Genomic DNA, 110,000 nt, shown 5'->3' on the forward strand with positions numbered 1-110,000 from the left:
GGGCTGCGGTGGGAATAGGTTCGGTTGAGTTATTCCCGTCTTACGCGATCCGGCTCTGAACATAACGCCCCATGAAGGCCTATGTCAACCCTCGTCATGGACCTCACTGCTCGCATAGGCACCCATGGGGATCAATCAGCGACTATTCCATTTGCACGGTAGGATAGCGGTCTAAGGGGGACCCAACAGTCGGGATGATTTCAAACAATCATCAAAAAAACCAAAAACCCCAAACCCCAGTTGAACAAGTCGCCGAGGAGGCGACCGCGAACCCGTTCGCGAAGGGAGGTCTACCCAGATCTCCCGAACACAGAGAGCCGAACAAACGGTCGAAATCTCCGCGCGATGCAGAGACAACGGCCGGGATCGGTGGACAGCCGGAAGAGCAGCCGAAGGACTGGCCCGGGCTAATCAGAACTATGAATAGCTTTGGGCCCCTCCCTAGGCTGCTGGCAATCGCGGGACAACTCGACGCCATAATTGAGTTCACGAGTACGAAGAGCAACATCGCGAAGGACCTAAAGCAGGCCTTGCGACAGCTCCGTGCAAACGTGAACGAGGCCCAGGACGACCACGAGCGGCTCAGGAAGCGACTAGAGGTCGCAGAGAGGGCGGAACAGAAGGAACCGAAGTCTACCCAGACGGACGCCTTCAACTTCGCGGGCAACAATACGATGTCCAGCGAGGCCCTCCACTTTGCCGTTACGCAGGGACAGAAGCGTAATCGACCCTCACCTTCGCCAGTAAAGGGCGCAGCACGCCCTAAGAGACGGAAAGTCTCTGTGCAGGTGGAGAGTGCGGTGGTGGACGTACCGAAGAAGAGGGCTGGAATAGCCAATAGAAATACTGAGAAACCTAGCGGCTCCAAGGGCGGGAAGCAGGGCGGTAAGAAGGGTACCCCCCCGAAACCCCCGAAACCCCCGAAACCCCCGGACAAAACTGCCCCCAAGAGCAGTGCTGCCCGGACCAGGAACAAGGGCGAAGCTCTCATCCTCAAGACGGACGCGTCGAAATACGCGGAAGTCTTGAAGAAAATGAGAACGGACGAGCGCCTTGTGGAGATGGGCAGTAACGTGAGGAGCATCAGGCGCACTCGTACAGGCGAGATGCTCCTGGTGCTCAAACGTGGTGCTAAGGACCAGGGACCAACCTACCAGAAACTGGCAAAGGAGGTTGTTGGTTCTGGGGTGCAGGTGAAGTCGCTAGGCTCGACTATCACCATCCAGGTCAAGGACCTGGACGAAGTGACGGAGGCGACCGAGATAGTCACGGCGCTCCGGGAACAGTGTCAAGTCGAGGTACCGCAATCAGCGATTACCTTGAGGAAGGGACTGTTCTCCACCCAAGTGGCTACCATCAGGCTCTCTGCAGCTGAGGCCAGAAAGGCGGTAGCCGCAGGGAGGGTGCGAGTGGGCTGGTCGGTCTGCCCCGTCAGTATTCCCCGACCGGTGACGGCTTGCTTTAGGTGCTTCGGTCAGGGCCATGTGGCCCGTGACTGCAAGAACACCGACAGGAGCAAGCTTTGCAGATGGTGCGGCTTGGAGGGCCATAAGGCGTGAGGTTGCCAAAAGCCGCCGAGGTGCACTATATGCGCGGAGAAGGGGAATACCCCTACCAACCACATGGCAGGTGGCCCCCGCTGCCCGGGGTCCAAGAGCAATGCTGCTAAGGCAAAGAGCAATGCTCAGCCATGTTCGAGGTAGCGCAGTTGAACCTGAACCACTGTTCGGCTGCCCAGCAACTGCTGTGGCAATCGGCAGTGGAATGGGGAGCGGATGTCGCAATCATCTCTGACCCGTACCGCGTCCCAACCGGCAACGGGAATTGGGTCACGGACGCGTCGGGGATGGCGGCGATATGCACGATGGGGAGCTTCCCCATTCAGGAGGTAGTCGTGTCCAACTCGAGCGAGGGATTCGTGATCGCCAGGGTTAACGGAGTATACTTAAGTAGCTGCTATGCTCCGCCCAGGTGGTCTATCGAGCAATTCTCGCAGATGGTGGACAGACTGACTGCGGTACTTGTCGGCCTAAGACCGGTGGTCATTGCGGGCGACTTTAACGCATGGGCGGTAGAGTGGGGTAGCCACCACACCAACCAGAGAGGACGCATCCTACTGGAGGCAATGGCCAAGCTGGACGTTGTACTATCCAACACCGGCTCGGTCAGTACCTACAGAAGGAATGGTGCAGAATCCGTCATCGACGTGACATACTGCAGCCCGAGTTTGGAGGGCAACCTACACTGGAGGGTCGATGAGGGTTACACTCATAGTGACCATCAGGCGATTCGGTACAGTGTGGGGCCAGGTGAGAGGCGAGTGGCAGGAGGAAATTCTTCCTGCGCTCGAGGCTGGCGGACGTCGTTCTTCGAGGAGGAGGTCTTCGGCGAAGCACTGAGGCGGGAGCGAATAACCCCGGATCTGACGGGGGAAGAACTGGTAGCAGCACTGACAAGGGCGTGCGATACAACCATGCCTAGGAGAGCCTATCCCAGGCATGGCCACAGACCGGTGTACTGGTGGAGCGAGTCGATTGCTATCCTCAGGGCGTCTTGCCTCCAGGCGAGAAGGAGGATGCAACGAGCTCGTACGACTGAATCTCGCGAGGAACGCCGCGTCGCTCTCCGAGCGGCTAAGGCAGCCCTCAATAAAGAGATCGCCAGACGCAAGCGCGCGTGCTTTGACAGCCTATGCCAAAGCGCCAACACGAACCCATGGGGGGATGCTTACAAAGTGGTCATGGCAAAGACCCGCGGCGTGACGGCACCCCCGGAGAGATCACCAGCGGTACTGGCTCCGATCGTTGGGTTCCTGTTCCCGCGTAGGGACGTAGACTCCTGGCCGCGGATCCCAGGCGCGGATCAGGGAGAAGTGTCTAGAGTGACGAACAGTGAACTTGGCGGTATTGCCAGGTCGCTGGTGGTGGGCAAGGCCCCGGGCCCAGATGGGATCCCGGTTGTGGCTCTGAGGGCGGCCGTTGCGGAAAATCCAGACATGTTCCGTTCTGTTTTTCAGACTTGTCTGGACGTAGGCGTCTTCCCAGACGCGTGGAAGCGGCAGAAGCTGGTGCTGCTTCCGAAGCCAGGAAAACCCCCTGGGGACCCGTCAGCATACAGACCCATCTGTTTGCTGGACACCACTGGGAAACTGCTTGAGAGGGTCATCCTCAACAGGCTGTCGGCCTACACCGAAGGTGTAGACGGCCTGTCAAGCAGCCAGTACGGGTTCCGAAAGGGCAGATCCACGGTGGACGCCATCCGCGACGTCATCCAGACGGCAGAGGTGGTCCATCGGAAACGAAGGGGCATTCGCTACTGCGCGGTGCTAACCTTAGACGTGAAGAACGCGTTCAACAGCGCGTGCTGGGGGGCGATAGCCCGCTCGCTACACCAGCTCCAAATTCCCGGAGGGCTGTATAAGATTCTGGAAAGCTACTTCCAGAATCGTGTGTTGACGTACGACACAGAAGATGGCGAAAAATGCGTTAGAGTCACCGCAGGTGTGCCACAAGGCTCCATCCTGGGCCCGGTGTTATGGAACGTCATGTACGATGGACTGTTGAGGATAAAATTCCCGGTAGGCGTGAAAATTGTAGGTTTTGCCGACGATGTCACGCTGGTAGTCTGCGGGGAATCCCTCGAGGAGGTAGAGCTGACAGCGGCCCACTGCGTCAGGCTTGTGGAGGAATGGATGAGAACCAGGAAACTGGAGCTCGCCCATCACAAGACGGAAGTGGTCGTAGTCAACAATCGCATGTCAGTACAGCATGCAACGTTGACAGTCGGCGGAAGCACAATTAGGTCTGTGCGCTCTCTAAAACTCTTGGGGGTTATGCTCGACGATAAGCTCAGCTTCGGCTGCCACGTCGAGTACGCCTGCAAGAGAGCGTCTATGGCTGTGGGGGCATTATCCCGTATGATGTCAAACAGCTCGGCAGTGAATGCCAGTAAGCGCAGGCTCCTCGCTGGGGTCGTAGTATCTATCCTCAGATACGGCGGCCCTGCGTGGGCTGCGGTACTGGATATTGACTGCCACAGGCAGAAATTAGAGAGTACACACAGGCTAATGTGCTTAAGGGTGGCCAGTGCATACCGCACTATCTCGAGAGAGGCCGTCTGTGTCATAGCAGGGATGATGCCAATCAGCCTTATCATTAAGGAGGATGTGGCGTGTTATGACGCGAGGACCGTTCGAGGCGTGCGCAACAACGCGCGAGTTGTGTCGACCGCGAGATGGCAATTGGAGTGGGAAAACTCCACAAAGGGGAGGTGGACTTACCGCTTGATACCTTCCGTATCAAGCTGGGTCAACAGGCGCCATGGGGAAGTAAACTTCCACCTGACACAGTTCCTGTCAGGCCATGGCTGCTTTAGGAGCTACCTGCATAGGTTCGGACATGCAAGTACTCCCACCTGCCCCACATGTGCTGGTGTCGAGGAGACCGCCGAACACGTCGTGTTTGCCTGTCCACGTTTCGAGCCAGTATCGAGCGCTATGCTAGCGATATGCGGAGCGGATACCAGTCCGGACAACATCGTTCATAGGATGTGTGGTACCACCGAGAACTGGAGCGCGGTGGTGACTGCGGTCACCCACATAGTTTCGGTATTACAACGACAGTGGCGAGCCGAGCAGCAGTTACCTACTGCCCGACCAGATCGTTAGAGTATTGCTAGAGAGGCGCCATAGCGCTACAGCGGCCCCTCCCACGAAGTAATGCCTTCGGGCGGTTCCGGGGAGGCCAAGGGCCAAGCGCACAGGGTAAGGTTTAGTGGGTCGGGAGTGAAATTCTCCCATCCCCACACCCTGAGTTCCTTCTCAGGTGTCTGTGAGCAGATTCCCCCCTGTATAAAAAAAAAAAAAAAAAAAATAAAAAAAAAAAAAAAAAAAGACTACCCTGAGTCAACAGGCGCCATGGGGAAGTAAACTTCCACCTGACACAGTTCCTGTCAGGCCATGGCTGCTTTAGGAGCTACCTGCATAGGTTCGGACATGCAAGTACTCCCACCTGCCCCACATGTGCTGGTGTCGAGGAGACCGCCGAACACGTCGTGTTTGCCTGTCCACGTTTCGAGCCAGTATCGAGCGCTATGCTAGCGATATGCGGAGCGGATACCAGTCCGGACAACATCGTTCATAGGATGTGTGGTACCACCGAGAACTGGAGCGCGGTGGTGACTGCGGTCACCCACATAGTTTCGGTATTACAACGACAGTGGCGAGCCGAGCAGCAGTTACCTACTGCCCGACCAGATCGTTAGAGTATTGCTAGAGAGGCGCCATAGCGCTACAGCGGCCCCTCCCACGAAGTAATGCCTTCGGGCGGTTCCGGGGAGGCCAAGGGCCAAGCGCACAGGGTAAGGTTTAGTGGGTCGGGAGTGAAATTCTCCCATCCCCACACCCTGAGTTCCTTCTCAGGTGTCTGTGAGCAGATTCCCCCCTGTATAAAAAAAAAAAGACTACCCTTGCTTGGGGTGTGAAGTTGTTTGCCTCCCCGTGGTGCACCCTGGAAACGATGGACCACCAGTGCTGCGGTACTGATCCAGTCGGCTAATCGAACAACAAACGAGGGGAAACGCCGGAAGGTGCCTTGCGATCGATGTCAGTAAGATCGCAAGTATGTATACTGACACACTGGCATTATGTAGGACACTGAGTGGAAACTTACCATAAACCACGCTACGAGCTGGCACTCAAGGTATTTCATTCTCCTAGTAGAGTCGGGTGGAACCGGCCGAAACGACGTTTGAGCTAATGCCTTGTTTGTCTCCGTCCCATAAAACCCTGGCAGCCCTCTAGCGGCTCCAAGGGCGGGAAGCAGGGCGGTAAGAAGGGTACCCCCCCCGAAACCCCCGAAACCTCCGAAACCCCCGAAACCCCCGGACAAAACTGCCCCCAAGAGCAGTGCTGCCCGGACCAGGAACAAGGGCGAAGCTCTCATCTTCAAGACGGACGCGTCGAAATACGCGGAAGTCTTGAAGAAAATGAGAACGGACGAGCGCCTTGTGGAGATGGGCAGTAACGTGAGGAGCATCAGGCGCACTCGTACAGGCGAGATGCTCCTGGTGCTCAAACGTGGTGCTAAGGACCAGGGACCAACCTACCAGAAACTGGCAAAGGAGGTTGTTGGTTCTGGGGTGCAGGTGAAGTCGCTAGGCTCGACTACCACCATCCAGGTCAAGGACCTGGACGAAGTGACGGAGGCGACCGAGATAGTCACGGCGCTCCGGGAACAGTGTCAAGTCGAGGTACCGCAATCAGCGATTATCTTGAGGAAGGGACTGTTCTCCACCCAAGTGGCTACCATCAGGCTCTCTGCAGCTGAGGCCAGAAAGGCGGTAGCCGCAGGGAGGGTGCGAGTGGGCTGGTCGGTCTGCCCCGTCAGTATTCCCCGACCGGTGACGGCTTGCTTAAGGTGCTTCGGTCAGGGCCATGTGGCCCGTGACTGTAAGAACATCGACAGGAGCAAGCTTTGCAGATGGTGCGGCTCGGAGGGCCATAAGGCGCGAGGTTGCCAAAAGCCACCGAGGTGCACTATATGCGCGGAGAAGGGGAATACCCCTACCAACCACATGGCAGGTGGCCCCCGCTGCCCGGGGTCCAAGAGCAATGCTGCTAAGGCAAAGAGCAATGCTCAGCCATGTTCGAGGTAGTGCAGTTGAACCTGAACCACTGTTCGGCTGCCCAGCAACTGCTGTGGCAATCGGCAGTGGAATGGGGAGCGGATGTCGCAATCATCTCTGACCCGTACTGCGTCCCAACCGGCAACGGGAATTGGGTCACGGACGCGTCGGGGATGGCGGCGATATGCACGATGGGGAGCTTCCCCATTCAGGAGGTAGTCGTGTCCAACTCGAGCGAGGGATTCGTGATCGCCAGGGTTAACGGAGTATACTTAAGTAGCTGCTATGCTCCGCCCAGGTGGTCTATCGAGCAATTCTCGCAGATGGTGGACAGACTGACTGCGGTACTTGTCGGCCTAAGACCGGTGGTTATTGCGGGCGACTTTAACGCATGGGCGGTAGAGTGGGGTAGCCACCACACCAACCAGAGAGGATGCATCCTACTGGAGGCAATAGCCAAGCTGGACGTTGTACTATCCAACACCGGCTCGGTCAGTACCTACAGAAGGAATGGTGCAGAATCCGTCATCGACGTGACATACTGCAGCCCGAGTTTGGAGGGCAACCTACACTGGAGGGTCGATGAGGGTTACACTCATAGTGACCATCAGGCGATTCGGTACAGTGTGGGGCCAGGTGAGAGGCGAGTGGCAGGAGGAAATTCTTCCTGCGCTCGAGGCTGGCGGACGTCGTTCTTCGAGGAGGAGGTCTTCGGCGAAGCACTGAGGCGGGAGCGAATAACCCCGGATCTGACGGAGGAAGAACTGGTAGCAGCACTGACAAGGGCGTGCGATACAACCATGCCTAGGAGAGCCTATCCCAGGCATGGCCACAGACCGGTGTACTGGTGGAGCGAGTCGATTGCTATCCTCAGGGCGTCTTGCCTCCAGGCGAGAAGGAGGATGCAACGAGCTCGTACGACTGAATCTCGGGAGGAACGCCGCGTCGCTCTTCGAGCGGCTAAGGCAGCCCTCAATAAAGAGATCGCCAGACGCAAGCGCGCGTGCTTTGACAGCCTATGCCAAAGCGCCAACACGAACCCATGGGGGGATGCTTACAAAGTGGTCATGGCAAAGACCCGCGGCGTGATGGCACCCCCGGAGAGATCACCAGCGGTACTGGCTCCGTTTGTTGGGTTCCTGTTCCCGCGAAGGGACGTAGACTCCTGGCCACGGATCCCAGGCGCGGATCAGGGAGAAGGTCCCCCTGGGGACCCGTCAGCATACAGACCCATCTGTTTGCTGGACACCACTGGGAAACTGCTTGAGAGGGTCATCCTCAACAGGCTGTCGGCCTACACCGAAGGTGTAGACGGCCTGTCAAGCAGCCAGTACGGGTTCCGAAAGGGCAGATCCACGGTGGACGCCATCCGCGACGTCATCCAGACGGCAGAGGTGGTCCATCGGAAACGAAGGGGCATTCGCTACTGCGCGGTGCTAACCTTAGACGTGAAGAACGCGTTCAACAGCGCGTGCTGGGGGGCGATAGCCCGCTCGCTACACCAGCTCCAAATTCCCGGAGGGCTGTATAAGATTCTGGAAAGCTACTTCCAGAATCGTGTGTTGACGTACGACACAGAAGATGGCGAAAAATGCGTTAGAGTCACCGCAGGTGTGCCACAAGGCTCCATCCTGGGCCCGGTGTTATGAAACGTCATGTACGATGGACTGTTGAGGATAAAATTCCCGGTAGGCGTGAAAATTGTAGGTTTTGCCGACGATGTCACGCTGGTAGTCTGCGGGGAATCCCTCGAGGAGGTAGAGCTGACAGCGGCCCACTGCGTCAGGCTTGTGGAGGAATTGATGAGAACCAGGAAACTGGAGCTCGCCCATCACAAGACGGAAGTGGTCGTAGTCAACAATCGCATGTCAGTACAGCATGCAACGTTGACAGTGGGCGGAAGCACAATTAGGTCTGTGCGCTCTCTAAAACTCTTGGGGGTCATGCTCGACGATAAGCTCAGCTTCGGCTGCCACGTCGAGTACGCCTGCAAGAGAGCGTCTATGGCTGTGGGGGCATTATCCCGTATGATGTCAAACAGCTCGGCAGTGAATGCCAGTAAGCGCAGGCTCCTCGCTGGGGTCGTAGTATCTATCCTCAGATACGGCGGCCCTGCGTGGGCTGCGGTACTGGATATTGACTGCCACAGGCAGAAATTAGAGAGTACACACAGGCTAATGTGCTTAAGGGTGGCCAGTGCATACCGCACTATCTCGAGAGAGGCCGTCTGTGTCATAGCAGGGATGATGCCAATCAGCCTTATCATTAAGGAGGATGTGGCGTGCTATGACGCGAGGACCGTTCGAGGGGTGCGCAACAACGCGCGAGTTGTGTCGACCGCGAGATGGCAATTGGAGTGGGAAAACTCCACAAAGGGGAGGTGGACTTACCGCTTGATAGCTTCCGTATCAAGCTGGGTCAACAGGCGCCATGGGGAAGTAAACTTCCACCTGACACAGTTCCTGTCAGGCCATGGCTGCTTTAGGAGCTACCTGCATAGGTTCGGACATGCAAGTACTCCCACCTGCCCCACATGTGCTGGTGTCGAGGAGACCGCCGAACACGTCGTGTTTGCCTGTCTACGTTTCGAGCCAGTATCGAGCGCTATGCTAGCGATATGCGGAGCGGATACCAGTCCGGACAACATCGTTCATAGGATGTGTGGTACCACCGAGAACTGGAGCGCGGTGGTGACTGCGGTCACCCACATAGTTTCGGTATTACAACGACAGTGGCGAGCCGAGCAGCAGTTACCTACTGCCCGACCAGATCGTTAGAGTATTGCTAGAGAGGCGCCATAGCGCTACAGTGGCCCCTCCCACGAAGTAATGCCTTCGGGCGGTTCCGGGGAGGCCAAGGGCCAAGCACACAGGGTAAGGTTTAGTGGGTCGGGAGTGAAATTCTCCCATCCCCACACCCTGAGTTCCTTCTCAGGTGTCTGTGAGCAGATTCCCCCCTGTATAAAAAAAAGACTACTCTTGCTTGGGGTGTGATGTTGTTCGCCTCCCCGTGGTGCACCCTGGAAACGATGGACCACCAGTGCTGCGGTACTGATCCAGTCGGCTAATCGAACAACAAACGAGGGGAAGCGCCGGAACGTGCCTTGCGATCGATGTCAGTAAGATCGCAAGTATGTATACTGACACACTGGCATTATGTAGGACACTGAGTGGAAACTTACCATAAACCACGCTACGGGCTGGCACTCAAGGTATTTCATTCTCTTAGTAGAGTCGGGTGGAACCGGCCGAAACGACGTTTGAGCTAATGCCTTGTTTGTCTCCGTCCCATAAAACCCTGGCAGGCCTTAGAATACGTTCCTCCCGTGCCACCCAGTTGGGGCTGCGGTGGGAATAGGTTCGGTTGAGTTATTCCCGTCTTACGCGATCCGGCTCTGAACATAACGCCCCATGAAGGCCTATGTCAAGCCTATGGCGCTCCGGGAACAGTGTCAAGTCGAGGTACCGCAATCAGCGATTACCTTGAGGAAGGGACTGTTCTCCACCCAAGTGGCTACCATCAGGCTCTCTGCAGCTGAGGCCAGAAAGGCGGTAGCCGCAGGGAGGGTGCGAGTGGGCTGGTCGGTCTGCCCCGTCAGTATTCCCCGACCGGTGATGGCTTGCTTTAGGTGCTTCGGTCAGGGCCATGTGGCCCGTGACTGTAAGAACACCGACAGGAGCAAGCTTTGCAGATGGTGCGGCTCGGAGGGCCATAAGGCGCGAGGTTGCCAAAAGCCGCCGAGGTGCACTATATGCGCGGAGAAGGGGAATACCCCTACCAACCACATGACAGGTGGCCCCCGCTGCCCGGGGTCCAAGAGCAATGCTGCTAAGGCAAAGAGCAATGCTCAGCCATGTTCGAGGTAGCGCAGTTGAACCTGAACCACTGTTCGGCTGCCCCGCAACTGCTGTGGCAATCGGCAGTGGAATGGGGAGCGGATGTCGCAATCATCTCTGACCCGTACTGCGTCCCAACCGGCAACGGGAATTGGGTCACGGACGCGTCGGGGATGGCGGCGATATGTACGATGGGGAGCTTCCCCATTCAGGAGGTAGTCGTGTCCAACTCGAGCGAGGGATTCGTGATCGCCAGGGTTAACGGAGTATACTTAAGTAGCTGCTATGCTCCGCCCAGGTGGTCTATCGAGCAATTCTCGCAGATGGTGGACAGACTGACTGCGGTACTTGCCGGCCTAAGACCGGTGGTCATTGCGGGCGACTTTAACGCATGGGCGGTAGAGTGGGGTAGCCACCACACCAACCAGAGAGGATGCATCCTACTGGAGGCAATGGCCAAGCTGGACGTTGTACTATCCAACACCGGCTCGGTCAGTACCTACAGAAGGAATGGTGCAGAATCCGTCATGGACGTGACATACTGCAGCCCGAGTTTGGAGGGCAACCTACACTGGAGGGTCGATGAGGGTTACACTCATAGTGACCATCAGGCGATTCGGTCCAGTGTGGGGCCAGGTGAGAGGCGAGTGGCAGGAGGTAATTCTTCCTGCGCTCGAGGCTGGCGGACGTCGTTCTTCGAGGAGGACGTCTTCGGCGAAGCACTGAGGCGGGAGCGAATAACCCCGGATCTGACGGGGGAAGAACTGGTGCAAAGGCCTCAAAATCCAATATCAATCTGAGTAAGAAATTAACCAGTAATAGACCCCCATACGGTAGTAGAAAATACACAACATAACAGCAGCAGTGACAATGTTGCACATTTCCAGGGGTCAGTTGTTTATAAACAGTTGCTACCGCGTCGTCAGCGATGCGCGCTGGCTTTACTAGGTGCTTCGAGAAAGGTCAAAGTAAACATTGGTGAGTAAGCATCCTACATAGCCGTTCCTACCGCGAGGAGCATTAATTCTTGTTAAAAAAACAGACACCGACTTTCCAAGAGAAAAACTATCTGTCTCGCTTTATATGTACATACTGGAGAAAAACTATTGTGTAAAGTTTAAGTAACAAATTCATGTATAAAAGGTTGCGAATAATAAAGAATCGGGGCAGTTGTTCTGATGAGTTTATTATCCGAGGTTTGCTAGGTGCGGACGAGCACAGTTCCAACCTCAGGATAACTGATTCGTCAAAGAGCTTTTTCTATACAGTAGAAATGGAATTACACTGTCTTTCATTTAACGGAGAAAGAAAGACCACGCGAGTTGTTGCTCTACGATGGGCACTTCAACACGGGAGTGAAACATGGATGCGCAACGGAGTATGGGCGCTTCATCTGGTGACAGCGGAAACTAAACCGCTATTTTCAAGTGTTGGAACGCCAAAATTTCGACTGGCTAAAATCAGTAAGTGTTAAAAAACCAAAAAGTGACTTTGATTAAATTACAAAAAAGAAAGAAGTGAACTAGTGATTAATAAGGAGTACAGCACCTTGGTGCACATCTGGTCAACTATAAAGATATGGGGACTTCATCTGGGAACTTCATCGCAGACTCAAGAAGGAATAACCCCGATCCGGCTCCTGATAGGGTGAGTACACGAAAAAATAAAATAAAAAAAAAATGTGTAAAGTTCTGATACATTATCGTATTATAAATATTTTACGTGTACAATATTATAAATAGTATACATTTCATCTTTGTAAGCAACATTTCTTGCAAGATGCTTAATGCTTAATAAACCACTTTAAGGGAACGTTAAATTAATTTAAACAAATTTAAAAGGCCAATAGGCAAATTTGATTAACAAAGCACAAAACATGAAAAAAAAAATAAAATTTGTCTTGAATTTACGCTGAAAGCGTTTTTGATCCAATTAAATTCGCGAAAAGGCAAGATAATAGCAATATCCATAATTTAATAAGGGACTGATAAACAGTCGCATTTTTTTCGTTTGCTTCGAAAAACAAACAAAAAATGGCAGAGTTCCCAACTGAAAGAGCTATTCAATGCATTCCAGAGTTCAGAGGCGCGGCCTCAGAATTACGATCGTTTTTATACCAGTGCGATTTCTTCGCTAAGAAATTGCCAGTAGAAGAATCGCATGAACCTTTAATTCAGGTAATTTTGATGAAATTGAAAGATCCGGCATTAGGGTATTTCAAACGCATTTATGCGGAAACATGGCCCGAAGTGAGAATTAATCTCGAAAGAGAATTTGGGACAAATGTTAAACTGGAAGAAATTTTTCAGAAAATCGAAACTTTGGAGCAAGGACCAAACGAATCCTTTCAAGATTACAAAGATAGGGCATTAACATTAAAAGAACACGCGGATGAATATGAAGAAAATAATGCCAAAGGCAGAGAGTCATATGCACTACGGAATTTGAGGATACATTTTTTGGGAGGTTTGAAAAATAGGAACTTGAAAAATATGGCAAAATCACAGAAAAATAACACCTTCAATGAACTAGTCAAATGTTTACAGGAAGAGTGTATCTACGAAAAACAAATTGAGGATATCGAAAAAAGACTTCAGTGTATTCACATTGCTGAAAAATCAAAATCACAAAGGAATCGAAATAATTGGGATAATCATGTTAATCAACCCCAATAATTTTAACCGGTATCAACGAAAACATCAACAAAACAATTCGTTTGATAGAAAATTCAGACCTCATAGAGATTTTCCGAATAATTTCGTTAGGTCTAATCAAAGGCCGTTCAATGGAAATCAAAATGGTTACAGGGGCACGAGTTACGAATACCAAGAAAATAATAATTTTAGCAGAAATATGAATAACAATAATTCACCGAATAGGTCAAACAATTACAACAGATAACAGATAACGCAAACTACAACATAAATTACCAAGGTGAATACAACAATAGATACAATGACGAAAACCGCAGAGAGAATTTCAGTATCAGAGATAATTTCAACACAAGACATAAAAAACTCAAATTCCGGAATCCCAATGTTTTCACGCTGGGATAAAATTTGACCCAGTCATTACAATAAAGCATAAATATCCAATGTTTGGCGGAAATAACGGGGATTTCTACTGGTATATGTCAACAGCAGAAAACCCGGAGTTCTTTTGCAGATACTATTTTAACACAAGTAAAACCGAAAATTTTATGCATAAAAGTATAGCATTGAAAGTGGGAGCAAAAATGATAAACCCACTTAGTGTGGCATATACAGAGATAGACGGAGAAGAAGAAGAATCATTTGGAGACATTTGGGTCAATTTTAAAATAGGCAGAAGTAACATACCAATAAAATTTAACTTAGTTCATAATTTAGCTGTACCAGCCACTATAGGCACAGCATTCGCAAGAGATCATATCGAAAGTATAGGTGGGAGCTTCAGATTTGCAATCTTCAAAAGCTTCTCTCATCCTATAAATAAAGAATATATTGATTATATACATAGAGAAAGTAGTGTGAAAGACATTAAACGATATGAGGAAATTGAACCATACGTTTTTAAAAAGGACATGGTAGGAATTACAGCGGACGAAAATATAATTGAGAGAAATAAGGAGCTTTCAAGTAAAAATAGTAATGAAATAGAATTTAATTTTCACGCAATAATGGGGAAACAAAATAAAAATAAGCAATATAATAACAGCGAATCAACCCTTTATAATATAATATCAAATAAAATAGCACTTAAAAAAATCCATTCTAGAGATAACTTAGTTTTTGTCGAGATACCTACATCTAATAACCCCGCATATAGGCTGAGATGTTTACTCGATACAGGTTCATCAGTAAATCTGCTCAGATATGAAGCAGTCAAATCGCTAAGAATAGACCAAGTAAATACAAATGATACTATAACAATAGCAGGAATTGGTGGAAATACAAAAACAATGGGATCAGTTAATATAGGTTTAATAATAGGAAACATAGTATTCCCAGCAAAATTTCATTTAATGACACATTTATTAGTACCATGTATACTCGGAGGAGAGTTCCTTCAAAAACATGTAGCACAAATTGGAAGAAATTTTGAATATGCTATTTTTGAGCTTGACACTTGCAAGAAAAACTATAAGGAAGACGAGTGTAAAGATTTTACACAAGTCCATACATTCAATGGAATGGAAATAGATGCCCGTTGGAAAATGATTTTTATCATGAAGAATATAATGAAGAAGGAAGTGAATATGATGACAGAGAAATGTTGGACTTAAATGCTGACATAGATTACGATATTGTCAAATACAAAAATATTAAAATGCTTCAAGGACACGAACGATATAATAAAATCTTCGAACATATCGAACTTGATCATTTATCACGAAGCGCTTTAGAATCAATTGAATCAATTTTAAGTAATTTTAGTGATGTGTTTTTTCTTGAGGGTGATAAACTGACCCACACCGATGCGGCAGTGCACGAAATAGAAACTTCAACGAACGTACCCATTAATAAACGGCAATACAGATTCCCAGAAGCAACAAAAAAGCAAATTAATGAAGAAATCGAAGAAATGTATAGGCAAGGTATCATCAGACCGAGTAAAAGCCCATGGAATGCACCAGTCTTGTGTTTACCAAAAAGGGACTTGGATGCAGCTGGAAATAAGAAATATCGAATTGTAGTGGACTTTAGGGCTTTAAATTTGATAACTAAGCCTTTTGTATATCCAATTCCACTCATCAATGAAATCATGGATAATCTTGGAGATAGTGTATATTTTTCAACATTGGATTTAAAATCAGGATTTTATCAAATCCCAATCGATCCAAAAGATGCCGCTAAAACAGCCTTCTCAACCCCAAAAGGACACTTTGAATTTACAAGAATGCCTATGGGATTAAGGAATAGCCCATCAACTTTTCAAAAATTAATGAATACGGTACTATACGAAATCGGAGATGTTCGAGCCGTTGTTCGAAGAACATAATGAAAACTTATATAAAGTGTTGCAAGGACTACGCAGACATAATTTAAAATTGGAGCCTGTAAAATGCAAAGTTTTGAAAACAGAAATCAAATATCTTGGTCATATAATAAATCAATATGGTATTAAACCAACCAAAGAAAATGTAGAAAGTATACAATTGATGAAAAGTCCATCTACAGTGAAAGATGTTCGGTCATTTTTAGGTACAATTAATTTTTATGGAAAATTCATTCCAAACATTGCAAAGTCCAGGAAACCTTTGAACGATTTATTGAAGAAGAATGTTAAATTTGTATGGACACGTGAATGTGAGGAAGCTTTCGAAATGCTTAAAACATGCCTCATATCTGAACCTTTGTTAGTAAGGCCTAATTATGAGGATACATTTGTCATCACCACAGATGCTAGCAATTACGCGATAGGAGCGGTGTTATCTAATGAGAAAACTGTCGATAGACCGATCGCATTTGCGAGCAGGGCATTAATAGGTGCAGAAAGTAGATACCACACAATCGAGAATGAATTATTAGCGATCGTTTGGGCGGTTGACTATTTTAGACATTTTATATTTGATCAAAAATTCATTGTTTACACAGATCACAGGCCTCTAATTTCAATTTGGCGGTTAAAGGAAACGTCGCCCACATTAACAAGACTGCGACTTAAGCTGCAAGGTCTTAAATGTGATATACGCTAAAAACAAGGGAAAGAAAACATTGTAGCAGACTTTTTGTCAAGGCTACCATGCACGAAGGAAAACAAAAACATCAACCAGATTCAACCAACAAGTTATTATCAGGGGCAATCAAGGTAACAATGTTGTAAGACCGTAACATGGATGCGCAACGGAGTATGGGCGCTTCACTGGTAGCAGCACTGACAAGGGCGTGCTATACAACCATGCCTAGGAGAGCCTATCCCAGGCATGGCCATAGACCGGTGTACTGGTGGAGCGAGTCGATTGCTATCCTCAGGGCGTCTTGCCTCCAGGCGAGAAGGAGGATGCAACGAGCTCGTACGACTGAATCTCGGGAGGAACGCCGCGTCGCTCTCCGAGCGGCTAAGGCAGCCCTCAATAAAGAGATCGCCAGACGCAAGCGCGCGTGCTTTGACAGCATATGCCAAAGCGCCAACACGAACCCATGGGGGGATGCTTACAAAGTGGTCATGGCAAAGACCCGCGGCGTGACGGCACCCCCGGAGAGATCACCAGCGGTACTGGCTCCGATCGTTGGGTTCCTGTTCCCGCGTAGGGACGTAGACTCCTGGCGGCGGATCCCAGGCGCGGATCAGGGAGAAGTGTCTAGAGTGACGAACAGTGAACTTGGCGGTATTGCCAGGTCGCTGGTGGTGGGCAAGGCCCCGGGCCCAGATGGGATCCCGGTTGTGGCTCTGAGGGCGGCCGTTGCGGAAAATCCAGACATGTTCCGTTCTGTTTTTCAGACTTGTCTGGACGTAGGCGTCTTCCCAGACGCGTGGAAGCGGCAGAAGCTGGTGCTGCTTCTGAAGCCAGGAAAACCCCCTGGGGACCCGTCAGCATACAGACCCATCTGTTTGCTGGACACCACTGGGAAACTGCTTGAGAGGGTCATCCTCAACAGGCTGTCGGCCTACACCGAAGGTGTAGACGGCCTGTCAAGCAGCCAGTACGGGTTCCGAAAGGGCAGATCCACGGTGGACGCCATCCGCGACGTCATCCAGACGGCAGAGGTGGTCCATCGGAAACGAAGGGGCATTCGCTACTGCGCGGTGCTAACCTTAGACGTGAAGAACGCGTTCAACAGCGCGTGCTGGGGGGCGATAGCCCGCTCGCTACACCAGCTCCAAATTCCCGGAGGGCTGTATAAGATTCTGGAAAGCTACTTCCAGAATCGTGTGTTGACGTACGACACAGAAGATGGCGAAAAATGCGTTAGAGTCACCGCAGGTGTGCCACAAGGCTCCATCCTGGGCCCGGTGTTATGGAACGTCATGTACGATGGACTGTTGAGGGTAAAATTCCCGGTAGGCGTGAAAATTGTAGGTTTTGCCGACGATGTCACGCTGGTAGTCTGCGGGGAATCCCTCGAGGAGGTAGAGCTGACAGCGGCCCACTGCGTCAGGCTTGTGGAGGAATGGATGAGAACCAGGAAACTGGAGCTCGCCCATCACAAGACGGAAGTGGTCGTAGTCAACAATCGCATGTCAGTACAGCATGCAACGTTGACAGTCGGCGGAAGCACAATTAGGTTTGTGCGCTCTCTAAAACTCTTGGGGGTCATGCTCGACGATAAGCTCAGCTTCGGCTGCCACGTCGAGTACGCCTGCAAGAGAGCGTCTATGGCTGTGGGGGCATTATCCCGTATGATGTCAAACAGCTCGGCAGTGAATGCCAGTAAGCGCAGGCTCCTCGCTGGGGTCGTAGTATCTATCCTCAGATACGGCAGCCCTGCGTGGGCTGCGGTACTGGATATCGACTGCCACAGGCAGAAATTAGAGAGTACACACAGGCTAATGTGCTTAAGGGTGGCCAGTGCATACCGCACTATCTCGAGAGAGGCCGTCGGTGTCATAGCAGGGATGCTAGTGATATGCGGAGCGGATACGAGTGCGGACAACATCGTTCATAGGATGTGTGGTACCACCGAGAACTGGAGCGCGGTGGTGACTGCGGTCACCCACATAGTTTCGGTATTACAACGACAGTGGTGAGCCGAGCAGCAGTTACCTACTGCCCGACCAGATCGTTAGAGTATTGCTAGAGAGGCGCCATAGCGCTACAGCGGCCCCTCCCACGAAGTAATGCCTTCGGGCGGTTCTGGGGAGGCCAAGGGCCAAGCGCACAGGGTAAGGTTTAGTGGGTCGGGAGTGAAATTCTCCCATCCCCACACCCTGAGTTCCTTCTCAGGTGTCTGTGAGCAGATTCCCCCCTGTATAAAAAAAAAAAGACTACTCTTGCTTGGGGTGTGATGTTGTTCGCCTCCCCGTGGTGCACCCTGGAAACGATGGACCACCAGTGCTGCGGTACTGATCCAGTCGGCTAATCGAACAACAAACGAGGGGAAGCGCCGGAAGGTGCCTTGCGATCGATGTCAGTAAGATCGCAAGTATGTATACTGACACACTGGCATTATGTAGGACACTGAGTGGAAACTTACCATAAACCACGCTACGGGCTGGCACTCAAGGTATTTCATTCTCTTAGTAGAGTCGGGTGGAACCGGCCGAAACGACGTTTGAGCTAATGCCTTGTTTGTCTCCGTCCCATAAAACCCTGGCAGGCCTTAGAATACGTTCCTCCCGTGCCACCCAGTTGGGGCTGCGGTGGGAATAGGTTCGGTTGAGTTATTCCCGTCTTACGCGATCCGGCTCTGAACATAACGCCCCATGAAGGCCTATGTCAACCCTCGTCATGGACCTCACTGCTCGCATAGGCACCCATGGGGATCAATCAGCGACTATTCCATTTGCACGGTAGGATAGCAGTCTAAGGGGGACCCAACAGTTGGGATGATTAAACAAAATCATCAAAAAAGTCAAAAATCCCAAACCCCAGGTGAACAAGTCGCCGAGGAGGCGACCGCGAACCCGTTCGCGAAGGGAGGTCTACCCAGATCTCCCGAACACAGTGAGCCGAACAAACGGCCGAAATCTCCGCGCGATGCAGAGACAACGGCCGGGATCGGTGGACAGCCGGAGGAGCAGCCGAAGGACTGGCCCGGGCTAATCAGAACTATGAATAGCTTTGGGCCCCTCTCTAGGCTGCTGGCAATCGCGGGACAACTCGACGCCATAATAGAGTTCACGAGCACGAAGAGCAACATCGCGAAGGACCTAAAGCAGGCCTTGCGACAGCTCCGTGCAACCGTGAACGAGGCCCAGGACGACCACGAGTGGCTCAGGAAGCGACTAGAGGTCGCAGAGAGGGCGAAACAGAAGGAACCGAAGTCTACCTAGACGGACGCCTTCAACTTCGCGGGCAACAATATGATGTCCAGCGAGGCCCTCCACTTTGCCGTTACGCAGGGACAGAAGTGAAATCGGCCCTCACCTTCGCCAGTAAAGGGCGCAGCACGCCCTAAGAGACGGAAAGTCTCTGTGCAGGTGGAGAGTGTGGCGGTTGCCCATCAGTCCACTGCTTCAGTGGACGTACCGAAAAAGAGGGCTGGAATAGCCAGTAGCAAAGTTGAGAAATCTAGCGGCTCCAAGGGCGGGAAGCAGGGCGGTATGAAGGGTACCCCCCCGAAACCCCCGAAACCCCCGAAACCACCGAACAAAACTGCCCCCAAGAGCAGTGCTGCCCGGACCAGGAACAAGGGCGAAGCTCTCATCTTCAAGACGGACGCGTCGAAATACGCGGAAGTCTTGAAGAAAATGAGAACGGACGAGCGCCTTGTGGAGATGGGCAGTAACATGAGGAGTATCAGGCGCACTCGTACAGGCGAGATGCTCCTGGTGCTCAAACGTGGTGCTAAGGACCAGGGACCAACCTACCAGAAACTGGCAAAGGAGGTTGTTGGTTCTGGGGTGCAGGTGAAGTCGCTAGGCTCGACTATCACCATCCAGGTCAAGGACCTGGACGAAGTGACGGAGGCGACCGAGATAGTCACGGCGCTCCGGGAACAGTGTCAAGTCGAGGTACCGCAATCAGCGATTACCTTGAGGAAGGGACTGTTCTCCACCCAAGTGGCTACCATCAGGCTCTCTGCAGCTGAGGCCAGAAAGGCGGTAGCCGCAGGGAGGGTGCGAGTGGGCTGGTCGGCTGCCCCGTCAGTATTCCCCGACCGGTGACGGCTTGCTTTAGGTGCTTCGGTCAGGGCCATGTGGCCCGTGACTGTAAGAACATCGACAGGAGCAAGCTTTGCAGATGGTGCGGCTCGGAGGGCCATAAGGCGCGAGGTTGCCAAAAGCCACCGAGGTGCACTATATGCGCGGAGAAGGGGAATACCCCTACCAACCACATGGCAGGTGGCCCCCGCTGCCCGGGGTCCAAGAGCAATGCTGCTAAGGCAAAGAGCAATGCTCAGCCATGTTCGAGGTAGCGCAGTTGAACCTGAACCACTGTTCGGCTGCCCAGCAACTGCTGTGGCAATCGGCAGTGGAATGGGGAGCGGATGTCGCAATCATCTCTGACCCGTACTGCGTCCCAACCGGCAACGGGAATTGGGTCACGGACGCGTCGGGGATGGCGGCGATATGCACGATGGGGAGCTTCCCCATTCAGGAGGTAGTCGTGTCCAACTCGAGCGAGGGATTCGTGATCGCCAGGGTTAACGGAGTATACTTAAGTAGCTGCTATGCTCCGCCCAGGTGGTCTATCGAGCAATTCTCGCAGATGGTGGACAGACTGACTGCGGTACTTGTCGGCCTAAGACCGGTGGTCATTGCGGGCGACCAGCCACCACACCAACCAGAGAGGATGCATCCTACTGGAGGCAATGGCCAAGCTGGACGTTGTACTATCCAACACCGGCTCGGTCAGTACCTACAGAAGGAATGGTGCAGAATCCGTCATCGACGTGACATACTGCAGCCCGAGTTTGGAGGGCAACCTACACTGGAGGGTCGATGAGGGTTACACTCATAGTGACCATCAGGCGATTCGGTACAGTGTGGGGCCAGGTGAGAGGCGAGTGGCAGGAGGTAATTCTTCCTGCGCTCGAGGCTGGCGGACGTCGTTCTTCGAGGAGGAGGTCTTCGGCGAAGCACTGAGGCGGGAGCGAATAACCCCGGATTTGACGGGGGAAGAACTGGTGCAAAGGCCTCAAAATCCAATATCAATCTGAGTAAGAAATTAACCAGTAATAGACCCCCATACGGTAGTAGAAAATACTCAACATAAAAGCAGCAGTGACAATGTTGCACATTTCCAGGGGTCAGTTGTTTATAAACAGTTGCTACCGCGTCGTCAGCGATGCGCGCTGGCTTTACTAGGTGCTTCGAGAAAGGTCAAAGTAAACATTGGTGAGTAAGCATCCTACATAGCCGTTCCTACCGCGAGGAGCATTAATTCTTGTTAAAAAAACAGACACCGACTTTCCAAGAGAAAAACTATCTGTCTCGCTTTATATGTACATACTGGAGAAAAACTATTGTGTAAAGTTTAAGTAACAAATTCATGTATAAAAGGTTGCGAATAATAAAGAATCGGGGCAGTTGTTCTGATGAGTTTATTATCCGAGGTTTGCTAGGTGCGGACGAGCACAGTTCCAACCTCAGGATAACTGATTCGTCAAAGAGCTTTTTCTATACAGTAGAAATGGAATTACACTGTCTTTCATTTAACGGAGAAAGAAAGACCACGCGAGTTGTTGCTCTACGATGGGCACTTCAACACGGGAGTGAAACATGGATGCGCAACGGAGTATGGGCGCTTCATCTGGTGACAGCGGAAACTAAACCGCTATTTTCAAGTGTTGGAACGCCAAAATTTCGACTGGCTAAAATCAGTAAGTGTTAAAAAACCAAAAAGTGACTTTGATTAAATTACAAAAAAGAAAGAAATGAACTAGTGATTAATAAGGAGTACAGCACCTTGGTGCACATCTGGTCAACTATAAAGATATGGGGACTTCATCTGGGAACTTCATCGCAGACTCAAGAAGGAATAACCCCGATCCTGCTCCTGATAGGGTGAGTACACAAAAAAAAAAAAATAAAAAAAAATGTGTAAAGTTCTGATACATTATCGTATTATAAATATTTTACGCGTACAATATTATAAATAGTATACATTTCATCTTTGTAAGCAACATTTCTTGCAAGATGCTTAATGCTTAATCAACCACTTTAAGGGAACGTTAAATTAATTTAAACTAATTTAAAAGGCCAACAGGCAAATTTGATTAACAAAGCACAAAACATGAAAAAAAAAATTTGTCTTGAATTTACGCTGAAAGCGTTTTTGATCCAATTAAATTCGCGAAAAGGCAAGATAATAGCAATATCCATAATTTAATAAGGGACTGATAAACAGTCGCATTTTTTTTCGTTTGCTTCGAAAAACAAACAAAAAATGGCAGAGTTCCCAACTGAAAGAGCTATTTAATGCATTCCAGAGTTCAGAGGCGCGGCCTCAGAATTACGATCGTTTTTATACCAGTGCGATTTCTTCGCTAAGAAATTGCCAGTAGAAGAATCGCATGAACCTTTAATTCGGGTAATTTTGATGAAATTGAAAGATCTGGCATCAGGGTATTTCAAACGCATTTATGCGGAAACATGGCCCGAAGTGAGAATTAATCTCGAAAGAGAATTTGGGACAAATGTTAAACTGGAAGAAATTTTTCAGAAAATCGATACTTTGGAGCAAGGACCAAACGAATCCTTTCAAGATTACAAAGATAGGGCATTAGACGGATTTCACGCCAACTCGTCTTCGGAGTTGGCAGCACCCTCTCAGAACCTTATGAAACTTTGTGGGTGTGGAGACTTAGCAACTTTAAGCAACTTTGAGTAGTTATTTTTTTCAAAATTTATCTCGCCTAACATTTGATAAGGGTCAAAGTTTTTTGTCGATTTTTTTTTCAAATCGATATAGCTTAAAAATGACAAGCCCTACAAAATAGTGATGTATGGCGAACTTTTAGCAAATAATCTGAAATTTTATAAAAAAAATTAAATAAATTACAAAATTGGTTTCTACACTCTAAAAAAATATATTTAAAAATTAAAAGTCATTTTCCCAAAAATGGTACCCCTCAGATTTGCTTGATATTTTTTCTCATGAAAGGCAATATAATTACCTAACTTTTCTTTATACATTGCAAAGTGGGCGCTTTTAAGGAAAAAAAGTTGTTCGAACAACAACTTTTTCATGTTAATTTTTTTTTAGCGTGTTAGTAATACGCGCACAACCTTATTAAAATCCGTTGAAACTTAATGAGCATAAAGATTTTGACCTATTGATAATCTGGGCGTGCTTAAAACAAAAATCTAGCCTAACATTTGAAAGGGCCTAATACAGAGGATTTTTCTGCATTTCGAATGGTGTTTTAATAAATGAAAACTCTAGTGTTTTTGTTTAGTGCATAATTTATTTTCCTATAATTCTCCATACATAATTTGAGTTTTTCATTGATTATTAGTCTATCGGAAACAGAGTGAAATTTTTCGGAGTTTCCTTTGAATGTGAAAATCGCTTAGTAGAAATTATGTTTTGAGAAATAGGTACAAAACAATGAAATTTTTGTGTACCAGGTATAGTTTTTACATGACTGAACAGCTCCTTGAGTTCATCGGACATCTTTGTGTATTGATCATTTGATATGAAGCAGAAGTTCAATTTTGTTATGCTTGTATCTGTTTGTTTAACTGCCCAGTCATACAGTTCTTGTGGAGTTGTGATTGTGTTTCCATAATCTCGAGCAAGACTTGCTCTCTTTGCCATTCGTTTGAGAGTTCCTCCAATTGCGTCACATGGGTCTTTCCCATGAGACGTTGCGAAGAAGTGCCATTCTGCTTCCAATCCATACTTGGACTTGAAGTTGCACAAACTGGCAAAATTCTTTTTATTTTTGTAATGAGCCGCTGCTCCATCTGACATGAAAGTAATTTTTGTGAAACTAATAGATTGTTTAATGAAATCTAACAAATTTGATATAAATAATTGAACTGCTATTGTATCATGGGTCAATACTTCTGAAATAATAATAAAGCTTAAATTTTCCAACTTGTTTTCTTTTATGTAGTAAATTTCGAAAGGATGTATCGTAGCTTGATTATTGTTCCAATGATACCCCTGTGCTGAGTTTTGAATAATAAATGAATAATTTTCAGAAAAGTCGCAAATCACTAAAATTTCACCGTTTTGAAGAGAATTTTTTTATTACTTAGGTAAGATGATTGCTCTTTATGAATAAAATCATGGGTTATGAGCTTTTCAACTTTTTCCGTCAAATATTGAACAAACTCATCTGCAGGTTTAATAATAGTTTCCAAATTACAACGGTCGGTAGTCAACCACTGTTGAAATAAAACTTCTTCCATATCATCTGCTTCTAATACTGATGTAAGTTCCCTCACGATACTATCTGTGGAAATGCATTCTTCACATGTACGATAAAAACAATCTATGGTTCTAATAGGACTACTGCAAAGTATTTTGTCTGCAATTTCTTTATATGAATCAAATTTTACACTATTAATAATCAATTTAACATTTTCATGTATAGTACAGACACATACATTATGTGTACCTGTACTATCCAACAGTATGCAATGCTTTGGTCAGAGCTGAGTGAACGAAGTAAATCCGATTTTAACACTTTTGTATTTCTCTTCAAAAATCATAAAAGCCTCTTTAAGAGACATCATCAATAAACGTTTCTGAACATGCTCTTTATATCCATTTCGATATTCAGAAACATAATCATTACTTCCTGGCATAGGCCTACTAATATCATCACTGTCAAAGAAATTTAAAACAATTTGTTTTTCAGTATCATTAAATCCATGACCACTTCTTGCTTTCTTACTACAAAGAATACCTTGTTCTCTGACTAGCCTTTTCATCTGTTTCACTGTATGATGGGGTGCATTAAACTCATTAACTATTTGATTCACTGACCATGATTTAGGGAGCACTGATAACACTTTTAATTTGTCATTTGTACTCGTAGAAGGCAAATTAAATTTCTCCTTTAACTGCATGATCATTTCGTCAAAATCATTTGATTTGTTGACATCGTCTGAATCCATCCCAAATAAATTTGTACGCACTGCCTTTGTGATCTCTGCAGATTTTTGAACACGATAATTCATACTTCTCATACTTCTCGATGAAATTGGTGATAACTGTAAGGTTGAAGCTATACAATTGAATTGTTCCACATTATATGGACCTTGGATCTGATCCGCTGATGGGATTGATTCTAGCGATGGATCTGTATCTGTAAAATTAAAGAAAAGAAAAAAAAAATATTACCACACATTAATATATAACGCTGTTAAGGTGATAGTACCATGAACGGGGGTGGTTTTGATAATAGGGGTAACTTTGGTAATACAGCTAAGCCAAAAATTTATGACTTAAGGCACATCGTACGCAATATTTTGGATAGGAAACCGATGTTCCCTTCCAAAATAATGAATACGAAGAGCATTAAGTCATAACTTTTTGGATTAGCTGCATTATCAAAGTTACCTCCATTATCAAAGACATCCCCGTTTACGGTACATCGAAGCCGCATCTGAATTTTCCCCATGTTTGTGGAGCACGAGCTGCATAAACCGCATATCGTACAGTCGTGAAAATTTGATAGATTGTTCACCGATGTTGGCCTACCAATCGATAAGCGGTTCATCCAGCTCGTGCTCTAAAAAAATGTTGAAAATGAAGTTGTATCTTCGATGTACAATCCTTAAACCACACAGTTGAAACAGTTAAAGTTATTATTATTTACCTAGTGTATCATCAAATTCCTGATGTTCTGATTGCTGATGACTTGTTGATGGTTGCGGCTCTTCAAACTTCCGAGCATGGCTTGATTCTTTTCCATCCGATCGCCTCTTTTTCGGGAGAGGTGTCCTATTGTGCACTAAAATTCCACGACACGATTCACAAATACGCATTGTTACATCCAATTGATGATCAAAGCCCCATGAATGTATTTTTTCTATGAGAATTGATGATAAATTACGTAAATTATTGCGGCTGCAATTGGGATTGTTTATGTTGGCACTACATTGCACCCTTTTAATAATCAATTCAGCAGATTTTTCCATTGTTGTATATATAAACACTTTTTCGTTTCAACAACTATGCAGCACTACACTTTCAACAACTATGCACTACAGCAACTATGAGCATTGTTGTGATATCACCAAACTTAAATATTAGATTATGTCGGTAGAAACAGACTGCGGTGCTTTAAGTTTATACCTTATATCTCTCATATGACTACCTGCGTTGTTATATAACTGCTATATAGCAGGTAACTTAACGATTATTTTAGGCATGCCTTAAATAATCGTTAAGTTACCTGCGCTATTATATGTATTCACTTGAGAGATGAGGTATAAACATATATGCATATTGCTTACTAATGGACACACCTAATACATAAAAATAATTGAATGATTATTTTTCTAATTAAATTAATCACAAATACATGAATTGAAATCTTTTCATGAATAAAACATACTAAGTGATTTTTACTTAGTTTACCTGTTGATTTGAAACAATTTGAGGGTGGTTTTATAGAAGTTGGATAGAGTGTATGCATATATTATAATACAATCCATCACAGGAAAGTGCAAACCATGCTGAGATGGCTGTTCCTCATTAGAACGTTTTGTTCTGAACTCTTATTGGACGATTTGCAGGTAACTTCTCTGTACCCTTTTCAAATGTTAGGCTAGATTTCGCCCAGATTATCGAAAAGTATACCCATAAAGTTTAATCGAATTTTAATAAGGTTGTGCGCGTATTACTATTCGACTTTGAGTGAAACACGCTAAAAAAAAATTAACATGAAAAAGTTGTTGTTCGAACAACTTTTTTTCCTTAAAAGCGCCCACTTTGCAATGTATGAAGAAAAGTTAGGTAATTATATTGCCTTTCATGAGAAAAAATATCAAGCAAATCTGAGGGGTACCATTTTTGGGAAAATGACTTTTAATTTTTAAATATATTTTTTTAGAGTGTAGAAACCAATTTTTTATTTTATTTAAATTTTTTTATAAAATTTCAGATTATTTGCTAAAAGTTCGCCATACATCACTTTTTTGTAGGGCTTGTCATTTTTAAGCTATATCGATTTGAAAAAAAAAATCGACAAAAAACTTTGACCCTTATCAAATGTTAGGCGAGATAAATTTTGAAAAAAATAAGTACGCAAAGTTGCTTAAAATTGCTAAGTCTCCACACCCACAAAGTTCCATAAGGTTCTGAGAGGGTGCTGCCAACCACTGGATGAGTTGGCGTGAAATCCGTCATACGCGTATTCCAACATCATGCCGTTGAAATGAAAGGTGGAAATATATAGCCAATCTTTGGATGTGCATAATTTGTAAGTTTGACATACGATCGAGGTGAGGTTTTAGGGACCATGCAGTAACTTCGTAAGAGGTTTTATTTTTATTTGTCTATCCCAGCTCATCCTTAGTAAGATTTTACATCAACCACTAAGGTGATTTGCTGCGAAAATCTCATTTCTGGTCAATCACCACGAAATTTCAACAACACAAATATCAGCTTTCACAAAACATACAACAACAAATCTGGAACTCTTTATTTATTAAGGAGTTCCAATTTCATGAGTGATGTTGCAAAAGTGTCCGAAATTTGTGCTCTAGAACATTTGAAGTGATAGGGAATATCAGCTACCATGACGGTCAGTTTTGGACGCCTCAAAGAATCAATTAAATATGTTCTGTATAATTCATGTTAATCTTCATGTTTGTAAGATATTTCTGACATTTCCTCCTTCCCTTCTCGAATCTAATCTAACACCAACACAGCCAGTTCATTAAAGCATCTTGGAAATGATAGACATACCTCCATAATTTCTTGTCTATTTGGTATATGTTGCACATCAGTGATGTACAATCTATATCAAAACGGACAGGCCTACTGTGCAGCTTTTAAAAGGCAAGATGATTCGGATAACAAATACAATTTGAAAAGTCTTACGATGTAATCCGATTTAATTTGTGGTACAGTACGATGGAAAAATGATTCATCGCATATAAGTCGCAAATTTGCATTCTATACGATTTAACTTAAATACAATGCGATGTATGTCATACTCATATGCGATGTTGACTTAAACTGTAATTATTTAAGATACTGTCTGTACATTGCTATACGACTTCTGGTTGTCTGGGTAGCTCTTGCTCTAGCCCAATGTGGCTTATGGTTAAAGCGCCATTCACAAGTAACCATTGGCACGTTATTTCGCCTTTTCGGCTATATACGGCTCAACAATGGCTGTACCAGTGTTGGTAAGTTCTGATGAGGCCTTTTTATAGCCAAAAAGGCGAAATATCGTGCCTATGGTTACTTGGGTTACTCACTTTCTAAAAAAAAAGGAATGGCAGAAAAGGACGCAGGAGATGCGAAGACATCACCAGTACAATTAAGATTTTTTTTCTGTGTAGTTCATAAACTCTTCAGACCCATTATGATTACATAAAATTAGAACTTTCAAGTACATAATCTTCACACTGAGACATCAAATCATAAACAAAAGCATTAGGATGACTCCCATGCCGAATGAACCAATCGTTAAACCTGTGCTGGAACATGGCGATTCCAACTCATTCCCAACATTTGAAAATAGCACGCTCGACATTTCTCATCAAATTACAGCACGAAAGCTGATAAATGGTACCTGTTCGTGACGAACAATAACACACGGCATCAATGAGAAAGGGGAGTGGAAGGAGTGGGAAAGCTATGCGGGCAAGGGGAAATGTGAGGGAAGTAGTACGCATCAATTGGTCGGTGCCATCGACGAATGGCAGGGAAGAGAGCGAACGGGAGAGGGTATAAATAGAGCGGGCATATTATTTTTTATTCATTATTACATCAACCTTTGTATCGTCAACATCTCTAAAATAAAGTGGAGCTGAAACCCTTATATTAAGACGAGCAGTACATCGAACAACAGTCCCTTTCAGGACTAAATAAGCTAAATTAGAGTTTTCTGTTCCGACTGGTCAACGAGGCGACCAGTCGAATTGTTGCAATCTACCGATTGACGAGCCGATCGGTGATTCTCTCTTGCGGCCAACGAGTCGGCCATTCCGTAAATTGTGCGGCTGTGTATGCATCGACTGACGAGCCGGTCGGTGCTGCAAGTTCCGTCGGTCAACGAGGCGACCGATAATTCCGATTCTCTTGCGGCCAACGAGTCGGCCATTCCGTAAATTGTGCGGCTGTGTATGCATCGACTGACGAGCCGGTCGGTGCTGCAAGTTCCGTCGGTCAACGAGGCGACCGATAATTCCGATTCTCTTGCGGCCAACGAGTCGGCCATTCCGTAAATTGTGCGGCTGTGTATGCATCGGCTGACGGGTCGGTCGGTGCTGCAAGTTCCGTCGGTCAACGAGGCGACCGATAATTCCGGTGTGTTTGGTGGTCGTGTGAGACACGACAGTGCGTGTTTGGATTTCCTCCGGCAGTGACTCAGTGTGAGTGTGTTGGTGGTCGTAGGGATACGACCGCTGCCGTTCTTCGAGAGATCCCAACCGGTGGCTCTACGAGTGTGAGTCGCTAGTGCGTGGGTACATTGGTGGTCGTGTGGGACACGACTGCTGATTGATATTCCTTGGCGAGACGGTTAGTGACTGTATGGATTACGGTTTCTGACTGAGGTAAGTGAGATCGTCCTACTCACTGAGGTGAGGTAGCCGTGTGGAATCACGGTTAAGTTCGTATTCAACATTTGGTCCTTCGAACCGGATAACAATCTGTGAGAGATCCAACCGGCTTACAGTCCCCGGTTGTCCAAGAGTGTCAAGAGTCATCTAAACCGTGAGTAACCATTGAACAATATTTCATAAATTGAAACCAAAAAGAACAGTGAATCCTATTTCCTGATATCAGAAATTGTTTTTGAGTGCGCTTCGCGTTTTCCACACCGGTGCGTGGGTCGGCTCGTTTTGTCGATTTGCAATATCGTCGCGTTCGCGTATTAGTGTCTCGTGAATATTGAACAATTGATATCGGTGATAACAAAACTGAATAAGGCGTGAGAAGAGTGATTTGTGAAGTGAGTGGTAAATTCAAACCCAGAGAATATGGAACAGCTGAAGCAAATTGTTCATCAACGGGGTCAAGTGAAAGCAAGAGTTTCTGCCATTGTGAAGAAGCTGGATCAAGCTATCGAGGATACCGATACCACGAGCCTTGCACAGCTCAAAGCCTTGGAAAGGAAACTTGAAATCCACTATGCTGAATATACGAAGAAGCACGATGAGGTTATGTCGATCTGTTCACCTGGAAAGATGGAGGAACAAGACACCAAGATGGAGGAATTCGATGCTTTGCATACAGATGCTTTGGTAAAGTTGAATCAGCTAATAGATTTTTTCCGAGATGATCCAGAGAGGAAGGATGTTCAACGGATAATAGTTCAACAACAGCCACTAAAAGCACCAATCCCGACATTCAGTGGGAAGTATGAGGAGTGGCCAAAATTCAAGGCATTATTCAACGACCTTATCGGAAGATGTGGTGATTCCGATGCAACAAAACTCCATTATTTGGACAAAGCTCTCGTGGGAGAAGCTTCCGGTATATTGGATGCCCAAGTTATTAACGACAATAACTATGAGCGAGCGTGGGTATTGCTAGAGGAGCGATTCGAAAATCCACGAGTCATTATCGATACACATATTACCGGTTTGTTAAATATGAAGCCGATCGCTAAATCAAATTTCAAGGAGCTGAGGAACTTGCTCGATACCTGCAATAGACATGTGGAAGGATTGCGGTATATGGATCATCCCGTTGAAGGAACAGCTAACTTAATTGTGACGAAGTTGCTGACAATGTGCCTCGATGGAGATACCCGAAAACAGTGGGAGCAGACTATGGAACATGGAGAATTGCCAGACCTTGGGGAAACATTGAAGTTTCTTAAGAACTGCTGTCAAGTGCTAGAAAGGTGTGAAGCAGACAAGACTGATATACAAAGAGCTTCCAAACCAATCCCTACGAAGAGTACTCCGTCATGGCGGAATGCTCATGTAGCTACAGCGAATCCATCCGATATTTTGTGTGATTTGTGCTCGGGACAACACCTAAATTACAAGTGTCCATCTTTTTTGAACATGAGCGTTGACGAGAGAGTTGTGAAGGTGAGAGAAGCAAATCTTTGTTTTAATTGCCTCCGTAAGGGACACAGAAGTGCAATCTGCTCATCTGACAAATCGTGTTCGAAGTGTTCTAAGAAACATCATACGATGCTTCATTATCCGTCGTCCAGTTCCAATGCAATTCAGTCCGACACACAACCAGTAATTGTGAATGATGCTCCTGCCACTGAAGAGAACCCTGTATCCGCACCATGTTCAAGCATTCATAAGCAAGTCAAGCAGGTTCTGTTAATGACAGCCTTGGTAAACGTAGCTTCGAGGAGTGGAAAGGTTCACAAAATTCGTGCGTTGCTTGATTCCGGATCTCAAGTCAACCTTGTATCTGAAGCTGCCGTAAAGGCATTGGCACTTCCGAAGTATGCCACCAATGTTCCAGTAGTCGGGGTAGGAGGAGTGAAATCTCATATCAAACACCGAGTTTTATTGCGGATGTCCTCCGATTACAGTGATTTCATGAGCAATGTCGATTGTTTGGTAACGCCCAGGGTAACAGGCAGAATTCCTAGCATTCCTGTTGATGTGACCGATTGGAATTTCCCTCCTGGAGTTGTGTTGGCTGATCCGAATTTTAACAAACCTTGTGAAGTGGATATTTTGGTCGGTGCTGAGCTGTTTTTCGCGATTTTGAAACAGGCTCAGTTGAAGCTGGCGAATAATCTTCCAACATTGTACGACACGGAATTCGGATGGGTGGTTGCTGGTGTGCTGGAAAGGAATGAAAGCGAAGAAGCTACTGTGATGTGCATTACTTCTGAAGATAGCTTGGAGCAGCGTATCCAGAGATTTTTCGATCAAGAGGAGGTACCAGAAACAAACTCTTGGACCAACGAAGAACGTGAAGTGGAAGACCATTTTTGTCGTACATATCGTCGAGAGGAAGACGGAAGATTCGTTGTTCAGCTGCCATTTCGAGACAACATTGATCTGCTAGGTGACTCAAGGCAATTAGCGATGAAGAGATTTTTTCTACTCGAAAGACGACTATCCAAAAATCCCGAAATGAAGAGGCAGTATCAAGATTTCATTGATGAGTATGGAACCCTAGGCCACTGCTACGAGGTGAATGAAACAGATGATCCATCAGGTCTGCAATCCTATTTTCTACCCCACCATGCTGTGCTGAAACCTACAAGTAGCAGCACTAAGTTACGTGTTGTGTTCGATGCGACAGCCAAGGCAAACGGATTGTCCTTGAACGAAGTTTTGATGGTCGGCCCAACAATCCAAAAGGGAGTGTTCTTCGTAGTCTTGAGATTTCGTTTACATATTTATGTATTTTCGGCCGATGCATCGAAAATGTACAGGCAAGTGAGGATGGATCCTAGCCATAGACGATACCTGAAGATATATTGGCGCAACAATCCAGGTGAGAGGCTGAAGGTATTTGAGTTGGCAACGGTCACCTACGGTACCTCAGCTGCCCCATTCCAAGCAGTTCGATCAATGGTCCAGTTGGCGAAAGATGAGAGCATCAATTTTCCAGAAGCTGCAATAGTGATCCAGGAAGACTGCTATATGGACGATATTTTGACTGGTGCATCGACTTTGTCAGCTACTCAGCAATTGCGAGCAGATGTGGAGGAATTGATGTTGAAGGGTCAGTTCCCAATGAGAAAATGGTGTTCTAATCATGAAGAAGTGCTTGAGGGTGTCCCAGACGCGCATCGAGAAAAATTAGTACCAATTGAAGACTGTTGTGCGAACGAGACAATCAAGACGCTGGGCCTCTTGTGGAATCCAAATAGTGATCAGTTTCTTTTTTCGAAAAAACTCGAACCTGTACCAGAAGACTTTAAGGTTACAAAAAGATACATTTTGTCCCAGATTGCTAAATTATTTGATCCTCTCGGGCTGATTTCACCAGTAATAGTACTAGCCAAAGTGATTATGCAGAAACTGTGGGTGAGCTCATTGGGGTGGGATGATTCCTTGGAAGGTGATTTGCTGATTGAATGGAAGGTGTTCCATGGGTCTTTGATGAAGCTGAACGAGATTCGAATTCCGAGATGTGTTGTAGTTGCCGAGGTTGAGCTAGTGGAAATTCACGGGTTTTCGGATGCGTCATTGACAGCGTATGGAGCTTGTGTTTATCTGCGTTGCGTTCGAAAGGATGGGACTACCTCAGTAAGGCTTCTCTGTAGCAAGTCAAGAGTTGCTCCTATTCGTGGATCTACAATTCCAAGACTTGAACTATGTGGGGCGCTGTTGCTGGCAAGATTGGTTACGAAGGTGATTCCAGAGTTGAAGATGGAGTTCCGTGATGTTAAACTGTGGTCGGATAGTCAAGTTGTGTTGGCATGGAGGAAGAAAAATGTAGACGAGCTACAAGTCTATGTACGAAATCGAATATTGGAAATAAACGAGCTTACGAGTGACTACCAATGGGAATATGTTAGATCTGCGCAGAATCCCGCTGATATTGTATCCAGAGGCTGTTTTCCAGGGGATTTGAATGGTTGTGATATGTGGTGGAATGGTCCACTGTTTTTACGTGAGCTGAATTACCAAGTTGAAACAACACCAGATGATCCGGAAGAATTGATTCCAGAGTTAAGAGAGACCATGGTATCAAATTCAATGGCAACAGTGGAAAGTGAGCCAGTGCTAGATCGGTTCAGTTCCTTTTCCAAGTTGCAACGCGTCTTGGCGCAAGTTGTGAGATTTATCCGTCTTGTTCGAACGCCAAAGGAGAAACGCAGTCTTTGTCACAGGATCACGGTGCAGGACATGCAAGGGGCTATGGGATTCATTGTGCGTGTTTTACAACAGACAGAGCTTCGTGAAGAGATTCGGTGTATACAACGTAATGAAGTGCCAAAACGCTTGGCAGCTCTTCAGCCATTCATCGATGAAGAAGGTTTTTTACGTGTCGGAGGTCGACTTCAAAATTCTAAGCTGCCATTCGATGCCAGACATCAGATATTACTTCCACGAAATCATCGAGTAACGGAGATGCTGATTCGTCAGTACCATGAAGAAAGGCTCCACGACGGTCCATCTGGGTTGCTCGCAGTAGTTCGTCAAAGGTTCTGGATAACGGATGCTCGTTCAGCTATTCGAAAGGTGACGCGGAGTTGTGTTCCGTGTTTCAAGGTCAAACCAAGAGGACTACAACCATTGATGGGAAATCTTCCAGCGGACCGCGTGAACGCTGCCACTGCTTTCGAACTGACTGGAGTCGATTATGCCGGTCCAGTGATAGTTAAAGAAGGCAAACACAAACCGAAACATGTCAAGGCATACATCGCATTGTTTGTGTGCCTTACTACAAAGGCCATACATCTTGAGTTGGTCTCTGATTTGACTACAGAGGCATTTCTCGCTGCACTAGATCGATTTATTAATCGGCGTGGTTTGATTCGCAAAATTATGTCAGATAATGCCACAAACTTCGCTGGTGCTTCAAAGGAACTTCATCAACTTTTTCTCATGTTTCGTGATGACGTTTCCATAACGAAGATTAATGATTCTATGTTGAAAAGGGAAATTGAGTGGGAATTCATTCCTCCAAGGTCTCCGAATTTTGGAGGATTGTGGGAAGCGGGTGTTAAGGTCGTTAAGTCACATTTGACAAGGGCTTTAGGGAATTCAGTCTTGACATTTGAAGAATTTTCAACCGTTTTAACTCACATCGAAGCTATTCTTAATTCCAGACCCCTCTATGCATTGTCAGAAGATCCAAACGAGCCGCTGCCGATAACTCCGGCTCACTTGATGCTTGGGCGACCTTTGGAGCCAATCTTGAAGCCATCTCTAAATGACGTCCCAACAAACCGGTTGTCGAGATGGCAATATCTCAACCACCTTCGAGATCAATTTTGGAAAAAGTGGACTCGAAACTACCTTTCTACGCTTCAATCAAGGGCCAAGTGGACACAGCAACAACCAAACGTGAAACTCGACACCGTTGTTCTTTTGATGGAAGACAATCAACCCGTGCAATCCTGGAAGCTGGGAAGAATTGTTCAAGTTCATCCAGGAAAGGACGGTCGCATCCGGGTAGCTGACGTGAAGACAACGACTGGCATTTTTCGACGCGCAGTTAGCAAACTGGCACCTCTGCCGATTCTTAACCATGACGAGTAGTTGGAATGCTATTCCAACCGGTGGGAGGATGTTCGTGACGAACAATAACACACGGCATCAATGAGAAAGGGGAGTGGAAGGAGTGGGAAAGCTATGCGGGCAAGGGGAAATGTGAGGGAAGTAGTACGCATCAATTGGTCGGTGCCATCGACGAATGGCAGGGAAGAGAGCGAACGGGAGAGGGTATAAATAGAGCGGGCATATTATTTTTCATTCATTATTACATCAACCTTTGTATCGTCAACATCTCTAAAATAAAGTGGAGCTGAAACCCTTTTATTAAGACGAGCAGTACATCGAACAACAGTCCCTTTCAGGACTAAATAAGCTAAATTAGAGTTTTCTGTTCCGACTGGTCAACGAGGCGACCAGTCGAATTGTTGCAATCTACCGATTGACGAGCCGATCGGTGATTCTCTCTTGCGGCCAACGAGTCGGCCATTCCGTAAATTGTGCGGCTGTGTATGCATCGACTGACGAGCCGGTCGGTGCTGCAAGTTCCGTCGGTCAACGAGGCGACCGATAATTCCGATTCTCTTGCGGCCAACGAGTCGGCCATTCCGTAAATTGTGCGGCTGTGTATGCATCGACTGACGAGCCGGTCGGTGCTGCAAGTTCCGTCGGTCAACGAGGCGACCGATAATTCCGATTCTCTTGCGGCCAACGAGTCGGCCATTCCGTAAATTGTGCGGCTGTGTATGCATCGACTGACGGGTCGGTCGGTGCTGCAAGTTCCGTCGGTCAACGAGGCGACCGATAATTCCGGTGTGTTTGGTGGTCGTGTGAGATACGACAGTGCGTGTTTGGATTTCCTCCGGCAGTGACTCAGTGTGAGTGTGTTGGTGGTCGTAGGGATACGACCGCTGCCGTTCTTCGAGAGATCCCAACCGGTGGCTCTACGAGTGTGAGTCGCTAGTGCGTGGGTACATTGGTGGTCGTGTGGGACACGACTGCTGATTGATATTCCTTGGCGAGACGGTTAGTGACTGTATGGATTACGGTTTCTGACTGAGGTAAGTGAGATCGTCCTACTCACTGAGGTGAGGTAGCCGTGTGGAATCACGGTTAAGTTCGTATTCAACAGTACCAAAACAGGTGAATAAATAAACAGGAACGAACTCACCAAATAAACGATGGCTTTGACCACGAAGCGTTTTTCAAACAGTTGCATTTCATAATTATAGCTCAACATTTTACAACATTCCATGGGATATTCAAAAAACTCTTGCACAATTCACCTTCAAGCAGAATCTTCGGGCCAGCCTTCCGATCGCGTATTAACAGTTTTGACAAAAATGATGCTGATAAAAAACGGCTTTCCCTGAATCTAGAGGTAAAACATACGCACTCAAAGTCCGTTCGCAGAACCAAATGAAACGCCTCCTCGCCATGGATCAGCTCTCCGATGGAACCAAGATCAGGATCACCAAGCATGCCAGTCTCAATACCACCCGTTGCGTAATCAATTGCCCAAGCATAGCAAAGGTAACCGATACCGACATTCTGTCGTATCTCAAGGATCAGAAAGTCATACAAATTCGCCGGATTACTAGGAAAGCAAGAACCGGGACCGAAAGAGAGAATACAGCTACTGTTATTCTGACAATCGATGGAACCCGCATTCCAGAACACGTTGACGTTGGGTATCTAAGGTGCAGAACCCGGCCCTATTACCCAGGACCGATGCTCTGTTTCCAATGCTTCGCTTTTGGGCACACAAGCAAACGATGTCAGCAAGCAGATAAGACATGTGGCCAATGCGCAAAAAAACACATTACTGTTCAGGGAGAAAGCTGTTCTGCCATCTCGTTCTGTCCCAGGTGTAACACGAATGATCATTCCATAGCTAGTCGGAACTGCCCGGTGTATAAGACGGAAGACGCAATACAACGTATCCGTGTTGACAAAGGAATCCCATACCCAGCGGCCAAAAGGATTTTCGAGGTGGCCACCGGAGAGAAATCCTTTGCTGGAGTCACCAATAGGAGTAGATTCCGATTTCGCTGACCTCTCAGCTAAATTTGACCTTCTCCTCAGCCAAATGGAGGAAAAGGATCGCAAGATTGCAGAATTGGAGGCAAAGAACCAAAGTTCTTCAACCACTAGCAAAACGGATATTGATGAACTCCGCCAGATGATCGTGAACTTGCAAACCGAAGAACGACGTAAAGACGAACGTATTCAAGCCCTAGAATCAGCCCTGAAATCGGAAAATCGGTTGAACATCATACAGAAACACGGGACTATCGAAGACTTAGTAGCCAGAGTCAAGTCTCTCGAGACCACCGTATCCCAAAAAGATAAGGAGGTTGCCAATCTTCGCCTTGTTAATCAGCAGTATAAAAAGCTCATCACAAATACCAGTTCGCACTCAAAACTCCCGACACCATCTGTCCCAAAAGAGAACACCAAACAGGAGCAACAACAACAAAAATCCCAACATACACCACACGAAAAACCCTCTGGAACGAAGAAGAAGCAAAATAAACAGACAAGCGACGAAGTAGACTCAAAACGGTCAAAAACACTGGCATACATCTCTGATACTGAAATTGAACTCGACCCTTCGCCATCTGTAGAAAAGGTTGTCGACAACGAGCTTATCTCCTCGGAAGACGAGGTGATGTCCACCGAGGACAACTCAACTCCAATGGAAGACTAGACCTCCACAACCCAGTCCGTCTTACCTGATCAACCGGAAAAGAATTCCCATTACAATCAACATGCACTTTACATCTACACCACCCTCTACTGAGGCTAGAAACAATCAGGAAACAAAGCGGACTGCATCTATCTCAATCACCATTCAGAAGATCTATAGAATTCTGCAGAAATACGGATCCGTAGGAAAAATTCTCAGAAGCTAAGACTTTTTTTTAGGAATTTGTTTTGTTTGCTTAGTGTGCTTTTTCTTTTGGTGGAACAAAGTTTTTAAACGAGGTAATGCATCACTTATTAGTGCCCTTTCTACCACCGCTCATCACTTGTACACAGAAGAAAAAAAATAATATGTATCAATCAATGATATTCATGATGAAGTATTGAACATCAATAACTGATAAAAGTTGATAGAATATCAGGCATAACATTTGATAACGGCACAAGAGCATTTGTAAACAAACTTTCTAAGGCCCTTTACACGCGAACCAAAGTACGCCCACGCAAACCAACATCATCATCGGATAGGGGCAACTATCACCTTTCCGAAAGTGGTATTGGTTTGCGTGAGCGTACTTTGGTTCGCGTGTAAAGGGCCTTAGAATGTTTGTTTACAAATGCTTTTGTGCCGTTATCAAATGTAATGCCTGATATTACAGTCATCAACATGATTTGTTCTCGAATGCTGTGTACATCGTACAACGTAATGAATGACTAATGTGCAGCAGTTTTGATGTAATATTCAACCATTTCTTTTCTGTATTCGTCAGATGTGGTATGTGAGACACACACTGGATACCAGTGGGATGCCTTGACCACTTATCATTTTCAAGAGCTTAAATCTACTAACTAGACGTGAAAAAGAACTGGCATCACTGATAAGTTCGAAATGTGGTGGCTTGCTCAATGCTTCAGTGGCGCTACCATGACAAATGCAAGCACATTCCCAACTAAAACATTATTTGCGATGAATATGATTGGGAGTGTTATGTCTGTTTGTCTGTGATTATACTAAGTCCGAATAACGGAGTGGAATTCGCTCAGTGTTTACTAAAATGACAGAAAAAGAACATCTGGATTCCCTTCGTGCTGATGAAGAGCTTTGTCCCGGCGGATAATAGGATTTTCCATAGATTCCCGACTTTGAGAAAAATAAAGATAGGATTCACTCAGTCTATTGGTACTATTCCGAGACTGAATAAAATTATCGTCAATTTCCTCATTTTCCGGCAGATTTTTTAGGTTTTCCACAGGAAACCATGAGACAAATTTTACTCATCGCTGAGTTCCTGCACTTTTGGCGACATAACAACATAACACTCCCAATCATATTCATCGCAAATAAGGTTTAAGTTGGGAATGTGATTGCATTTGTCATGGTAGCGCCATTGAAGCATTGAACAAGCCACCACATTTCGAACTTATCAGTGATGCCAGTTCTTTTTCACGTCTAGTTAGTAGATTTAAGCTCTTGAAAATGATAAGTGGTCAAGGCATCCCACTGGTATCCAGTGTGTGTCTCACATACCACATCTGACGAATACAGAAAAAAATTGTTGAATATTACATCAAAACTGCTGCACATTAGTCATTCATTACGTTGTACGATGTACACAGCATTCGAGAACAAATCATGTTGATGACTGTAATATTCTATCAACTTTTATCAGTTATTGATGTTCAATACTTCACCATGAATATCATTGATTGATACATATTATTCTTTTTCTTCTGTGTACAAGTGATGAGCGGTGATAGAAAGGGCACTAATAATTGATGCATTACCTCGTTTAAAAACTTTGTTCCAGCAAAAGAAAAAGCACACTAAGCAAACAAAACAAATCCCTAAAAAAAGTCTTAGCTTCTGAGAATTTCCTACGGATCCGGATTTCTGCAGAATTCAATCAATTCTATAGATCTTCTGAAAAATTCATAGAACCGACATCACTGACTTCCATCTGTTTTGTTTTTATTCAACGCAGCTGACGTGTTGACAGAACGCAAGGGAAAAGCAACTAGTGATAAAATTACATGCACGAGGGATGCTCCAGTTGCAAAAAATTGCTTGGGAATGTGGATGATAGATGGTGCTAGTGCGCAGGCAAAATACGCTTGAAGATATTTTTTGAAGAATTTTCTTCTAAGAGTTATGTCTGTTTGTCTGTGGTATAATTTTGACGAAAATTTTAATCGAATCAATGTATACATTTTGAAAAACCACAAAATGCATAAAATTTAATCTATATTCGTTTTGTAATATTTTTGAGTGTTCACTAACACTAATCAAGCACATGTGTAAAGTGGACGAATCGAAACTCGTCGAACTGATCGTTTTTATGTCACATTACGCTTTACACATGAGCTTGACTGTGTTAGTGAAATCTTACTTCTAAAGCAAATGACAGCTAATGTTGCTTTCCTTATACGGCATCGTATTGTATACAACACAAACCCGAACGTTGCAGTTTTGATAGCTGTTCATTCTGGATCGCGGTTTGTGCGTTGTTATTCACGTCTGAGGAACCGGCGAATCAAAGTGTTTATTTTCGGTTTATAATTCCATAATTGCATATAGTGTCGCTGGAAATCATGCAGGAACTAACTGTTCAATGCCATTCCACAGGAGGAGCTGATGAAGACTTCTCCGAACGCAAAGGTTGGATTTAGCAAGGCCATGTCCAATGGTTGAATTATGATAAACAACAAGAAACGGAAGATTATGGCCGGAAACGGATTAGACCATGGAAATGTTGGCGTGCGGCATCTGAAAGGATCTCAAGTTCAAGCCGTACAATTTCGATGCGTTAAGTGTTTCTTATGTTCATTCCGAGTTCCTTTCGATATTCCTGGAGATGGGATTCTTTGAAATGCTTACGAGCAATTTAATTGAATCTAGATTCTGTAGCTTTGACGCACTGTACGTTTCTGAGCAGCATTCGGCTCGTGATCAGCAGGATACGGTCCTCGTGTCGAGGCTGAAGCTGAGCAATAAGTTTCCCCTGTAGTTTTTGGATGCTGCGAAGGATTCACATGAAAAATTAATAGATGGTTCGATCGGGCATCGGTATAAATTATATTACCATTACTATTTTCAAAATTACCCCGATATATATATTTCTATGCTTCAAATGTGCTGAAATCTAAACAGAATTACCTCATATGCTTTTGGAACATCTCATGATAATTGAGGTTTAATTTGACATAACCGCCGACATAACTATTTCCAAAATTCAATTTAATTTATAAACATTTCAATCAAAAGTGGCAAAGCTGTGGCAGGAGATGATTTGCTTCCTCCACTTTAACGGCACCAGTCGCGGTAACCAGTCCCTTTTTTGAAAATTTGTTCTATGCGCTTTTCCAGTACACCCATATTCTTGTTTTCGTTCGAAACGTATTTTTTATACAAAAAAAATTTTTTTTTGTATGGAAAATACGGTTCGAACGAAAACAAGAATATGGGTTTTTCAGGGTCATTACCGTATATGAAGAAGGGAATATTACACGGATAGAAATCCCCTTATGCCTTTTGGCAAATTTCTATTACTGATCATTCATAAAATGTAAAAGTCAACTAATAAGCAGACGCCTTGCAAAAAAGTTATTGAAGATCATGTGTCAAATGAAATTTCATTTTTATCTAAGTCCTCCAGCCTTCAGGAACTTACCAGCCTTCATTATTATGATATATATCTAAGTGTGTTTACATTGTTTCTGCCATAGCAATTCAGTATTTTAAAAAGGTTGTCATGTTCTGCATGTCAGTATAAACATTGCCATCTTAAAACTTAAAACTAAATGTTATCTAAATGTAAATGGAATTAACGATTTCTGCCTGAAATAATTAATTATTTTGTTGGACATTTGTTCTAAAGTCACAACATTCGAAATGCTATATACCTCGGTAGTACTGTACCAGGGAGGCATCTTCAGAACTTTGATCTGAATCATTTGAAGTGCTTTTTTCCTGGTAGTGCAACAGTGGTTGGATTTAATTTATAAGAGGATACAAACATTTTATATATTGTCGGTCAAGTTGGACATCGGAAAGCCCCACACGCGACATTCGATTTTACTCTCTTTCTGAACGTTAAACATAACGTCGGACATAGTGCGCTGTATAGCGCATCATTGTGTGAATACAGCGCACTATGTCCGACGTTATGTTTAACGTACAGAACGAGAGTAAAATCGATTGTCGCGTGTGGGGTTTTTCGATTTTCAACTGGAACTATAATATTTTTTGACCAGTAAATTGAAACCCCGTTCACAGTGACTACTACTAGGTTTCAAAAAAGAAGCTCTGGGCTTATGTGGGAATATTAAAAGTCGAGTTTTGGAAGCGTTAGGAGAAATCTGTGTTATTTATCAGCAAACACTGAGGCAACTCAGGGGGATCCGAAGTGAAAATTATGAAATATGAATCAAGTTTCAGCAATATGGATTGCTGAACTGATTCCAGCAAAAGCAGTTCATACTGAATAATACAGCAACCCAGAAAATGTTGCTGGATGCTCAGCTACCATGTTGATCTGTCAAAACAGGCATCTATATTTGAGATTCACATTCCCGCGTTTATTGTTTTTTAATAGAAGTACTCTTTTTACGTATACTAGCCAAATCGACCAGAAATCATAACATAAGTGAGTCATATTTATATTTTTTCCAATTAAGCAATCTTTTCCATCTAATTTTAGCAAACACTCATCGCAAGATGTTCTTCCTTAATCGCTCAAATGAGTCGCAAGATCGCATGGTGAAAAGATGTTAATAGATCAACTGTTAGCCTCGATTTCGATATTAAATAAATTATTCAGTAAATGAATCATGCATTAAATACAGTGTAGGTATTGCATTCATTTATACAATTTGACAAAACGAAAACAAACTGATAATCTATCGTAAGGAGAAAACAGAAATATTGCTGGAAAACCAGCATAAAGTTGTCTAAAAAACATTTGCTGCACATTCAGCAAAACATAACAGATTTACTGAACGTTCAGTAAAATGTTTTCATTTTGACAGAAATTCTAATTGCTGAAAATTTCAGCAACTTTATTTTGCTGTAAAGTTTGCTGATCTGAAATTTCAGCAACTTTATTTTGCTGTAAAGTTTACTGATGTCCAACGATTTAAATTTGGTGTGTATATATGGGCACTCTCAAACTGCTTTGCAAGTTTCTGAGCTTTTTTTTCGCATTTGTGAATAAAATTTTACCACCTTTTTCAAGCGGTGGGATACGCTTTTGAGGTTTTTTTTTTTTGTAAGAGGAAAAGGGGTTGCAGTTCGGGTCTACACATTATTTTCAAAATGGACGTGCTCGGGCAGGGAATCGTTTTTTAATTTGTTTTTATTTTGTAAATCCCGCCATATAACTTTCATGGCAGGGCGTGTTCTTTGATATTGCCTCCTACGGACTGAAGCAGCACCTCTTGCTTCTACTATCAGTCGTTAGAGATTCAATAGCATAATTAACATAACTTTGGTTTGCAAAGGAATAGTACGATCGAAGTTATATTCCATAAATGTTCGATATTGCTCCCAATCATATATATGGTTATTGAAAGTAGAGCTGTTGGGATAAGAAATTATTTCTTGGGATATTTCAAATGTTACTGGAAGGTGATCAGAACCGAAGTCAGCATGGGTAACCAATTGGCTACAAAGTTGACATGAATCAGTTAAGACCAAATCAATAGTTCTAGGGATTTCTTGCTGAAGAAAAACATGTTGGGCTGTTTGGATATTAAATAGTGTAATACCCAGCAGAACAATCATCAAACAGAATATTACAATTGGAATTGCTTTGAGCATTATTCCAAGAGCGATGTTTTGCATTAAAATCACCAATCATGGAGAATTTAGACCTATTACGGGTAAGTTTCTGAAGGTCACCCTTGAGAAAATTATTTTGCTGGCCTACCCTTTAATTTTTCACCAGTCAAAAGAGCCAAAAACCAAGTTAGAGCATGTCATGTCATGTGTGATGTACAGTGTACAGTAATAGTGTAAAACACTTCTTCTTACTTAAATGATTTTTATTTCTTGAATTTGTGTTGTTTACATATTTGATTCTTCAAGTGACACAGATGCGTCTTTTCAACTTTAATTTGAATTTTTTAATTATTATTTTGATTTCCTAGTCCTATCAGTCCTGTTCAGAGAAAGACCACCTTGGTGGGATTGGTTTGTTTGAAATTGGAAAACTACTACTTAAAACTACTATTTACAACTACAACTAATCTACAACTACTATATAAAAATTGCTTATTAATGCATGTTCAGAGCAGAGCAGTCGGCATGCGGAAGTCTTGCCAGGCGGATTGTAAGCAGAGGTCTTCCCGGGTGGTTGGCAGGCGGAGGTCTTGCCGGGTGGTTGGCAAGCAGAGGTCTTCCCGGGTGGTTGGCAAGCGGAGGTCTTGCGGAGCGAATAACAATGGGAAGTCTGCCAGATCTGAAAAAAAAACATTTTAAGTAGGTTTAGGTTTTTTTGAAAAGAAAATCCATGGGCAGACCTAGCAGAGCAGTCGGCATGCGGAAGTCTTGCCGGTCGGATGGCAAGCATAGGTTGGCAAGCGGAGGTCTTGCGGAGCGGTCAGCATGCGAGGTCTTGCGGAGCGAATGACGATCGGAAGTCTTGCATGGCAAGTTCGGCGCTATCTGAAAAAAAAAAACATTTTAAGTAGGTTTAGGTTTTTTGAAGAGAAAATCCATGGGCAGACCCAGCAGAGCAGTCGGCATGCGGAAGTCTTGCCAGGTGGATGGCAAGCAGAGGTCTTGCCGGGTGGTTGGCAGGCGGAGGTCTTGCCGGGTGGTTGGCAAGCGGAGGTTTTGCGGAGCGAATAACAATGGCAAGTTCGGCACTATCTGAAAAAAAAAACATTTTAAGTAGGTTTAGGTTTTTTTGAAGAGAAAATCCATGGGCAGACCCAGCAGAGCAGTCGGCATGCGGAAGTCTTGCCAGGCGGATGGCAAGCAGAGGTCTTCCCGGGTGGTTGGCAGGCGGAGGTCTTGCCGGGTGGTTGGCAAGCGGAGGTCTTGCCGGGCGGTTGGCAAGCGGAGGTCTTGCGGAGCGAATAACAATGGCAAGTTCGGCGCTATCTGAAAAAAAAAAACATTTTAAGTAGGTTTAGGTTTTTTGAAGAGAAAATCCATAGGCAGACCCAGCAGAGCAGTCGGCATGCGGAAGTCTTGCCAGGCGGATGGCAAGCAGAGGTCTTCCCGGGTGGTTGGCAGGCGGAGGTCTTGCCGGGTGGTTGGCAAGCGGAGGTCTTGCGGAGCGAATAACAATGGCAAGTTCGGCGCTATCTGAAAAAAAAAACATTTTAAGTAGGTTTAGGTTTTTTTGAAGAGAAAATCCATGGGCAGACCCAGCAGAGCAGTCGGCATGCGGAAGTCTTGCCAGGCGGATGGCAAGCAGAGGTCTTCCCGGGTGGTTGGCAGGCGGAGGTCTTGCCGGGTGGTTGGCAAGCGGAGGTCTTGCGGAGCGAATAACAATGGCAAGTTCGGCGCTATCTGAAAAAAAAAACATTTTAAGTAGGTTTAGGTTTTTTTGAAGAGAAAATCCATGGGCAGACCCAGCAGAGCAGTCGGCATGCGGAAGTCTTGCCGGTCGGATGGCAAGCAGTGGTTGGCAAGCGGAGGTCTTGCGGAGCGGTCAGCATGCGAGGTCTTGCGGAGCGAATGACGATCGGAAGTCTTGCATGGCAAGTTCGGCGCTATCTGAAAAAAAAAAACATTTTAAGTAGGTTTAGGTTTTTTGAAGAGAAAATCCATGGGCAGACCCAGCAGAGCAGTCGGCATGCGGAAGTCTTGCCAGGCGGATGGCAAGCAGAGGTCTTCCCGGGTGGTTGGCAGGCGGAGGTCTTGCCAGGTGGTTGGCAAGCGGAGGTCTTGCGGAGCGAATAACAATGGCAAGTTCGGCGCTATCTGAAAAAAAAAAACATTTTAAGTAGGTTTAGGTTTTTTGAAGAGAAAATCCATGGGCAGACCCAGCAGAGCAGTCGGCATGCGGAAGTCTTGCCAGGCGGATGGCAAGCAGAGGTCTTCCCGGGTGGTTGGCAGGCGGAGGTCTTGCCAGGTGGTTGGCAAGCGGAGGTCTTGCGGAGCGAATAACAATGGCAAGTTCGGCGCTATCTGAAAAAAAAAAACATTTTAAGTAGGTTTAGGTTTTTTGAAGAGAAAATCCATGGGCAGACCCAGCAGAGCAGTCGGCATGCGGAAGTCTTGCCAGGCGGATGGCAAGCAGAGGTCTTGCCGGGTGGTTGGCAGGCGGAGGTCTTGCCGGGTGGTTGGCAAGCGGAGGTCTTGCGGAGCGAATAACAATGGCAAGTTCGGCGCTATCTGAAAAAAAAAACATTTTAAGTAGGTTTAGGTTTTTTGAAGAGAAAATCCATGGGCAGACCCAGCAGAGCAGTCGGCATGCGGAAGTCTTGCCAGGCGGATGGCAAGCAGAGGTCTTCCCGGGTGGTTGGCAGGCGGAGGTCTTGCCGGGTGGTTGGCAAGCGGAGGTCTTGCGGAGCGAATAACAATGGCAAGTTCGGCGCTATCTGAAAAAAAAAAACATTTTAAGTAGGTTTAGGTTTTTTGAAGAGAAAATCCATGGGCAGACCCAGCAGAGCAGTCGGCATGCGGAAGTTTTGCCGGTCGGATGGCAAGCAGTGGTTGGCAAGCGAAGGTCTTGCGGAGCGGTCAGCATGCGAGGTCTTGCGGAGCGAATGACGATCGGAAGTCTTGCATGGCAAGTTCGGCGCTATCTGAAAAAAAAAAACATTTTAAGTAGGTTTAGGTTTTTTGAAGAGAAAATCCATGGGCAGACCCAGCAGAGCAGTCGGCATGCGGAAGTCTTGCCAGGCGGATGGCAAGCAGAGGTCTTGCCGGGTGGTTGGCAGGCGGAGGTCTTGCCGGGTGGTTGGCAAGCGGAGGTCTTGCGGAGCGAATAACAATGGCAAGTTCGGCGCTATCTGAAAAAAAAAACATTTTAAGTAGGTTTAGGCTTTTGGAAGAGAAAATCCATGGGCAGACCCAGCAGAGCAGTCGGCATGCGGAAGTCTTGCCGGTCGGATGGCAAGCAGTGGTTGGCAAGCGGAGGTCTTGCGGAGCGGTCAGCATGCGAGGTCTTGCGGAGCGAATGACGATCGGAAGTCTTGCATGGCAAGTTCGGCGCTATCTGAAAAAAAAAAAACATTTTAAGTAGGTTTAGGTTTTTTGAAGAGAAAATCCATGGGCAGACCCAGCAGAGCAGTCGGCATGCGGAAGTCTTGCCAGGCGGATGGCAAGCAGAGGTCTTGCCGGGTGGTTGGCAGGCGGAGGTCTTGCCGGGTGGTTGGCAAGCGGAGTTCTTGCGGAGCGAATAACAATGGCAAGTTCGGCGCTATCTAAAAAAAAAACATTTTAAGTAGGTTTAGGTTTTTTGAAGAGAAAATCCATGGGCAGACCCAGCAGAGCAGTCGGCATGCGGAAGTCTTGCCAGGCGGATGGCAAGCAGAGGTCTTGCCGGGTGGTTGGCAGGCGGAGGTCTTGCCAGGTGGTTGGCAAGCGGAGGTCTTGCGGAGCGAATAACAATGGCAAGTTCGGCGCTATCTGAAAAAAAAAAAACATTTTAAGTAGGTTTAGGTTTTTTGAAGAGAAAATCCATGGGCAGACCCAGCAGAGCAGTCGGCATGCGGAAGTCTTGCCGGTCGGATGGCAAGCAGTGGTTGGCAAGCGGAGGTCTTGCGGAGCGGTCAGCATGCGAGGTCTTGCGGAGCGAATGACGATCGGAAGTCTTGCATGGCAAGTTCGGCGCTATCTGAAAAAAAAAAACATTTTAAGTAGGTTTAGGTTTTTTGAAGAGAAAATCCATGGGCAGACCCAGCAGAGCAGTCGGCATGCGGAAGTCTTGCCAGGCGGATGGCAAGCAGAGGTCTTGCCGGGTGGTTGGCAGGCGGAGGTTTTGCCGGGTGGTTGGCAAGCGGAGGTCTTGCGGAGCGAATAACAATGGCAAGTTCGGCGCTATCTGAAAAAAAAAACATTTTAAGTAGGTTTAGGTTTTTTGGAAGAGAAAATCCATGGGCAGACCCAGCAGAGCAGTCGGCATGCGGAAGTCTTGCCGGTCGGATGGCAAGCAGTGGTTGGCAAGCGGAGGTCTTGCGGAGCGGTCAGCATGCGAGGTCTTGCGGAGCGAATGACGATCGGAAGTCTTGCATGGCAAGTTCGGCGCTATCTGAAAAAAAAACATTTTAAGTAGGTTTAGGTTTTTTGAAGAGAAAATCCATGGGCAGACCCAGCAGAGCAGTCGGCATGCGGAAGTCTTGCCAGGCGGATGGCAAGCAGAGGTCTTGCCGGGTGGTTGGCAGGCGGAGGTCTTGCCGGGTGGTTGGCAAGCGGAGGTCTTGCGGAGCGAATAACAATGGCAAGTTCGGCGCTATCTGAAAAAAAAAAACATTTTAAGTAGGTTTAGGTTTTTTGAAGAGAAAATCCATGGGCAGACCCAGCAGAGCAGTCGGCATGCGGGAGTCTTGCCGGTCGGATGGCAAGCAGTGGTTGGCAAGCGGAGGTCTTGCGGAGCGGTCAGCATGCGAGGTCTTGCGGAGCGAATGACGATCGGAAGTCTTGCATGGCAAGTTCGGCGCTATCTGAAAAAAAAAAAACATTTTAAGTAGGTTTAGGTTTTTTGAAGAGAAAATCCATGGGCAGACCCAGCAGAGCAGTCGGCATGCGGAAGTCTTGCCAGGCGGATGGCAAGCAGAGGTCTTGCCGGGTGGTTGGCAGGCGGAGGTCTTGCCGGGTGGTTGGCAAGCGGAGGTCTTGCGGAGCGAATAACAATGGCAAGTTCGGCGCTATCTGAAAAAAAAAAAACATTTTAAGTAGGTTTAGGTTTTTTTGAAGAGAAAATCCATGGGCAGACCCAGCAGAGCAGTCGGCATGCGGAAGTCTTGCCAGGCGGATGGCAAGCAGAGGTCTTCCCGGGTGGTTGGCAGGCGGAGGTCTTGCGATGCGGTCGAATGCGGAGGTCTTGATGGAGTGGTTGGCATGTGTAGGTCTTGCCGGGCGGTTGACTAGTGGAGGTCTTGATGGAGCGGTCGGTATGTGGAGGTCTTGATGGAGCGGTCGGTATGTGGAGGTCTTGATGGAGCGGTCGGTATGTGGAGGTCTTGCCGGGCGGTTGGCTAGTGGAGGTCTTGATGGAGCGGTCGGTATGTGGAGGTCTTGCCGAGCGGATGGTAAGCAGAGAGTGGCGAAAGATGTGCGTGATTGATGCTCAGGAGTGGAAGCAAGAAAAACTATATCTGTAAAATGTTACATGTTATCTATGAATGTGAATGCTTAATTTAAGAAGCTGCAAACGCCGAGAATTTTTGGTGGTTTTCTTAAAACACCTTTAACTTTTTTGAAATACCAATATTTATTACAACATTACAACATTAAAAAAAATGTTAAATTAACAAAAGGCATGCTTCATTTCAAAGACAACATTAACTTAGTTATGTTGCTTTCAAATATACTTTTTTGTTCATAGTAGAGCATCTAGAAATCGAAGCCCTAATTCGCCATTTTGATCGCGTGCCTGTAAACGTCGTCAAAATGTGTTCAGCTTCCTATAACTCAATTATCATCGAAGAGCTGGAGGCAGAAAAAGTTTCGATTGAAGAAATCTAGTTGATAACTTTTTTAAATAGTCATTCCCAACCAATTATTGAAGCATTTCTTGGTAAGAAGCTTCCTCGTTTTGTTCAGTTCTAGGTTCCTAACATTATTATTGTGGATTTCTTAATATTTTTTATATCCCCTTTACAATCAGAAATTTTAAATGTGTGCTTATTTCCTGTTCTACACTGTCCCCCCCTCGGAATAAACTGAAGTGCGAGGTTTCATTAATTAATGAATCATTAATTTCTTGCAATCTTTAGATTCCTTAAACAATTCGTAAAAAAATTAATTTATCACTTTTCCACCCTTGTTAATTATTAATTTTAGTTTTCTTCCTAATGTTATTGAGCATGATTTCCGACATCTTTATCAATAATTTGAATGAGATAACTTGAAACTTGTTCCTAAGAAAATACGTGGGAAAATTAAAAAAAAAAATTGTGACGTGTTTCTAGGGATATTAAAAAGATCCACGAATGAAAAAAACTAACTTAATTTTAATACAACTAGAAAAACATAAAACTTGAAGACAATGACTAGAGTTTTGAAAGGTTCTGGCACCCTGGATACATTATTTATAAACATGTTGTATTTTTATACAAATTCATAAAAGACCGATGAAGTTAAGCTCGAGTCATTTAATATCTGGACGCACTGTTTATTTTACTGCAGTGCTTCTAGCGGTCGGATCTGGAATGTTTTGACAGCAGTTGGTTTTGAAATGTTTCCTCTTTCACACTAAACAAAGAAAAGAAATCCCTATTTCTACAATTGTCTATCATTATAATTATCAAACTTGGAACTTTCCCCTTAGTAATCTGCATTAAAGTCTATGTTTACCAATTGCGGATAACCCTTTTAGATTAAACAATAGAAAACCCTACTTAGGTCTGTTACTTACCTCAGCATCCTTTATCAGCCCACTCCACGGCGATTCGCATATTGTGCAATTGTTATTGTTGGCTACTGCTTTCCATGCACAAACCCCACAATAGGGTTTGTGCATGCATGGCGCAAGCGAAATCGATGCACTCTTTGTGCATATGATGCAGCCTAGCGGAAAGAAAAAACAAAAGCCATGATAAATACCTAGTGAAAATATTGTTTTGTTTCATTACGCTTCAGAACTAAAATAGGAAGGCGCTTTTATAACAGATCGAACGCATAATAATCACCGACAAACCGACATGCAACTTAAACTTAATTTTGCTCGAAAATATATAACGACAGATTCAAATCTGTCAAAACCATCGTATTTTTATCTAGATAAAAAAAATTGGTGAGGTTGTGTACAAGACACGACCGCATGGTTGACGTAGCCTACGTTAAGCTGTGTAGTGAAATTCTCGTGATTTTTTTTTTGATATTGATTTAAAATCCAGTAGAAGTAACCTATGATTTCAGTCCTATGTACATATTTTGGATTTCCTTCTTATACCCCTGACAGACTATGGCTTATATTATGTAATATAGGCTGTCTTGCAATGAGCACTCATATATCTAGTTTTTACTGGAAATCCCATGTATGAGTGCTCATTGCAAGACAGCCCATATTACATGATATAAGCCGTAGTCTGTCCGGGGTATTAGTAAAACTTGGTTAAATTAAGGACCTCATAAAAATGCGAATACATATTCTATTACATTTGATTCCTAATGTACAATCAGATATAAAGGTAGGACTTTCGAACGCTAAAAATAAATGCACACAAAAAAAACAAATGCACACAAATTACCAAATATAGCTGTTTTTTAAAGATTTCGTTTGCGTTTTGTGGACGCACAACATCCATCATTTGGCATAAGAACACGGGGCGTTTCTGTGGTGGGAAAAAGCGACTTCCATATCTATCACAGATTACAAATTCGACAGTGAGTATGCATAAGGGCGTATCAGCGATGATCGATTCTCTCGTTTGTTAATTACTCGCTTGGATTAACATTTCTCGGTGCGTTTGCTGTTGCTTTTGATTGCCAATACAACCTGTTACAGCACTACATTGAACAAATTTCAGGTAATATTCAAGCTGACATTAGGACATTGCATTAGGTCCTAAGTAACATTGACCGATTATCTTCGTCGACTTTCTCTTTCGTTAATAACTTGAGTACATAACTGTTTATTGTGTCTTTTTTTACTTTAAATGATCTTTATTTCTTGTATTAATGGGGTTTACATGTATGAATTAACAAGTGACACAGATGCGTCTTTTCAACTTTGGCGCATTTGAAGTTTTTAATTATTAAGTACAGTTTCTAGTCCTATCAGGCCTGTTTTAGAGTATGACCACCTTGGTGGGATTGGTTTGCTTTAAATTGAAAAAGGAGACTACTTATAACTACTATTTACAACTACAACTAACCTATAACTACTATATACACCTAACCTAGTTACTATGTACAAATTACTGATCAAAGCATGTTCAGATTGCGTACATTTTTGAATAAATTTGTTCCTAATTTCATCAAATTTTGAATCTATTCTGGGAATATCCGCCTCTTGGTGGAGGTCCGTTATTCTTGTTTCGAAAGGACGATCGAGGATCATCCTAAGCACTCTGTTCTGAGCAACCTGGATTTTGTTCCTGTGAGTTTGTGCACATGATTCCCACACCGGAGCTGCGTAGAGGATCGCAGGTGCTATAAAGGGTGTCCACGATGATATTGCCACACACAAAATTGATTCGCAAAATTCGAGTTTTCATCCGATTGCCATCAAATTTTCAGCGATTGAGAAATAACTATTAAACTTCATTTTACCATTTTACTCGTATTTTATTTACAGTCCACACGCAAATGCCCGCACCTTGGCCTTAACCCCGGCCATAAGATTCTGCACAACCTGTGAATCAACCGTTTTTTGCATGTAAACCCATACTTTCTTCAGTTCCTCGACTGTCTTCACTACCTTAGGTCGTTTAAGAAGGTGCTGCTTCATAATCGCCCAGTACTTCTCGATGGGGCGGAGTTCCGGAGTGTTGGGAGGGTTGAACATTTTCGGCACGAAATTGACCTTATTGTCCGCATACCACTTCAGCACGTCCTTGGAGTAGTGGCATGAGGCCAAATCCGGCCAGAAGATTGTTGGGACGTTGTGGGTCTTCAGGAGAGGAAGCAGCCGCTTCTGGAGGCACTCTTTTATGTACACCTGTCCGTTCATCGTGTCCTGGGTCACGAAAGGTGCACTCCGCTTCCCGCACGTGCAGATGGCTTGCCAAACCAGGAATTTCTTCGCAAATTTGGACATCTTCTGAGTGCGGACATGCTCCGGAACGCTGAACTTATCCTTGGCCGTGAAAAACAGGTTGCCGGGGATCTGTTTGAAGTCGGCCTTCACATATGTTTCGTCGTCCATGATGCAGCATTCAACTTTCGTCAGCATGTTGAGGTACAACTTCCTGGCACGGGTTTTGGCGGACTTGTTCTGCTTCTCGTCGCGATTAGGGGCCTTTTGTACCTTGAACGTTCGAAGCCCAGCCTTAGTTTGGCTTTCTGGACAAAACTTCGGCTTAGGTGCAGCTTCTTAGCCACATCCCTAACGGAGGCGTTCGGCTTTCGGTTGAAGGCCCCAACTACGCGGTTGTGATTTTTGGTGTTGTACGGAATACTTTTTCCTTCACTTCTGGGCTTCCGATCGGTGGTCAACCGTTCCTCGAACCGCTTAATCACTCGCGACACCGTGGAATTCGCGATTCCCAACGTTTTAGCGATGGAACGATGCGAGAGATCCTTGTTCTCGTGATGAATGCGCAAGATTTTATCACGCACGAGCTGTTCTTTTGACTCCATTTCCGCGAGTTTTGATCACAGGACTTTAAAACTTGCAGGATGTAAATAATGCACTATGAATTAAATCCACCCAAATTTTCATTAAATTCTACCCAACGGTTAAAAAGTTAGAGCAATTTCATAGTGTGGCAATTTCATCGTGGACACCCTTTAATTTGTTTGTAGACAGCCAGTTTGTTCACCCTTGAGAGGCGGGATCTGCGACAGATCAGCGGATACAGACACCTGACCAAAGCAGAACACTTGACTACGGTTTTCTCTACATGCGAACGGAAGAGGAGCTTTTCATCGAACAACATCCCGAGATAGGTAACTTCGGCGGACCACTCAACCCTTGTACCATCCATGATTATAGTACAAGATGGAGCCGGTTTTAGTTTGGGTGATTGTCGATGGAGGAACATGTTTGCTTGTGTTTTGGAGGCATTGATTTTGATTTTCCACTTGGTGGCATAATCAGCAAAGACGTCAAGGCATCGTTGAAGCTTGTTTGTTATTTCGCGTGGCATCCTACCCTTGAAGGTTATTGCGGTATCATCTGCGAACAGGAAGAACACGCAACCGTCTCCGAGGGGAGGAATGTCGGAAGTGTAGATGCTGTAAAGCAAAGGGCCCAACAGACTTCCTTGCGGAACACCTGCTGGGATGGAGAACGTGTCGGAAAGACAACCATTTAACGATACCTTGAACGACCTTTGCTGAAGGTAGTTACGGGTGATTTTTACAAGATGTAAAGGAAAATTGAAGTTACAAAGCTTGTATACAAGCCCATTGTGCCAGACATTGTCAAACGCTTTCTCAACGTCTAACAATGCCATGGCTGTGGACTTGCATACAGCTATGTTACTTCGGATGTTATTCATCACCCGTACTAGCTGGTGATTGGTGGAGTTGCCCTTCCTGAACCCAAACTGTTCCGGAAGGAGAATGTTGTTTTCCTCGACATTCTTGAGCAAACGATTGAGAATGAGTTTCTCGAACAATTTGCTCAGCGCTGAAAGGAGGCTGATTGGACTGTAGCTTGAAGCTAATGTTGGGTTCTTCCCGGGTTTGCGGATAGGTATGATTTTCGCTGTCTTCCAGACGCTTGGAAAGTAGTGCAGTTCCAAGCATCTGTTGAAGACAGCGGCCAGCAGAGAGTGAACCTTCATGCTGAGGTTTTTCAACACTAGGTTGAATATTCCGTCAAACCCGGGGGCCTTCATGTTTTTGGTGCATTTCAGCGCTGAGCAAATTTGTTCCACTGAGATCCTATCCTCCGGAGGGATGGCACAAGGGGAGGGATCAAGGTAAGAGTACGCATTGCGTAACCTGATCTTCGAGCGGACTTTGGATGCTGGAGCCAAGCAAGTGCGATTTGGCAATATGCTCACCAATCGCATTTGCTTTCTCCTGAGGGGTGATTATGAGCCGATCGTCATCATTTTCATCTTTGATTGGTGAAATGGGTTTGGGGTGCGTCTTTAGGACCTTGGCCACCTTCCAGAATGGTCTAGAGCGATCGTCCAGATTCTGGACGAGCCGCCCGAAACTTTCGTTCCGAAGTGAGACCATTCTGGAAGCAATCTCCTTGTTCAGATTGGCCATTTCACGTTTCCTCCACGCTTCTCGAGTTGGGTGTGGGAATCAATGGCAATAAACTTACCCCTTACAGGAACTCGTCGGACGCACGCTTTGTCAGCCACGGTTATGGCTTGGTGGAGTCCCTCCAACGCTCGGTCGATGTCCTCCACGGTGTCAAGCGGCGGGTTGTCAATGATGTGCCTGTCTACCAATCGTCCAAACTGGGCCCAGTTTACGCGGTAGTAGTCCTTGCGCAGGCTTGGAGCAGGGGCCACGTTGCAGCCCAGTTCAGCCACCACCACCACCGGTTGGTGGTCGGAGCTGAGTTCGTTCAAGGCTACCGGCGTGGACAAGCCGGTATTTGTCAGGAACAGGTCTAGCGTCGATGGGTTGCCCGCCGGTGAGATGAAAGTTGGCTCGTCCGAGAACCAAACGGAATACAGCCCATGCTGCGAGTGGTCGAACAGTAGACAACCGTTCTGGTTCTGCTGGTAGTTCCACCAGGCCTCATGGCGAGCATTCAGATCTCCTCCAACAACGAAGCGGGAACCGGTACGGGTGATGGTGGACAGGTCCTTCTTGAATTTAGCCGCTAGACCGCTGCTGGCGGCACACTGTCGAGGGCAGTAGACGGCGATGAACTGGACGTAATCGACGACTCCACCTCCACGCCAAGGGCCTCGATGATTGAGGTGCGGATGTGAGGAAGGGTGTAGAACTTGATTCCTTTATTGACGACGAGAGCACTGTCTGTCGGAACCTTGATGTGCACCACCACAGTTGGCGCATTTTAAAGCCACGGCTCCATCTGCAGGGCAGTTGGAAGTGGCGTGTTCTTGGGCGCAGTTGCTACAGCGTGGCTTGATGTTGCAGTTACGAATGCCGTGTCCAAAGTTCAGACATCGTTGGCACTGGGTCACATCGCGATGGCCTCCACGGTATGGCTCCCATCGTACGATGATGGAATAGATTGAGCGGATAGCCTGCACCGCATTCAGCGACACCGTTCCCTTCTTGAAGTGCACCAGAAAAAGACAATCCGGGTACGTCTTCACGTTTTCGTCTCTCCTCGTCATTCGAAAGACAGCTCTTGGGGCCAGCTTGTACCGGTCCTTGATTTCTTCTTCGATCGCCTTGGGGTCAAAGTTCGGTAGGCCCCTGATGACTACTTTGAAAGGCTTCTCACCGGGGATGTCGTGCGTGAAGTATTCCGCGTAGGAATCCTTCAGGAATTTGACGGCGATTTCGTATTCCGCTTTCGTCTGGAGCATTACCTTCGTGCCGATCCTGCTCAGCTTGTACTCAGCTGCGATGCCCAGCGATGCAAAATCGCCAATGAGCGTGTTGAGTGGCACTGCCTTCACCACCAGTGGAGGAAGCTTCACTTTTGCCGCACTCACGCCGGCAGAATTCTCGGCTTCGACGGCGTCGCCGAATTCACCGATGTCGCTGGCGTTTGTTGCGGTAACATCGGACTGGCCTTGATTCTTCTTCCTCTTCTTCGTCCGCTTCACCAGGACCGGGGGGTATTCCCAACATCGGTGGGAAGAGAAGCGTACCTGTTTGAGCTACCCTCATCACTGTTCTTCTTCTCTGCTTTCTCTCTTAGCCTGCTCCGGGAGCGCTGTCTTCCCATCACACGAGGCGACCGACACTACTGACAGAGCGAGCAAAAACCGACTCGACAGAGCGAGCAAAAACCGAACTACACTGCTAGACGGTCTAGCAACAAACGATCAGCACGTTAAAAAAAAAAAAAAGAAAAAAAAAACTTGACGGTACCTCTATTTATGCTAAGAGATTAGCATTGCAAGTCCCTCCTACTTGGAGAATTATGCAATCAAACGGCTTGCTATGCCTCGCCCCCATAAGCAAAAAATCCGGGAATTTATAAACCGTTCTATAGCATAATTTTCCAAGTAGGATGGACTTACATAGCTAATCTAAAAGCATAAATAGAGGTACCGTCTGATAATTTCAGCGCTTGGTACAGAAATCTGTAATCTGTGATAAGGAAATCCCTTTTTTCCACAACAGAAACACCCCGTTTTCTTATGCAAAATAATGGATGTGTGATTACAAAACGCACGAAATCTTTAAAAAAAAAATTAAATATTTTTTAATTCAATCGGTAGATAAAAGATGTACCGTGAATTGAATAGATGGATTTCAAGCGTTGTTCTGATCGCGAGATATTCACGATCAATTACGAAATAGGTGCATAAATGTCCACCACGTTTTTTTTAAGTGCTTTTTATAGCATTCTGATGAAGCCCTACCTGCATATTAAAATAGTAACATAAATGTTGAGACACAGCACTGATTTCCACTGTTGCCCAATTTCTTAATAATCGCTTAGGGAACATGCATAAATGAAGTAGCAGTTGGGGGGGGGGAGGTGGATAGTTTTCAAAAGTTGTGACCGGCCGGTGTCGGTTTATCGGTGTAATAATACCTGCTAAAGTACTAATTGATTTTCAAAGTAGGTAATTAAACAAATGTGTACCTTCTAGTGCTTCCAATGCCTCGTTTTCCACTACTGGTATGCAACCAAACTCAAAATTCTTAGTGCTTGTATTTAAAGAAATAAGAAATTTATGAATGTCACCATCACTGTCGTACATATGGGTGCACTTCAATACCAGTTTCTGCCGGTCGCTCTGTTCTCGTCGGTACGGCAGACTCTGCACACGACCGATCTCATAGCTTACCGTTTTCGCCATCGCAATGATTTTTTCTGCAAACGAACATTAGTAAAAAGTATTTCATAACTACAATTATAATATCGATTTTGCACCACCAAGTTCAATTCGAGCTCATTTGGTTACGATCTCATATTCCACTAATAGTTGTAGTTTATATGATAATTACTATGGTGATCTTTTTAATGATTTACGGGTAAGCTTGTTATTTTCCTTTGTTTCGACTATACATATATATATATATATATATATATATATATATATATATATATATATTTGTACTAGTCTACGTCGGTTGACGAAAAATATATAAAAATAATTATTTCTGGGAAATTTTTCCATCTGATATTATCAGTGAACTGTTTTTAGGGCAACACTGCATCTATGAATAGTAGCAACAGTCAATACGAAACTTACGATTTTAAATTGGCTCAGTACTTGACTAGCCCATTGGCTCCAAGTTTTACGGACTTTTTTGGAAAGGGAAACAGTTGATAGCTCATCCCGGGAATTCCCGGTAAACGGGAAATATTTTAGTTCAGGAACTAATAAAGTATTGAGTTGAATTCATGGCAATTATTATTAAATATTCAATTTCAACTTCTTTAGCGTGATTTTCTAAATATGGAATAGTTCAACCACTTCATTTAAATATTGTTGCTTCTATAGGAAATTTTCTTTTCAAACTGCCTCGCACTTTTTACGACTACTCTCGGGAGTTTCTTTTGACCTAACCCTGAAAATATTTCCGTGTTCTCCAAAAAGTTTTATTTTCAACTTTACAATATCTTTTCATCTGTTTTCATCAGAAGCTTCTTCAAGAAGTCCTTCTGGCTGCTACAATAGCTTCGGTTGACTTTTGCTGGCACGTTCATCAAACTTGTTTTCATTGGAAGTTTTTATTCAATCGTTTTTATCTACCCAGAAGTTTTCTAGTCTTTTCCGAAGGTTTGTTCAGATTTTTTTGATACTTATTTTTGACTTTGCATGAAAATGTCTTCTAATTTTCCCTAGAATTCTTCCTGACTTCCCCCAGAAATTTGTTCTAACTGCCCTCGCTAAATTTCTTCGACTTCTTCCGGAATGTGTTTACGATTTGCCTTAGAAGATCTTTATATTCATCAGGAAATTTTCTACAAACGGTTTCCTTAGAAGTTTTTTTTAAATATTCTGGGAAATTATCCGTAATTTTCACCGAAAAGTATCACGGGATGTCCCGGGTAGGAAACACTAGTCACAAGTATGTCTATAAGCGTACCCCATTCTCGTACTAGAGTCTGTCAACAAAAATTTGATTCGCCTTATCAATTTGACAAAGTTTGATGAGCGATTCGTGGATTTTCCTATGTTCTGAGGGGTGCTTCAATTAGCTTTCAACCGAAGGTCTACCACTTCCTGTTCCAACAAATTGATCATGTTTCTTCAGAACCCCCTGGTATTAGTGTACCAGACTTTCGATCCCAAGCTTATTGAAGCACCCCTTGGAACTTAAGAAAATCCACGAATCCCTCATTAAACTATATCAAATTTATAAGGCGAATCAAAACAAACACAGATTCTAGTACGAGAATGGGATACGCTTATGAATGTACTTGGGACCAATGGACTCGTCAAGTCATGAGCAAATTTAAAATCGTTAGTTTCGTATTAATTGTTGAAAGTTGCCTGGAGTTTTTTTTGGCAATGTTGCCTGCTGAGTAGTTGATGGAGCATATCAGAAGAACATCATCTATCTAATTAATTAATAACTAACTATTAGGACATTGAATCAAAAAGTGGTTTTGAGCAAAGTTGTAGCTGAGAAGTTTTCCTATAGGTACAGATGGCAAACATGCCGGTAAACTATTATGGCAAAATGTTAGGACGAGGAGAACATAAAGTTCACTTTTCCCATAGTAATTCCCAAATTTTGAGGGAATTATTTGGACCGGATTTGGAATCAATTGAGCTTGGTGGAGCAAAATTAATATTTTGAACCACTATAATCGATAACTCAGATTATCCCAATATGGAGTGTGGCAAAAAATATCGCACGACATATTGCGCCAAGGAATAAGTACTGGAGAATAGAAAAGGGCCTTACAACATTGGTAAACAATCCGTTTTATGGCCCTCTCTCCAACCCAAACGAAGGCCGCCTACGCAAACGAAAACCATGATCGTATAGGGGAAACTTTCTTCTGTTGGTTTGCGTGGCCGCAGTTCGCTTGGTGAGGAAAGGGCTTTAGAACGGTTTGTTTACAAAAGATGATATGCCCTTTTTATAAAAGTATACAAACCAACAAAAATCCACGCAGCTGGTGACACTCCAATTTCGCGAAGCATTTTGGAATGATAAGATTCTGCTGCATTATTGGACGTGTGTTCCACGTGATATGTTGAATACACGTGCGGGTTTATGTTCCGGAGCCACTGCATGCGGAGGTAATTTTCGAACGACTCTGCTGCTTCTCGATCGCGTGTTTTGCCTTTAATATGGCGGATAGCGATTTGAACGCCTTCGGCTATCTTATCCGCAGGCAAATGGGGGAGCTGCATTGCAATGCGGTACTCTGCGTAGTCCGCATTACTTTGCTGTACCCCCATTTTATTTATTATGTACCGCCTGACCGCCTATAATTGATAATTTATTAAAAGGATACTCGATAACGAGAAGATAAATGAATCTGTTGTCCATAACTTTGTTAACCTTTGCACCGTTATATAGAAATAATCCTGAAAATCAAATTCGTCAAAATTTATGGCGGTGCGACTGTAGGGAGCGCTGTAGGCGTTAAATTTTCTTAATTTTCAACCTTTGGTTTATGGGGAACGCCTTACTTTTGGTGAGAGCGAGGTGCGAGCCTATCGCGCTATGTACGGTTTTCATTGCGAACAGGCATAGTGTTAGATACTAAAACTATCTAATATCATAAAAGTATAATTTGTTCCTAGAAGAAAAATTGAATTTCCTACATCTAACTTAACCTAGAGACATTATTTGCTGTCTACCTTACAAACTACGAAACAGATCTAATTTATTATACACTAGTACCAACAATCAATACGAAACTAACGATTTTAAATTGGCTCACCACTTTAGTAGCCTATTGGTCCCAAGCAAACGATTAACGTACCCTATTCTAGTTGAAATTCTATTACTACACTATGTTTGTTTTGATTCGCTATGAAAGTTTGACAGATAACATCAGGGGTGTGTGGATTCATGCAGAACATGCAGGGGTGAGTGAAATAGCTTGGAACTGCTTGGAACCGTTGTTCTGGTACTGAGTGAGCCAAAAATAATAATGATTTTCTTCGGGACCCAGTGGTCTTAGAGTTACCTCTATGGCACAACTCTCCCAGATTGGCGTTCCGTACTCAATGGTGGGGAGAATGATTTGCTTGTGGACGGCAAGCTTGTTTTTAAGGGAAAGGGTGGACTTCCTGTTGATAAGTGGGTAGAGCGACCTAATCAAGATGTTGCACTTGGTGGATGTTTTGTCCACATGGGACCGGAATAGCAACTTGCTGTCAAGGGTGAGACCAAGGGAGACGACTTCACTCGACCATTCAATGGGAGTGTTATCAAGGTGGACTTTTGAGTTACCAGGCGGAACAAGCCGGGGTGAATTGGAGTGTGGAAACAGGATGGTTAGTGTTTTAGCTGCATTGATACAAATCTTCCAGCTTTTAAAATAGTCGGACAGAACATCCAGGCCTGATTGGAGTTTTCTTGTCAGAGCACGGATCACTCGACCCTTATAGATGATGGCAGTGTCATCCGCAAACATTGACAAAATACCACCACCCGGAACATCTGACGTGAAGATGTTAAAGAGGATAGGACCAAGGAGGCTACCCTGGGGAACCCCAGCATCAGCGTTGAACGTATCAGAAGGAGAATTGTTCAAGAAGACCTGGAATGATCTGCCCGACAAGTAGTTTTTGATGATTTTAACAAGGAAGATCGGGAAGTTGTATCTATGCAGCTTGTACACTAGACCATCATGCCAGACATTGTCGAACGCCTTCTCGACGTCCAACAATGCCATGGCAGATGTATTGGAAACGGATATCAGTTTTTCGAATAGCTTCGAGATGGAGGACAAGAGGCTGATGGGGCGATAGCTTTTGGCACTGGTAGGGTCTTTGCCAGGTTTGTGAATTGGAATAACTTTGGCTAACTTCCAGCATGCAGGGAAGTAGCCAAACATTAAACACTTGTTGAAGACCACTGCAAGGTGCTTGAAGAAGTAAACACTCAAGTTTTTCAACTCGAGGTTGACCACTCCATCGACACCAGCGGCCTTCATGTTCTTTGTTGATTTAATCGCTGCTATCACCTCATCAGCCGATATTCTACTTTCGTCAGGGACAACTGCGGGGGTGGCAGCGACTCTAGACATTGCCTCTGATACTGCAGGCTCGTGGGGACTCACCATGGCGTGGCCAAGGTTATGTGAATTTACAAAGTGTTGTCCAAGAGCAATGGCCTTTTCAAATGGGGTTATTAGTAAAGATGGGTCCGAATTTTGGTTAGGAGAGGAAAGGGGAGGAATGGGCCTCGGCTTATTTTTAAAAATCTTTGCCATTTTCCAGAATGGCTTAGCACAATCTGGGAGAGAGCGAATCTTGTTGGCAAAATCGATATTTCTGAGATCCACCATCCTGGCTTGGATGATTTTGTTCAAACGGTTGCAATTGGTCTTCAGGATAGGCAGACATGTACGCTGGTACTGCCTACGAATCGTATTGCGGAATCTAATGAGGTCTTTAGTGGGCCTGTCAAGGTTCAGAGTATTACTCACCTGTCTGGATACTGGCACATGTAGCTCCCTGGCCCGGGAAATTGCTTGCTCGATGGAGCGCAGACACCGGTCAACATCTTCGGACGATTCCGGTTGGACATCGTAGTCTACAGCGGTGTCGACGCAATGTTGGAACTGACCCTAGTCAACACGATGATAGTTGCGCCGGAAAGCTTCAAATCGATTTACGGAGGATCCCACCTCAGTCACCACCGGGTAGTGGTCCGAGCTGAGTTCCTGATAGGTGATAGGTTGAGCGATGTTGTTGCCCATGTTGCTGATGAAGATATCGATGGTAGCATGAACACCGGACCGACTCAACCGGGTGGGAGTTTCCGGACTCAAGATGTTGTACTGCGCTTCCTGCAGGTCGTTGTTCAGGATGGTGCCGTATTGATTGCGCCGATTGTTGCCCCAAGCTTGATATTTGGCGTTCAGGTCGCCAGCGATGATAAAGTTTTCCCGTCGTCGTGTTAGCTTGATATATATGTCGTCGCAGATCTGCTGCCGATCCGTCCCTGATGTTGACTTGTTTGGGGCAGTAAGCCGCGACGATGGTGATGGGGCCGATAGGAGTAGAAACTTCCACCCCTACGGCTTCGATGATCTTCAGCTGAAAGCTGTGCATCAGTCGACAGCAGATGTTTCTCCTTAGTGCAATAGCCACTCCTCCTCCTCCACAGTTGGTTCGATCTAGCCTCACGAGCCGGAAATCGGGAAGGTAGACGTTTGTTTCAGGCTTCAGGTGGGTTTCAGTTATGATGGCAATGTCGATGTTTCGTTCATTGAGAAACTCAACAAACTCGATGTTTTTGCTCTTCAAGGAGCAAGCGTTCCAATTTACGATCTTTATGGCTTCACGGTCCATACTTAGTGACAAGGGACAGGGCAGCATGTAGCTGTTCAGACCGAGTCTTGCAGGTGTGCAAGATGATGATGACCTCGGCCACGAGCGTCACAAGTTCCTCCGAGGTGAACGGAGAATCGTCGACAGGCTCACCTGGCATTGGCTGTGCAGCAGCAGCAGCGGGACGATGCTGGACTGTTCGATTGTTAGGAATACTCACATGCTTGACTTGTTGCTAAGCGGGGCTAAGTTCGGAACATGTCGACGGGGCTGGAGAGCTGGGTACTGGACTTCCGTGCGTGCAGGAGGCGAACGATGATTACGGAGGCGACCGGGCTGATTGTTGATCGTAGCCTTCCGACGGATATTGATGAACTCCACTCGCTTGGGACATCCGCGATTGGAGGCTTGGTGGTTTCCTCCGCAGTTGACACACGTTGGCTCGATGTCATCATCTTGTTCACAGGACGCAGTTGGGTGAGTTCCAGTACACTTGCCGCAGATTGTCTTCATATGGCAGTTTTTGGTGCCATGGCCGTAGGAGAGGCAGTTCATGCACTGCGTAACATCACGATGTTGGGGTTTGTAGTGCTCCCAACTGATGATGACCTGAAACAGGTCCCGGATTTTGGATCTCAGAGCCGCTAGACTGGTGAGGTGCACCAGAAACAATTGGTCACAGAAGCTGGTGTTGTGGTTGGAACGCCGGTTGATCGGGAACACCGCCACAGGCTTCAGCCCAAGCCGCTCCAGCTCGGATTTCACCGCAGCTGCCTCAAACGACGGTAATCCACGCAAAACCAGCTTCAGTGGCTTGCTCGATGGCAGATCGTGTGTGAAGAAGTCAACGTAGTTTTTCTTTAGGAAACATCCTGTTTGATTGTACTCCTCCAGTCTGGAGCACATGATTTTGATGCCGATGCTGCAAAGCTTGAAGCGAGGCAGCAGCTTGTGTTTTGCCAGCTCGGCACGCAGCTTGGCAACATCCTTCTCCGGCGTGAAAAGCGGGGAAATCCGCTCTCTTGCAGCGATGGGAACGGCGTCACCATCGCCATTTTCTTCGGGGAGCACCGCAAAAATGGTTGGCTTGCAGTACCCGTTTTCCGGCGTCATCCTGCGACGCGCTGGGCTGGATTAGCACCTTCTTTGAAGGGCCCGCTGCTGTATCATTGGTACGTTTACGCACCATTTGTTTTGTGTTGGCAAGTTGCAGTAAACTTGCCAGAACGCGCGAAGGTGGCGACGCTTCCACGGCGCAACGCGACAGCACAAACCGAATCGAAACTAGAACTCGAGCGAAAAAGACAACGAACTGAACAGCTCAACAGTCGAGCAAAGAGTCTGATGGTGGAAGCGATTTGGCAGACCCTTTTCTAGACGAACATTTTGGCTGCTCTTACTCATCCACTATTCTTGCGTAATTAGTTTTCACCGAGCTCCAATCAGATCGACCGTCTTGCCAGAAAGCGCTGTGGAAGGCAAATTTGCGCACCAGCTGGAAAGCGATGTCCGTGCGAGAGAATATAGATTCATCCCATCCGTCCGCTCTTCTGATTGGTTCGCTAAATATTCCTATTTTGTTCGTTAAATTACGTAATTGTTCAACTATTTTCACTTTTTGTACTATACTCCAAAAAAATAACTGAATAATGTCTCCATCGAACGTTTAAATTGTCATGAATGGTTTTGAGAAATATGCGTTCAAAACCTGACCACTTTTCGTAACGCGGCCGATTTTGGTTTTTTGAAATTGCACCCCCAATATGTTGCCGAAAGACGTAATCCTACGTCAAAAAAAAAAACATAATAATCAGTACCATCTATCGAAGTCTGTTTTTGTTCTACACGATTGATACATCTGCTCCCTCCCCAGATGCCCGGAAATAAAACCAGAACCACCTGACGAATGTTTTCCATAATTACGCAGATTGTTCTACTTTATGTGAAATTTTCAGCCAATTCCATGACGAAACAAAAAAGTTATACTCATCCAAACATTGCTATTCCTATCCCTGTTGGCAATGGAAACCGTAAATAACGCGTTAAACCCTCACCAAAAGTAAAGCGCGTGATGTTGAGTTCAAACGCTAATAACTTTTCGGGGTTAATTCTTCAGCAAAGTTGTTCCCTATACTCCAAAGGTTCTTGAAAGTTTAAATTAATAAAATTCAACACCTAAAGCGCTCCCAAGAGTCGAAAATGTAAAGGTGCCTCAATCTCCCATACATTTTGACTATTATTTCCTGGTCCTCTACACAAGGTGGTATGATTTGGAATTCCAGGATTTAACTCATTTGGGTCACTCTAATGTACATAGCAAACCGTATAAATACCTGCTTAAAATGGAATAGGCATCCCTGGTGCGTCGCATTTTTGAAAACCGCCCGGCAAACATTGATTAGCGATTTTTCAAAATCGCTGCAAGTTCCGGTCACTGTTACCGGCGGAATAACAGTGAGAAGTTTTTTAGAATTTCTACGTATTGCTCGACGCTCGGGGACGCAATCTCCGATGGCATGAACGCCAACGGAAAGACCTATAAAAATAAAATAAAAGTTTGAGGTTGTGTGCAACAATCACCGCATGGTTGACGTAGAGTTACGCAATGTAGTTATTAATATGTTATAATATTTTTACGTATTACGTATGCTTAATATGCCTATATCGGACCAATCAAACTCTTTTTCTATTTAAAAATAAGTATAAAGCATTCCGTACCATTACTTCCAACATTTCAGACCACACACAGGCATGCTGTCATTAATTAGTTAATTTATAGAATTGATGATGCCTTAATGAGCCATCCCAAGCCTAATATTATAGCATTTAGGATGAAGTAATATGAAATATAATGAAATAATTATGCAACATAATGTTCTTACCATATTTTAGTATGCATCCACCCGCACCGAGGGGAACGCAGAACACTGTATTGAGTGCGTTGTATTCAAAATACTGTAAGAGTTCACGGTATTTAAAAATAATACGTAAGTATTATAGAGGCATTAAAGTAATCCAAAGTATTTAAAAAGTACTAACAGTAATTAAAAGTATTTAAAGAGGTACCAAATATACATCATTAACAATATAGTTCACGCTTCGATTTTACATACATCGTATTTTTTATACAAAGTATTTTCTTTACCTGACCATAACATTGCTATAACCAATTTTCACTTGGAATATCATGCACTGTCCGGTATCACGAATGTTTATCGACTCCCGAGCAGTGTTCGGAAAATCATTCTCAAATCTCATTCATTGAGCCTCCTTGCGAGAATAAACTCGCGTGAGAATGCGACACACAAAATTCACGCTTGAGATTCTCATGCATATTCACGCACTCATACTCACAACGCAGAACAATCATTCCAGCTTTAAACTCATAACAACCATTCAAACGTCAATTGATAGCATGCTCATATATCTTGTGTTAGTTTTATAACCTGCATCTGAGGCACAAACAATAGTAAAAACAATTAATAGCACCGACATGTGAAGAAATGAATGTTTGAACCTGAAAGCTCATCGGTGCATAAACTTATGCATGACGTTTGAGTTTTTGAGTTTTTCCGAACACTGCTCCCGAGAGGAGTTTGTGAATGTTTTTACAAGTTTCAACAACGATGTTAGGTAAAACTTTTGAGAAAGTACACATTATATAAAGCTCGTTGGTAAACTTTTCTGCATAACTATGATATTTAATGAAGGGATATTAGTTCCTCTTTATTATTATTTATTTAATCATGTCACATGGGGACAGATACGCTGGTTAATTCAATATTTTTCGAATCGATAAACAATCCATTTTAGCAAACCCACACACTGATTGATTACAATTTGTGACTCGAAGAATCAAGTGGATATTTTGATTTTTGAAAAGCGTCATATAAGAAAAAGTTAATAATGTAATAATGTAGAACCCCGGTGAAGGATGCTCGGGTGTAGCAACATCGAACAGGTTTGCTGTTCTACCCATTCATTTACACAGTAATTGAGGATTGCAACGATTTTTGCCTGAAATTATTAATTATTTTGTTGGGCATTTGTTCTAAAGTCTCAACATTCGAAATTCTATGTACCTCGATAGTACTGTACCAGAGAGGCAACTTCAAAATCATCTTCAGAACTTTGTGAATCCTTCGAAGGGCTTTTTTTCAGGTAGTGCAACAACTAGACCATATTGGCACAGCATAAAGCATGGCCGGTCTAAAAACTTGTTTAAATATTAGAAGTTTATTCTTCAGGCATAGTTTGGATTTCCTGTTTATAAGAGGATACAAACATTTTATATATTTGTTGCGGAAATGCCTGCGTCATCGGCGAAAAAAGATTTGTGGCAACCCTGAGGCAAATCAGGGATGTCCGAAGTGAAAATGTTATAAAATATAGGCCCAAGAATGCTACCCTGAGAAACTCCTGCTCTAACAGGTAGTCGTTCCGATTTGGAATTTTGGTAATTTACCTGCAGAGTCCTGTCAGTTAAATAATTTTGAACTAATTTCATAATATAGAGTGGAAAATTAAACTTTTTCAATTTGGCAATCAAACCTTCATGCCAAACACTGTAGAATGCTTTTTCTATGTCTAGAAGAGCAACTCCAGTAGAGCAGCCTTCAGATTTGTTTGAACGAATTAAATTGGTAACTCGTAAGTAGTTGAATGCCCATGGCGAAATCCAAACTGCTCATCTGCAAAAATTGAGTTCGTATTGATGTGAAGCATCATCAAAATTATCTTTTCAAAAAGTTCAAGTACTTATTAAAGAAAGCAAACTTATTGGACGGTAGCTAGAAGCTTCAGCTGGATTTTTATCCGGCTTCAAAATTGGAACAAGTTTTGCATTTTTCCATTTATCAGGAAAGTATGCTAATTGGAAATATCTGTTAAAGAATTTTACCAAGAAAGACAAGGTACTCTCTGGGAGTTTTTTGATGAGGATATAAAAAATTCCATCATCACCTGAAGCTTTCATATTTTGAAATTTTTTAGTTATAGATCTTAATTCGTCCAAATCAGTCACCCAGGAATCATCAAAAATATTTTCCCAGAGCAACCTGATTCTCAATAGGACTAGTAAGAACCAAACTGAAATTATGGGAACTCTCGAACTGCTTAGTAAGTTTCTGAGCTTTTTCCGAATTTGTAATTTGTAATCAACATTTTACCACCTTCTTGAAGCGCTGGAATAGGTTTTTGGGGTTTTTTCAAAATTTTAGTGAGTTTCCAAAAGGGTTTGGAACTCGGGTCTAATTTGGAAATAGTATTTTCAAAAGTTTTGTTCCTCAGGGCAGAAAATCGCTTTTTAATTTGTTTTTGCAAATCCCGCCAGATAAATTTCATGGCAGGATCGCGAGTTCTTTGTTATTGCCTCCTACGGACATTTTTAAGACGGATCAAGAGCTGAAGATCATCGTCTATTATAATTGAATCGAATTTAACCTCGCATTTTGGTACTGAGGCAGCTCTTGCTTCAACTATAGAAGTAGTCAGAGATTCAAGAGCATAATTAACATCATCTTTGGTTTGCAAAGGAATATTTGGATCAAAGTTATATTCCATAAATGTTCGATATTGCTCCCAATCAGCTCTATAGTAATTGAAAGTAGAGCTGTTGGGATTAGAAATTATTTCATGAGATATTTCAAAAGTTACTGGAAGGTGATCAGGACCGAAGTCAGCATGGGTAACCAATTGGCTACAAAGTTGACATAAATCAGTGAAGACCAAATCAATAGTTGAGGGATTTCTTGCTGAAGAAAAGCAAGTTGGGCTGTTTGGATATTGAATAGTGTAATAACCTGCAGAACAATCATCAAACAGAATATTACCATTGGAATTGCTTTGAGCATTCCGTCGTGTCTTGTCCGTTTTTTAGTTCTCATTTTTGTTCTGTTAGTCGTTAACTCGATCAAAATGAAATCAAGAAGAGTTATAAAAATAAATAAAACAGTATCACATTTTTTTTTAAATTTAATTCTCACTTTCTGTTTCGGAAAATTCAGATTCGATAAAATAATGATTGACTTAGTGATCCGTCCGGTCTAATAGCGTTCAGCTAATCGGGGTCTGACCAAATTCTATGTATAATGTTTTCTTGAACCCCCCTAATTTTAATCATGGCTACGCCCATGATGTTGGGTTTTAATCTTCTGCAAAGGCAGGCCTAAGAGCTGTACATTTTTAACTAGCACAGGAAGACATAATGTGTGTGTTTGTTGGGTAAGGTGGCGCAAGATGGGTCAGCTAGTAAATTAATGCCATATCATTTGGCTCGTTGATCGTTTGTCATTTTTTGTCATGTTTTGAGATATTTTGATGCCCTACCTAGCGGTGATGGTACCTCAATGAGCTGTATTACCAAGGTGAAGCAATCGGTTAAGTTGTGTGAGTAAAACCCGTGTACGATACAAGCAATTAGTGACGTCACTACTTGCGTTTACGTTGATTTTTTGGTTTACTAATGCAACCATATTTCACGATCTGCTTCACCTCTCTCTGTACCTCATTGATAGTACCTGTCTTGTGAAGTGCATTGAAATCATCGCGAATGCGTATTCTTCACAAATACAGAAATGCAAAATAGCTTGAAATATGGCGAAACATACCTTGCCGCCAATTTCCGCGTATGCCATAAAAAGTTGGCAGAACATTGACGGCCTCGTCTTGTAAGTGCCATCAAAAAACAATACCGTCGATTGAGCCTCTCGCAACGCGTTAATAGTGGCAGGCACTACAAAAAAGAGCGTGATTTTGCCTTCTCCCACACAGCCGTAGTAAAACGTTTCGCCGTAGATAGTTCGCAAGCCAGCCGCTTTTTCCGTCATCATCAGGTAGTGAAAATCGCTGGCAGATTTCGGTGTCCTTGGGAAGCATTGACTTCTGGCGTTCCGCATGGACCCTTGGACTGCACTATAGACTAAGTTTGGAGCTGCATTACGGTGCCTGTAAGTAAAGAGAATTTAATAATAAAGTAACAATACTTTTTGAAGATATAGATTAATCAATGAATTAGGGTTACCCTAAGCAAAGCAGGATAGTATTGTTTGTTCGATGTATTTAGTGTGCCACTTTAACAATTGTACGTTCTATATATGCCAAATAGTTTATAGGAATTTCTACACCGTATTGCAAGTTCATATTATTGTCTTCATACATCAGCAATGTAATGCAAATTAAATCTCGTCAATAGATGTTTATGATTCTTTCAAAATGTCATATTACATCTTTTTTTGAAACTGCAATGGGGTAGTGCCAACCCCTATGGGGCAAAAAGGCCATGCGTTTTAAATTGAGTGAAATCGATTAATGCTTAATTATAAAATATAGCCTTTTGATTATTAATCATGTTAGCAATAGCTGTTGTTGTGCACTCATTTTAACTATTGAATTATACAATATTATTCAATACATAACAAATGAACTATGTTTTCCAATGATATCAAATGAACACTATTGTTATTATTATTTTATGTAGCTGGTTTTGCCAAATTTGGTGAAACCAAGCTTGCCGATAGCGGCGCAGGTAGTATAGTGGTAAGTGTGATTACCTCTCACCCCAGGAGGTTGATGGTGGGGGAGGAGAGGTTGTTGAGGGGGGGGGGGGCTAGGGATTGTTATGAAGGGAGGAGGGGGTACATGCATTGCTTTTCCTCATTGTGGTAACGTCGTGATCCACCTTAAGCCGCTGATTTAGACCTGCTTACTGCTGCTAGGACCAAGTGCCACGCCGTCCGAAGCGACAATGAGCAAAAGCATGACAGCAGCGCTGTTTTATATCTTTTCAGGTTCAGAACCTGATAGGATTTCCCGCAGTTTTTTTTTTATGAATGGGGTGGAGCAAAAAGTTTCTTTTGTGCAGAATATGTAATAAAGGATGGACTTTGTATGTTAATATAATTGCATATATAGAGGTACCAGATATGTTTTACAGTCAGTTGTTGGTAATTCATCGAGTGTATGTCTCCTATTAGGCAATATTTTTTTTGAAAATGTTGGCTCTGCATGTAAAAAATTAATTGGGGTTTTGCTTAAAATTTATTTCTCGAAAAAAATGATCGTCATACATAGTTCATGTCTTTTTCGGGTTATTGTTAAGGGGGAGGGGAGGGGGTTGTTAAGCGGAAGGGAGTTTTTCATGAACGTTTTTACAAATATAATGTAAGGTACCGCGATCGGCATGACCACCCGTCGGCATAACCACCCGTCTATCAGCAATTTATAAAATAACGAAAATTTTGAATGGCTCGAGTGACACTTGCCTTCAGGGTTACTTCCACTCACTTGCTATAAAAAAATGTTTTTCAGGATTATGAAATCATGAGATGGAATAGCGATAATTAGTACTTGTAAGTTACAAGATGAGAACGTGAAGTATGTGTTTGATGCATAAAATCTGTCAATATTGCTTTCAGTGCGTCACAATCAGCAATTTTACGACTCGTGAGTGCTCACTCTGAGTGAACGCTCACGAATCATAAGATCGCTTATTGTGACGCTCTGAAAGCAAAATTGGCAGGTTTTATGAGTCAAACACTTACTTTAAACCCTCGTCTCGTTACTTAAGAGTACAGCATATCATTATATCATCTAATGATTGCATAATTCCGAAAAATATGTTTTTATAGCAAGTGAGTGGAAGCAACCCTGCTTGCCTTTGATAAAAAAAACACGTCTACTGAGGATTCATATTTATGAAAAAATCATATATCAATGAAACAGTCATCGGTCGTCATTCAAAAGCAATGCAACTATGTTCTGTCAATCTAATTGACTTTTATTGGTTCTGTTGTCTTGTGAATTTTAGCTAAAACGGCCTCTTTTCTGATTTTTATCTCTCAATCTATGAAATAAACACGAAAACTATGTTGGAATGAAACTTCTAGAACAATATGAGGAACATTATACCGTACACTACACATTTTTATATCATATGGGTGGAAAATTCGTAGAACAAATACTTTAAAATTCTTCACTTTTTAAGATATCTTCGAGCATGAAACTAAGTCAAACTTCAATAAAATCACTTCGAATAGTCAACCTTTGGTTACAAAGTTGATACATAACACATTAAACTTTGCTATGAAAGTTGTTACAGCAGTTTTCGTTGTTTCAGTCTCGAGATACAAATATTGTAAGCCGTAAATTACCTTAAAAACATAAAATTAACTTGAAGCACCTCTAAATCATCACCGATTTTGCTGAAAATTTGCACAGAAGTTCAAATTAACATGACGAATAGTAATCACGGTTGACCTGTTACATTCCGAACATTTCGTTTAAAATGAACAGGTCTAATACATAACATATCTGATACTATAATCAGAATTGCTCAGTCTGCATGAAGCAGCCGATTTCATCAAGGAAGTTCTATTAACAACCAAGAATTAATCGTTTGAGGCATACTGAAGCATTATGAAGGTGATATGTATCACTATGGAAAATCATCATCGTTGCAAATATAAAGAGATTAAACATAACCCTTTGCTTCAGTACCTTTTTTTTAACCTTTATTAGGGAGATTTTAGCTTCAGTACCGTCAATCTCCATGTCCATGGGGAGGGACTAATTTCGCTCATTCTATACTTATATTATAATTATACCGTACGACCAAGTCTGCAGACTTGGTCTGATCCAACTTAAAACATGTTGATAGTTCTCAAACTGATTGTTGCCCGATAAAAGCAGGTAGTGCTGACAGTTCTAGTACTGCACTGTCAATATTGTAAGCAAGTTGATTAGATTAAATGTTCCAACACAACGTAGGTTTAAATAGACAATGTAAGCACAGACAAACAGACGTAACTCTTTGAAAAAGTTTTTCTTGAAAACATAGTATCTCAAAAGATAGGACCTCAGTAGCGACATCTTTCAGGCTTCGCGCGGAAAACAAGCTTACTCTCTAACTCGCAAACAATATTGCATAAAAGTTCTATATAATGTATAGAAACGTCAAAGTGATCCTGCGGCGAGTAGTTCGCGGAACAGATAATATTCAAATCAACCGTTAAATGCGTGAACGAAGATACACAATGAAGAGTTACGTCTGTTTGTCTGTGATGTAAGGGAATAAAAAGGAGTTAGTAAAGTTCCAACAGCCAAGAAATAAAGATCGTTTTTCCAATTAAATAAAGATTTGGTGATCTTGAGTGCCTACTCCGCCGATTTTGCCGTTCCGTTTTTTGGTGACTACAAGGATAGAAATCTCCTTATGCCTTTGGGCAAATTTCTATTGCTGATTATTCATAAAATGTATAAGTCAACTAATAAGCAGACGCCTTGCAAAAAGTTAATGAAGCTCATGTGTCAAATGAAATGTATAAGCGGTCACACATACCTTTTATGCATTCTTGTAGGACCTATGTGGTTTGTCTTATGGAATGTATAAGGCAGATGCTTTGGCAAAAATGTATAAGTGAAACATGAATAAAATAACTTTTGTACGTATAAGCCATTTCTTTGCATTCTATACGACTTGTTTGTTTGTATACATGTTTGTATATCACGAAAACAACTTTGAATATTGTTGATTGAACAGGATTTGGAGTATAGGGTTGTGCAACAAGAGCAACAGATCCACTGGCTTGAGGACCAGGAGAGGGCTGTTGTATGAACTGTGCCCAATGGAGGACAGTGGTTGCACGGTTTGCTCTGACAGGACTTGGCAAAGTGATCTGTGCTATGGAGGCAATTGGAACATAGCTTCTTCAACTTCACAAACTCGAACCGTTACTGGTAATCGTAACAATGGTACAGGAAGTGATTCAATAGAACTATTGTCATCCTTAAATTTATATACACCATCTAGGCATTTACGAAATAGAAATATATTTGCTACAAATCGTCATCGTACGAATTATGCCAAATTTGGACCCTTGAACCAAATGATGGATACATATAATAAGCACTGCAATAACATTGACTTTACAATGACAAAAACCAAATTAAAGCAATATTTTAATTCGTCGCATAACGTCAACTAGAAGTAATGTTTTAACTTGTTCTTAAGACATATTATAAAAATATAAACAAAGACAAAATTGTAAAAATAGCACTTAAGACAACAATTGTAAAACGGTCTACACTGATTGACGACAAATAAATAAAAAAAAAAAAAAAAAAATAAAAATAAGATTCTAGTTGCATTTTTCACACCTCCTGGAAGATTCCGTAGCTTGGGAGGAGGATGAGGAGCTGAAATGCACTGCGGACTTCGTTGGTTTCACCTTTGGATTACAATCTCGACTGGAACCAGGGGACGGATTAACACTCTGCAGAACTCTGGCATAATTCTGAAGGTAGTTCACCATCGATACATATGTTGACATATCATCTTCTTCTGCTTCATTACATGCCACACCACCAATAACATTGGCAATATTATCAATATCCAACCGGGCACAATAGCCCAAACGGGTTGACAACTGGTAAATTAACAACGAATCCCAGGAATCAGTGTATTCTCCCAATCGCTTTAGTACAGATACCTGCTGTTCGAATCTATCCACCAAATTGAGTAGCTCATCAGCCGATTCCTTCTTCATACTGGGTACCTCGTACAACGCCTTAATATGACACCGAATAACCTGCCGTTTGTTTTCATAGCGCAACTTCAGTGCTCACCAGGCAGGCGAAATCTGTCCTCGCTTATCGAAATGCTAATTTCAACACGATCTCCAATGGCAGAGTTAAAAGCATCGCAAAACACACACCAATCAGCAAGTTTTCCACTGAACCGAGGTAGATTTAATTCAGGAAACCGAATGAGACTGGCGGTTCTGACAGGTTGTATTTTGATTGAGATGTTTCGATAAAAATGCACGCAACGCGTAGTATTTCGTGTCGAACTTCATAAGATCCTCTTTGTAGTCATCACCATACGTGACTTCAAGAATGCACACCGTACGACGATACTTTTTAGCTATCTCTTCAAGTCTATCTGACCATGCTCCTAACAATTCTGCATGCTGTCCTGTTTTTGCCTCCCTTGCAAGAGTCATCAACAATTCAATTGACTCCCACAAGTGTACTTTATTTCTCCGCAGAAAATCTGCCTCTCAATCTTAAACATTTTGATTTTAACGTGGCTCTACACGGTACGCGAATACGGTACGAGTCTCCTTCCGTGTCAACACACGGTTGAAACAACCGAACCGGGGAAACGAGACGACAAAAGTGCTATCTCACCGACGTCGACGTACCAAGACGAACACGAGCCAATATGCGAATCGGCGAAGCACGACAAGAGTCGTGTGCAAGAGGAAAAGAAGCAATGTACTCACTCAATGCTAGGGGCTTACGGCGATCCCTATGGTGGCTGGGTTAATAATCCTCGGAACCAGCGTGGAAAATGGAACGCCAAAAAGAGAACAGAAAACTCACTCTCCTCTCTTGGGTAGCCGCGGTGGCAGCAATTCAGCAACACACTCACAGATGCCTATTTTCTTCTCAATCTCTTCTCGTTCTCACATAACACCAACACCGTAGTCAGTCCACTAAAATGATGAAATCTCAAAAACACCAAAATATACCTCTCTCAAATTTTGATATTTTGTTTATCGAGCATTGCTTAATTTTTGCTGAAAATGTCAGGTTGCGATTTTTTGCGCTTTAGAAGATATTAAAGTTCAAAAATTGTTGTTTTTTTTTCGGTTTTTCAACAATATCTTTAAAATTTGAAGCTTAAATCAGTATGTTTCTTTACAAAAGTTATTTATTCAATGCATTTGCGTAAGAGAAAAATATAAAATTATATGGTTGTAAGCAAAAAAACCGAAACTGAAAGAAAAAAGCATATTTTTGACATTTTTTTCTTTAACTCCATATAACTCGGAACCAGTAGGCTGTAGACATTTTACGTCTTCAAAAGAGTTGTTTATTTTGTCAAGGCAAACAACTTTGCCGAAGACATCAAGTCTCCAAATCGTCAGAGAAAGAAGTTAGATTGTGGCGCCATCTTTGCGGAAGAGTTTTGAACTATTTGTTTATGTCAATAGATGGTTCTTATTATGATGAGAAACTTTGCCGAAGACACCAAGTCGCGGAAGTTCTTCGTTTCGGAGTTATTAATTTTGCTCCGCTTGCTTGCTTGCTTGCATTTCTGGCCCAGTGTGCATTGGAAAAAAAAATGTAATATTTTTAACACTTCGACTTCAGTGACACTAATTTTAGTTTAAAATCCACTTTCAAGCAATTTACAACAGCATTGTAGCCACACAATCGTTTGTTTGAATGATGAAATTCTAAGCTATTGAACTCCAGTTAAATAAAATTTAAATTTATGCTGCGAAATACACTTTACTGTTCACTGCAACGTTCGGTTTCGCTTCGTTCGGGTGTGCAATTGAGGAGCTCCGGCTTTTGCACCGTAGCGAGTAAAATAAAGTGAAATTTTGTATTTAGAGGTGTAAAGCTGTTCTGTGGACCGGCAAGGAGCCGCCATAGCACGGAGATTTATCAGTTTTTTTTTTGCAGGTGAATGGAAAATTCTTAAAGTTTAGTGAGAAAATAAAGAGGCAAGCGCACAGTAGCATCTATTGCTGTCATCAGGGTCACGTTTAGAGTCGTGAATTTTGCATGCAAGTCGTAGCCTGTCGCTCACCCTTGTAATCAAATTCACTGCCGTTTGAATCGACGGTTGGTATTCTCATATCATCGTCGTTGAGTCCTCAACTCGTATGCTACTGCTAATTTAATTAGCAAACGGTTTATCAAAACTGAATCAAATCATTTGAAAAACTATCTATGCGCCCCACCAGCGGTGATCTCGGAGGAGGATAGACGGTACTTATGCTAGAGCAACCCTGCTCAGCTACATGGACCCAAACGGTGATCATGGCAAGCTTATCATTCTGAAGTTGGAACCTGCGGTAGGAAAGAAAATTCCAGATCACTCTTTCACGCTACGAACACTTGTTGAAAGGCGCGTTGGGAACACACGCGAGATGTACCTTACTCCAACCAGACATTCTGCTCAAGATGTCAAACAAAGGACCACGCCTTCGGAAGTCGGAAGTGTCCAGTCTACCAAACCGAAGACGCTGTCCAGCACATACGGGTCCAGTACCTAGCAGCTCGGAGGATCTACCAAGCGATGCAAGGGGAAAAACATACGAGGTACCACAGTACATAGCCAGGACCAGACTATCCATTAGCTGTCCACGAAATTTGAAATCATGGTAAAGAAAATGGAGGAGAAGGATACTACGATCAAGACACTGGAAAACCAGATCGCAGTAGGACCCAAGACAACAACCAACTCCGACTTAAACCACCTCCGTAATCTCGTGGAGAACCTCCAGAAGGAACAAGGATGGAAAGTTCATCGAAAAAGGATTCCAGGATGGATCTCGTATGGAAAAATGGCACCATCGAGGACCTTATCGCTCGAGTATCATCCCTCGAAGCGAAAGTATCCAAGAAATATAAGGAAATCGACGTTCTGAAATTTGTTCATCAGGCGTACAAACAAGCACTCGATGGGAAACCCACCCCAAAGTTTCAACGCAAGGAAGTAAATCCTATGCATCCCGCCCCCACAGATGGTCAAAGACAGTGCTCCTCCAACCACAAGGCATCTAGAATAGCAACTGCTATTTACACCGATCCTGCTCCAGAAACAAGCATGACTATCGAAAAACAAAACACAAGTGCCAAGAAAAAGTCGTGGAAAACCGTTACCAAATAAAATAGCGGAGAGATGGTATCAAAAAGAACGAAAGCCGACGAGCTGACACACCAAAACCCAAAACACGAAAATCTACATAAGAACGATGAAGACGAGATGGATAACATTATGTATATTTCCGATTCCGACGAGATAAAAGTTCAAGAGCAAGCCCCTCTTGACTTCCAATTAATCATTTCGGAACTTGACTTTTCCGACGAGAATATGCAAAACGATCAGGACGTATCCATGTCCCGATAGTCCTGCACTCTGCAACACCGCTACCCAATCTCAACGCACTCATGGCTACATCACCAAACCATAAGAAAAGCAGAGAGAACACGAATCACCCAAACCAGGCCACAAATAAACTCCGTAGGTCATTCCCACGTATCCTACGAAAAGATCCACCCGGTTGACAAGCAACAATCCCATCACTCGGGATGTCCGCTCGGACTCACGAAGGTACGACCAGTGGAGGTCTAGTCTGGGTGACTCCTCCGTAGCATCAGCAGGTCCTTCACTGGCCCCTTCCCATTACCCAGTGGTATATCTGCCGACGCGGGGTAACCTCCTACTGCTTCTGCCGGTGGAGCTCTACTGGGGTCCGCTTCTAAGCTGAAAGCACCGACACCAATATCAGCCAGATCACCAAGCAAGAAGACTATCTCATTCCATGTGAGTTCCTCATTGATGCCTCCCTCGGGTATGCGAGCTGATTCCAGTTCCTGTCCAGCACAATCGTCGACTGCCCAGAACCAATCGCCTCCAACCAACATTTCGCCAAGAGATGATTATTCCTCGGATTATTCATCACTTATCACGCGACACAAAACTTTCGGAAGCCCCAGAGGATCTACTCTGGCAATCCAATCGAACATGAGTGGCTTCTATAATAACCTTTCGGACCTAGAATTCTTGTGCGAGACAGCCATTCTGGCCATCCAGGAGATCCACTGGGCTAGTGTCGATAAGATGAACCGTGTTTTTTGGGGATCAATATCAATAGATCCTTAGGAGGGACGAAAACATTTTCCACTCTGCGGCAATTGGGGGTGCTAGGCCCGATACCTTTCACATCAATTAAGTTAGTGTTAGACACAGATCTGCCAATCGTGGCGATCAGGAGAGCATCCATTCTCGATGTCCGTTGTTTCGGTGGAAAAATACCAGATCTTAGAAACCAACTCTCAAATATATTCCAGAGTACTAGGGGACATGAACGGCCACCATCCCGCTTGGGGCAGCCCAATTGCAAAAGAGGCTCCACTCTGATGAAAGTGGCGAGAAAACTGGATCTTGTCGTTCTCAATTAAGGAAGCACCACATATACCAGTGGTCAGAGAGAAACATCTATATATGCCCTACTACCCCGAAGCGCTATCGGTGCTACTGTGGTTATACCAAACAAACGACAATAACATCGCTTGTAATCGACGACAAAATAAATAGCAAAGTAAGGTAAAACACACGTTTTATTCTCTCGCAATTCGAACTTATTAGTTTGTAACATTTGCAGTGGCGTCGCGTAACCTCACTTTTTACCTGTGTACTTTCAAAAACAGATTTTATGCCATATTTATACTTGAATCGGTTGAAAAATACACTTAATCTTCTAATGAACTCGATATCTGTACGATACTGAACCACCCAGAACACTACAACCCTGGAATATCACCATCGCCGCTACAGCTGATCTTGAACAAAACACAAGTGAATAAGCTACGATACTAGATGTGCCTATTGTCCGGTACTCAACGCGTAAAGGATAGCGATCATCGTCATCTAGGCATCTAAGGTCGGCGGACATCGAGAGCAGCAGCTGAGATGACCAACGAAGAGCTGTTCGAAACGAAGTTGGACCGATCGAACGGAGAACGTGAGAGGGAGATTTGGTCTACGCTTTCACGGGTCAAGCGATGACCAGATGAGAAGACGATAGAGAGTTGTTTTTCGGTCGCCGCATAGAACGGTTGTATCCCATCGGGGATGAGGAATTCCATTTTATTAATGTACCATTAAATTCGTTAGTATAGTCAATGTAGTGTTTTTTTTTTTATACAATAAATGTAGTTTATTTTTGTGTAAACTTTGTTCAAAACCCAATCCGCGAGTGTTGTTTGTGTAATTATTAAGGCCAGAAATATCCGGACCCAACTGTGACTCCATTAGGATATGATCACCAAACAATTGGTTTCCCCGCAACCTCGCTTCCCCCAAAAAAGGCGCCATCAGCAGCAACACACGGGCGGTATTAAGCCAACCGGTACTTCCCAATCAGTGTTGGAGTCGGCGGATAATCTCCACTGCCAAACATCGAAGGAGGTAAGGACCGACTAACCAACATTTGGTCCTTCGAACCGGATACCACACCCGGAGACCAGTCGGAAGGAAAGTCACCGTCGTTGCTTGGGTCGAGCAACGCTTGAATGCTGTTATCACGAACGCGGAAAACCGCCATTGCGACTGCTGCGAAACTAGTGCACATTTAGAGGAACCGCCATCTCGGAATCAAGGTTTTGTTAAGGATCGCCATTCACCGAGGACAATAACGGCTTTGTACAGCTGCATTGCGCCAAAACCACCATCATCAGGACTGAGTTTGGAATATATCGCCCATTGTTGGAGGACCTCACCGCTTATACTGGAGCACCGAATCAGTCGGAGTAACTGTTTTTGCAGGTAAATACTCATTAGTTCGGTATATGTCTAGTCGAAGCTTATATTGCATGATACTAATGCCAACTTTCGATGCATGCTGATTCGTTGCATGGATGGACAATTGGACAACCGTCGCTTCTATTTGCCTTGATCGAGGATTTAGTATCTTGCGATTGCGAGATTCGGCCGATCGGTGGACCAACGGGTACCGATAGCTTCGCATCCGAGCCTGGTATCAGTTCCCACGAGAACATTGAACGATTGTGGATATCGGTAGAAGAGGAAACACCAATTTATTGCCGTCTCGGTGAGTGAACAATTTGTATATGTACTGCCGACGCTAGGCATGCACAAATTCCTGTGAATCCTCTTCATTTACTACTACGCAAGCCCTGCCATTGAACTGCTCGTTAGAGCAAGTCTGCTGAAATTCCAGTTTTGCATTCTCGACTGATTTTATTTATTGGCTGTTAGTCCTCCAGGTTAGTTACACGGTATATGTCTACCGAAGCTAGCCATACGATTGCTACATACCAACTATTCCTCTTCACACTATCCTGCACACACACGTTTTGGAGATTGCATTGATTGCAATCAAGGCGATAATTGTACCAATTGGAGTGGGAATTTTGCAAATTTTGGATCGGTACTACTGTTGGTACCTCCAGGTAGGTTGCCACAGTATATGCCCAGCCGAGGCGTGTCTTTCGTTGGATTTTACACCCCACTTTCTCCTTTTCCCTGAATTTCAACCTGGAATCGAGTGATCCCTACCGAGGCAATTGATTGATATGACGTCATTGGACCTTTGCTATTTTGGTTCAAATTGGATTTGCAATAGAACAGTTACCTGTTCCGCCAGGTCAGTAATAGCGAGCAGTATATGTCCGCCGAAGCGGAGATTATACACGGTATACTACACAATTACTTCTTTTACCGATTGCTCGACATCATATCGTCATGCCACCTACCACCCGGAAAGGATCAGCAACTCTGAAGCAGCTGAGGGTTCAGTTGGACGACCTCAAATCCTCATTCGATGACATCTGGTCTTTTATCCAGAAGTTTTCTGATAGTAACACTGCTACTCAGGTAGAAATTCGATTGTCAAGGATTGATGACTTGTGGGAGAGATTTAGCGAGAGCTTGGTTGAGCTAAAATCTCAGGATGATTTTGAGGATGAAGAGGGTTACTATGGGAAGCTACGCAAGCATTTGAGCGATCGTTATTATGAGGCTAAAACCTTCCTATTGGATAAGAGCAAGGAGCTTCGTGTTTCGCCGGAGTTAGAACAGTCCTCCCATGAACATTCAATACCAGGTGTTGTCGATCACGTCCGGTTACCACAAATTCAACTCCAGACGTTCAACGGTGACATTGAAGACTGGTTGAGTTTTCGGGACTTGTTCACCTCATTGATTCATTGGAGAACCGACTTGCCCGAGGTGGAGAAGTTCCATTACCTCAAAGGGTGTCTTCAAGGGGAGCCGAAAAACCTGATTGACTCGTTGAAGATAACCAAGACCAATTATCAAATCACTTGGGGCACACTGTTGAAGCGATACAACAACAACAAGTTGCTAAAGAAGAAGCAGGTCCAATCACTATTAAAACTTCCGACCCTCAGTAAGGAATCCGTGTCCGAATTGCGCAACTTTGTTGAAAGCTTCGAACGCATCGTCCAAACCCTCGATCAAATCATTGAACCAGCGGACTATAAAAATCTGCTGCTGGTAAATATCCTCACCATGCGGTTGGATCCATACACCCGTCGTGCCTGGGAAGAATGTTCGGCCTCTAAGGAACACGATTCGCTGGAGGATCTCACTGAATTTCTTCGTAAGCGGATCCAAGTGCTGGAATCACTCCCTCTAAGGCAAGCAGACTCCAAGACCGTCCATAACCAACCACCGGCTTCGAAACCCAGTTTCCAGTACTAAAAACCAGCTACAATTCCGTTCAATCTACCGGAGGAAGATGTGTGGCTTGTAAGGACAACCACCTTCTATATCAATGTTCCACATTTCAACGGCTATCCGTGGTGGACAGGGACTCACTGCTAAAATCCAATGGACTCTGCCGAAATTGCTTCCGCTCTGGTCATCAGGCAAAGGATTGCCAGTCCAAGTTTTCTTGTCGGAATTGCAAGCGTCGGCACCATACCCTACTGTGCTTTCAACCAGAGAAGGACGCTGCAACGGTGGCAGCGGCTACTGGAGGCAATAATCCTTCAACCTCCAAAGATTCCCAAGGTTCCAAGAGCTCAAATACAAATCAAGTGGTTAACTTGGCAGCTACGGTGTTCGTCATGGCAGCTACGAACACCACAACATGCAACGTGGCTCAGAAGGTATCGTCGCGAATTCTACTAGCGACTGCGGTGGTCATTGTCGAGTATGACATTGGCACAAGGTTTAACGCTAGAGCTCTTCTGGACTCGGGCTCCGAAAGCAACTTCGTATCGGAACGACTGAGTCAGCGAATGAAATTATCCAGAGACAAGGTCGATGTTTCGATTCTCGGTATAGGTCAGGCAACTAGCAAGGTCAAATGCCAGGTTCAAATGATGGTGCGCTCGCGAGTCTCGGAGTATTCGCGAGAAATGAGCTTTCTTGTATTACCCAAGGTTACTGTGAATTTGCCCACAACCCCAATCAATATGGAAGGATGGAATTTACCGGATGGAATCCAACTCGCGGATCCGGCTTTCTTTCAATCGAAGGAAGTCGACATCATCCTAGGCATCGAGAATTTCTTCGAGTTCTTCGAGACTGGACGAAAAATTTCTATCGAAAGCCATCTCCCAAATTTCACAGAGTCGGTATTCGGATGGGTAGTCTGTGGTGGCTGCTCAACACCAAACAGATCCACACAAATCAGCTGTCACTTTTCAGCCACTACGGAACTGGAGAAGCTGATGGAGCGGTTCTGGTCATGCGAAGAGATAGAATTCTCTAATTAATTCCCCAGAAGAAAAACTCTGTGAGGAACTGTTCCAACGTGGAGTCCAACGAGGTTCAGATGGTCGGTACACTGTTCCTCTACCCAAAAACGAAGAGGCTCTTTCAACTCTTGGCGAGTCACGGGACATCGCATTTCGACGTCTTCTTGGAACAGAACGACGGTTGGCAAGGGATTCCAATTTGCTAGAACAGTACGTCGCGTTCATGGATGAATACCTAAAATTGGGGCATATGCGGAGAGTCGAAGATGACACAAGGGAACCGATCAAACGGTGTTATCTACCCCATCATCCGGTGGTAAAAAAAGGCGAGCACCACCACTAAGCTTAGAGTTGTCTTCGACGCCTCATGCAAGACGTCATCCGGAGTGTCCTTGAACGATGTGCTTCTGGTGGGGCCAGTTGTGCAGGAGGATATGAGGGCAGTCATCCTACGGAGCCGAACAAAGCAGATTCTACTCGTATCGGATGTTGAGAAAATGTTCCGGCAGATCCTTACTACGTCGGTGGACCGACCATTACAGTCGATACTCTTCCGGTTTTCACCAGAAGACGTTGTTACAGTGTACGAGCTAGAAACCGTAACGTATGGAACCAAACCCGCTCAATCAAGAGCAATACGTGAGGACGTCTATATGGACGACGTAATCACTGGCACGGATGAGTTAGACGTAGCTATATCTCTCAGAGCTCAACTAACGGAGATGATGGAATGCGGTGGTTTCAAGCTCAGGAAATGGTCCTGCAATATTCCCGCAGTTTTGGAAGGCGTGTCTACAGAGAATCTGGCTATTCCTGATAATACTGGAATCAACTTGGATCCCAACCAGTCTGTCAAAACATTGGGCTTGACATGGATGCCTATCACCGATACCCTGCGATTCCAGTTCGAAGTTCCGCAGTTAGATCCTGATGTCCCATTAACGAAACGCCGTATCCTATCAATAATCGCTACGTTATTCGATCCGCTTGGCCTGATCGGTACCACGACAGCATCTGCCAAAATATTGATGCAGCACCTGTGGACGTTAGAGGACAGGAACGGCAACCGATTGGATTGGGATCAATCAGTACCACCAACGGTGGGTGAGAGCTGGCGGAAATTCCACGGAAAGCTTCCACTTCTCAATCAAATTCGCGTCGACCGCTGTGTTATTATACCCAACGCTACAACTGTGGAGATGCACTGCTTTTCGGATGCTTCTGAAAGAGCGTATGGTGGTTGCGTCTACATTCGAAGTCAAGATGCCAATGGAACAGTGAAGGTACGACTTCTATCGTCCCGATCAAAGGTAGCACCACTCCGAAGTCAGTCAATACCAAGGCTTGAACTATGCGGTGCCTTGCTCTTGTCCCAACTGTACGACAAGGTCAAGACCTCGACAAGGTTATCAGTTCCAACTTACTTTTGGACGGATTCGACGTGTGTGTTTCGTTGGATTGATTCTCCTCCCGCAACATGGTCCACTTTCGTTGCCAATAGGGTGGCGAAAATCCAAGGTTCAACCGATGGATGTAAATGGAGGCACGTACCTGGAAAGGACAATCCGACAGATCTTATTTCCCGTGGATTATCGCCCGAAGACATTGTCCACAACGAATTCTGGTGGGAAGGTCCGAATTGGTTAAAGGCAGATCCAAGGGAGTGGCCTGGTGGAGCTACAGAAGAACCGGAAGCAGGAGAGGAAGAGAGGCGTCGTACAGCTGTTGTTTGCACAGTGTCACCTATTGAAACGTTCAACAATATGTACCTCAGTAAGTTCGGTTCGTATTCAGACCTGATTCGACGAACAGCGTACTGGTTGCGTTTAATAGAACTGCTACGAGTCCCAAGAAATGAGCGTTCTAAGAACGGATTCTTAACCACTGTGGAGTTAAGAGCTGCTGAGTATACTATAGTGCGCAACGTGCAGAAAGAAGTCTTTCCTGAAGAATATAATGTGCTAATAAAAGGGAAATCAGTATCCAGGAAGTCACCGCTGAGGTGGTTTCACCCGTACGTATGCAAGGACGGACTAATAAGAGTAGGGGGACGTCTGAAGAACTCCGATGAACTAGAAAGTACCAAACATCCGGCGGTATTACCCGCACGTCACCAGTTAACCCGTATGATAGTGACACATTTTCATGAGCGGCTATTACACGCCGGGCCCCAACTACTATTGGGAGTGATTCGACTACAATTCTGGCCTCTTGGTGGGAGGATCTTTAGTTATGGTGTTTCAATCATATCTGTTCACATCTCTAAACAATGTACACGATAAGAAAAAAGTACCCTGAAGCGCCCATACTCCGTTGCGCATCCATATTTCACTCCCGTGGGGAAGCGCCCAACGTAGAGCAACAACTCGCGTGGTCTTTCTTTTTCCGTAAAATGAAAGACAGTGCAATTCCATTTCTACTGTATGGGAAAAGCTCATTGATGAATCCAGTTATCCTGAGGTTGGAACTGTGCCGCACCTAGCAAACCTCGGATAATAAACTCATCAGAACAACTGCCCCGATTCTTTATTATTCGAAACCTTTTATACATGAATTTGTTACTTAAACTCTACACATTAGTTTTTCTCCAGTATGTACATATAAAGCGAGACAGATAGTTTTTCTCTTGGAAAGTCGGTGTCTGTTTTTTTAACAAGAATTAATGCTCCTCGCGGTAGGAACGGCTATGTATGATGCTTACTCACCAATGTTTACTTGGACCTTTCTCGAAGCACCTAGTTAAGCCAGCGCGCATCGCTGACGACGCGGTAGCAACTGTTTATAAACAACTGACCCTGGAAATGTGCAACATTGTCACTGCTGCTGTTAAGTTGTGTATTTTCTACTACCGTATGGGGGTCTATTACTGGTTAATTTCTTACTCAGATTGATATTGGATTTTGAGGCCTTTGCATCCCCTCTTACTTAACCAGCTTGAGAATAATATCGAAGAGATTCTTCTCAAGGATATGCGCTGGTAACTATTCTATATTTGCTAAATTTTTAACTGGATCTTCTTATTATGGTTCTAACTCCTACTGTGCCTTTCTTAAGACACTACTTTGTACTATTAATAAACTTATTCAGTCGTTCATACTTTAACTAAATTTTGTCATTTGACAAATCATCTGTGTCTACAAGTTTTATCATGTTAGCCTCTAAGGACACCTTATGCAACGTTTGTTTGATTCGAAAAAAAAAACGCGTTTTGCTGATATGAAAATTTGCCTAACTGACTTACGTTAATTATGCGTTTAGTTGAGTTATACCATTCTTGTTGCAATTGATATTTAATGTTAACATTGTATAGAACTATTACGAATAATTCACTATAAGGAGTGATGTTAGAATTTGGGGTTGTTGCATCCCCCCTTGCTTACTGAGCTTGAGAATCATTTTTCAAAAATTATTATCAATAAGCTTGAGTTGGTAATCTTCCATTTGAAAATTTCGTGCTTTCTTGTTGCCATATTTCTCCTAACCTTAGGGTGATCCTCAATTGTACCTTTCGTAAAAGCTCCTTCATTTCTGCTCGTTCATCCATGCGATTGAAAACTGTTCCTGACTCGTCATTTGGTTGATATCAAATATCAGGTGTGGGTGTATCTGCCATTCCCCGCCATCTATGATTCGTTGTTTGCCGCATTCAGGTTACTCTTCATCGTCTTTCATATCTATGTCTTGTACTGATCGCATCTCGTCATTATGTATGTTTCTGTTGGAAACTTTTTAGTGCTTATTAAAACTTCAACTTTCTCTATGGTGTAGTATGATTCCACATCTTCGATGATTTTCGTTATAAGATGTAAACTTGTTTTGGATTTTATCCACCACTGTTTTCTATCTGTGTTTATATATGCAGCTAGTCAATTTATTGTTTGTGCCATACCATGCGTTAGTTGTGTACTTGATTGTGCTTCATTGCCATTTTTGAGTTTGATGTTTAATGATGTCATATCAAACGTTACGTTGTATGTTCTGTAGTTTTATGATGATGTTTGCGAAACCGTTGCTATACAGTATAATGTGTTGATCAATTCTGTTATCCTCGATAAACCACTCGATTCCATCTTCCTGTTCCTTATACTTTTCCGATGATCCTACCCAACACCGTCAATCTTCAATCTTCCGCATGATTTGTCTTTCGATTGTCATCTAGCCATTGTGAATGTGACTCTTCCTTCGCTGTTGACGGTCTCTTAGATTCGCCACCTGGTACATCCAAGGATATCCAAAATCGTTTTTCCCTTTCTCACTGTATCACCAATAATTTTCCTTTCGATAATTTTTTTTTATCAATTTCACTCTAAGACATTCATTAAACTATAACTTTGGTATATTCAAATTATTTTCTACTCATCTTTTGAATCAACTATATTTTTTTTTTTTTTAACTTGGTTTGCATACTTTGATATCATTGACAGATATGATTAATAATATTCTTCATTGGTTGCTTGCTGCTCTTATTTTTTTTCAACTTCATATTTTCATCTACACAATAAATAATCAGTATACTATCTATTTTCTGCAAACAAATTCAGAATTAATTACTTTAACTGAACATTTTTATCTGATTGTCGATATTACACTTCTTGTTTTACTCTTAACTTTGCTCCTTTGTGTCATACTTCTTATTCTGATATCTTTCATCATGTTTTGCTAGTATTTTTATTTTATTACCCTACTTTTTCTGTTACTTCGTTTAACTCTTTTTGTCACCAATTAATCAAAGCATCTGAATGGCTACGTCATGAAATTGCAGCAAGTACTCTCTTTCTCCTAATGAGGTTTTAAACGGCACGTATTAATTCGATTCATCTATGCTGGGTTGCAGATTCCTCTGGCAATACGTTTAACTTTTTATTTAGTCAGTTTTGAAAGTGGCCAAATTGCTGCAAGTGCTCGTCTTCGCTAATTGAGTGGAAACGGTGGGTATCTGTAAGTAAACTTAAATTTCAGTTAGACTCATTCATAAATTCTCGTGCATTCTGGATTCCGAATGCCATTGTCCAATTGTTTATCTCCACATCTGTAACGGTCTGTAAAAAATAAAACGGCCTTTTATAAATTGTCAACCATAACATCATTTACGACACTGGGATTATATACAGTATATTAATGCTGTGTTTTGACGGTATTTTCCGTTCAAAATTGTTTTGTATTCAATCTCGCTGTGAGATTCTAGTACACAGTTAGTCCAAAGGGCTTTGTAGGTACAATCTTCTTGTCCACTTTGATCTTGTTTGTCACCGTTTTTTTCATCATTGTCATAAGTATTATTTTTCAACATGTTAATTTTTTTTTTTTTATGAAATTATTGTATGAATCTGAAACTGTTTTTCAGTCATTTAACCCATATTGTGTGCTGTAATGTCAATCCTTTGCTCTTCGATCCATTCAAAATCGTACTGCAAAATATTTTGCTCTTTTTTGATGAATACATTTGTTTTATTAGCTGAATCATTCAATTACTGCATGCATTACATATAGGTCGAAATTTTTTGTATCTCTTTGAAATGTTTTCATCACTAATTATATTAGAAAATACTGTTTACTGTTATTAACTATATATGTTTTTACCTTTGTTTTCATTTTCTTGAAACTTTACCTGAAGCTTCGCTTTTATGTTTCCATCTCCATATATGCATGTTTTGAAAATTTTGTTCAATCCCTTATTAATCCCAACTGAAATTTATATATACTTTTTCTTTAAAATTTTCAATTATCTCTTATCATTCTGGTGATTCCATAAATTGATTTTCAAATAACAATACTTAATTTTATATCTACATACCCCGGGGTCATTATCATTTAGTCAATAATATCCATTCGATTTTTATTCTTATTATTTATTTATATTACTATTCAATTTAATCATCACCATATACATCATTCGTTCCGGGAACGTCTTCCCTTGCTAACGCACACTCTCACAAACATTCCATGTATCCCTCTTATACATTAGCTACAGTTTATCACTTCTTTTTTTTTCACTTCACTAATAGTTTTATTATTTGCTCGCAGTATTCTTTCCATTTTCATAGTCATCTCCTGGAGGAACATCCAAATTTTAATTGTTATTTTAATATGTGTGTCTCTCTATTCTTAATTATAATATAAATATTATGTACATAATAATCGATAAATAAATACTTATTTTGATTACAAGAATCTTTATCTGTACTGACGAGTTTGTTCCGCGTACTTGATGATTAATCATTGTATCGCTTTATACGATTGACGTGAATTTTTTCTAATTTCTTCCCATTCTGTATTACCACGGTTTGTTCACTAGGAATTTCCATTACTGTGTATGGGCCACGCCACATACCCTGTAATTTCTGTCCTACCCCCATAGGGTTTGATTGCACTAAAACTAAATCTCCCCACATTGGTTGCCATTGATTTGAATTTTTGTCATATTGAACCTTCCGCTTTTCTTTTGATATTTTCAAGTTTTCTCTTGCGTTATAATGAATGTTGCTCAAAATACTCTTCATTTCACCAACGTAATCATGATAGTCCATTGTGGAATTACATTTTTTGTATATGGATGTAGGAATTTTCGCCTTTCGTCCATACAATAATTCAAATGGGGTGTAGTTTGTTGAAGAGTTAATTGTTGTATTGTATTCAATGTTGAAGTATGGTATTAATTGGTCCCATGTTCTTTGATTCCCTCCAACAAATTGTCTTAAATAGGTTTTTAACTCTCTGTTTGAACGTTCCACTAAATTCGCCTGTGGATGGTATGCACTTGTGTTGATTTCTTTTAATTTTCAAAATTTTACATATGTTTTTCATGAGGTTACTCATGAAGTTCGCACCTTGATCTGTCACTATTTCTTTTGGACACCCGAATTTACAGATCACATTTTCGACAAAAGTTCTTGCTACTGTTTGTGCTTCCTGATTTTCCGTATGTGTCGCGTAACGACTGCAACTACCTGCTCTTGTTCTACCGACGTATGTTGTTGATTCTTAATGTCTACGCTACCTTTTTTAACCTTATAACGTTGTAACCTTGATTGCCCCTGACAATAACTTGTTGGTTGAATCTGGTTGACGTTTTTGTTTTCCTTCATGCATGGTAGCCTTGACAAAAAGTCTGCTACAATGTTCTCTTTCCCTTGTTTGTAGCGTATATCACATTTAAGACCTTGCAGCTTAAGTCGCAGTCTTGTTAATGTGGGCGACGTTTCCTTTAACCGCCAAATTGAAATTAGAGGCCTGTGATCTGTGTAAACAATGAATTTTTGATCAAATATAAAATGTCTAAAATAGTCAACCGCCCAAACGATCGCTAATAATTCTTTCTCGATTGTGTGGTATCTACTTTCTGCACCTATTAATGCCCTGCTCGCAAAGGCGATCGGTCTATCGACAGTTTTCTCATTAGATAACACCGCTCCTATCGCGTAATTGCTAGCATCTGTGGTGATGACAAATGTATCCTCATAATTAGGCCTTACTAAGAAAGGTTCAGATATGAGGCATGTTTTAAGCATTTCGAAAGCTTCCTCACATTCACGTGTCCATACAAATTTAACATTCTTCTTCAATAAATCGTTCAAAGGTTTCTTGTACTTTGCAATGTTTGGAATGAATTTTCCATAAAAATTAATTGTACCTAAAAATGACCGAACATCTTTCACTGTAGATGGACTTTTCATCAATTGTATACTTTCCACATTTTCTTTGGTTGGTTTAATACCATATTGATTTATTATATGACCAAGATATTTGATTTCTGTTTTCAAAACTTTGCATTTTACAGGTTCCAATTTTAAATTATGTCTGCGTAGTCCTTGCAACACTTTATATAAGTTTTCATTATGTTCTTCGATTGTTCTTCCTGAAATGATGACATCATCCAGATAAACAACGGCTCGAACATCTCCGATTTCGTATAGTACCGTATTCATTAATTTTTGATAAGTTGATGGGCTATTCCTTAATACCATAGGCATTCTTGTAAATTCAAAGTGTAGAAGGCTGTTTTAGCGGCATCTTTTGGATCGATTGGGATTTGATAAAATCCTGATTTTAAATCCAATGTTGAAAAATATACACTATCTCCAAGATTATCCATGATTTCATTGATGAGTGGAATTGGATATACAAAAGGCTTAGTTATCAAATTTAAAGCCCTAAAGTCCACTACAATTCGATATTTCTTATTTCCAGCTGCATCCAAGTCCCTTTTTGGTATACACAAGACTGGTGCATTCCATGGGCTTTTACTTGGTCTGATGATACCTTGCCTATACATTTCTTCGATTTCTTCATTAATTTGCTTTTTTGTTGCTTCTGGGAATCTGTATTGCCGTTTGTTCGAGCGAGACAAGTAGAGAAATATCCATGCATGTGCATCCCTAGTAACGGAACATTTTCTCTCTACTTCTCTCACCGAGCCGAAGTGGCAGTATACTCACACTACCAGTGTCTGATCTCCCTCGATCACCGGTCAGCTGTGTAGTACATATAGCAGTAGATTTTTAGAAGAAAATAAACCGTCGCGCTTTACACATCGTCGGAGCGTGTTTGATTATCCGCAATAAAGTTTTGATGTAGTGTTCGCGTTAGAAATAAAATGTTTTAGTTCTCGTTATGTTGTAACCGTGAATATTCTTTGTTGTGTCCGAAAAGTCGGTTTTACGCGCGAACACCGTTTATTAATGGGTACGTTCGTTGAAGTTTCTATTTCGTGCACTGCCGCATCTGTGTGGGTCAGTTTATCACCCTCAAGAAAAAACACATCACTAAAATTACTTAAAATTGATTCAATTGATTCTAAAGCGCTTCGTGATAAATGATCAAGTTCGATCTGTTCGAAGATTTTATTATATCGTTCGTGTCCATGAAGCATGTTAATATTTTTGTATTTGACAACATCGTAGTCTATGTCAGCATTTAAGTCCAACATTTCTCTGTCGTCATATTCACTCCTTCTTCATTATACTCTTCATGATAAAAATCATTTTCCAACGGGTCATCCATTTCCATTCCATTGAATGTATGGACTTGTGTGAAATCTTTACACTCGTCTTCCTTATAGTTTTTCTTGCAAGTGTCAGCCGGGGTCCAAGAGCAATGCTGCTAAGGCAAAGAGCAATGCTCAGCCATGTTCGAGGTAGCGCAGTTGAACCTGAACCACTGTTCGGCTGCCCAGCAACTGCTGTGGCAATCGGCAGTGGAATGGGGAGCGGATGTCGCAATCATCTCTGACCCGTACTGCGTCCCAACCGGCAACGGGAATTGGGTCACGGACGCGTCGGGGATGGCGGCGATATGCACGATGGGGAGCTTCCCCATTCAGGAGGTAGTCGTGTCCAACTCGAGCGAGGGATTCGTGATCGCCAGGGTTAACGGAGTATACTTAAGTAGCTGCTATGCTCCGCCCAGGTGGTCTATCGAGCAATTCTCGCAGATGGTGGACAGACTGACTGCGGTACTTGTCGGCCTAAGACCGGTGGTCATTGCGGGCGACTTTAACGCATGGGCGGTAGAGTGGGGTAGCCACCACACCAACCAGAGAGGATGCATCCTACTGGAGGCAATGGCCAAGCTGGACGTTGTACTATCCAACACCGGCTCGGTCAGTACCTACAGAAGGAATGGTGCAGAATCCGTCTTGGACGTGACATACTGCAGCCCGAGTTTGGAGGGCAACCTACACTGGAGGGTCGATGAGGGTTACACTCATAGTGACCATCAGGCGATTCGGTACAGTGTGGGGCCAGGTGAGAGGCGAGTGGCAGGAGGAAATTCTTCCTGCGCTCGAGGCTGGCGGACGTCGTTCTTCGAGGAGGAGGTCTTCGGCGAAGCACTGAGGCGGGAACGAATAACCCCGGATCTGACGGGGGAAGAACTGGTAGCAGCACTGACAAGGGCGTGCGATACAACCATGCCTAGGAGAGCCTATCCCAGGCATGGCCACAGACCGGTGTACTGGTGGAGCGAGTCGATTGCTATCCTCAGGGCGTCTTGCCTCCAGGCGAGAAGGAGGATGAAACGAGCTCGTACGACTGAATCTCGCGAGGAACGCCGCGTCGCTCTCCGAGCGGCTAAGGCAGCCCTCAATAAAGAGATCGCCAGACGCAAGCGCGCGTGCTTTGACAGCCTATGCCAAAGCGCCAACACGAACCCATGGGGGATGCTTACAAAGTGGTCATGGCAAAGACCCGCGGCGTGACGGCACCCCCGGAGAGATCACCAGCGGTACTGGCTCCGATCGTTGGGTTCCTGTTCCCGCGTAGGGACGTAGACTCCTGGCCGCGGATCCCAGGCGCGGATCAGGGAGAAGTGTCTAGAGTGACGAACAGTGAACTTGGCGTTATTGCCAGGTCGCTGGTGGTGGGCAAGGCCCCGGGCCCAGATGGGATCCCGGTTGTGGCTCTGAGGGCGGCCGTTGCGGAAAATCCAGACATGTTCCGTTCTGTTTTTCAGACTTGTCTGGACGTAGGCGTCTTCCCAGACGCGTGGAAGCGGCAGAAGCTGGTGCTGCTTCCGAAGCCAGGAAAACCCCCTGGGGACCCGTCAGCATACAGACCCATCTGTTTGCTGGACACCACTGGGAAACTGCTTGAGAGGGTCATCCGAAGGTGTAGACGGCCTGTCAAGCAGCCAGTACGGGTTTCGAAAGGGCAGATCCACGGTGGACGCTTGCCGCGACGTCATCCAGACGGCAGAGGTGGTCCATCGGAAACGAAGGGGCATTCGCTACTGCGCGGTGCTAACCTTATACGTGAAGAACGCGTTCAACAGCGCGTGCTGGGGGGCGATAGCCCGCTCGCTACACCAGCTCCAAATTCCCGGAGGGCTGTATAAGATTCTGGAAAGCTACTTCCAGAATTGTGTGTTGACGTACGACACAGAAGATGGCGAAAAATGCGTTAGAGTCACCGCAGGTGTGCCACAAGGCTCCATCCTGGGCCCGGTGTTATGGAACGTCATGTACGATGGACTGTTGAGGATAAAATTCCCGGTAGGCGTGAAAATTGTAGGTTTTGCCGACGATGTCACGCTGGTAGTCTGCGGGGAATCCCTCGAGGAGGTAGAGCTGACAGCGGCCCACTGCGTCAGGCTTGTGGAGGAATGGATGAGAACCAGGAAACTGGAGCTCGCCCATCACAAGACGGAAGTGGTCGTAGTCAACAATCGCATGTCAGTACAGCATGCAACGTTGACAGTCGGCGGAAGCACAATTAGGTCTGTGCGCTCTCTAAAACTCTTGGGGGTCAGGCCTTACTAAGAAAGGTTCAGATATGAGGCATGTTTTAAGCATTTCGAAAGCTTCCTCACATTCACGTGTCCATACAAATTTAACATTCTTCTTCAATAAATCGTTCAAAGGTTTCTTGTACTTTGCAATGTTTGGAATGAATTTTCCATAAAAATTAATTGTACCTAAAAATGACCGAACATCTTTCACTGTAGATGGACTTTTCATCAATTGTATACTTTCCACATTTTCTTTGGTTGGTTTAATACCATATTGATTTATTATATGACCAAGATATTTGATTTCTGTTTTCAAAACTTTGCATTTTACAGGTTCCAATTTTAAATTATGTCTGCGTAGTCCTTGCAACACTTTATATAAGTTTTCATTATGTTCTTCGATTGTTCTTCCTGAAATGATGACATCATCCAGATAAACAACGGCTCGAACATCTCCGATTTCGTATAGTACCGTATTCATTAATTTTTGATAAGTTGATGGGCTATTCCTTAATACCATAGGCATTCTTGTAAATTCAAAGTGTCCTTTTGGGGTTGAGAAGGCTGTTTTAGCGGCATCTTTTGGATCGATTGGGATTTGATAAAATCCTGATTTTAAATCCAATGTTGAAAAATATACACTATCTCCAAGATTATCCATGATTTCATTGATGAGTGGAATTGGATATACAAAAGGCTTAGTTATCAAATTTAAAGCCCTAAAGTCCACTACAATTCGATATTTCTTATTTCCAGCTGCATCCAAGTCCCTTTTTGGTATACACAAGACTGGTGCATTCCATGGGCTTTTACTTGGTCTGATGATACCTTGCCTATACATTTCTTCGATTTCTTCATTAATTTGCTTTTTTGTTGCTTCTGGGAATCTGTATTGCCGTTTGTTCGAGCGAGACAAGTAGAGAAATATCCATGCATGTGCATCCCTAGTAACGGAACATTTTCTCTCTACTTCTCTCACCGAGCCGAAGTGGCAGTATACTCACACTACCAGTGTCTGATCTCCCTCGATCACCGGTCAGCTGTGTAGTACATAGAGCAGTAGATTTTTAGAATAAAATAAACCGTCGCGCTTTACACATCGTCGGAGCGCGTTTGATTATCCGCAATAAAGTTTTGATGTAGTGTTCGCGTTAGAAATAAAATGTTTTAGTTCTCGTTATGTTGTAACCGTGAATATTCTTTGTTGTGCCCGAAAAGTCGGTTTTACGCGCGAACACCGTTTATTAATGGGTACGTTCGTTGAAGTTTCTATTTCGTGCACTGCCGCATCTGTGTGGGTCAGTTTATCACCCTCAAGAAAAAACACATCACTAAAATTACTTAAAATTGATTCAATTGATTCTAAAGCGCTTCGTGATAAATGATCAAGTTCGATCTGTTCGAAGATTTTATTATATCGTTCGTGTCCATGAAGCATGTTAATATTTTTGTATTTGACAACATCGTAGTCTATGTCAGCATTTAAGTCCAACATTTCTCTGTCGTCATATTCACTCCTTCTTCATTATATTCTTCATGATAAAAATCATTTTCCAACGGGTCATCCATTTCCATTCCATTGAATGTATGGACTTGTGTGAAATCTTTACACTCGTCTTCCTTATAGTTTTTCTTGCAAGTGTCAGCCGGGGTCCAAGAGCAATGCTGCTAAGGCAAAGAGCAATGCTCAGCCATGTTCGAGGTAGCGCAGTTGAACCTGAACCACTGTTCGGCTGCCCAGCAACTGCTGTGGCAATCGGCAGTGGAATGGGGAGCGGATGTCGCAATCATCTCTGACCCGTACTGCGTCCCAACCGGCAACGGGAATTGGGTCACGGACGCGTCGGGGATGGCGGCGATATGCACGATGGGGAGCTTCCCCATTCAGGAGGTAGTCGTGTCCAACTCGAGCGAGGGATTCGTGATCGCCAGGGTTAACGGAGTATACTTAAGTAGCTGCTATGCTCCGCCCAGGTGGTCTATCGAGCAATTCTCGCAGATGGTGGACAGACTGACTGCGGTACTTGTCGGCCTAAGACCGGTGGTCATTGCGGGCGACTTTAACGCATGGGCGGTAGAGTGGGGTAGCCACCACACCAACCAGAGAGGATGCATCCTACTGGAGGCAATGGCCAAGCTGGACGTTGTACTATCCAACACCGGCTCGGTCAGTACCTACAGAAGGAATGGTGCAGAATCCGTCTTGGACGTGACATACTGCAGCCCGAGTTTGGAGGGCAACCTACACTGGAGGGTCGATGAGGGTTACACTCATAGTGACCATCAGGCGATTCGGTACAGTGTGGGGCCAGGTGAGAGGCGAGTGGCAGGAGGAAATTCTTCCTGCGCTCGAGGCTGGCGGACGTCGTTCTTCGAGGAGGAGGTCTTCGGCGAAGCACTGAGGCGGGAACGAATAACCCCGGATCTGACGGGGGAAGAACTGGTAGCAGCACTGACAAGGGCGTGCGATACAACCATGCCTAGGAGAGCCTATCCCAGGCATGGCCACAGACCGGTGTACTGGTGGAGCGAGTCGATTGCTATCCTCAGGGCGTCTTGCCTCCAGGCGAGAAGGAGGATGAAACGAGCTCGTACGACTGAATCTCGCGAGGAACGCCGCGTCGCTCTCCGAGCGGCTAAGGCAGCCCTCAATAAAGAGATCGCCAGACGCAAGCGCGCGTGCTTTGACAGCCTATGCCAAAGCGCCAACACGAACCCATGGGGGGATGCTTACAAAGTGGTCATGGCAAAGACCCGCGGCGTGACGGCACCCCCGGAGAGATCACCAGCGGTACTGGCTCCGATCGTTGGGTTCCTGTTCCCGCGTAGGGACGTAGACTCCTGGCCGCGGATCCCAGGCGCGGATCAGGGAGAAGTGTCTAGAGTGACGAACAGTGAACTTGGCGTTATTGCCAGGTCGCTGGTGGTGGGCAAGGCCCCGGGCCCAGATGGGATCCCGGTTGTGGCTCTGAGGGCGGCCGTTGCGGAAAATCCAGACATGTTCCGTTCTGTTTTTCAGACTTGTCTGGACGTAGGCGTCTTCCCAGACGCGTGGAAGCGGCAGAAGCTGGTGCTGCTTCCGAAGCCAGGAAAACCCCCTGGGGACCCGTCAGCATACAGACCCATCTGTTTGCTGGACACCACTGGGAAACTGCTTGAGAGGGTCATCCGAAGGTGTAGACGGCCTGTCAAGCAGCCAGTACGGGTTTCGAAAGGGCAGATCCACGGTGGACGCTTGCCGCGACGTCATCCAGACGGCAGAGGTGGTCCATCGGAAACGAAGGGGCATTCGCTACTGCGCGGTGCTAACCTTATACGTGAAGAACGCGTTCAACAGCGCGTGCTGGGGGGCGATAGCCCGCTCGCTACACCAGCTCCAAATTCCCGGAGGGCTGTATAAGATTCTGGAAAGCTACTTCCAGAATTGTGTGTTGACGTACGACACAGAAGATGGCGAAAAATGCGTTAGAGTCACCGCAGGTGTGCCACAAGGCTCCATCCTGGGCCCGGTGTTATGGAACGTCATGTACGATGGACTGTTGAGGATAAAATTCCCGGTAGGCGTGAAAATTGTAGGTTTTGCCGACGATGTCACGCTGGTAGTCTGCGGGGAATCCCTCGAGGAGGTAGAGCTGACAGCGGCCCACTGCGTCAGGCTTGTGGAGGAATGGATGAGAACCAGGAAACTGGAGCTCGCCCATCACAAGACGGAAGTGGTCGTAGTCAACAATCGCATGTCAGTACAGCATGCAACGTTGACAGTCGGCGGAAGCACAATTAGGTCTGTGCGCTCTCTAAAACTCTTGGGGGTCAGGCCTTACTAAGAAAGGTTCAGATATGAGGCATGTTTTAAGCATTTCGAAAGCTTCCTCACATTCACGTGTCCATACAAATTTAACATTCTTCTTCAATAAATCGTTCAAAGGTTTCTTGTACTTTGCAATGTTTGGAATGAATTTTCCATAAAAATTAATTGTACCTAAAAATGACCGAACATCTTTCACTGTAGATGGACTTTTCATCAATTGTATACTTTCCACATTTTCTTTGGTTGGTTTAATACCATATTGATTTATTATATGACCAAGATATTTGATTTCTGTTTTCAAAACTTTGCATTTTACAGGTTCCAATTTTAAATTATGTCTGCGTAGTCCTTGCAACACTTTATATAAGTTTTCATTATGTTCTTCGATTGTTCTTCCTGAAATGATGACATCATCCAGATAAACAACGGCTCGAACATCTCCGATTTCGTATAGTACCGTATTCATTAATTTTTGATAAGTTGATGGGCTATTCCTTAATACCATAGGCATTCTTGTAAATTCAAAGTGTCCTTTTGGGGTTGAGAAGGCTGTTTTAGCGGCATCTTTTGGATCGATTGGGATTTGATAAAATCCTGATTTTAAATCCAATGTTGAAAAATATACACTATCTCCAAGATTATCCATGATTTCATTGATGAGTGGAATTGGATATACAAAAGGCTTAGTTATCAAATTTAAAGCCCTAAAGTCCACTACAATTCGATATTTCTTATTTCCAGCTGCATCCAAGTCCCTTTTTGGTATACACAAGACTGGTGCATTCCATGGGCTTTTACTTGGTCTGATGATACCTTGCCTATACATTTCTTCGATTTCTTCATTAATTTGCTTTTTTGTTGCTTCTGGGAATCTGTATTGCCGTTTGTTCGAGCGAGACAAGTAGAGAAATATCCATGCATGTGCATCCCTAGTAACGGAACATTTTCTCTCTACTTCTCTCACCGAGCCGAAGTGGCAGTATACTCACACTACCAGTGTCTGATCTCCCTCGATCACCGGTCAGCTGTGTAGTACATAGAGCAGTAGATTTTTAGAATAAAATAAACCGTCGCGCTTTACACATCGTCGGAGCGCGTTTGATTATCCGCAATAAAGTTTTGATGTAGTGTTCGCGTTAGAAATAAAATGTTTTAGTTCTCGTTATGTTGTAACCGTGAATATTCTTTGTTGTGCCCGAAAAGTCGGTTTTACGCGCGAACACCGTTTATTAATGGGTACGTTCGTTGAAGTTTCTATTTCGTGCACTGCCGCATCTGTGTGGGTCAGTTTATCACCCTCAAGAAAAAACACATCACTAAAATTACTTAAAATTGATTCAATTGATTCTAAAGCGCTTCGTGATAAATGATCAAGTTCGATCTGTTCGAAGATTTTATTATATCGTTCGTGTCCATGAAGCATGTTAATATTTTTGTATTTGACAACATCGTAGTCTATGTCAGCATTTAAGTCCAACATTTCTCTGTCGTCATATTCACTCCTTCTTCATTATATTCTTCATGATAAAAATCATTTTCCAACGGGTCATCCATTTCCATTCCATTGAATGTATGGACTTGTGTGAAATCTTTACACTCGTCTTCCTTATAGTTTTTCTTGCAAGTGTCAGCCGGGGTCCAAGAGCAATGCTGCTAAGGCAAAGAGCAATGCTCAGCCATGTTCGAGGTAGCGCAGTTGAACCTGAACCACTGTTCGGCTGCCCAGCAACTGCTGTGGCAATCGGCAGTGGAATGGGGAGCGGATGTCGCAATCATCTCTGACCCGTACTGCGTCCCAACCGGCAACGGGAATTGGGTCACGGACGCGTCGGGGATGGCGGCGATATGCACGATGGGGAGCTTCCCCATTCAGGAGGTAGTCGTGTCCAACTCGAGCGAGGGATTCGTGATCGCCAGGGTTAACGGAGTATACTTAAGTAGCTGCTATGCTCCGCCCAGGTGGTCTATCGAGCAATTCTCGCAGATGGTGGACAGACTGACTGCGGTACTTGTCGGCCTAAGACCGGTGGTCATTGCGGGCGACTTTAACGCATGGGCGGTAGAGTGGGGTAGCCACCACACCAACCAGAGAGGATGCATCCTACTGGAGGCAATGGCCAAGCTGGACGTTGTACTATCCAACACCGGCTCGGTCAGTACCTACAGAAGGAATGGTGCAGAATCCGTCTTGGACGTGACATACTGCAGCCCGAGTTTGGAGGGCAACCTACACTGGAGGGTCGATGAGGGTTACACTCATAGTGACCATCAGGCGATTCGGTACAGTGTGGGGCCAGGTGAGAGGCGAGTGGCAGGAGGAAATTCTTCCTGCGCTCGAGGCTGGCGGACGTCGTTCTTCGAGGAGGAGGTCTTCGGCGAAGCACTGAGGCGGGAACGAATAACCCCGGATCTGACGGGGGAAGAACTGGTAGCAGCACTGACAAGGGCGTGCGATACAACCATGCCTAGGAGAGCCTATCCCAGGCATGGCCACAGACCGGTGTACTGGTGGAGCGAGTCGATTGCTATCCTCAGGGCGTCTTGCCTCCAGGCGAGAAGGAGGATGAAACGAGCTCGTACGACTGAATCTCGCGAGGAACGCCGCGTCGCTCTCCGAGCGGCTAAGGCAGCCCTCAATAAAGAGATCGCCAGACGCAAGCGCGCGTGCTTTGACAGCCTATGCCAAAGCGCCAACACGAACCCATGGGGGGATGCTTACAAAGTGGTCATGGCAAAGACCCGCGGCGTGACGGCACCCCCGGAGAGATCACCAGCGGTACTGGCTCCGATCGTTGGGTTCCTGTTCCCGCGTAGGGACGTAGACTCCTGGCCGCGGATCCCAGGCGCGGATCAGGGAGAAGTGTCTAGAGTGACGAACAGTGAACTTGGCGTTATTGCCAGGTCGCTGGTGGTGGGCAAGGCCCCGGGCCCAGATGGGATCCCGGTTGTGGCTCTGAGGGCGGCCGTTGCGGAAAATCCAGACATGTTCCGTTCTGTTTTTCAGACTTGTCTGGACGTAGGCGTCTTCCCAGACGCGTGGAAGCGGCAGAAGCTGGTGCTGCTTCCGAAGCCAGGAAAACCCCCTGGGGACCCGTCAGCATACAGACCCATCTGTTTGCTGGACACCACTGGGAAACTGCTTGAGAGGGTCATCCTCAACAGGCTGTCGGCCTACACCGAAGGTGTAGACGGCCTGTCAAGCAGCCAGTACGGGTTTCGAAAGGGCAGATCCACGGTGGACGCCATCCGCGACGTCATCCAGACGGCAGAGGTGGTCCATCGGAAACGAAGGGGCATTCGCTACTGCGCGGTGCTAACCTTATACGTGAAGAACGCGTTCAACAGCGCGTGCTGGGGGGCGATAGCCCGCTCGCTACACCAGCTCCAAATTCCCGGAGGGCTGTATAAGATTCTGGAAAGCTACTTCCAGAATTGTGTGTTGACGTACGACACAGAAGATGGCGAAAAATGCGTTAGAGTCACCGCAGGTGTGCCACAAGGCTCCATCCTGGGCCCGGTGTTATGGAACGTCATGTACGATGGACTGTTGAGGATAAAATTCCCGGTAGGCGTGAAAATTGTAGGTTTTGCCGACGATGTCACGCTGGTAGTCTGCGGGGAATCCCTCGAGGAGGTAGAGCTGACAGCGGCCCACTGCGTCAGGCTTGTGGAGGAATGGATGAGAACCAGGAAACTGGAGCTCGCCCATCACAAGACGGAAGTGGTCGTAGTCAACAATCGCATGTCAGTACAGCATGCAACGTTGACAGTCGGCGGAAGCACAATTAGGTCTGTGCGCTCTCTAAAACTCTTGGGGGTCAGGCCTTACTAAGAAAGGTTCAGATATGAGGCATGTTTTAAGCATTTCGAAAGCTTCCTCACATTCACGTGTCCATACAAATTTAACATTCTTCTTCAATAAATCGTTCAAAGGTTTCTTGTACTTTGCAATGTTTGGAATGAATTTTCCATAAAAATTAATTGTACCTAAAAATGACCGAACATCTTTCACTGTAGATGGACTTTTCATCAATTGTATACTTTCCACATTTTCTTTGGTTGGTTTAATACCATATTGATTTATTATATGACCAAGATATTTGATTTCTGTTTTCAAAACTTTGCATTTTACAGGTTCCAATTTTAAATTATGTCTGCGTAGTCCTTGCAACACTTTATATAAGTTTTCATTATGTTCTTCGATTGTTCTTCCTGAAATGATGACATCATCCAGATAAACAACGGCTCGAACATCTCCGATTTCGTATAGTACCGTATTCATTAATTTTTGATAAGTTGATGGGCTATTCCTTAATACCATAGGCATTCTTGTAAATTCAAAGTGTCCTTTTGGGGTTGAGAAGGCTGTTTTAGCGGCATCTTTTGGATCGATTGGGATTTGATAAAATCCTGATTTTAAATCCAATGTTGAAAAATATACACTATCTCCAAGATTATCCATGATTTCATTGATGAGTGGAATTGGATATACAAAAGGCTTAGTTATCAAATTTAAAGCCCTAAAGTCCACTACAATTCGATATTTCTTATTTCCAGCTGCATCCAAGTCCCTTTTTGGTATACACAAGACTGGTGCATTCCATGGGCTTTTACTTGGTCTGATGATACCTTGCCTATACATTTCTTCGATTTCTTCATTAATTTGCTTTTTTGTTGCTTCTGGGAATCTGTATTGCCGTTTGTTCGAGCGAGACAAGTAGAGAAATATCCATGCATGTGCATCCCTAGTAACGGAACATTTTCTCTCTACTTCTCTCACCGAGCCGAAGTGGCAGTATACTCACACTACAGTGTCTGATCTCCCTCGATCACCGGTCAGCTGTGTAGTACATAGAGCAGTAGATTTTTAGAATAAAATAAACCGTCGCGCTTTACACATCGTCGGAGCGCGTTTGATTATCCGCAATAAAGTTTTGATGTAGTGTTCGCGTTAGAAATAAAATGTTTTAGTTCTCGTTATGTTGTAACCGTGAATATTCTTTGTTGTGTCCGAAAAGTCGGTTTTACGCGCGAACACCGTTTATTAATGGGTACGTTCGTTGAAGTTTCTATTTCGTGCACTGCCGCATCTGTGTGGGTCAGTTTATCACCCTCAAGAAAAAACACATCACTAAAATTACTTAAAATTGATTCAATTGATTCTAAAGCGCTTCGTGATAAATGATCAAGTTCGATCTGTTCGAAGATTTTATTATATCGTTCGTGTCCATGAAGCATGTTAATATTTTTGTATTTGACAACATCGTAGTCTATGTCAGCATTTAAGTCCAACATTTCTCTGTCGTCATATTCACTCCTTCTTCATTATATTCTTCATGATAAAAATCATTTTCCAACGGGTCATCCATTTCCATTCCATTGAATGTATGGACTTGTGTGAAATCTTTACACTCGTCTTCCTTATAGTTTTTCTTGCAAGTGTCAGCCGGGGTCCAAGAGCAATGCTGCTAAGGCAAAGAGCAATGCTCAGCCATGTTCGAGGTAGCGCAGTTGAACCTGAACCACTGTTCGGCTGCCCAGCAACTGCTGTGGCAATCGGCAGTGGAATGGGGAGCGGATGTCGCAATCATCTCTGACCCGTACTGCGTCCCAACCGGCAACGGGAATTGGGTCACGGACGCGTCGGGGATGGCGGCGATATGCACGATGGGGAGCTTCCCCATTCAGGAGGTAGTCGTGTCCAACTCGAGCGAGGGATTCGTGATCGCCAGGGTTAACGGAGTATACTTAAGTAGCTGCTATGCTCCGCCCAGGTGGTCTATCGAGCAATTCTCGCAGATGGTGGACAGACTGACTGCGGTACTTGTCGGCCTAAGACCGGTGGTCATTGCGGGCGACTTTAACGCATGGGCGGTAGAGTGGGGTAGCCACCACACCAACCAGAGAGGATGCATCCTACTGGAGGCAATGGCCAAGCTGGACGTTGTACTATCCAACACCGGCTCGGTCAGTACCTACAGAAGGAATGGTGCAGAATCCGTCTTGGACGTGACATACTGCAGCCCGAGTTTGGAGGGCAACCTACACTGGAGGGTCGATGAGGGTTACACTCATAGTGACCATCAGGCGATTCGGTACAGTGTGGGGCCAGGTGAGAGGCGAGTGGCAGGAGGAAATTCTTCCTGCGCTCGAGGCTGGCGGACGTCGTTCTTCGAGGAGGAGGTCTTCGGCGAAGCACTGAGGCGGGAACGAATAACCCCGGATCTGACGGGGGAAGAACTGGTAGCAGCACTGACAAGGGCGTGCGATACAACCATGCCTAGGAGAGCCTATCCCAGGCATGGCCACAGACCGGTGTACTGGTGGAGCGAGTCGATTGCTATCCTCAGGGCGTCTTGCCTCCAGGCGAGAAGGAGGATGAAACGAGCTCGTACGACTGAATCTCGCGAGGAACGCCGCGTCGCTCTCCGAGCGGCTAAGGCAGCCCTCAATAAAGAGATCGCCAGACGCAAGCACGCGTGCTTTGACAGCCTATGCCAAAGCGCCAACACGAACCCATGGGGGGATGCTTACAAAGTGGTCATGGCAAAGACCCGCGGCGTGACGGCACCCCCGGAGAGATCACCAGCGGTACTGGCTCCGATCGTTGGGTTCCTGTTCCCGCGTAGGGACGTAGACTCCTGGCCGCGGATCCCAGGCGCGGATCAGGGAGAAGTGTCTAGAGTGACGAACAGTGAACTTGGCGTTATTGCCAGGTCGCTGGTGGTGGGCAAGGCCCCGGGCCCAGATGGGATCCCGGTTGTGGCTCTGAGGGCGGCCGTTGCGGAAAATCCAGACATGTTCCGTTCTGTTTTTCAGACTTGTCTGGACGTAGGCGTCTTCCCAGACGCGTGGAAGCGGCAGAAGCTGGTGCTGCTTCCGAAGCCAGGAAAACCCCCTGGGGACCCGTCAGCATACAGACCCATCTGTTTGCTGGACACCACTGGGAAACTGCTTGAGAGGGTCATCCTCAACAGGCTGTCGGCCTACACCGAAGGTGTAGACGGCCTGTCAAGCAGCCAGTACGGGTTTCGAAAGGGCAGATCCACGGTGGACGCTTGCCGCGACGTCATCCAGACGGCAGAGGTGGTCCATCGGAAACGAAGGGGCATTCGCTACTGCGCGGTGCTAACCTTATACGTGAAGAACGCGTTCAACAGCGCGTGCTGGGGGGCGATAGCCCGCTCGCTACACCAGCTCCAAATTCCCGGAGGGCTGTATAAGATTCTGGAAAGCTACTTCCAGAATTGTGTGTTGACGTACGACACAGAAGATGGCGAAAAATGCGTTAGAGTCACCGCAGGTGTGCCACAAGGCTCCATCCTGGGCCCGGTGTTATGGAACGTCATGTACGATGGACTGTTGAGGATAAAATTCCCGGTAGGCGTGAAAATTGTAGGTTTTGCCGACGATGTCACGCTGGTAGTCTGCGGGGAATCCCTCGAGGAGGTAGAGCTGACAGCGGCCCACTGCGTCAGGCTTGTGGAGGAATGGATGAGAACCAGGAAACTGGAGCTCGCCCATCACAAGACGGAAGTGGTCGTAGTCAACAATCGCATGTCAGTACAGCATGCAACGTTGACAGTCGGCGGAAGCACAATTAGGTCTGTGCGCTCTCTAAAACTCTTGGGGGTCATGCTCGACGATAAGCTCAGCTTCGGCTGCCACGTCGAGTACGCCTGCAAGAGAGCGTCTATGGCTGTGGGGGCATTATCCCGTATGATGTCAAACAGCTCGGCAGTGAATGCCAGTAAGCGCAGGCTCCTCGCTGGGGTCGTAGTATCTATCCTCAGATACGATGGCCCTGCGTGGGCTGCGGTACTGGATATTGACTGCCACAGGCAGAAATTAGAGAGTACACACAGGCTAATGTGCTTAAGGGTGGCCAGTGCATACCGCACTATCTCGAGAGAGGCCGTCTGTGTCATAGCAGGGATGATGCCAATCAGCCTTATCATTAAGGAGGATGTGGCGTGTTATGACGCGAGGACCGTTCGAGGGGTGCGCAACAACGCGCGAGTTGTGTCGACCGCGAGATGGCAATTGGAGTGGGAAAACTCCACAAAGGGGAGGTGGACTTACCGCTTGATACCTTCCGTATCAAGCTGGGTCAACAGGCGCCATGGGGAAGTAAACTTCCACCTGACACAGTTCCTGTCAGGTCATGGCTGCTTTAGGAGCTACCTGCATAGGTTCGGACATGCAAGTACTCCCACCTGCCCCACATGTGCTGGCGTCGAGGAGACCGCCGAACACGTCGTGTTTGCCTGTCCACGTTTCGAGCCAGTATCGAGCGCTATGCTAGCGATATGCGGAGCGGATACCAGTCCGGACAACATCGTTCATAGGATGTGTGGTACCACCGAGAACTGGAGCGCGGTGGTGACGGCGGTCACCCACATAGTTTCGGTATTACAACGACAGTGGCGAGCCGAGCAGCAGTTACCTACTGCCCGACCAGATCGTTAGAGTATTGCTAGAGAGGCGCCATAGCGCTACAGCGGCCCCTCCCACGAAGTAATGCCTTCGGGCGGTTCCGGGGAGGCCAAGGGCCAAGCGCACAGGGTAAGGTTTAGTGGGTCGGGAGTGAAATTCTCCCATCCCCACACCCTGAGTTCCTTCTCAGGTGTCTGTAAGCAGATTCCCCCCTGTATAAAAAAAAAAAAAAAAAAAAAGACTACCCTTGCTGGGGGTGTGAAGTTGTTCGCCTCCCCGTGGTGCACCCTGGAAACGATGGACCACCAGTGCTGCGGTACTGATCCAGTCGGCTAATCGAACAACAAACGAGGGGAAGCGCCGGAAGGTGCCTTGCGATCGATGTCAGTAAGATCGCAAGTATGTATACTGACACACTGGCATTATGTAGGACACTGAGTGGAAACTTACCATAAACCACGCTACGGGCTGGCACTCAAGGTATTTCATTCTCTTAGTAGAGTCGGGTGGAACCGGCCGAAACGACGTTTGAGCTAATGCCTTGTTTGTCTCCGTCCCATAAAACCCTGGCAGGCCTTAGAATACGTTCCTCCCGTGCCACCCAGTTGGGGCTGCGGTGGGAATAGGTTCGGTTGAGTTATTCCCGTCTTACGCGATCCGGCTCTGAACATAACGCCCCATGAAGGCCTATGTCAACCCTCGTCATGGACCTCACTGCTCGCATAGGCACCCATGGGGATCAATCAGCGACTATTCCATTTGCACGGTAGGATAGCAGTCTAAGGGGGACCCAACAGTCGGGATGATTAAACAAAATCATCAAAAAAGTCAAAAACCCCAAACCCCAGGTGAACAAGTCGCCAAGGAGGGAGGGAGGTCTACCCAGATCTCCCGAACACAGTGAGCCGAACAAACGGCCGAAATCTCCGCGCGATGCAGAGACAACGGCCGAGATCGGTGGACAGCCGGAGGAGCAGCCGAAGGACTGGCCCGGGCTAATCAGAACTATGAATAGCTTTGGGCCCCTCCCTAGGCTGCTGGCAATCGCGGGACAACTCGACGCCATAATAGAGTTCACGAGCACGAAGAGCAACATCGCGAAGGTCCTAAAGCAGGCCTAGCGACAGCTCCGTGCAACTGTGAACGAGGCCCAGGACGACCACGAGCGGCTCAGGAAGCGACTAGAGGTCGCAGAGAGGGCGGAACAGAAGGAACCGAAGTCTACCCAGACGGACGCCTTCAACTTCGCGGGCAACAATACGATGTCCAGCGAGGCCCTCCACTTTGCCGTTACGCAGGGACAGAAGCGAAATCGGCCCTCACCTTCGCCAGTAAAGGGCGCAGCACGCCCTAAGAGACGGAAAGTCTCTGTGCAGGTGGAGAGTGTGGCGGTTGCCCATCAGTCCACTGCTTTAGTGGACGTACCGAAAAAGAGGGCTGGAATAGCCAGTAGCAAAGTTGAGAAATCTAGCGGCTCCAAGGGCGGGAAGCAGGGTGGTAAGAAGGGTGCCCCCCCGAAACCCCCGAAACCCCCGGACAAAACTGCCCCCAAGAGCAGTGCTGCCCGGACCAGGAACAAGGGCGAAGCTCTCATCTTCAAGACGGACGCGTCGAAATACGCGGAAGTCTTGAAGAAAATGAGAACGGACGAGCGCCTTGTGGAGATGGGCAGTAACGTGAGGAGCATCAGGCGCACTCGTACAGGCGAGATGCTCCTGGTGCTCAAACGTGGTGCTAAGGACCAGGGACCAACCTACCAGAAACTGGCAAAGGAGGTTGTTGGTTCTGGGGTGCAGGTGAAGTCGCTAGGCTCGACTATCACCATCCAGGTCAAGGACCTGGACGAAGTGACGGAGGCGACCGAGATAGTCACGGCGCTCCGGGAACAGTGCCAAGTCGAGGTACCGCAATCAGCGATTACCTTGAGGAAGGGACTGTTCTCCACCCAAGTGGCTACCATCAGGCTCTCTGCAGCTGAGGCCAGAAAGGCGGTAGCCGCAGGGAGGGTGCGAGTGGGCTGGTCGGTCTGCCCCGTCAGTATTCCCCGACCGGTGACGGCTTGCTTAAGGTGCTTCGGTCAGGGCCATGTGGCCCGTGACTGTAAGAACACCGACAGGAGCAAGCTTTGCAGATGGTGCGGCTCGGAGGGCCATAAGGCGCGAGGTTGCCAAAAGCCACTGAGGTGCACTATATGCGCGGAGAAGGGGAATACCCCTACCAACCACATGGCAGGTGGCCCCCGCTGCCCGGGGTCCAAGAGCAATGCTGCTAAGGCAAAGAGCAATGCTCAGCCATGTTCGAGGTAGCGCAGTTGAACCTGAACCACTGTTCGGCTGCCCAGCAACTGCTGTGGCAATCGGCAGTGGAATGGGGAGCGGATGTCGCAATCATCTCTGACCCGTACTGCGTCCCAACCGGCAACGGGAATTGGGTCACGGACGCGTCGGGGATGGCGGCGATATGCACGATGGGGAGCTTCCCCATTCAGGAGGTAGTCGTGTCCAACTCGAGCGAGGGATTCGTGATCGCCAGGGCTAACGGAGTATACTTAAGTAGCTGCTATGCTCCGCCCAGGTGGTCTATCGAGCAATTCTCGCAGATGGTGGACAGACTGACTGCGGTACTTGTCGGCCTAAGACCGGTGGTCATTGCGGGCGACTTTAACGCATGGGCGGTAGAGTGGGGTAGCCACCACACCAACCAGAGAGGATGCATCCTACTGGAGGCAATGGCCAAGCTGGACGTTGTACTATCCAACACCGGCTCGGTCAGTACCTACAGAAGGAATGGTGCAGAATCCGTCATGGACGTGACATACTGCAGCCCGAGTTTGGAGGGCAACCTACACTGGAGGGTCGATGAGGGTTACACTCATAGTGACCATCAGGCGATTCGGTACAGTGTGGGGCCAGGTGAGAGGCGAGTGGCAGGAGGAAATTCTTCCTGCGCTC

The 110,000-nt window shown here is 44.9% G+C and overlaps 1 pseudogene; it reads right to left on the reverse strand.

Moving 5' to 3' along the window:
* Window positions 1–50,423: 50,423 nt before the first annotated feature.
* On the reverse strand, window positions 50,424–80,437 carry LOC135699885 (uncharacterized; annotated as a pseudogene).
* Between the last annotated feature and the right edge of the window lie 29,563 nt (window positions 80,438–110,000).

This window comes from Ochlerotatus camptorhynchus, unplaced genomic scaffold (genome assembly GCF_037179485.1).
Source record: "Ochlerotatus camptorhynchus isolate MF236.1 unplaced genomic scaffold, CSIRO-AGI_Acam_v1.1 ptg000123l, whole genome shotgun sequence".
In the NCBI taxonomy this organism is placed as follows: Eukaryota; Metazoa; Arthropoda; class Insecta; order Diptera; family Culicidae; genus Ochlerotatus; species Ochlerotatus camptorhynchus.